The sequence below is a fragment of the Notechis scutatus genome, chromosome 4, assembly GCF_049901735.1.
Source record: "Notechis scutatus isolate UNSWTSFEM ecotype Mainland chromosome 4, rNotScu1.2, whole genome shotgun sequence".
In the NCBI taxonomy this organism is placed as follows: domain Eukaryota; kingdom Metazoa; phylum Chordata; class Lepidosauria; order Squamata; family Elapidae; genus Notechis; species Notechis scutatus.
This window is the reverse complement of record NC_142012.1, coordinates 166,033,216-166,155,111: the sequence shown is the minus strand read 5'-3', so window position 1 is coordinate 166,155,111 and position 121,896 is coordinate 166,033,216. Positions and strand designations below refer to the sequence as shown.

At 45.8% G+C, this 121,896-nt stretch overlaps 4 protein-coding genes and 1 pseudogene across 4 annotated transcripts in view; 2 read left to right on the top strand and 3 right to left on the bottom strand.

Moving 5' to 3' along the window:
• The first annotated feature begins 673 nt into the window (after positions 1-673).
• LOC148131025 (maestro heat-like repeat-containing protein family member 7) lies at positions 674-35,174 on the top strand. The gene is given in 18 exon segments (XM_087962589.1): positions 674-703; positions 1,747-1,869; positions 2,854-2,961; positions 3,883-4,015; positions 7,132-7,241; positions 8,351-8,500; positions 11,081-11,235; positions 13,206-13,347; positions 16,003-16,199; positions 18,461-18,598; positions 22,337-22,445; positions 26,397-26,542; positions 26,940-27,117; positions 27,730-27,885; positions 28,940-29,038; positions 31,524-31,629; positions 34,216-34,269; positions 35,026-35,174. Coding segments are annotated over 18 exon segments (2,283 nt in total).
• Positions 35,175-36,360: 1,186 nt separating this feature from the next.
• Positions 36,361-36,435, bottom strand: LOC148131024 (small nucleolar RNA U3; annotated as a pseudogene).
• Positions 36,436-38,506: 2,071 nt separating this feature from the next.
• On the bottom strand, positions 38,507-54,068 carry MUC4 (mucin 4, cell surface associated). Its single transcript, XM_026690012.2, has 10 exons — positions 53,648-54,068; positions 51,894-52,033; positions 48,925-49,089; positions 47,246-47,401; positions 45,999-46,129; positions 45,428-45,516; positions 43,323-43,502; positions 42,185-42,337; positions 39,234-39,353; positions 38,507-38,644 (listed from the first exon to the last, which is right to left on the bottom strand). Exons 1-10 carry the CDS (start codon positions 54,066-54,068, stop codon positions 38,640-38,642), a joined length of 1,560 nt encoding a protein of 519 aa, XP_026545797.2. The 3' UTR covers positions 38,507-38,639.
• Positions 54,069-93,666: 39,598 nt separating this feature from the next.
• LOC113430797 (uncharacterized) lies at positions 93,667-101,721 on the bottom strand. Its single transcript, XM_087965607.1, has 5 exons — positions 101,501-101,721; positions 96,570-96,782; positions 95,536-96,189; positions 94,664-94,749; positions 93,667-93,829 (listed from the first exon to the last, which is right to left on the bottom strand). Exons 1-5 carry the CDS (start codon positions 101,562-101,564, stop codon positions 93,767-93,769), a joined length of 1,080 nt encoding a protein of 359 aa, XP_087821733.1. The 5' UTR covers positions 101,565-101,721; the 3' UTR covers positions 93,667-93,766.
• Positions 101,722-105,191: 3,470 nt separating this feature from the next.
• Positions 105,192-121,896, top strand: part of LOC113426751 (deoxyribodipyrimidine photo-lyase-like) — a 19,254-nt gene continuing 2,549 nt past the window's right edge. Inside the window, exons 1-8 of the mRNA XM_026689152.2 lie at positions 105,192-105,279; positions 111,134-111,459; positions 113,273-113,418; positions 115,906-116,088; positions 117,139-117,297; positions 118,459-118,657; positions 119,977-120,129; positions 121,186-121,307. Of these exons, the coding sequence (XP_026544937.1) occupies positions 111,156-111,459; positions 113,273-113,418; positions 115,906-116,088; positions 117,139-117,297; positions 118,459-118,657; positions 119,977-120,129; positions 121,186-121,307 (1,266 nt within the window). The 5' untranslated portion in view covers positions 105,192-105,279; positions 111,134-111,155. The remainder of the gene's footprint in view (positions 105,280-111,133; positions 111,460-113,272; positions 113,419-115,905; positions 116,089-117,138; positions 117,298-118,458; positions 118,658-119,976; positions 120,130-121,185; positions 121,308-121,896) is intronic.

The window sequence follows — 121,896 nt, the reverse complement described above, 5'->3', positions numbered from 1 at the left end:
TTGAGCTAAGCCCCGCCCAGGCTCCTTGCTGTCTTGCTCACACAGCAAATACTGTTTCAGTTTCCAAACAGCCCTCAACACTCACACACTGACAGGGTGCTAGCCAGATGAATACTGATGGATGCTGGGAGGCAGAGGCCTTGTTTTTCCTCCCCAAAAACTAAGCCAGACCACATAGTTTCATAGCGAAGCACGGAGATCAAGCTAGTATGCTATAAAATATAATTTTATAACATACTTCAACTCCCAGAATTCATGGCTGGCTGAGGAAGCTGTGGACTTCAACTCCCAGGATTCCTCAGCCAGCCATGAATTCTGGGAGTTGAAGTCCACAAGGTCTTCGGGTTGGCAGGTGGTAAGTCCACCCTGTCCTAGACTACGGTTTGCATTTGTTCCACCAGCGTCTCCATAGTTTAGGGCTCGTGGTGGGGTCCATAAAGCTGAGGAAGATGCAGGCCGTAACTAGAGGTGTTGAGAGCCTTCAACCAGGGACCACCCAAAGGGTTTCCAGTCACCAGCCCTCCCCAAAGTTTTCGTTTTTATTGATGTGGAGTGGAAGGTCTCACCCAGGTTGGGCCACCTCTCTCTTCTAGATTCACCAAGCTCCGTATCTTCTCAAGCAAGTTTTAGTTCCGTGGATTCAGAGTACCACTTCAAAGAGGTCGTGGGTTGGATGCGCACTTTCCTCCATGAGAAATCTCAGGTGAGATTCTCTTCTTCTACCTGGACTGTCCAAAGGAAGATTTTAAAAAGCTAATGCAATCCTAAATTGCATTAACAGAGGGATACGATCAAGATCAAGGGAGGTACTAATATAACTCTATAAAGCCTTAGTAAGGCCACACCTAGAGTACTGCATCCAGTTTTGTTCACCACATTACAAAAAAAGATGTTGAGACTCTAGAAAAAGTACAGAGAAGAGCAACCAGGAGGATGAGGGGACTGGAGGCTAAAACATATGAAGAAGTTACAGGAACAGGGCCTGGCTAGTCTAGGGAAGAGAAGGACCAGGGGAGACAGGAGAGCAGCCTTCCAATATTTGAGGGGCTGCCATAGAGAGGAGGAAGGGGTTCAAGCTATTCTCCAAGGAACCCAAGGCCAGACAAGGAATCATGAATGGAAACTGAACAAGGAGAGATTCAACCTGGAAATAAGGAGAAATTTTCTGACAGTGGAACCGAAGTGGAATCCACCTGTGGAACCGAAGTTGCCTTCAGAAGTTTTGGGAGCTTCATCCCTGGAGGCTTTCAAGAAGAGACTGGACTGCCATTTGTCAGAAATGGTGTAGGGTCTCCTGCTTGGGCGGGGGGTTGGACTAGATGACTTACAAGGGGGGTTGGACTAGGTGACCTTCCAACTCTGATTATCTGTTATCTGTTATCTAGTCTGCTATTATACTAATTTTATTTTCATTCAGGCCTTTGAATCTCCATCTTGTCAATTTTAAGATGCCTGGACTTCTGACTCCCAGAATTCCCCAGTCAGGGAAGGAAGGAAGGAAGGAACAAAGGGAGGGAAGGAGGGAGGGAAGAAACTTCAGTCACCTAGTTACTATCTTTGAAAACATTTATGGAATGCACTTTGGGTTTGCAAGCTGCCACCTTGCTCCTCCCACCCTTTCTGTTGGCAACTCTAAAAAGACCTCGGGAATATTTTATGAGTTGATACCATCAACCCCCCTCCTGTTTTTCTTGCCAAAATTGTATTTTTAACTTTTCTGGGGTGTGTGTGTGTGTTTGTCCTTAGGATGTACCAGAGAAGTCCAAGTTCCTGGAATGCGTGGACCTGGTCACCACCAATATGGACAGTGGGAAAGATGGCTTCCGAGACGAGTACTACAACGCCACGTTGCTGAGGGACATCCTCAGGGTGAGCGTCATTTTCCCGCACAAAGACCACCGGAAGCAGCATGAAAATAATTTTGGAAAAGGACCCTGCCTGAAGGAGGGGACCCCCCACAGCCCACCGCAGTCTAAGCAGGCTTGGCTAGAGATGCGCAGCCTCTGGTTGTGCAAGGAAAATGGCTGTGGGAATTAGATGAAATGGGCAGGGAAATTAGAGCGATGTTTGGCAGCGTGTCCCACAATTATAATTCATACCTGATTGGGGTTCAATGAAGTGTCCTTCCTTCCCCTCTTTCTTTCCTCTCGTTTCCTCCCTCCCTCCCTTTTTTCATTCGTACCTTTCTTCCTTCCGTTTTTCATTCTTCCTTCCTGTCTTTCTTTTTTCATTCTTTTCTTCCTTTCTTCTTTTTTCATGTTTACCTTCCTTCCTTTCTTCCTTTTTTCATTCTTATCTTCCTTTCTTCCTTTTTCATTTTTATCTTCCTTCCTTTCTTCCTTTTTTCATTCTTATCTTCCTTTTTTCATTCTTCTCTTCCTTTTTGATTCTTATTTTCCTTCCTTTTTTCGTTCTTTCCTTCCTTTCTTCCTTTTTTCATTCTTTTCTTCACTTTTATCTTCCTTCCTTCCTTTTCTAATTCTTATCTTCCTTTTTTCATTCTTATATTCCGTCCTTCCTTTTTAATTCTTATTTTCCTTCCTTCCTTCCTTTTTTATTCTTAACTTCCTTTCTTTTCACTATTACTTACTTACTTACTTCCTTTCATCCATTCATCCATCCATCCTTCCTTTTTTCATTCTTATTTCTCTCTCCCTCCTTTCTTCCTACCTACCTACCTTCCTTTTCTCATTCTTATCTTCCTTCCCTTTCATTCTTAACTTCCTTCCATCCTTCCTTCCTTTATGCCTATTTACCTTTCTTTCTTATCTTTCTCCCTCCCTCCCTTCTTTTCTTTCCTTTCCTCCCTCTCTCCTTCCCTTTCTCATTCTTATCTTCCTCCCTTCCCCCCAGTTCCTTTCCCCAGGAATGACCTCCCCAAATCCTGAGGAACGAGAACAAACGTTGTCCCGGATTGCCAAGATCATCAGCTGCATCATCAACCATTGCCTCAACAGGGAAGTGAGTCGTTTTTTCCAGACTTTTGCTAAATCTCAGAACCCTGATTTCAGCATTTTTGGGGAAAGCAAAGGGGCACAGCTAGATCTCAACTCCCAGAATTCCCCATCCATCATGCCCGACCTTCAACTCCCAGAATTCCCCACCCACCATGCAGGGCCTTCAACTCCCAGAATTCCCCAGCCAGGATTTGTGGACTTCAACTCCCAGAATTCCCCAGCCACTACACCCGGCCTTCAACTCCCAGAATTCCCCAGCCACCACACCTGGCCTTCAACTCCCAGAATTCCCCAGCCACCACACCCGGCCTTCAACTCCCAGAATTCCCCAGCCACCACACCCGGCCTTCAACTCCCAGAATTCCCCAGCCACCACACCCGGCCTTCAACTCCTAGAATTCCCCAGCCACCACACCCGGCCTTCAACTCCCAGAATTCCCCAGCCACCACACCCGGCCTTCAACTCCCAGAATTCCCCAGCCACCACACCCGGCCTTCAACTCCCAGAATTCCCCAGCCACCACACCCGGCCTTCAACTCCTAGAATTCCCCAGCCACCACACCCGGCCTTCAACTCCCAGAATTCCCCAGCCACCACACCCGGCCTTCAACTCCCAGAATTCCCCAGCCACCACACCCGGCCTTCAACTCCCAGAATTCCCCAGCCACCACACCCGGCCTTCAACTCCCAGAATTCCCCAGCCACCACACCTGGCCTTCAACTCCCAGAATTCCCCAGCCAGCTAAAACTAAAACATCTCACAAAAATGTCTCTCTTTCCTGAATCAAAGGAACAAAGTAAGAAAGAGTTCGTATAAATAAGCATCAATTCCATGTCAGGGAAGCCCCTATATAAATATGTTTATTAAATACATGAATAAAATAATACGCACTCCTATTTTCCCGCCTTCCCCACCCGCTGTAGGGACTGAAGACCATCAAGTTGGGGAAGATCGCAGGGGGGCTGGTCCTGGCCTGCAGTGACCCCAATGAGAGCATCTCTTGCTGGGCAGCCGATGGACTCCACCGCCTCTACACCCTGATCATGCACCAAAAGAGTAAGGGGAGCATGGGATTTGGGGTACGGTCAGGTGCTTCTAGTCAAGAAATAACTTTTGGTACCGGGGTCACATTTTCTTGGGGAAAAATAAATAAAAGGACAGACCTGGAAAAGGGGCACCTCTGAAAGAGGTTTCTAAGAATAAAAATAATAATAATGTGTATAGCTTTGTTTTCAGAAATTGTACAGGTAAAAGATAATATTTGTAGAATAGGGATGAAATGTGGGGCCTTTGGGGTTTGGTCAGCTTGGTGGTTTTCTTGCAAACATTTCATTACCCAACTGGGTGACATCATCAGTACTCCTTTTTCACACCTGATGATGTTACCTAGTTGGGTCATGAAATGTCTGTAAAAATCATCCAATCTTGGAAAGCAACCAGAACCATCAGTCTTCCTCCTCCTCCTCTTCCTCCTCCTCCTCCTCCTCCTCCTCCTCCTCCTCCTCCTCCTCCTCCTCCTCTAGCACTGATGATGTTCCCTAGCAGGGTCATGAAATGTCTGCAAAAAGCATCCAAGCTCAGAGAGCAACCAGGACCATCAATCCTCGTCCTCATCCTCCTCGTCTTCCTCCTCCTCGTCTTCCTCCTCTCCACAAACCCCACTCCCTTCTAGCACTGATGATTTTACCTAGTTGGATCATGAAATGTCTGCAAAAATTATCCAGTCTCAGAGAGTACCAAGGACCCCATTTGGTAGTACAGTGTTAGACTGCAGTACTACAGGCTAATTCTGCCGACTGCCAGAAGTTCAGCAGCTCGATCCTGACCAGCTCAAGGTTGACTCAGCCTTCGATCCTTCCCAGATCTGTAAAATGAGGACTCAAATTGTTGGGGACAAGAGGCTGACTCTGTAAACCACTCAGAGTGGGGGCTGGAAAGCCTTGTGAAGCGGTATATAAGTCTAAGTGCTATTGCCAGTGTTCCAATGAAATTCCCCATTTCATTCAGCACTCAGAAAGTTCCTCCAAGGAAGAACGTATTAAAGAAGTCAGACTGGCGCATCTGGGAAAACCCAAATCTAAGAATTCCGGGTTTTCCCTTTGTAACCAAAAACCAAAACCTCGGGCCCTGCACCCACCAGTCCATCCCATGGTCCAATCAGCCATCGCCCCAACGGGAGACATTCCTCCAACCACTCCTTGCCAGGTGCGGGGTAGCTTGTCCTTGACTTTATGGGAAGAGTGTTGTTGTCAGCTCACAAAATATTTCTATGGTCTTTTTAGAGTGGCCAACAGAAAGGGAGGTGGGAAAGGGGTTTGGAAAGAGCAGTGCGGCAGCTTGGAAACCAAAAGTGCATTCCATACATAGTTTTTCAAAGATACTAACTAGGCGACTGAAGTTTCTGTCTCGAAAATATCTAACTGGAGAGCATGATTGATGACTCTGGGCTATGGATGTGTCCCATTGGAGAATATGAATTATGATACACCCAGAGGGTGGGGAAAAACCAGGCTCAAGGTTGACTCAGCTTTCTGTCCTTGCACGGTCAGTAAAATGAGGACCCAGATTGTTGGGGGCAAGAGGCTGACTCTAAAACTGCTTAGAGAAGGACTGTGGCGCCTTGTGAAGTGGTATGTCAACTCAAAAAATATTTCTATGGTCTTTTTAGAGTTGCCAACAGAAAGGGAGGAGGGAATAGGGGTTTGGAAGAGCAGTGCGCCAGCTTGGAAACTGAAAGTGCATTCCATACATAGTTTTTCAAAGATAGTAACTAGGTGACTGAAGTTTCTGCTGCACAGAATTCTAACTGGAGAGCCTGATTGATGACTCTGGGCTATGGATGCGTCCCATTGGAGAATATATGAATTACGATACACCCAGAGGGTGGGAGAAAACCAGGCTCAAGGGTGACAAGGAATGATGTGACTCAGTCGGCTGCACCCAGGCCAGTGCTGACATGTTAACTCCCAATAAATCCTTTTTAAGTTTTGGAAGTTTGGCTCGAGACTCATCATTTAATTGGGGGTAACTGCCAGAATCCTGACAGTTGTTATGTCTAAACTTCCACCTCTCTATGCAAACCCGCCTCCCAAATTCTCAGGCACTAAGATGGGGCAGCATGGAAGCTTCTAAGTAAAAGATGGCTTCCAAAGATGACAGCTATTGCGGTTGCTGCTCCTCCTCCCCCAAATTGTGATCACGCGGCCATGGGGATGCTGCAACGTGAAAAAAGATCAGGCCACGTTTTTCAGCGCCGTTGTAACTTAAACAGTCACTAAATTAATTGTCCAGAACTACCTCTACCGTTTGGGGGGAGAAGCCTGTCGTAACTTTGAATGGTTGCTCAGAGACCATGTTGTAAATCGAGGACTACCTGAGTTTGGAAAATAAGAACAACAATATTCCCTATTTAAAAAAAAACTTTATTGAAATTCAAAATATTAAAAAGTTACAAAAATTCAAAATATTAAAAAATTTACAAAGATCTCTATAATAGAAGATGTGTCAATATCTTTCAGCGTCATTTTTTTTTTTGGACAGTACAATAAATACAATACATACAATGAATACTTGACAGTCAATTTTATGAATTGTAACTTCATCAGACGGAATGGTAGACATCTTCAAAGCTGTCAATACTTGAAGATGTCTACCGTTCTGTCTGACGAAGTTACAATTCATAAAATCCTGGAATGTGCAGAGATGAATAGACTCACAATGAAATTAAATGATAAAGAAGAACTCAGAATATTACTCAATTTGGAAGATTTGGTATCAATGGGTACATAGTAAAACATGAAAAATATAGATTAAAAGAGGAAATAAAATTGGCATATTGGTATATAGGTAGGACCAACGAGAAACTGTTGAAATCAAGAAACTGCCAGAAAATGGAGATCTATGTAAATATTCATATTTAATTTATAATATATATGTAGTTATACTGTATACTGAAAAATATATAACATATTTTTTCTTAGGACTATGGAATAGAACTACATAGACTATAATTATGTAGATTTATCTCTGATTTTTCTTTTTAGATAGATAGATATATACTTAGTCTTAATATGACATTTTTCTCTTTTGAACCAATGACGTATCTACAGGAATCACTTTTTATCAATATTATTAAGGCACTGTGAATATTCTCTATTTTTGTGTTCCTTGAGGTCTGACGAAGACAGAAGACAAACAGGAATATTTAGATCTTCTACAGGAATGGGAAGAAGAGAAGATTTTCTGGCTGGCTTGGTTTTCGGATGTGAGCATGGCTGCCATGGTAATTTTCTTTATCCCAGAAAATTGGGAGGTTTGCCGGCAGCCAGAGAACCGATTTGCTAGCTTCAGTTTGAAAACGGTGCGGCAGCCGAGAGGTGGAACTTTTGCCTCACAATCAGGAGGCTGTGAGTTCAATCCCAGGTAGAGACTGTTTATTTCTCTCCTCTGGGCATCCTGAGAATATATCCAGGGGTGGGGCTGCTACCGGTTCGCCCCGGTTCAAGCGAACTGGTAGCTAGTTTTATGGCCGGTTCAGCAAACCGGTAAATCCCACCCCTGGCTGGCCCCGCACGCCCCTCCTAGGAGTCACCACGTGGCCTGTTTGGATGCCAGGTAAGTGCAGGGCCAAAGCGGAGGCTCTGGGAGGGTGAAAAATGGGCCTCCCTGAGACTCCGGGAGGCTGGAAATGGGCCAGTTTACAGCCTCCGGAGCCTGGGGAGGCCATTTTCACCTTCCCAGAGGCTCAAGGAAAGCCTCCGGAGCCTCAGGAGGGTAAAAAATGGGCCTTCCAGAAGTTTCCGGCCTTTGGAGGGCCTCCAGAGCCCAGGGAGGCCATTTTCACCCTCCCGGAGGCTCAAGGAAAGCCTCCGGAGCCTCAGGAGGGTGAAAAATGGGCCTCCCAGAAGTTTCCGGCCTCTGGAGGGCCTCCAGAGCCCAGGGAGGCCATTTTCACCCTCCCGGAGGCTCAAGGAAAGCCTCCGGAGCCTGGGGAGGGTGAAAAATGGGCCTTCCAGAAGTTTCCGGCCTCTGGAGGGCTTCCAGAACCCAGGGAGGCCGTTTTCACCCTCCCGGAGGCTCAAGGAAAGCCTCCAGGGTTCAGGAAGGGTAAAAACGCTTCCCCCCCCCATGGTGCAAGAGGCCGACTAGGTCACGCCCGCCATGGCCACGCCCACCCAGCAACCAGGCAGATAACTGGTTGCGGATAAATTCGAAGCTGACCCTTGGATATATCTGCCGAACAAAACTCCGCACTGGCGACAGGAAAGGCATACGGCCTTCAAACACTCTTTGCTAGCTCCATTCCGTTTGCCCAGGCTCCACCCTGCAAGGGATTATGGGGTGGTTAAACGAAGATGATGATTTGGGGCTTCACTTCCTTTCTCTTTCCAGATATTGAAAAAATACCTGCGTGCAGACGATCAAATGGAGTTAATTCTGGCTGCCCTCCGAGGCATGAAGGACAACACAATCCACAACACAAAAGCTGCCGTCCGAATGCTTAAAGCCATGCTGAGGGAGCCCAGGTCCAATTTTGTGAAGGTAAACGGATGGGTGGTCAGACCGGGCCTCACACTTCTGACGCTCCCAATTTTGACCATTTGTTGCCCGTTTGACAGGAAAGCTTCTATCCAGTTATGCAGGTGTCCAGAGATACCGCAAGATTTTAGTTTTAGGAGTAGTTTGTTGTGTACCACTGAATCAAAAGCTTTACAGAAGTCTATGTAGATTGCATCTATTGCTTTGCCCTGATCGAGTTGTGTAGTCCATATGTTTTTGCTTCTGACAGCAACTTCTGTTCCATGGGTAGATTGTTCTCCCTGTCAGAAAGTTTCTCCTTATTTCCAGGTTGAATCTCTCCTTGTTCAGTTTCCATCCATGATTCCTTGTCTGGCCTTCGGGTGCCTTGGAGAATAGCTTGACCCCCTTCCTCCTCCTCTCTGGGGCAGCCCCTCAAATATTGGAAGATGCTCTCCTGTCTCCCCTGGTCCTTCTCTTCCCTAGACTAGCCAGGCCCAGTTCCTGCAACCGTTCGTTGTATGTTTGAGCCTCCAGTCCCCTCATCATCCTGGTTGCTCTTCTCTGCCCTCTTTCTAGAGTCTCAACATCTTTTTTACATTTCTTCTTTGTGGCAAGCGCTGAGATATTGGAAGATGCTATCATGTCACCTCATCCTTCTTTTCCTTAAACTAGGCATGTCTTCTGTCCATCCATGGTTTGCTCTGATGTCTTTCTTTCTTTCTTTCTTTCTTTCTTTCTTTCTTTCTTTCTTTCTTTCTTTCTTTCTTTCTTTCTTTCTTTCTTTCTTTCTTTCTTTCTTTCTTTCTTTCTTTCTCTCTCTCTCTCTCTCTCTCTCTCTCTCTCTCTCTCTCTCTTTCTTTCTTTCTTTCTTTCTTTCTTTCTTTTGCTTTGGAAAATAGCTTGACCCCCTCTTTCTCTCTGTGGCAGCCCCTCAAATATTGGAAGATGCTATCCTGTCTCCCCTGGTAATTCTGTTTTTTGGTTCACTTGCTGAATATAAAGACAGATGGAATAACTCTACAAATTCTTCCATACAAAGTTTCTTTTATTGGATTATATTTGGTATCCTTAAGGTAACTCATAGTCATGTCAAGATGCATCTAATGTCCAATTCTTTGCATAGTTGAAATCGTAGTGTAAATGATAGTAATCTTTCTATCCCATATTTCATCCCATCGTCATAGAGGCAGGGGGTAGAGCTGCTAGCACCAGGCTGTGTTCAGGCAAGAGTGAAGAAACCTTCCCCAACCCTCCAAGGGTCAATCCAGTGACCAATCAGGGCTACAGATGTGACCACATGATATGTACTACATTTCCCAGGATACCTTAACTACATTTACGATGATGCATTCCCTTAAGGGGACAGCTCTCAATTCCTAATTAACTATCCCAAATCCCATTAACTCTAAACTGTCTGGACAGCACACCTGGTCCTTCTCTTCCCTAGACTAGCCAGGCCCAGTTCCTGTTCATCCTATGTTTTAGCCTCCAGCCCCCTCATCATCCTGGTTGCTCTTCTCTGCACTCTTTCCAGAGTCTCAAAATCTTGTTTACAGTGTGGTGACCAAAACTGGATGCAATACTCTAGGTCAGGGGTCCCCAACCGCCGGTCCGCGGACCGGTACCGGGCCGCGGAACAAGCCTTTCCGGGCCGCTGTGGTGCTGGGCGCCGCCATCTTTTTGGTAAAAAGCAATTTTTCGTCAAAAAGATGGCGGCGCCAGCGCTGGTGAGCTTTTCCGGTAGAAAGCCATTTCTACCCGAAAAAGCTCACCAGAAGCGCTGGCGCCGCCATTTGACGAAAATCACTTCCGTGATGTCACCGGAAGTGATTTTTCGCCAAAAGATGGCGGCGCCCAGCTGACGCCGAACCGGGCGCGGGCGCCAGCTGACGCTGGAACCGGGCAGCCGGGCGCCGAAAAGGTTGGGGATCCCTGCTCTAGGTGTGGCCTTACTAAGGCTTTATAGAGTGGTATTAGTACCTCCCTTGATCTTGACTGTATCCCTCTGTTAATGCAACTTAGGATTGCATTGGCTTTTATGGCTGCTGCTGCACACAGCTGGCTCCTATTTAGCTGGTTGTCCACTAAGACTCCAAGATCCCTCTCCCAGTTCCTGCTATTGAGCCTGGTTGCACCCAGTCTAGATGTGTCCTTTTGGTTTTTCTTGCCTAAGAATAAGACTTTACTTTTCTCTACGTCAAATTTCAGACTAGTATTCTAGTCTGTCAAGATCCATCTTGACAGAGTTACAACGGCCCTGAAAAAAAGAGACTTAGTACAGTTTTTCACAGTTACAACCGTCGCAGGGCCCCGTGATCAAAATGTGGGCGCTTGGCAACTGACTCATACTTACGACGGTTGCATTCTCCCCGGGGTCACGCAATCCCCTTTTGCGACCTTCTGTCGAGCAAAGCCCACGGAGAAGCCAGATGTGCTTAATAACCCTGTGACTAGTTTACCATCTGCAGTAACTCACTTAACAACAGTGGCAAGGAAGGTCATAAAATGGGGCAATGCAAATGCTGGGCTGGACTCAGTTGTGGTCATAAGCTGAGGACCACCTGTCTCACGCAGAGACATCATCCAACCCTCTCTCCCCAGGTGCCCAAGATGGTCAAATCCATGTATTCCAACTTGGATCAAATCACGGATCCTTCTGCCCGCCATGAATTCTTCCGGCTTCTCCGAATAATCAGTACCAGCCATCCTGAAGACGTCGTGAGGGCCCTCCTCAGTTGCTCCCTCCAATGTGACTGGTAAGATCATAGGCAGTGCCTGATGGGTCTTGGCTGGGAGCCTGATCCCTGGATCCCTGCAGGGTTCACCTTCCAAGTAGCTTGTGGAGGACATTTCAGTGAGGTTAAAGATTTAAGAAGAACTCAATGTTTCTCTACCTTGGTCACTTGAAGATGGATGGATTCCAACTCCCAGAATTCCTCAGCCAACATGGTGCCAATTTGAAGATGGGAGGACTTCAACTCCCAGAATTCCTCAGCCAGCATGGTGGCCATTTGAAGATTGGAGGACTTCAGCTCCCAAAATTCCTCAGCCACCTGGCAACCATTTGAAAATGAGTGAACTTCAACTCCCAGAATTCCTCATCCAGCATGGTGGCAACTTGAAGATGGGAGGACTTCAATTCCCAGAATTCCTCATCCAGCATGGTGGCCATTTGAAGATTGGAGGACTTCAGCTCCCAGAATTCCTCAGCCACCTGGCAACCATTTGAAAATGAGTGAACTTCAACTCCCAGAATTCCTCATCCAGCATGGTGGCAACTTGAAGATGGGAGGACTTCAGCTCCCAAAATTCCTCATCCAGCATGGTGGCCATTTGAAGATTGGAGGACTTCAGCTCCCAGAATTCCTCAGCCACCTGGCAACCATTTGAAAATGAGTGAACTTCAACTCCCAGAATTCCTCATCCAGCATGGTGGCAACTTGAAGATTGGAGGACTTCAGCTCCCAAAATTCCTCAGCCACCTGGCAACCATTTGAAAATGAGTGAACTTCAACTCCCAGAATTCCTCATCCAGCATGGTGGCAACTTGAAGATGGGAGGACTTCAATTCCCAGAATTCCTCATCCAGCATGGTGGCCATTTGAAGATTGGAGGACTTCAGCTCCCAAAATTCCTCAGCCACCTGGCAACCATTTGAAAATGAGTGAACTTCAACTCCCAGAATTCCTCATCCAGCATGGTGGCAACTTGAAGATGGACAGACTTCAACTCCCAGAATTCCTCATCCAGCATGGTGGCCATTTGAAGATTGGAGGACTTCAGCTCCCAGAATTCCTCAGCCACCTGGCAACCATTTGAAAATGAGTGAACTTCAACTCCCAGAATTCCTCATCCAGCATGGTGGCAACTTGAAGATGGGAGGACTTCAATTCCCAGAATTCCTCATCCAGCATGGTGGCAATTTCAAGATGGGAGGACTTCAACTCCCAGAATTCTTCATCCAGCATGGTGGCAACTTGAAAATGGGAGGACTTCAACTCCCCAAATTCTTCAGCCAGCATGGTGGCAACTTGAAGATGGGAGGACTTCAACTCCCAGAATTCTTCAGCCATCATGGTGGCAATTTCAAGATGGGAGGACTTCAACTCCCAGAATTCCTCATCCAGCATGGTGGCAATTTCAAGATGGGAGGACTTCAACTCCCAGAATTCTTCAGCCATCATGGTGGCAATTTCAAGATGGGAGGACTTCAACTCCCAGAATTCCTCATCCAGCATGGTGGCAACTTGAAGATGGGATGACTTCAACGCCCAGAATTCCTCATCCAGCATGGTGGCAATTTCAAGATGGGAGGACTTCAATTCCCAGAATTCCTCATCCAGCATGGTGGCAACTTGAAGATGGGAGGACTTCAACTCCCAGAATTCCTCAGCCATCATGGTGGCAACTTGAAGATGGGAGGACTTCAACTCCCAGAATTCCTCATCCAGCATGGTGGCAACTTGAAGATGGACAGACTCCAACTCCCAGAATTCCTCACCCAACACAGTGTCAACTTGAAGATGGACGGACTCCTGGAATTGTGGGAGTTGAAGTCCACTCATCTTCATGTAGCCAAGGTGGAGAAACATTTGATTTTGACGAAAGAGTCCGGTTTGGCAACCTTGATCTAAAACCTCGTCATGAATGCCGAGACCCCCACACACACCAGATTTCCAAGGAGCGCCCCCCCCCATCTGACAGCCCCCCTTTTCCCGACCTACAGCAGCGCTTCGGCTATGTGGCATGCCCTGATGACCTTCTCCAGCACCTCCTACAAAATCCTCAGCGTCCTGCAGGTCACTGTCCAACAGCAGCCCTTCCGCCTGGACAAGCCTGGGACGAGGCCCGTCGTCACTCCGTTGGCTGTAGGTATCGGGTCCAGCGAGGCTGCTGGGGTCTCCTTCGGGCCCTTCCCTCCATCTTGCCTGTCGCTTGTCCGTCAAAAGAGGAACATCTTGTTCCGACCCAGTTCCCCAAGCACGACAAGTTCTTCTGATGTGAACTCAAAAGATTCCTTTATTCGGAGCCCCGGCAGCCCCGGGAAAATAGTTTCTCTCTCACCGCCAGCTCACAAGTCCGTCCGTCCGGGAGATGAATAGTTGTGTGCCACATTTATTCATCTCCGCCCCCTGCCTTTTCTCTCCAGAGCCAGGGTGGGGCTTTGCTAGCAACGATGGATCTTCTGTCCCGAGGACCAGCCCATAGATTTCCACTGCTCTCCTCGCTTCTGCCTTCTGCAAATGAGGCACTGGACCCGGCTGTTCCTCTTCTTCCTCATCAGCCACAACCAGACCTGGGGGCTATTGACTCTCCATCGGAGGGCTGACGGACGACCCAGGCTCCGCCTCTCTCCATCTCTCTCTCCCTCTCTCCCCCCCCCCCCTTTGACTCTCCATCAGAGGGCTGACGGACGGCTCAGGCTCCACCTCTCTCTCTCTCCCCCTCTCTCCCTCTCTCTCCCCCCCTTGACTCTCCATCAGAGGGCTGACGGACGGGCCAGGCTCTCCCTCTCTGTCTCTGTCTCTGTCTCTGTCTCTGTCTCTGTCTCTGTCTCTGTCTCTCTCTCTCGTGGCCGACAGGCCACAACACATCTGTTGTGAACTTGCCAGGTATCAAGTAGTTAGCAAGACACTCCGCTCCTCTTGAATTGGGCTCAGGGCTAGGCAAAGATTTACGTTTGCCTCATTGTACTCTTTCGTGGTCAATACAGGTAATCCTCGCCTTACAACAGTTCATTTAGTGACCGTTTAAAGTTACAAACGGCACTAAAAAAACGGACTTGGGACCGTTTTCTCATTCTGGTTCTTGGTGCTGGCTGAACTGGGTTGTTTTCTGGCAGACATTTCATGACCCAACTGGAGAGCATCATTAGTGCTACGGATGCAGATACTGAGCACTGATGATGTTGCCTAGTTGGGACATGAGATGTCTGCAAGAAAACAACCCAGGACCTCATAGTTTCTCCTCCTCCTCTTATTCCTTTTGTTCTTCTTCCTCCTCCCCCTCCTCTTCCTCTTATTCCTCTTGTTCTTTTCCTCTTCCTCCTCCTTCCTCCTCCTCTTTTTTCCCTTCCTTCTCCTTCCTCCTCCTCTTCTTCTTCCTCTCCTCCTTCTCCTTCTCCTCCTTCTCCTCCTCCTCTTCCTCTTATTCCTCTTGTTCTTTTCCTCTTCCTCCTCCTTCTTCCTCCTCTTTTTTCCCTTCCTTCTCCTTCTCCTTCCTCCTCCTCCTCTTCTTCTTCCTCTCCTCCTTCTCCTTCTCCTCCTATTTTTTCCCTTCCTTCTCCTTCTCCTTCTCCTTCCTCCTCCTCTTCCTCCTCCTCCTCTTCTTCCTCTCCTCCTTCTCCTTCTCCTTCTTCTTCTTCTTCCTCCTCCTCTTCCTCTTATTCCTCTTGTTCTTTTCCTCTTCCTCCTCCTCTTTTTCCCTTCCTTCTCCTTCTCCTTCTCCTTCTCCTCCCTCCTCCTCTTCCTCTTCTTCTTCTTCCTCTCCTCCTTCTCCTTCTCCTTCTTCTTCCTCCTCCTCTTCCTCTTATTCCTTTTGTTCTTTTCCTCCTCCTCCTTCTCCTTCTTCCTCCTCCTCTTCCTCTTATTCCTCTTGTTCTTTTCCTCTTCCTCCTCCTCTTTTTTCCCTTCCTCCTCCTTGTCCTTCTCCTTCTCCTTCCTCGTCCTCCTCCTCTTCTTCTTCTTCCTCTCCTTCTTCTCCTTCTTCTTCTTCCTCCTCCCTTCTTCCTCTTCTTCCTTTTGTTCTTTTCCTCCTCCTCCTCTTCTTCTTCCTCTCCTCCTTCTCCTTCTTCCTCTCCTCCTTCTCCTTCTCCTTCTTCTTCCTCCTCCTCTTCCTCTTATTCCTCTTGTTCTTTTCCTCTTCCTCCTCCTCTTTTTTCCCTTCCTTCTCCTTCTCCTTCTCCTCCCTCCTCCTCTTCCTCTTCTTCTTCTTCCTCTCCTCCTTCACCTTCTCCTTCTTCTTCTTCCTCCTCCTCTTCCTCTTATTCCTCTTGTTCTTTTCCTCTTCCTCCTCCTCTTTTTCCCTTCCTTCTCCTTCTCCTTCTCCTCCCTCCTCCTCCTCTTCCTCTTCTTCTTCTTCCTCTCCTCCTTCACCTTCTCCTTCTTCTTCTTCCTCCTCCTCCTCTTCCTCTTATTCCTTTTGTTCTTTTCCTCCTCCTCCTCTTCTTCTTCCTCTCCTCCTTCTCCTTCTTCATCCTCCTCCTCCTCCTCTTCTTCTTTTTCCTCCTCCCCCCTCCCCTCTCCCTTCTCCCTGCAAAAGGCCCTCCCTTCGAGCTCCCAGTCCTGATAAAGTTACCTGCCTAGTTGGGTCATAAAACACCTGTGAGAAAACAACCAAGCTCAGGCAGCACCAGGCTTCCCCACACTTCAGCCCTGAGCTGCCAAGATTCTCCTCCAAGGGTACCACCTGGTTCTTGGGGGGTGGGGAGGTTTTTCCTTCCCTCTGAAATACACCTGTTCAGGTGCCACCCTGCGAAACTCCAGGGTTTCCCTCCAGCTCGGCTTCTCTCCTCTTCCTTTCAGGCCACCACTGCTCTCCAGGAGATCTTGAGGCACCCCACCCCGGCCTGCAAAGAGGCCCTGAAAGTGATGTACCCCACCCTCTGCATTGCCCTGCTCTGCCAGATCTCCTACGCGGTGAACATCAAACCCCAGGAGATCGGTTTCTATTGGAGGACTTCCGCGCAGGAGAAGATCCCCACCCCTCCTCTCCCTCTGAGGTGCTCCGTTCTCTCTTTCTTTCTTTTGCACAATGAAATTTAGGATAGAATAGAATAGAAAATAGAACAGAACAGAACAGAACAGAACAGAACAGAATAGAATAGAATAGAATAGAATAGAATAGAATAGAATAGAATAGAATAGAATAGAATAGAATAGAATAGAATAGATATTGGAATGAAGAATAATAATAGAATAGAATAGAGAATGGAATGGAATGCAATGGAATGATAGAGAATAGGAGAGAATAGAATAGAATAGAATAGAATAGAATAGAATAGAATAGAATAGAATAGAATAGAATAGAGAATATAGAATAGAATAGAATAGAATAGAATAGAATAGAATAGAATAGAATATAGAATATAGAATATAGAATATAGAATATAGAATATAGAATATAGAATAGAATAGAATAGAATAGAATAGAATAGAATATAGAATATAGAATAGAATAGAATATAGAATAGAATAGAATAGAATATAGAATATAGAATAGAATAGAATAGAATAGAATATAGAATATAGAATATAGAATATAGAATAGAATAGAATAGAATATAGAATATAGAATAGAATAGAATAGAATAGAATATAGAATAGAATAGAATAGAATAGAATATAGAATATAGAATAGAATAGAATAGAATAGAATAGAATAGAATAGAATAGAATAGAATATAGAATATAGAATATAGAATATAGAATATAGAATATAGAATAGAATAGAATAGAATAGAATATAGAATAGAATAGAATAGAATAGAATAGAATAGAATAGAATAGAATAGATATTGGAATGAAGAATAATAATATAATAGAATAGAGAATGGAATGGAATGGAATGGATAGAAGAGAGGATAGAATAGAATAGAATAGAATAGAATAGAATAGAATAGAATAGAATAGAATAGAATAGAATAGAATAGATATTGGAATGAAGAATAATAATAGAGTAGAATAGAGAATGGAATGGAATGGATAGAGGATAGAATAGAATAGAATAGAATAGAATAGAATAGAATAGAATAGAATAGAATAGAATAGAATAACAGAGTTGGAAAGGACCTCGGAGGTCTTCTAGTCCAACCCCCTGCCTAGGCAGGAAACCCTATATCACTTCAGACAAATGGTTATCCAGCATGTTTTTAAAAACTTCAAAAATTTTAAAAAAAATTTCAACCGGGGAGGGGGTGTGTGTCGGGAACCTTACACTCATTTAAAAGCAGTCAGATTTTCATGTCCAGAAAAGGCATGGATAAAACTTTGAAACGCTTCCAGACCAGTTTCATTTTTGTTTTTTAAAGGGGTAGGGGAAGGAAAATTAGTTCATATTTTACATCAAGGAGTAAATAAATTGGTTAAATAAATAAGTCAGTTAGCTGGACTTTAGGAAAAAGAGGGTGGAAAGGGAATTAAGTAGCGTATAATAAAGAGAACCAATTTCTAAATCAATGCTTCTCAACCTCAGCAGCTTTAAGAAGTGTGGACTTCAAATCCCAGAGTTCCTCAGCCAGCATGCATAGCTGGCTGGGGAATTCTGGGAGTTGGTCCACACCTCTTAAAGGTGCTAAGCTTGACGAATACTGATTTAGAATTGAAGTCCATACATGTAGGCTGAGGCATTCTGGGAGTTGAAGTCCACGTATTCTGCCTGAGGCATTCTGGGAGATATAAGTCCACATATTCTGCCTGAGGCATTCTGGGAGTTGAAGTCCACGTATTCTGCCTGAGGCATTCTGGGAGTTGAAGTCCACGTATTCTGCCTGAGGCATTCTGGGAGTTGAAGTCCACACATGCTGGCTGAGGCATTCTGGGAGTTGGTCCTCGTATTCTGCCTGAGGCATTCTGGGAGTTGAAGTCCACACATACTGGCTGAGACATTCTGGGAGTTGGTCCTCGTATTCTGCCTGAGGCATTCTGGGAGTTGAAGTCCACACATACTGGCTGAGGCATTCTGGGAGTTGAAGTCCATGCATGCTAGCTGAGTCCACATATCTTAAAAGTGCTAAGGTTGAGAAACACTGATTTAGGATTAAAGTCCACACATGCTGGCTGAGGAACTCTGGGAGTTGAAGTCTACATATTTTAAAGCTGAAAAATACTGTTCGAACCTTTCTTCTCATCACCTGATTGAAGCCAGGATGAGGTCACACCCATCACGGCTCGATGAGGTCACACAAAACATCCTTCCCCTTAGTTTTGATGATGTCCTTCTGGTTTGGTCCAGAAGGTTTGACCTGGATTCCTTTACTTGTAGGGCAGCTCTAAGCACTTTACAGAGCCTCATCCGACGTGTGAGCAGCGGAGACCAATCCCTGATTATGAATAAGCGGAGAGGATCCGAGCTCCTGTGTCACCTGGCCACCCAACAGAAGGGACTCACGGTCTTTGCCAAGTAAGCCTCCAAATTTTTATCCCTGCTGCTGCTGCTGATGTTATCCACTCCGTTGTATCTGACTCTCGGCAATTCTATGGGGCCAGGTCTCTCCACATGCCACAACCAATAGGGTCATACCCCACTCAAGTATCAAGGATGCCCCCGTAGAGGCGGTCAACAGCATTAAGTATCTGCAGGTGCAGATAACTTCACAATCTGAACTGGTCTCTCCACACGTGACCTCCTTAGTGAAGCGTTTGCATTTTCTGCGTCGGATGAGGACAGCATCTCTGTTTCCCTCTGTCCTGGCCACTTTTTACAGAGGCACGATGGAGAGCATTTTAACCAAACACCTCCCCATTTGTTTTGGTAGCCACAGCGCCTGATAGAAAGTCCCTACAGGGAGTGGTGAGGACAGTCGAGAACATTATAGGACGTTCACTTCCCATTATTCAGGATGCTGCTTACAAGCGCTATGTGCTTAGACCTCAAAGCATTGTTAGAGACCCCACACACCCCCTTCACAGTCTGGGAGGAGGTTTTGAAGTATTTCTAGCAGGGCTACAAGATTCTGGGACAGCTTTGTTCCCTAGGCCATCCGCCTGGCAAACTCGCAAGATTCATTTCTCTCGCCATGTACATGTGTACATCTGAACTAGACTGTGTTGTTTCTCTGTGTCCTATAATATATGTGGGTATATGCTTAATTTTATTTATTTATTTAGTCATGGTTAGGTAAAGTGTACAGTGGAGGTGGTGACCCTTTGAGAGCTGGATGCAACAGAATTTCATTTTTAATGTATGCCGATTCGTGTACATTCAAAGGGACAATAAAGTTATCCTAAGTCTTCTTAAGTCTAACCTTCCGATCTTGCACTACGGATAATTTAGTTCATTTAGTGAACATTCAGAGTTACAACATCACTCGACAAAAAGTGACTTATGACCATTTCTCACACTTACGACGGTTGCAAAATCCCCATGGTCAAGTTAACAACCAGTTCTCCCAGACTGGTGTGAACTGGCTGAATCCCACCACTGCTTAGGACCGTTTCTCACACTTAACAACCGTTGCAGCATTCTCCATGGTTACCTGATCAAAATTCAGAGGCTTGGCAACTGGCATGCACTTATGATGGTTGCAGCATACGCGAGGGGCATGTGGTTCCCCCTTTGGAGACCACCTGATGAGCAAACAGATCTACAGAGGACGCTATAACCGTCACTCTTCACAATGCTCTGACTCATCTAGAACAGCGGGAGGGCTACGGGAGGATGATTTTTGTAGATTTTAGTTCTGCGTTTAACACAATTCTTCCACATAGACTAGTGTCTAAACTTCTGGACCTTGGGCTTTCTAATTCAATCTGCCTTTGGATTATGTATTTCCTGTCTGGCCGCTCACAGAGGGTCAGATTAGGTCAGTGATGGCTAACCTTTTCAGCTTGGTGTGTCGAAAATCGGGGAAAAGTGTAGCCTTCCTCGGGTCATGTGTCACTTCAAGAAATATCAATAATTTGGTTTATGACGGACTGGGCTGGGGTGATCACACAGGCTGTGGAAACTCGCCTCCCTGGTCTCAGGCTGCAGGTGCAGGATGTGGGGATCGGAAGGCCACCTTACAGGGCTGTGAACCTCATGGATCTCCTTTCCTCCTGTAGCCTTCCTGAGGTAATGAAACTGACAAACCTCAGTTTATGGCGGCTAAAACTGGTTCTCTGCTGCAAAGATCTCGCGGCAGCGGTGACACCACGCCTCCACGCCACAAGCAGGGAGCAGGGATTGGAGCAGAGCACAGGCAGCCTCTAAATGTGCAGGTTTTTCCCACACCCACAGGCGTGTCAGTCAAAGTGCCTCAGCGTGTCACGAGTGACACACGTGTCATAGGTTAGCCATCACTGGATTAGGTCATCATACCTCTTCAGCCCTTATTCTTAACACAGGTACGCCACAGGGTTGCGTGTTGAGTCCCTTACTCTATACTCTTTATGTGCATGACTGCATTCCCACTCACGCTAGTGATACTATTGCTAAATTTGCAGATGATACAACAGTGGTGGGAGATGAGTCTGCCTACCGAGATGAGGTGGACCAGTGGTTGCTTTCGTGGTATGGAGACAACAACTTGGTCCTCAACACCAATAAGACCAAGGAGCTGATAGTGGACTATATAGAAGGAACAGGTCAGACCTCCAGCCTTTGTTTATCCATGGAGACCGAGGGGAGCAAGTGGCCAGTTTTAAGTTTCTGGGTATCACCATCATAAAAGAGGACCTGACCTGGGGGGGCTCACATTGCAGCCCTGGTCAAAAGGGCCCAGCAGAGATTATACCACCTGAGATGTCTCAGGAAACAACAACTGGATGGAAAACTGCTGGTGACCTTCTACCGCTGCACCATAGAGAGTATCTTAACTTACTGCACCTCTGTATGGTTTGCCAATTGCACAGGGGCAGATAGGAAAGCACTCCAGAGGGTGAACATCATTGCCCAGAGGATCCTGGGTTGCCCTCTCCCCTCTTTGGAAGAGCTTTAGAGCTCCTGCTGCCTTAAGAAAGTCCAAAACATTCTCAAAGATCCATCTCATCCTGGGAACCCTTTTTTTAAATTATTCCCATCTGACAGACGGTACAGGATAATAATAAAAACAAGGACAAATAGGCTGGGAAACAGCTTCTATCCCAGGGCAGGAGCTCTGTTGAATTCTACTGTATAGTGCAGTATTGGTGCAGTGTCGGGGGTTTCTGGTTCAAAGTGTGGAGGGTGAAGGATGTGTGTTTGTGTTCATTTTCACAGTCATAAATTGTACACTGGTGTTTGATTTTGTTCTACGAGGTGCAAGGACAATAAAGTAAAGTAAACTAAACTAAAACTAAGTTAAAAACTGCAGGGATTCACTTTAACAACTGCTGGCAAGGAAGGTCGTAAAATGGAGCAAGTGTTTCAGTGGTACAGTCGTTAAGTAAGTGACACGTAGTTGTTAAGCAAATGTGGCTTCCTCATTGGCTGACTTGGTTTGTCAGAAGGTCGCAAAAGGGGATTGTGTGACCCCCACCACGGGACACTGCGACCGTCATAAATATGAATCAGTGGTCAAGCGCCTGAATTTTGATCACGTGATTGCGGGGAGGCTGCAACGGTTGTAGGTGTGAAAAATGATCCTGTCACTTTTTTTCAGTGTCGTTGTAACTTCAAAAAGTGACTAAACGAATGGTGGTAATTCAAGCACTACTTGTATTTACGGTGGTAGGACCGAGGTTTTTTCTGATCTTTATGTGTGATGCAGTGGTAGGATTCTACCGGTTTGGCCCGGTTCACATGAACCGGTAGTAAAAAAAATGCTACCGTTCGATAACAGATAATCAGAGTTGGAAGGGACCTTGGAGGTCATCTAGTCCAACCCCCTGCCCAAGCAGGAGGCCCTACAGCATTTCTGACAGAGGGCAGTTCAGTCTCTTCTTGAAAGCCTCCAGCGATGGCACTCCCACAACTTCCGAGGGCAACTTCTGTTCCGTTGGTTGATTATTCTCCCTGTCAGAAAATTCCTCCTTATTTCCAGGCTGAATCTCTCCTGGTTCAGTTTCCATCCATGATTCCTGGTCTGGCCTTGGAGAGAAAATAGCTTGACCCCCTTCCTCCTCCTCTCTGGGGCAGCCCCTCAAATATTGGAAGGCTGCTCTCCTGTCTCCCCTGGTCCTTCTCTTCCCTCGTAGTTGGAGTTCCCTTGTAGTCCACATTTCTCTTTCCCTACCACAGAGCTATCGTACGAAATGAAGGGTGTGAACACATGCTGCCCTACCTCATGACGATTTTGGACAGCAGGGAAAGCACCGTGCATATAATCGCGATGACGTTTTTGGTGGAGGTAAGGACTTTGGCCGGAGGAGAACATTTGGTTCTGTCAGAATGGAACAGGAATAGGAACAGGGAATAGGAATAGGAATAGGAATAGGAATAGGATAGGATAGGATAGGATAGGATAGGATAGGATAGGATAGGATAGGATGCAGAAAATGAATACAATAGAACAGAATGGAGAAAATGAATAGAATAGAATAGAATAGAATAGAATAGAATAGAATAGAATAGAATAGAACAGAACAGAACAGAACAGAACAGAATAGAATAGAATAGAATAGAATAGAATAAATATTGGAACGAAGAATAGAACAGAACAGAAAGAAATAGAATAGAGTAGAATAGAATAGAATAGAATAGAACATAACAGAACAGAAATAGAATAGAATAGAATAGAATAGAATAGAATAGAATAGAATAGAATAGAATAGAATAGAATAGAATAAGAAGAAGAGAAGAGAAGAGAAGAGAAGAGAAGAGAAGAGAAGAGAAGAGAAGAGAAGAGAAATGAGTAGAGTAGAATGGAATGGAATGGAATGGAATAGAATAGAATAGAATAGAATAGAATAGAATAGAATAGAATAGAATAGAATATTGGAACAAAGAATAGAATAGAAAATAGAATAGAATAGAAAATAGAATGGAATAGAATGGAAAATAGAATAGAATAAAAAATAGAATAGAATAAACATAACAGAACAGAATAGAAGGAATAGAACAGAACAGAACAGAAATAGAATAGAGTAGAATAGAATAGAATAGAACATAATAGAATAGAATAGAATAGAATAGAATAGAATAGAATAGAATAGAATAGAATAGAATAGAATAGAATAGAATAGAATAGAAAATAGAATAGAATAAACAGAATAGAAGGAATAGAATAGAATAGAACAGAATAGAATAGAACAGAACAGAATAGAATAGAAAATAGAATAGAATAGAATTCTTTACAGGCCAAGCAGGATTGGACACTCTTTGGTGCATATGCTCTCAGTGTACATAAGAAAAAATAAAATACATTCATCAAGAATCATAAGATACAATATCACTAATCATAGGTTACTAATAAGCTATTGAATCATGCTAGGGAACAAATAAAACAATATAAATTGTAAAGATACAAACAACACGGTTATAGCCATAAGTGGAAAGAGATAGATACTAGGAAGGATAAGAATAATAATAATAATGCAGACTTACTAGATAGTTGGACAGTCTTGTGGGAATTATTTGTTTAGCAGAGTGATGGTATTGGGGGAAAACCTGTCCTTGTGTCTAGTTGTTCTGGTGTGCAGGGCTCTATAGCCTCGTTTTGAGGGAAGGAGTTGAAACAGTTTATGTCCGGGATGTGAGGGGACTGTAAATATTTTCACAGCCCTCTTTTTGACTCGTGCAGTGTACAGGTCCTCCATGGAAGGCAGGTGGGTACTAATTGTTTTTTCTGCAGTCCTAATTACTCTCTGGAGTCTGTGTCTGTCCTGTTGGGTTGCAGAGCCAAACCAGACAGTTATGGAGGTGCAGATGACAGACTCAATCATTCCTCTGTAGAATTTACAGATTCAGATTAACAGAGTTGGAAGGGACCTTGTAGGTCAGGGGTGGGCAAACTTTTGGCTCGGGGCCGCATTGACTTTTAAAATTTGACAGACGGGCCGGGTCAGCACAAGATTTTTGGGAATCGCCCCCACCCTTCCCCTCTTTCTCCTCCTTCCTCCCCTCGGAGGCCCCTGAGTCAGGAGTTGCTACCGCTGGCGCGGCTCAAGACGGCTCCAGTCCTGCGTTGCCTCGGGAAGGGAAAGGCAAAAAGGAAGAGCCGCGGCGGTGCTTTGCAACGGAGCAGCGGCACTGGAGGCTCAGGCTCAGCGGCTCCTGGTTTTGCCTTTCCTTCCCAAGGCAACGCGGGACTGGAGCCGCACGGAGCTGCGCCGGCGGTAGCAACTCCTGACAGCCCCAGCCGACACCTGAGCGGAGCCCGGGCGAAACTGCCTGTTGCTGCTGCCAGAGCACCGCCGGGTCGCCTCCTCCAAGCAGCCTGCCCGCCCACCGGCTTCCCCTCTGCCGCATGCAGTCGGCGCAGGCGCGAGCGCCCGCGAGTTAAAAGGAAGCCGAAAGTTGCTGGGAAGTTGCTCGGTGCTGGGAGCAGCCTTTTTAAAGTGCCGCCCGAACAAAGTTTAAGCAGCCCGCCCACCTGCCGGGCGGAACCCTTCCTGCTCCTAGGCGGAAGACGCTCCAGCCTGCAAACTTTGCCTTTGCAAAGTTTAAGCCTGGAAGCCCCGGAAACTGAGCAACTTCCCAGCAACTTTCGGCTTCGTTTAACTTGCGGGCGCCGCGCCTTGCCCCGAGCCGTACGGGCGGAGGGGAAGCCTGGAGCGCCGCCGGTCACCTCCTCCAAGCAGCCTGCCTGCCCGCCCACCAGCCGGGCTTCCCTCCGCCGCACGGCTCGGGGCCAGGCGCGAGCGCCCGCGAGTTAAAAGGGAAGCCGAAAGTTGCTGAAGTTGCTCGGTGCTGGGAGCAGGCTTTAAAGTGCCGCCCGAGCAGGACCGCCGAGCCGGGAAACGGGCACTAAGGCAGGGCAAGGCTCCACCAGCAGCAGCCTAGCTTTAGGTGGCTCCAAGCAGCTCGCCCGCCTGCCGGGTGGAACCCTTCCCGCTCCTCGGCAGGAAGACGCTCCAGCCGGCAAGCTTTGCCTTTGCTAAGTTTAAGCCTGGAAGCCCGGAAAAAAAGGGGGATCGGTGGGGACGACTCACCTTTGGAGAGGTCGCACTCGAAGGTGATTTCGAACTCCCAGCCGAGGCCTTTGCAAATTTCTTTTCTTTCCTACCCCTAGATCGCTCCGCACTGTTTTGCAGCTTTGGGGGCCACGCGGCACAGAGCAATAGGCCACGCCCAGCGATTTTTTTCAGGGCGGGCCAGATTGGACAGACCAATGGCAGTGATTTTTTTCAGGGGCGGGCCGCATTGGACAGACCAACAGGCCGGATGTGGCCCGCGGGCCGTAGTTTGCCCACCCTGTTGTAGGTCATCTAGTCCAACCCCGTCTGTATCAGCAGCTCCTTGGGCAGTTTGAGCTTCCTGAGTTGGCGCAGAAAGAACATTCTTTGTTGGGCTTTTTTGATGACGTTTTTGATGTTTAGTGTCTATTTTAGCTCTTGGGATATGATGGAACAGTGGTGGCTAACCTTTTTGGGCTCCTGTGCTGATAATTGCATGCATGCTTGCCTGCTCATGCTGGCATGTCATCCCCCAGAAGGCAATGTGCGCGGTGGGGCCCATTCCTCCTGCGCACGCGTGTGCAACCCACGTGGCCTGCGTCATGCACTTCTGCGCACATTCTCCTGAACACTGCCGCATCCCCGCACATGCGTACCAGATACCCAACAATCAGCTATCAGGCGGGAGGCAGCGCGCGCAAGCACAGTAGACCTTTTTTGGGTGAGTGCTTGCATGTCGGCACTAATGGCTGTGCGTGCTACTTCCAGCACATATGCCATAGGTTCGCCACCACGGAAAGTTGGACTGGAAGACTTCCAAGATCCCTTCTGACGCTGTTATTCTGTTCAAGCTTTAGAAAGGGTGGTGTAAGGCATCCAGAAAGCATCCATGATATCAATCACTCCGAGACATTTTCTCTCCAATTGATTTATTAAGGAACAGATCTGGCATGTCAAAGGCAATTTCCCAAAGTGAAATTATTTTCACGGGTTACACAGAATCCCCCTTCTCTCCTCCCACTTCTACGCTTCATAAATCACGAGAACCAATTAACTGCAACTGGAATTTCTTAATCCGACATACAGAATAACCTTGAACTTTTCAACTCCTCCACCCCCTCCCCCTTCCATGAAATGTGACAGCTGAATTTTAAAGCTGACAGGCGGTGCAGGGTTTTGATCCTGCATCCTTGATGTTGCCTTCAAGACCTTGGGGGGGTTCGTCTTTGCTTTTCCTATTCCAGCTTCTTCAGCACAAGACCGTCCGTGTGGGCCTGGAAGAAGTCATCATCCAGTATCTCCGCAAGCACTTGAACGCCAACCAATTCCAGCTCCGATCTCTGGCCTTGGATGGCCTGGTCTCCCTCAGCACTCGTCCAGAGAAGGTGTGGTAGAACGTGGTCTGGATTCCCAGGGGGGAGGGGTTGCACGCTGGAGGATCAAGAGAGCAGCAGCATCTAGATATGTGATGGCGATCATGGCACGCGTACCGCAGGGCCATTTGTGCGGGGCACACGAGTCCCAGGCAAACTTACCTCACTGCGCATGCACGCACATCACAGCTAATTTTCGGGCCTTTTTCGGGCTCCCAGAGGCTTGAGGGAAGCCTCTGCAGCCTTTGGAGGCTGAAAAACAGGCCCGTTTCATCACTTCTTGTATTTCCAGAAATACCGGAAGTGATGAAACGGGCCTCCAAGGGTTCCATCTACACCTTTGTATTTTTTTTTTATTTTTGGATTCTCCTCCTTAGCGGATGGATTCCTGACTCATCCTTTTCTGCCTTCCAGGTGAGTAAAAGTGGTTCCCGCCTTGCCAGACATCTTGGCCAGGTTAAAAGATGTGAATCGAAAAATCAACGTGAAGGCCCTCAAACTTCTTCCCTGTCTCCTGAAGTGTTTGAGCCAAGAGGAAGCGAACGTGGTGGCTTTGGAGGTGGCCTTTAGAATACTCCCTCTTTTCGACGACGTAAGTTGGACCGGCGACTGGACATCTCCACCTACCAAAGGGTGCAGGATTTGGGGTCAAAGGGGAAAATGGACATCCTTGGTGTTGCGGTCTAGACTCCGGTTTTTTTTCCCCTCAGGATGGTCCTTTTGCCACTTTTGAAGTTTCCTTCCTAATCAGGAGGTTGGACGGGCAAAATTCTAACTGGAGAGCCTGATTGATGATTCTGGGCTATGGATTTGTCCCATTGGAGAATATGAATTATGATACACACAGGGGGCGGGAGGAAAACCAGGGTCCAGGGTGACAAGGAATGATGTTCCTCAGAGTTGGCTGCACCCAGGCAGTGCTGGCATGTCTACTCCTAATAAATCTTCTTTAAGTCTTGAAAATTTGGCTAGAAACTCATGATTTAAATGGGGGTCACTGCCGGAATCCTGACAGGTGGCAAGAAAGGTTGTCAAATGGGGCTGGGAATAGAATAGAATAACAGAGTTGGAAAGGACGTCGGAGGTCTTCTAGTCCAACTGGGAACTTTTTAAGCAACCGTCTCACTTAGCCGTGTAAATTTTGGGGCTCCGTTGTGGTCGTAAGTCAAATGCTGCCCGCATTGACGTCTCCTGCTTCTTACAGGCTTCCAACAAGGTGAGGCTGGCCGCTGTGTCCACCTTCTCCTCCCTCTTCGACTTCATCAAGAGGAGAGCCAAGGATCAGATGAGGGACATCGCCTTCCAAAGCTTGGTGCCGCTGCTGATCCACCTGCACGACGAAAGCATCCTGGTCTCCCAGGTAGGGCGACGCCGAAGACAAGCCGGGTTTTCAAGAAACGGAGGTTTCTGGGTTGCACGATCCGTCGTTGAATCTCACCGCAGGGTAGACAGCAAGAGCAGAACCAGCCCAATGCAGGAGGTCCGTGATTTAAGACCTCAGTGGAGCCCAACATTTCTGTTTGTCAAGGATCTCGTAGTCGTTGCCCTCTTCTTCCTTCTCTTCCTCCACAAACCCTCCTCCCTTCTAGTGTTGATGATGTTTCCTTGTTGGGTCATGAAACGTCTGTAGGAAAACAACCAAGCACAGAGAGCACCAAGGAGCCCACAGTCCTTTTCTTCTTCCTCCTCCTCTTCCTCTTCTTCTCCTTTTCCTTCTTCTTCTTTGTCTTTTTCTTCTTGTCCTTCTTCTTCTTGTCCTTCTCCTCCTCCTCCTCCTCCTCCTCCTCCTCTGTCTCTTTCTCCTCCTTCGTCTCTTTCTTCTTCTTCTTCTTCTTCTTCTTCTTCTTCTTCTTCTTCTTCTTCTTCTTCTTCTTCTTCTTCTTCTTCTTCTTCTTCTTCTTCTTCTTCTTCTTCTTCTTCTTCTTCTTCTTCTTCTCCTCCTCCTCCTCCTCCTCCTCCTCCTCCTCCTTCCTCCTCCTCCTCCTCCTCCTCCTCCTCCTCCTCCTCATTCTCCTCCTCCTCCTCTTCCTCCTCCTCCTCCTCCTCCTCCTCCTCCTCCTCCTCCTCCTCCTTTGTCCCTGCAAACCCTCCTCCCTTCTAACACTGATGAAGTGACTTAGTTGGGTCATGAAACATCTGCAAGAAAACCACAAAGCTCAGAGATGACCCCACATTACTCCTACTACTACTACTACTCCCTCCTCCTCCCCTTCTCTCCAAACCCTCCTCCCTTCTAGCACTGATGAAGTTACTTAGTTGGGTCATGAAACGTCTGCAAGATAACAACCAAGCACCAAGAGCACCAAGGACCCCAGAGTGACATCGAGCTGGCCACACCCGCTGGTCACGCCATGCCCCCCCCAAGGTCAAACACAACCCTGATGTGGCCCTCAAGAAATCCCTTCCTTCTGCAGGCCAGCTTGGCGGCTCTAAAGAGAATTGACAAGTTTCTGAAGTCCTTCCTTCAATTTTCCATCGTTGAAAGCGACCACTGGAATTACTGCAGGTGGCTGGTGAGTAAATCCCTCTTGCAGCCGTCTCAGAGAATTCATCCAGTGTACGGGGGGATCCTCGACTCACGGCTGCAATGCAGCCCAAAATTGGCCTTGATCGGCAATTAGTAAATGCACGTCCTCTGTTTTTTTTTTAAATGTAACGCTGTATAATACACACAGACACACACAGACACACCCACACTATGTTTCCCCGAAAATATGGCCTACCCTGAAAACAAGCCCTAGTCTGAATTTTTTGGGATATATATATATGTTATGTCTCACCTGTGCCCACGAGGTGAGAGTCCAAGTTTCCAAAGGAATATAAACAAGCAGACAAGACCAGTAACGACAGGGTTAAATTCCTTTGGCTGGAGAAGTCCTTGGCAGTCTCCCACAAGCTGCCTGCCAAGTCCGATTAATAAAGCAAGAACATAAATCACAGGCAAACGCCACACACAGAATTTGTCGAAGCTTCTATCCCAAATTAACAAGTTGTTCCGAGTGAGAATCCAGAGCTAACACACCCACTTTTATTCCCTGAGGGGCGTGTCAGTCTCTAATCTCAGTCCCTGATTTGTCCTTTTCTTCTGCGTTGCATCTCACATCTATGCCTGCGTCTTTGCCTCGCATCAAACCAACATTCCTCAGTTTGATCCTCAGCCAGAGGCTCCACTACGCTCTCCTGATTATCTGCCAACACCTGAGGCACAACCGGGGAGGAAGGTCCTGGGGAGGAAGACAATTCCAAATCCTCCAGCAAAGCAGGCTCAAACCTCAGAGCCAAATCCTCCTCTTCCTCATGGCTCAAGTCTGTGTCTCCAGCAAAGCAGGCTCAAACCTAAGGCCAAATCCTCCTCTTCCTCATTGCTCAAGTCTGTGTCTTCTAACAGAGCAGGCTCAAACCTCCGAGTCACATCATATATATATATATGGATAGATAGATAGATAGATAGATAGATAGATAGATAGATAGATAGATAGATAGATAGATAGATAGATAGATAGATTCCTTATGTGTCCAATCATACTTGGCCAATAAAGTATTCTAGATAGATAGACAGACAGACAGACAGACAGACAGACAGACAGACAGACAGACAGACAGAAAGATAGATAGATAGATAGATAGATAGATAGATAGATAGATAGATAGATAGGTAGGTAGGTGCATATAGATATATACAGAGATAGATACACACACACGTGTATATCTATATCTATCTATCATCTATCTATCTATCTATAGTGACCCTGTGGCATTGCAACTGTCATAAATGTGAGTCGACTGTCAATCACCTGACTACATATCACGTGACCATGGGAATGTCAACTCATCAAATATTTCTATGGTCTTTTTAGAGTTGCCAACAGAAAGGGAGGGGGAGCAGTGCGACAGCTTGCAAACTGAAACTGTATTCCATAAATGTTTTCAAAGATAGCAACTAGGTGCAAAATTCTGCCGTGCAAAATTCTAACTGGAGAGCCTGATTGATGACTCTGGGCTAGGGATGTGTCCCATTGGAGAATATGAATTATGATACACCCAGAGGGTTGGGGGGAAACCAGGGTCAAGGGTGACAGTGAATTATGTGTCTCAGAGTCAGCTGCACCCAGGCAGTGCCAACATGTTAACTCCCAATAAATCCTCATGATTCAATTGGGGTAACTGCCGGAATCCTGACAGCGGATGTTGCAATGGTCAGAAGTGCGAAAAACAATCTTGTGTCCCTTTTGTTCAGTGGCATTGTAACTTTGAACGGTCACTAAATAAACTGTTGGAAGTCGTGGACTGCCTGCAATTGAATGACAGAACAACTGAATAGCAAAGTCAGAAGGGACCTAGGAGGTCTTCTAGCCCAACTTCGTGCTCAAGCAGTAAACCCTACCACAGATGTTGGACAACCTTTTGTCTGAAGTGCTGTAGGGTTTCCTGCCTAGGCAGGGGGTTGGATTAGAAGACCTCCAAGGTCCCTTCTGACTCTGTTCTTCTATTCTATTCTATTCTATTCTATTCTATTCTATTCTACTCTACTCTACTCTACTCTACTCTACTCTACTCTACTCTACTCTACTCTATTCCATTCCATTCCATTCCACTCCACTCCATTCCATTCTATTCTATTTTCTATTCTATTCCTATCCCATCCTCCTCTATTCTATTCTTCATTTCAATATTTATTCTTTTCTATTCTATTTTCTATTCTATTCTATTCTTATTCCTACATTCTATTCTATTCTTTCATTTCAATATTTATTCTATTCTCTTCTATTTTCTATTCTATTCTATTCTATTTTCTATTCTATTCTATTCTATTTTCTATTCTTCATCCAATATCTATTCTATTCTATTCTATTCTATTCTATTCTATTCTATTCTATTCTATTCTATTCTATTCTATTTTGGAAAAACGGTTCTCCAATCTTTTCTTAAAGACCTCCAGGGTTGGAGAAGACATCCCATCACTCACAACCTCTTTTTCCTTTTGATTCTGCTTGCTAGTTGAGAAGGTACCGGGACCAAGGAGAAAGTATCTTCATGGACCAAGCGTTTGCTTTTCTGGATAACCCCCGGCCGTCACTGCAGGAAGCAGCCATCAAACTCTTAGGTAAGCACGATGGCTGTTATGGGGGAGCCCAACCTGGATCATTGTGGCTGGAGGCCGGACAAAGAGGCTGGGAGATCTCTCTACCTGTTTGATACAGGTACAGATTAACAGAGTTGGAAGGGACCTTGTAGGTCATATTTAACTATATCTTTCCCAAGATCATGGAGCACCAGGGAACTGCCTGAGGACTGGAAAAGAACTGATGTAGTTCCCATCCTTAATAAAGGAGAAAAAATAGATCCAGGAAACCACAGACCAATCAGCCTAACATCAATACCTGGGAAGATACTGGAAAAGATAATCAAGCCACGAATCAGCGAGCACCTCGAAGCAAACAAAGTAATAACCAAAAGCCAACATGGGTTTGTTAAAAACAGATCATGCCAGAGTAATCTTATTGCATTCTTTGACAAAGTGACAAAATTGGTGGACCAGAGGAATGCTGTCGATATAATTTACTTGGACTTCCATAAGGCATTTGACAAAGTAGACCATGACCCGCTACTAGATAACGTAGACAAATGTGAATTGGATAGCATCCCCACCAGGTGGATTCATCCACTGGCTGACCAACCGCACTCACTCAACGTGTAGCCCTCAAGGGAACTGCATCTACGTGGAGGGAAGTATGCAGTGGGGTACCCCAAGCCTCTGTTTTAGGCCCAGGACTCTTCAACGTCTTCATCAACGGCTTGGACAAGGGAATAGATGGGGAACTCATCAAATTTGCAGATGACACCAAGCTGGCAGGAATAGCCAACACTCCAGAAGATAAAGGCTTAAGATACAGAAGGATCTGGACATTGGATGCTATCTAACAAAATGAAATTCAACGGTGAAAAAAGTCAGATCTCTACATTTAGGCAAGAAAAACAAAATGCACAGGTGTAGTGTAAGTGATACCTGGCTCAATAATAGCAACTGAGAGAGGGATCTTGGAGTCTTAGTGGACAATTATTTAAATCTGAGCCAGCCCTGTGCTGCAGCTGCCAAAAAAGCCAACCCAGTTCTAGGCTGCACCAACAGACGGATAGAATCAAGATCACGCGAAGTGTTAATGCCACTTTGTAAGGCCTTGGTAAGGCCACACTTGGGATACTGCGTCCAGTTTTGGTGGCCAGGATGTAAAAAAAAGAAGTTGAGACTCTAGAAAGAGTGCAGAGAAGAGCAACAAAGAGGATTAGGGGCCTGGAGGCTAAAATGTATAAGGAACTATTGCTGGAATTGGGTCTGTCTAGTTTAATGAAAAGATGGACTCAGGAAGACATGATAGCAGTCTTCCAATATCTCAGGGGCTGCCACAAAGAAGAGGCAGTCAAGCTATTCTCCAAAGCACCTGAAGGCAGGACAAGAAAGAATAGATGGAAACTAATCAAGGAGAGAAGCAACCTGGAATGAAGGGAGAAATTTCCTGAGACCGATTAACCAGTGGAACGATTTGCCTCCAGAAGTCGTAAATGCTCCGACACTGGAAGTTCTTAAGAAGAGATTGGATAACCATTTGTCTGAGATGCATTAGGGTTTCCTGCCTAAGCGGGGGGGTTGGGCTAGAAGACCTCCAAGTTCCCTGTCATGCCCTTGTTGGAGTCTGATTCTGAGGGGAGATTGAGCAGCTGACAGGGAGTGGGAGTGTGGCTCCAGTGGGTGTGGAAGACGCAGGGAAAGGGCACAGTCCATTCAGAGGCATTCAGAGGAAGACCCAGGGCTACCCCTCTTCATCCTATGGCATGCAGGGAGAAACAGAGAAGGGAGCAACATGGTTTATGGGGGAGGAAAGGGCCCTGATCCCCTTCATTTGCTGCAGCTGGGAGAACAGGATATAAATGGGGTGTTTGCACACAGCTCCTTGCTGGAAGCAAAGCATGCATTATCTTTGTCGAGGCTTATCTGGGTTTTGGCTGCGTTGGCTGTGGTTGCTGCGTTATCTTGTGGAAGTCTGCAATTTATCATCCTGGCCTGCCGTGTCAATTACTTCAGCGTGGTTTGTGTTGGTTTTTTAAAATTTCTAATTATCTTTACTTTGGATTCGGACTGCGTTTCTGCCCTTCGTAGACTCTTTTTGGAAGAGTTTGATCTCCAGCCGAGGATAATTGGACACTGGGGGGCAAGTTGGAGGTGTTAAAGGGACTTTACCTATTTTTGTGACTTCGTTATTTTTGTGCCACGCCCCTTTGGGTCATCACAGTCCCTTCCAACTCTGTTATTCTGTTCTTGTCTTGGAATTGGTGTCCTTCTGCAGGGCAACCATTTTGGGAGAGTGGCCCCTGGCGCTGTAAGTTTGCTGACCCAACTTTTAATCCAACCTGGAAGAAATCCAGCAATGATTATTTTCCTCCTCTGAACTGTTTTAAAGAAGGGATTGCCAACTTCAGCAATTTTATGAGGCGTGGACTTCAACTCCCAGAATACCCCAATTCAACAGAAGCTGGCTGGGGAATTCTGGGAGTTGAAGTCTGTCCGTCGTAAAGTGGCTTATGGGTTGACAGATATGGGTCTAATATCCACCTTCGTTTAGACAACCTGGCTTGGCCTTCGCAGAGTGACCAGTCTTGGTGGTCAGCAACATCCTGGGTGTTTCTTTTTCAGAGATCATTTCCCAGGAGACAAATCACAAATCGACGGTCAACGCCATTGCTACAGGTGAGCCCCCCCCAAAAAGGTAACAGGGATGAGCATCCCCGTGGCCGCGTTGTGGGATTATGGCTTCTTTCTGAAGGTCAGTGGATGGAGAGGGGGGCAAAGAGGTCTCACGGGGCTTTATGGTTGGCTGGTCAACTTAGGTGTCAGTCCTGGGATGTCCTGATGTGTCTCTAATTAGCCTTTTGAGATCAGGTGAAGTCAGGTGCCAGCAATTTGCTGGTGAACGGAGGTAATATTTAAATCCTCCTTCTTCGTGGATATTAATGGTAGATAACTTCCTCCCCTTTTTCCTCCTCTTCCTCTTCTTCTATTTCTTCTTCTCCTTCTCTTCTCTTCCTCCTTCTCCTTCTCTTTCCCCTTCCCCTTCTCCGTCTTCTCCTCTTTCCCCTTCCCTTCTTTCTCCTTCTCTTTCCCTTTCCCTTGCTCCTTCTCTTCCTCTTTTTCCTTCTTTTCTTTCTCCTTCTCTTTCCCCTTCTTCTCTTTTTCATTCTCCTTTTCCTTTCCTTTCTCCTTCTCTATCCCCTTTTCCTTCTTCTCTTTCTTTCTCCTCCTTTTTCTTCTCCTTTTCCCCTTCTCTTTCTCCTTCTCCTTTCCCCCCTCTTCCCTTTCCTCTGCTCCTTTCTCCTTTCTCCTCCTTCGCTTTCCCCTTCTCTTTCTTTTCCCCCTCCTTCCCTTTCTCCTTGTCCTCTTTCTCCTTCTCTTCCACCACTTTGTCCTCCTCCTCCTCTTCTTCCTCCTCTTTCCTCCCACTCCTAGTGATGAACCTTGCAACCGTGGAAACAAAACCTTCCAACATTTGCTTGGTGGCCTCCGAGATCGTGGAGAATGTGACTTTTCAGGAGTCTACTTCAGAGAACCTGCTGGAGAGGTGGTTTGACAGAATAACCATGATCTGCAGAAGATGAACAGCTTTTCTGGGGAACAGAGAAAAGGTAACATGCCCTTCCCCCCAAAATTAAGCCAAAGGAAACCCAGAGGGCCTGTAGTAAGCTGTAGGAGAGATGACAAGTTCCCTTCCCTCTCACAGTTATTGTTGAAGTAACAGATAATCAGCATTGGAAGGGACCTTGTAGATCATCTAGTCCAACCCCCTGCTCAAGCAGGAGACCTACACCATTTCTGACCAGTCTCTTCTTGAAATCCTCCAGGGATGAAACTCCCACAACTTCTGAGGGCAACTTCTGTTCCATGGGTTGATTGTTCTCACTGTCAGGAAATTCCTCCTTATTTCCAGGTTGAATCTCTCCTTGTTCAGTTTCCATCCATGATTCCTTGTCTGGCCTTTGGGTGCCTTGGAGAATAGCTTGACCCCCTTCCTCCTCTCTGGGGCAGCCCCTCAAATATTGGAAGATGCTCTCCTGTCTCCCCTGGTCCTTCTCTTCCCTAGACCAGCCAGGCCCAGTTCCTGCAACCGTCTGTCGTATGTTTGAGTCTCCAGTCCCCTCATCATCTTGGTTGCTCTTCTCTGCACTCTTTCTAGAGTCTCAACATCTTTTTTTATAGTGTGGTGACCAAAACTGGATGCAGTACTCTAGGTGTGGTCTTACTAAGGCTTTATAGTACACACGTGGTTGGGGGAAAAAATGATAAAGCAACATAGACTTGAAACCTGAAATATTTCTATTAGGGATGGTACCTGAATGCTATAGCAAAGCAAACATATATTCAATTATCCAGGTATTAACTGCAGCTAGAATTATATTTGTTCAGAATTGGAAAAGCGAAAAAAAATTCCGACAGAGAGGGAAAAGTGATTGAGAAAAGCATTAGAATGTGCAGAGGTGAATAGATTAACACTGGCAATTATAGAAAAAAAAAGAAATTGAATATTATACGGCATGGGGTTTATTTTATCAATGGTTGGAAATGAAAGCAAGTTAAAATTGAGTCAATGAATACACAGAGAAATAAGTTCAGGTGGTTAAAAAGATAATAGACGCAAGAGATAATGGCTTATAAAGGAAATGTGATGATTCTTATATTGGTAAGAAAGTATTAATTATAATTGTCAGCACAAGATATATGGACCCAGTCAATAAAGATGGATTTGTTGTAACATAAAATAAAAAAATTATGGAAAAAAAAGGGGGGGGGAGAAAGCCTTCAGTGTTTGAGTGCATTTCTTTAGTTGGATACTATAGAAATGATTCCTGAAAGTAACTCCTTGTTTCTATCGCCAGTTGCCCGGATCTTGAATCATGAACTTCGCGGACAGCTGGATATTTTGAACTGAAGGAAAATTTCTCAGCGCGTCTCAAATCGGCGGCCTCCACCTCTCCATCAGCAGAATCGAAGACACAGATTGTAGAAGTTGGTCGCTGAGGATCTACCAGTTGGATTCCTGTTGAGAATTTGGTCTCTCTTGTCGTTCCCTTCCCCGTAATACCTTAAAGCTTTTCCATTTTGTTTTTCTCCTGAGAATTTCAGGGTAAAACGAGTCCAGTCCGAAGGATTGGGATTCAGTTAGATACATCGCTCCATTTTTCCTGATCGTTTTTATACAACGGCCTCTTGGGACTCCTCCCAATCAGGGAAAAGGAACACCTTGCCTTTGGATTTGAGAGTGGAATTATTACGCTTATTATTATTATTATTTTTGTAGCACAATTTTCCCATCCCGCCTTCCAAGATAGGAAGCCGAGGAAAAATGCACACATCATGAAATGAAATAAAATTACCATTTGAAAAGACGGGTTTCGTCCTTTTGGCGATTTATGGCCATGTTGCTTTAGCTACCCTAAAAGTTTGAGACGGGGAGGGTATTAAAAAAAGAGAGGTGGCTTCTCTGATTTTTTTCCCCCCTCCCAACAATTATCATTTACTGGGAGAACAAAATACAGTTCGTTTGTTGGTTTATTTGCTTGTCTTTTGCAAACAAACAAAAAAAAAACACCTCAAGGTGTTTTAATGGATCGCCTATTTCAATGGATCAAAGCTTCGTGTCATGCCCTTGTTGGAGTTCGGATTCTGAGGGGAGGTGGAGCAGCTGACAGGGAGTGGGAGTGTGGCTCTGGTGGCTGTGGAGGAAACTGGGGAAGGGCACAGTCCGGCTGGGCATTCAGAGGAAAACCCAGGCCCACCCCCCTCTGCATCCTAGGGCACACAAGGAGGAACGGAGAAGGGAGCAACATGTCTTACAGGAGGGGAAAGGGCCCTGATCCCCTTCATGGGCTGCAGCTGGGAAGACTGTTTAAAAGGGCAAACTGCGCATGGCAAAGTTGCTGGAAGCAAAGTGTGCATTTTCTTGGTGGAGGCTTATCTAGGTTTTGGCAGTCCCTCCCAACTGTGGGTGCTGCGTTATCTTTTGGGAGTCTGCAATTTATCATTCTGGCCTGTCGTGTTAATTACTTCAGTGTGGTTTGTGTTGTTGTTTTTATTTCTAATTATCTTTACTTTGGGTTCGGATTGCATTTCTTCCCTTCGTAGACTGTTTTTCGGAAGACTTTGATCTCCAGCCGAGGATAACTGGACATCAGGGGCCAAGTTGGAGGCATTAAAGGGAATTTATCTACTTTGGTGACTTTGTTATTTTTGTGCAACACCCCGGGTCATCACACTTAGCATGTAAAGAGCATAGGTAATGTTTGAGCGTTTGTAACATAACAAATTACAATTCGCTACAATTTGCAATTGTAACATAATTGATAATGTATGTTTGTAAGATACTGCTTGAGCCAGGGGTTGGACCAGAAGACCTCCAAGGTTGGACTAGAAGACCTTCAAAGTCCCTTCCAGCTCTATTCTATTCCAAATTCTGAATGAATTTCAGATATTTGTGGGAGCTTCATCACTGGAGGCTTTCAAGTTGAGATTGGGCTGCCATTTGTCAGAAATGGTGTAGGGTCTCCAACTTGGGCGGGGGGTTGGACTAGATGACCTACAAGGTCCCTTCCAGCTCTGTTAATCTGCAATCTATTTTGCATATGTCACTCTGTAGCCCAAGCGAAATCCCTTAGCTTTCAAAATAGATAGCAACGGTGATCAACAGACCCACAATTCTGCAATCAAGCTGCTGTTCCTGGCTTGTTTTGCCATTTGCCACATTCACTGGGCCTTTATCATGGTTTGTTTGGCTTCCGTGTCATTCACAGATCTGAATATTTGTATTTTCCTGTTTTGGGATTCTCATCAGCTTGTGCAGCGGAACAAGCAGGATAAATAAAGTGAGAGAGAGTCCGGAAGTTGTTGGAGGTGTTTTATTCAGCCAAGTCAACTATGCTTGTCCAGAAGTGTTCGGTGATTGACATCCAGGTTGGTCCCAGCATTAAAAAGGAGCGAAAAGCAGAGAAAAGGCGATGTGTGAATTCTGATGCGGAAAATCGATTTATGGCCAGTAGTAAACAGGTGGTGGAAGAGGCAGAAAACGATGCTCAACCTGCAAGGAAGAAAAAGGCAACATTGGGAATTAAAACCAATAAAAGAAGATTAACTGATTAACGGGAAAACTTTAGTTTTTTTTGTTTGTTATCCCACCTTTATTATTTTTTACACCCCACCCAAGGCAGTGAATATATGCAACCCATCTTCCTCCTCCTGCTTTCCCTACAACATCACCTAGCTGACTTTTGTGACTAAGGAGGGACTAGAACTCCTCATCTCCCTGGTGATTGGCCCAAAGTCACCCAGCTTTCATGGCTAAGGCGGGACTAGAACTCACTGTCTCCTGGTGATTGGCTCAAAGTCACCCAGCTTTCATGGCTAAGGCGGGACTAGAACTCCCCATCTCCTGGTGATTGGCCCAAAGTCACCCAGCTTTCATGGCTAAGGCGGGACTAGAACTCACTGTCTCCTGGTGATTGGCCCAAAGTCACCCAGCTTTCATGCCTAAGGCGGGACTAGAACGCCCCATTATGCATCCAGAAGTAGCCATTTTGACTTTTTTGACCTGCCACTCCCAAAGGGATGCCTCTGCTTTTGCTGCCACACCAAGGCTCCTCCTTCGCTTGCAACCAGGCAATACTCACCCCAGATTGATGGTTTGTAACCTTGGCAACTGATCCTGGGTCGCTTCTGGTCGTACTTCTCACACGTCTGGGGAATTCCGGCCTTGTTGCAACACCAGTCGTGCAATTTCAGTTCTTCGTCTGGACACATCAACCCAGAGAGAAAACGAGAACAAGCCAGGATTAGTTGTTTTGTTTTATTTTGATTGCTGCTTGTTTGTTCAATGCCTTGCGGTAGCCCAGAAAATATAAACCAGCCCAGTACAAACAGTTTCCGACTGAAATGAATAGTTCGCTTAGTGACCGTTGGAAGTTTTCAATGAAAAAAAAGGCACTTATGACCATTTTTCAGCCTGGCGACACATTCCCTCTGGTCACGTGATCCAAAAGTCAGGCGCTTGGCAACGGTCTCATATTTACGACGGTTGCAGGATCCGCTTTCGGCAACCTTCTGACAAGCCAAGTCAATGAGGAAGCCAGATTCACTTCAGGACCGTAATGTAAAGAGTCAAGACCCTGCAACCGATGCCCCATAAGCCACGAGCCACGCCCAGGAACGGTTAAGTTTGCACCACCACATCAAAAGTCAGAAGCAAAAAGAACCGAGGCATTTTAAAAAAACAAACAAAATTAAGAGGAGTAATGGAAAGGAAATCCTTTGAAATCTCATCAGTCTGGAACCCATATCATGTATCTGATATTAGCACAGTTGAGAAAGTCCAGAAATATTTCACAAGAAGAGTTCTCCACTCCTCTACTCGTTGCAGAATACCTTATGCCACCAGACTCGAAATCCTAGACCTAGAAAATCTAGAACTACGTCGCCTTCGGTCCGATCTTAGTACATAAAATCATACATTGCAATGTCCTACCTGTCAATGAATACTTCAGCTTCAACCGTAACAACACAAGAGCACACAATAGATACAAACTCAAGGTTAATCGCACCAAACTTGATGGCAGGAAATATGACTTCAGCAATAGAGTGGTCAATGTCTGGAATACTCTACCCGACTCTGTAGTTTCTTCCCCAAACCCCAAAAACTTTAACCTTAGACTGTCTACTATTGACCTCACCCCTTTCCTAAGAGGTCTGTAGGGGGTGTGCATAAGCGCACCAACGTGCCTACCGTCCCTGTCCTATTGTTTCTTTTTATTTTTCTCATATGTACCCATTTCATGTATTCAAAACTATATTTATTCTTATACCTGTATCTGGTAAGCGATTGACAAATCAAATAAATACTAAATACTAAATACTCTACCATTAACTGTAGGAGTCTAAAGATCTTTTAAAAAAAACACCTTTTGTTATGTTTGAGGTCTGACACGCAGGCAGGGGCGGGATTCGAAAATCCCAGCAAGCGGTTGGCGGCCCAGTTGCTTGGGTGGGTGGGGCCATGATGGGTGTGGCCTACTGATACTTCCGGGAGGGCTGTTTTCCCCTTTTCCCACAGTCCGGAGGCTTCCCTCAGGCCTCTGGGGGGAGGGTGAAAATGGCCTCCCCTGGGCTCTGCAGAACCTTCCGGAAGCCCGAAATAGGCCCCGTTTCCAGACTCCGGTACTTCCAGAAGGCCTGGTTTCCCCACTCCAAGAGCTTCCCCACGGACTCTGCACTTACTTGCATCGAAAACGGGCCACGTGGAGACTCCTGGGAGGGGAGGGATGGAGTGGGAAGGGGCAGCCGGTCCATTCAAATACTGGTTCAGTGAACCAGTTGTAAATTGAACACCTGGTTCTCCCGAACCGGTCCGAACCGATAGAATCCCACCTCTGCATGCAGGGTATCTGTACCTAGTTCAAAAGGTTTTGTGGCCCAGAAAATAACGTATCGACATCATCGACTTCTTTTAATGACCCTATAATCCCTCACAGGGTGGAGTCTGGGCAACTTGAGCTGAGTGTTTATTGGCCGGATGCCTTTCCTGTCGCCAATGCAGAGTTTTGTTCAGCAGGTGCATTCTTAATGTGTCCAAAGAGAGAAATATCGGTCTCTCTACCTAGGATTGAACTCACAGCCTCCTGATAAGTTTGTAATATTGTAGGATATTTTTGAGATGCAACCTGCTATCTGTTGGATGTGTCTAAGAACTCCTATAACTGTTTGCAATTTGTCACCTTAACTACATTTCAGTCAAAAAAACATTTTCTGGACACTAGACTAGACTTAACAACCATGGTACTAACTTCAAGCACCCAGGTTATGGGTGTTGTGTGAACGCAACCATTGATCTCAGTCCACCCCATATTTAACAGATTAACAAATGAGTTGGAAGGGACCTTGTAGGTCATCTAGTCCAACCCTCCACCCAAGCAGGAGACCCTACACCATTTCTGACAGAGGGCAGTCCGGTCTCTCCTTGAAAGCCTCCAGGGATGAAGCTCCCACAACTTCCGAGGGCAACTTCTGTTCGATGGGTTGATTGTTTTCAGTGTCAGAAAGTTTCTCCTTATTTCCAGGTTGAATCTCTCCTTGATCAATTTCCATCCATTATTCCTTGTCTGGCCTTTGGGGGCTTTAGAAAATAGCTTGAACCCCTTCCTTCTCTCTGGGGCAGCCCCTCAAATATTGGAAGATGCTCTCCTGTCTCCCCTGGTCCTTCTCTTCCCTAGACTAGCCAGGCCCTGTTCCTGCAACCGTCCATCGTATGTTTTAGCCTCCAGTCCCCTCATCCTCCTGGTTGCTCTTCTCTGCACTCTTTCTTGAGTCTAAACATCTTTTTTATAGTGTGGTGACCAAAACTGGATGCAGTACTCTCGGTGTGGCCTTACTAAGGCTTTATAGAGTAGTATTAGCACCTCCCTTGATCTGGATTGTAACCCTCTGTCTGTTAATGCAATTTAGTACTGCATTGGCTTTTTGGCTGCTGCTGCACCCGGCTGGCTCCTATTTAATTTCATTTCCTTTTCTCCCTCGTTTTAATCCCGAGACAAAGGGTTAGAAAACCTCCATCCTTCATCCCCTTCATCACCGTTGTTCGGGTAGTTTTTCCTGGAATTTTTCCAGATTCTCTCCTGTCGACCTTCTTGGAGTTGGCCATTTCTGTTGTAGAGACATCGGACGCCCGCCCCGTAGTTATTTGGCCTGGACGAATACAGCAGGGTGAAGCCAGAGTCCTGCCAACCTGCAAACACGAAAGGGGTTAATTTCAACCTCATTCTTCGCCTCCTCTTCCTCCTCCTCCTCTTCCTCTTCTCAAATCCCCTTCTTTCTTCCACTGACGATGTTCCCTAGTTAGGTCATAAAACGTCTGCAAGAAAACTACCAAGCTCAGAGAGCACCAAGGACCCCACAGTCCTCCTCCCACTCTTCCTCTTCTTCCTCTTCCTCCTCTTCCTCCTCCCTCTTCCTCCTCCTCGCCTTCCTCCTCCTCGTCTTCCTCCTCCCTCTTCCTCCTCCTTGTCTTCCTCCTCCCTCTTCCTCCTTCTCCTCTTCCTCCTCCTCCTCTTCCTCCTTCCTCTTCCTCCTCCTCGTCTTCCTCCTCCTCCTCTTCTTCCTCCTCTTCCTCCTCGTCTTCCTCCTCCCTCTTCCTCCTCCTTGTCTTCCTCCTCCCTCTTCCTCCTTCTCCTCTTCCTCCTCCTCCTCTTCCTCCTTCCTCTTCCTCCTCCTCGTCTTCCTCCTCCTCCTCTTCTTCCTCCTCTTCCTCCTCCTCTTCCTCCTCCCTCTTCCTCCTCCTCCTCTTCCTCCTCCTCCTCTTCCTCCTCCTCTTCCTCCTCCCTCTTCCTCCTCCTCCTCTTCTCCTCCTCCTCTTCCTCCTCCTCTTCTTCTCCACAAATCCCCTCCCTTCCACCACTGACAATGATACCTAGTTAGGTCATAAAACGTCTGCAAGAAAACCACCCAGCTCAGAGAGCACCAAGCGCCCCATAATCCTAAGAGGCCCCAAGGAGGTCCGTTGTCATTTCAAATGGTCACTCTCCTTAACCATCCATAAGTCAAGGACTACCTGTCACTGACTAAATGGAAACGGTGGCTTTGATTCATCCAGAATCCAGAAAAGGTTAACCAGCTTAAATCCAGCTGTGGGAACTTTTAGCATTCTCTCTCTAGGTCCCGCGGCCTCAAAGGCCCTGAAGACCATCCCATGAACGCACACACAAAAACCCCACCTTTTTGGCTGGTTGTGTAGCGGTTGTCCGACATTCCCTGTTGCAGGAAGCATGGGCAAGGGGGCAGGTTCCTGTTCCAGGCCGATGGGAGCTTCTCGTGACTCAACCAATCCAGGCACCTCTGCCGGTAATTCACACGGATCCAACTATCCAGTTTGTATATCCACAAACCACGCACGTCTAGAAGGAAATGCAGAGGGAAAGCAGCAGTGAGCTTGCATGAGAACAGTCTTCCAGTATTTGAGGGGCTGCCCCAAAGATTGGAAGGGGGGTCAACTTATTTTCCAAAGCCCCTGAAGGCAGGACAAGAAAAAAAACAGGTGGAAACTCATCAAGCAACCTGGAACAGAAGAGAAACTTCCTAAGGTAAGGACAATTAACCAGTGGAACAACTTGCCACCAGAAGTTGTGGCTGCTCCAACACTGGAAGTTTTTAAGAAGAAATTGGAGAACCGTTTGTCTGGAATGGTGTAGAGTCTCCTGATTGGATGGGGTGGGGTTGGACTAGATGACCTCCATGGTCCCTCCAACTCTGTTAATCTGTTCTTCTAATCAGCGGAAGGACCGGCCTTCAATAGCTGTGGGAGCTTCATCTCTGGAAGCTTTCAAGAAGAGACTGGACTGGCATCTGTCAGAAACAGTGCAGCGTCTCCGCCTCGGGCGGAGGGTTGGACTAGATGACCTGCAAGGTCCCTTCCAACTCTGTTAATCTGTTCTTCTAATCAGCGGAAGGACCTGCCTTCAGTAGTTGTGGGAGCTTCATCACTGGAAGCTTTCAAGAAGAGACTGGACTGGCATCTGTCAGAAACAGTGTAGCGTCTCCGCCTCGGGCGGAGGGTTGGACTAGATGACCTGCAAGGTCCCTTCCAACTCTGTCCATCTGTTAAATTCCTGTTCAATGCCACGGGAGGCATTAACACCGCTTTATAAAGCCTTAGTAAGAGGCAACTGGGATACGGCACCCAGTTTTGGTCATCGACACATTACAAAAAAGATGTTGCAAGTTTGGGAAAAGTGCAAAGAAAAGCAACTAAGATGATTAAAGGCCTGGAGACAAAAAAAATATATCAAGAACGGTGGCAGGATCTGTCTAGAGATAAGAAGGATGCGGGGGTGGGACAGGACATGATAGCAATATTCCAGTATTTGAGGGGCTGCCCCAAAGAAGAGGGGGGTGTCAAATTATTCTCCAAAGCACCAGAAGGCAGGACAAGGAGCAACGGATGAAAACTCATCAACGGAGAGAAGCAACCTGGAATTAAGGAGGAATTTCCTAAGGACAATGAACCAGTGGAACTGCTTGCCACTAGAGGTTGTGGGTGCTCCATCACTGGAGGTTTTTTAAGAAGAGATTGGATAACCATTTTGTCTGAAATGGTCTAGGATCTTCTGCTGGAGCAGGGGGTTGGACTAGAAGACCTCCAGGGTCCCTTCCAGCTCTATTCTGATTCTGATTTATTAGATTTATCTCAGGTTAAGTTTTGGTTCTGTCTCTCCCAGCTTGGAGAAGCAACTTGGAACTAAGGAGAAACTTCCAACCAAGGAGAACAATTAGACGTGTGTTCTGCCTTCTAGATTTCTCTCCTGCTAGCCATGGGGGAAAGCAAGACATGTAATGCCCATGTTCTGTCTTTTGACTGCTGGCTGAATAGAAAGACAGACAGACAACCTCTGCAGAGGCATCCACACAAAGTTTCTTTATTGGGTCGCCAGGCATCCTCAAATATAATTCACGGTTATGTTGAGATCCATCTAATGTCCAATTCTTTGCATAGCTGATTTCATAGCGTAAAAGAATAGTGATCTTCCATCCCATAACGAAGGATCAAGGGGTGAGATGTTGCTGGGGTCCAGGCAAGAGTGAAGGAAACTCCCCCAACCCAACCAAGGGTCAATTCAGGGACCAATCAGGATTACAGATGCGACCGCATGACATGAACTACATTTCCCCGGGATGCATTAACCACATTTACCGTGAGGCATTCCCTTAAGGGGACAGCTCCCAATTCCTAAGTAAATGAGCCCACTTCCCTTGTGCTGGCTGGACAGCACAGCCCACAAGATTTCGGCAAGGCCATTTCACCAAGCCCAGGCCTTGGCCCTACCTGTGTTGTAACCTTGGAAGCGATCGGGCCGGTATTTCTCAGCTGGCGTTCGAGTCATCAAATTATCGTTTTTGAAATATCCATCACCGCTGGATAGAGGGAGGAAGAAAAGACATCGATTCTTATTTTTCCAAGAAAAGATCACACACCCACCCTACTGGAGGCAGACCATCTTCCAGAAATTTACACAGCTTGATGTCTGAATCAAGCGGGGGATCATTACATAGACACTAGAAGGCAAAATCTGACAGAGCTTAGGGGAGGCCATTTTCACCCTCCCAGAGAGCCAGGGGAAATCTCCAGACCCTTGAGAGGGTGAAAACGGCCTCTCCTGGGCTCTGGAAGCCCACCGGGAGCTGGAAACAGGAAGTTCTGGCCCACCACGGCCACACCCATCTAGCAACCGGGCAGCGAACTGGTGGCTGGGATTTTGGAATCCCACCCCTGGGCCAGGGCCATCCAACAGTTATCAGCTGCCTTTGGAGTTGGATATCAGTGGGGCAGAAGAACAGCAGGAGCCTGTTCCCTGTGTGTGCGCATGCACAGAGCTGCCAGAGATTATTAGCATTACCTGGTGTACCCAATCAGCACGTTGGGGGCTGAGAGTTTAGTGTAGTCCCACTGCATCCCTCCATCTTGGTAAAGGAACAGCGCGTAGGTTCGGTAACCGTCTGTGGTGAGAATGGCTTGATAGGTGTTTGTCTAAATTAACGAAAAGAAAAACCAGGGGTGAGATGATAGCAGTCTTCCAATATTTGAGGGACTTCCATAAAGAAGAGGAAGGGGTCAACTTATTTTCCAAACCACCACAAGGCAGGATTAAGAAGTGACAGATGGAAACTAATCCAGGAGAGAAGCAACCTGGAATTAAGGAGAACCATCTTAACAGCAGGGGTGGGATTCTACCGGTTCACACCGGTTTGGTAGACCCGGTTGTTACGATTCTCCGTAGTTCGGAGAACAGGTAAAAAGGGCCCTGGCTGGCCCCGCCCCTCTCCGCCCACTTCTCCGCTCCCTGACCAGTCACTCCTTATAGCGCATGTGCGCGACATCGCTGCCCACATTTTCCCACCCGCCGCCATTGCTTCCTGCAGCAGCAGCAAGCCAGCCAGCCAGCCAACTAGCCAGGCCAGCCAGCCAGCCAGCCATTGCTGCCTGCCTTCCACCACCCCTAGCCCTGACTGATCTGGGTGAATGAAGGGCCGGTGAGAACAATTAACCGGTAGAACAGCTTGCCACTAGAAGTTGTGGGTCCTCCATCCCTGGAGATTTTTAAGAAAAGATTGGACCAGCACTTGGCACAGGGTATCAGGGCTCCAACAAATCTACCCCCATTCAAATCATAAGTCTCTAGCCACATCTCTCAGAGTTTAAAAAAAATGATTTATTAGGAGTGACCATTTCGGCGTTACCTGGGTGCATTCGACACAAATACATCATTCATTTCCCCTTTGACCCTGGTTTTCCCCCCACCCCCTGCATGTATATTCTCCAATGGGACACATCCATAGCCAAGAGTCATCAAACATGCTCTCCAGTAATATTCCTGCACGCCGACAACTTTGGGCTGCCAAGATGATTATCTAAGGCATTTAAGGAATGCACTGCTTCCCCCCACTCCCTTTCTGCTGGCAACTAAAAGACCAAAGGAGTATTATTATTATTTTAGTTGATACAGGGATGATCTCTTGCCTCGAGCAAGGGGTTGGACTAGAAGACCTCCAACTCTTTTGTTATTCTGTTATCCTGAATCACAGCAGGTCCAGCTAACTTCATGAAAGGAAAAATATCGCCCAATGCTTGTTGAAATCCACTCACCTTGCTCTTCTGCCTCTGCGCAGGATAAGGTTGGACTTTGTCCCAGGTGACTTTGAGTAACCACCGAGCTCGATAGGAAGACTTGACGTACCGGCGAATCTTTTCTTCCACGTCTTGGACGAGGGGGTCTTTGGCAGAGTTCCCACAAGGATATTCCTGTGCATGAAGGGAGAGCATGTGGTCAGTGGGGAAACCAAAGGAACATGTAGAGTAATGGTGGAGAAGATGTCGGAGGTCTTCTGAAACGTAGGGTCCTTGGTGCTGTCTGAGCTGGGTTGATTTCTTGTAGATCAGAGATCTCATTCTCACGGCCCGCAGGCCAATTGCGGCCCGCAGGACGATATCCTGTGGCCCCCACCGTGATATGAAAGTATAATATTAGTGCGGCCCGCAGGGGGAATGGACCTCTGAAGGAAGTCCCACCCGCCGTTCCTCGTCATGGCTGACATTCGGTGCTAGGCCAAGATACACCGACTTCATGCACACTACGCTTGTAACAACAGTGTGGCGGATGACGAACAGTCCGGTAGCAGTCGCCTTTTTTTGCGGTCGCCATTCCGGTACTTTCTACCATCAACAAATGCCACGATCAAACGCAGAGAAAGGCAACTGCTACCAGGCTGTTCGTCATCCGCCGCGCTGTTGTGACAAGTAGAAGCGGAAATGACGTCACGCGTCGAGACGTTCTCCATGCGTCGCTAGCTGGCTAAACACTTCTATGAAACGTGGAACAAGAGCGACGCCAAGTGGAATAAACTAAATTTTGTCACACCCTCATCATGTCTTTGTCAAAGCCTGCAGTGAAGAGAAAGATAGGTGACGAGCACAGACAATGACATTTGAGGATATTTTTTTTAACAACGTTTTTTGTGGAATCCCTTATGCGGCCCAGCCTCACCCAGACTCTGCCTCCAGCGGCCCCCAGGTAAATTGAGTTTGAGACCCCTGTTGCAGATGGTTCATTACCTGACCAGGTGACATCATCAGGGCTAGAAGGGAGGGGTTTGTGAAGAAGAAGAGGAGGAGGAGGAGGAGGACTGAGGGGTCCTTGGTGCTGTCTGAGCTGGGTTTTCCTGCAGGCATTTCATTAGTGGACTATGTCAGTGGTGGTATTCAGCCGGTTCGCACCGGTTTCTACAACCCGGTAGCAAGGATTTGGTGTGGGTCGCCGAACCAATAGTAAGTTCTGGCTGGCCACGGTCCCGACCCGGTCACCTGGTCACCGTTCGCTCGCTTGCCCCATCCACCTGATGCTTGCTCACCCCGCCTGCCTGATGCCAGCCCGCCCAATCACACCTTAAGGTATTTCTTTTTTTACCCACTTTTCAGCTTTTCCTACGATCAGCTGTGCCAAGATTCCCCTCACTTACTTACTGCTTTGCCCAAGAGCCTTCCTGGGCCCCAGAGAGGCCCCCAAAATGAAGCGGGGGGTTGCGTCCCCATATATGCTCCGGTTTTTTTTCTTCCTGAGCAAAATGCCCCCCTTCCTCTTCCCCCTCCCCTTTTTCCTCCTCCTCCTCCTCCTCCTCTCAGCAAACTCCATTCCCTGGCTGGGGAATTCTGGGAGTTGAAGTCCACACCTCTTAACGGTGCCAACGTTGAGAAACACAGACCTCGCGAATCAACTTGACTGGTTTTGCTTCGTAGAGGTCCCTAGGATCAAACGATCGATGGCTCACCTGGTAAAAGATGGTGCCAGCTCCCTTGGAGAAGTCCGCATTGTCCCAAAACACAGCCACCATGGGTACTTTCTCACGACCATTAAAACCACCGGAAGGTGGGTTGGGATAGCTGGAAATGTCTTGGTCAGAGGCGGGGAAGACAATCTGTCCGTTATCCGTGAACTAAAGGAAGGCGTAAAAAGAGATAGCGGCTTTTGAAAAATAAATGTTTATCTAGCCACCACAGTTCTCTGTGCGCTGTGTCAACTCATAAAATATTTCGATGTTCTTTTTAGAGTTGCCAACAGAAAGGGAAGGGGGGGAGCAGTGCGGCAGCTTGGAAACCAAAACTGCATTCCATAAATGTTTTCAAAGATAGTAACGAGGTGACTGAAGTTTCTGCCAGCGCAAAATTCTAACTGGAGAGCATGATTGATGACTCTTGACGATGGATGTGTCCCATTGCTGTCAGGATTCCGGCAGTTACCCCCATTTAAATCATGAGACTTGAGCCAAACTTCCAGAACTTAAAAAGGATTTATTAGGAGTTAACATGCCGGCACTGCCTGGGTGTAGCCAACTCTGAGAAATTTAATTCATTGTCACCCTTGACCCTGGTTTTCCCCCCACCCCGTTGGGTGTATCGTAATTCATATTCTCCAATGGGACACGACCATAGCCCAGAGTCATCAATCGTGCTCTCCAGTTAGAATTTTGCATGGCAGAAACTTCAGTCACCTAGTTACTATCTTTGAAAACATTTATGGAATGCAGTTTCGGTTTGCAAGTTGCCGCACTGCTCCCCCCTCCCTTTCTGATGGCAACTCTAAAAAGACCATAGAAATATTTTATGAGTGCACATGAGGTGCATCACATGATTGCAAAGGGTGTGTGTGTGTGTGTGATTGCCGGAACTATGGATCTGGGTCATAAGTCCCCTTTTTCAGATAGGGTGTTAGTTTTAAATGACAGGTCATAAAGTGAGGACTGCCCGTATTGGGCGCAGAGCTGTGGTGGCGCAGTGGTTGGAATGCATGTATTGCAGGCTAATTCCACTGACTGCCAGCTGCCTGCAGTTTGGCAGTTCGATCCTGACTGGCTCAAGGTTGACTCAGCCTTCCGTCTTTCCATGGTTGGTAAAATGAGGACCCAGATTGTTGGGGGCAAGAGGCTGACTCTATAAACCGCTTAGAGCAGGCTGTAAAGCACTATGAAGCGGTATATAAGTCTAAGTGCAATTGCTATTTCTTCCTTCCTTCCTTCCCCTCTTCCTTCCTTCCTTCCTTCCTTCCTTCCTTCCTTCCTTCCTTCCTTCCTTCCTTCCTTCCTTCCTCCTCCCTCCCTTCCTCCTCCCTTCCTCCTCCCTCCCTCCCTTCCCTCCTTCCATTCCTCCCTTCCCTTCCCTATCCATCCATCTATCCATCCATTCATCCACCCCAGCTTAAGGTTGACTCAGCATTCTGTCCTTCCAAAGCCGGTAAAACGAGGACCCAGATTGTTAGGGGCAAGAGGCTGACTCTGTAAGCCACATAGACAGGGCTGGGAAGCACTGGGAAGCAGTATATAAATCTAAGTGCTATTGCTATTTCTTCCTTCCTTCCTTCTTTCTTTCCTTCCTTCCTCCCTTCCTCCTTTTCCTTCTTTCTTTCCTTCCTTCCTTCCTCACTCCCTCCCTCCTTTTCCTTCTTTCCTTCCTTCCTTCTTTCCTTCCTCCTTTCCTTCCTTCCTCCCTCCCTCTCTCCATTTCTTTCTTTCTTTTTCCTTCCTTCTTTCCTTCTTCCTTCCTTCTTTCCCTCCATTCTTTCCTTCCTTCCTTCCTCCCTCCCTTCAACCTTTTCCTTCTTTCTTTCCTTCCTCCCTCCCTCCTTTTTCCTTCCTTCCTTCCTCCTTCCTCTTTTTCCTTCCTCCTTTTCCTTCTTTCTTTCCTTCTTTTTAACTCCTCCCTCTCTCCATTTCTTTCTTTCTTTCTTTCTTTCTTTTTCCTTCTTTCTTTACTTCTTTCCTTCCTTCTTTCCTCCATTCTTTCTTTCCTTCCTTCCTTCCTCCCTCCTTTTCCTTCTTTCTTTCCTACCTTCCTTCTTTCTTTCCTCCTCCCTCCCTCCCTCTTTCTTTCTTTCTTTTTCCTTGCTTCTTTCCTTTCTTCCTCCCTCCATTTCTTTCTTTCTTTTTTCCTTCCTTCTTTCTTCCTTCTTTCTCCATTCTTTCCTTCCTTCCTCCCTTCCTCCTTTTCCTTCCTTCTTTCCTTCCTTCCTCCCTCCCTCCCTTTTCCTTCCTTCTTTCCTTCCTTCCTCCCTCCTCTCTCCATTTCTTTCTTTCTTTTTCCTTCTTTTTTCCTTCTTTCTTTCCTTCTTTCCTTCCTTCTTTCCTCCGTTCTTTCCTTTCTTCCTCCCTCCTTTCAACCTTTTCCTTCTTTCTTTCCTTCCTCCCTCCCTCCTTTTCCTTCCTTCCTTCCTTCCTCCCTTCCTCTTTTTCTTTCCTCCTTTTCCCTCTTTCTTTCCTTCTTTTTCCTCCTCCCTCCCTCCTTTTCCTTCTTTCCTTTTTCCTTCCTTCTTTCTTTCCTTCCTTCCTTCCTTCCACAGCCAAGAGTTCAATCCTGACTGGCTCAAGATTGATCCATCCTTCCATCCTCAGATGGAAGGACTCAGGTGGTTGGGGACAAGAGGCTGACTCTGTAAACCACCTAGAGGAGCCTGTAAAGCACTGTGAAGCGGTATATAAGTCACGATTGCTATTGCCATTCTTCCTTCCTGGGGTCAGAGTCAAGAGAGCAATCAGCCTAGAATCATTTAAGTTGTCACAAATGGTTTAAGTTCAACCCTTTTTGAATTCCGTTGATTCTTCTCTAGCGCCAATTTAGCCCTGACTGTTAGTTGACCAGATTCTTATGTGTGTAAATCAGCTTCACTGAAACGTAACGTGTGGTCCTTAATCCTCATGCCTGACACACATACACACCCCCAGTGAATCTCAACTCACTAGTTACTCACGTAAAGAGAGTTGCGTAGAGATTTTCCAAGTGGTATCCCAGTCTCGGGCTTGAAGAGGGGTGAGTTAAAATCCACTTTCCTTTCCACGTATTGGTTATCATTCACGCTGGCACCGTAGCGGTACAAGGACACTGCTGCGCCTGTAAACCATGTGACAAAAATTGAGGCCATTTTGGTTTGGTTTTTATTCAGCCGTTTTTGACTTTCATTCTCGGTTAGATCGTGGTTTAAATTTAAACCAGGAATTCTGAGAATGTTGATGGATATTAAGGCATCAAACCTGATTGCTATTATAATCATTATCACGCTCAGTCACATTTCACATTTTTTGTGTCCACTGTTTTTGGACAGAAGGACGGTAAAACCACCCTAAGAAGAATAAAAAGTAATATCAGGGCTTCTGTTGTTGATTTACACATCAGCCATAGCTTATTAAGTGATAATTTACTTTGAAAATCTCGGTTTCTAATGAACATCGGATAGTCCTCGACTTATGCCCATGTATGACCAGAATTTCCGTTGCTAAATAAGGCAGTTGTTAAGGGAATGCCTGATTTTACGAGCCTTATGGCCACGGTTAAGCAAAATCACTGCAGTCCTTAAGTGAACCACATGGTCTTTAAGTGAATCCAGCTCCCCTTCCACGGACTTTGCTTGTTGGGAGCTGGCTGGCTAAGGCCACAAACGGCGACCATGTGCCAAGCATCCAAATTTTGATCACGTGACTGTGGGATGCTGCCACGGTTATAAGTGTGAGGATGAGCGATCACTTTTTTCAGCACCGTTGTAACTTTGAACGGTCAAAGGAAGGGCTCTAAGTCAAGGACTAACTGTTATTGCTGCTAAAATGGGATTGGATGGCATGTGTCCCCAGAAGCGGTCCAAAATCAAAATGGCGGCAACCGCGTGATTCGAGCCCCGCAACCCTTTTGGAGTTTGCAGCCCGCCATCTTGATTCTTTTGATCGCCCCCTACATGGATGACTTCGTTGGATGCATAACATGGACGCCACAGGGAGGGGAGAACCTGGAACCCCAGGGATGGGCCCAATTATGGACCCATTGCGACGTGTGGACTTGGATTCCCATAATTCCACGCTGGCTCGGGAATTCTGGGAGTTGAAGTCCACAGGTCGTCAAGGGACCAGGGCTGCTCACCTCTCCTGTTAATCCTGTTAGTAGGAAGACTGTTATCTACCCTGAAAAATACCCCCTACCCTGAAAGTAAGTCCTAGATTGATTTTGACACGTGCGCCCAATATAAGCCCTACTCCCCAAAATAAGCCCTAATTCACATCCCACCCACTCCAAAGTGGATGGGTAAAAATTAAGCCAGGGTGGGAATAGGGGGGTGGAGCTGCCCTACTACTTACCTTAGGACAGGTGTAGCCAGGCCTTGCACACCCTGACACCTGCCTGGCTGGCCCGTTTCTTCTGCAGCTGGCAAGGTTGTCAAGGCTTTTCTGAAGGCCCCTGGAGCTGAGAACAAAGCTCTGGATCGATCCTGAGCTCCATTATCAGCTGCAGAGGCCTTCAGGAAAGTCTTGCTAGCCAAGGAAGAAGTTCCTGAAGGCCTCTGACAGCGAAAAGGAGGCCAGGAGCAACGTGCACCAGTGAGGTTAGTCAGTGGAGGACGTCCCCCGAAAATAAGACCTGGTGCCTTTTTTTGGTGGCAAAAAAAATATATAAGACAGGGTCTTATTTTGGAGGGAAACACGGTAGCAGCAAAGAAAATGTGGTTTCTCACCAACCCACCTGATGGTGCACCAGTCATGATGGCGGAGTTTTCAACTGGTTTGGTTTTCTTGTCCTTGGACTTCTTCGAATCGGACTTCTTCTTTGCGGGTTTGCTGGTGTGTTTTGAGGACTTGGCGGCTAGTAGGCCCACTCCGGATAAGGCAAGATGAACACCGGGCTCGCTCGGGTCTGTTTTGGCTTTGCTTAAGTCAAGAGCGACCTTCCCTTTCATTAAAGTCTGGTGCTCTCCTGACAAGTTAGGGCCACTTGAAGAGTCCTCGTCACTCTCATCTGAAGCAGAAGAGCTTTCTGGAGATGCGGGACCCGGCTTCCCAGGCAGGATGTGCTCCGAGTTGGCTAGGATGTCAGGGTTGAAGGACAGGAGAGGATAATCTGATTTGAGTTGAGCTCCTGATCTTACAGAAGGTAACGTTGGCATCTCCTCTGGGACTGTATTCTTGGAGGACAGGAGAGAAGAACCTGCTGTGAGTTGAAGTCCTGGTTTTCCAGAAGCCAATTTGGATGCCTCTGCTGGGACTTCAGGCTTGGAGGACAGAAGAGGAGAACCTGCTGTGAGTTGAAGTTCTGGTTTTCCAGAAGCCAATTTGGATGCCTCTGCTGGGACTTCAGGCTTGGAGGACAGAAGAGGAGAACCTGCTTTGAGTTGAAGTCCTGGTTTTCCAGAAGCCAATTTTGATGTCTCTGCTGGGACTTCAGGCTTGGAGGACAGGAGAGGAGAACCTGCTGTGAGTTGAAGTCCTGGTTTTCCAGAAGCCAATTTTGATGTCTCTGCTGGGACTTCAGGCTTGGAGGACAGGAGAGGAGAACCTGCTATGAGTTGAAGTCCTGGTTTTCCAGAAGCCAATTTTGATGGTTTTGCTGGGACTTCAGGCTTGGAGGACAGGAGAGGAGAACCTGCTGTGAGTTGAAGTCCTGGTTTTCCAGAAGCCAATTTTGATGGTTTTGCTGGGACTTCAGGCTTGGAGGACAGGAGAGGAGAACCTGCTGTGAGTTGAAGTCCTGGTTTTCCAGAAGCCAATTTTGATGGTTTTGCTGGGACTTCAGGCTTGGAGGACAGGAGAGGAGAACCTGCTGTGAGTTGAAGTCCTGGTTTTCCAGAAGCCAATTTTGATGTCTCTGCTGGGACTTCAGGCTTGGAGGACAGAAGAGGAGAACCTGCTATGAGTTGAAGTCCTGGTTTTCCAGAAGCCAATTTTGATGGTTTTGCTGGGACTTCAGGCTTGGAGGACGGAGAGGAGAACCTGCTATGAGTTGAAGTCCTGGTTTTCCAGAAGCCAATTTTGATGCCTCTGCTGGGACTTCAGGCTTGGAGGACAGAAGAGGAGAACCTGCTGTGAGTTGAAGTCCTGGTTTTCCAGAAGCCAATTTTGATGGTTTTGCTGGGACTTCAGGCTTGGAGGATAGGAGAGGAGCACCTGCTGTGAGTTGAAGTCCTGGTTTTCCAGAAGCCAATTTTGATGGTTTTGCTGGGACTTCAGGCTTGGAGGACAGGAGAGGAGAACCTGCTGTGAGTTGAAGTCCTGGTTTTCCAGAAGCCAATTTTGATGTCTCTGCTGGGACTTCAGGCTTGGAGGACAGGAGAGGAGAACCTGCTATGAGTTGAAGTCCTGGTTTTCCAGAAGCCAATTTTGATGGTTTTGCTGGGACTTCAGGCTTGGAGGATAGGAGAGGAGAACCTGCTGTGAGTTGAAGTCCTGGTTTTCCAGAAGCCAATTTTGATGGTTTTGCTGGGACTTCAGGCTTGGAGGACAGGAGAGGAGAACCTGCTGTGAGTTGAAGTCCTGGTTTTCCAGAAGCCAATTTTGATGGTTTTGCTGGGACTTCAGGCTTGGAGGACATGAGAGGAGAACCTGCTATGAGTTGAAGTCCTGGTTTTCCAGAAGCCAATTTGGATGCCTCTGCTGAGACTTCAGGCTTGGAGGACAGGAGAGGAGAACCTGCTATGAGTTGAAGTCCTGGTTTTCCAGAAGCCAATTTTGATGTCTCTGCTGGGACTTCAGGCTTAGAGGACAGGAGAGGAGTTAAGGGAGATGAACCTTTCCCAACCACATTGCCTAGTTTGGGGCCACCTAGATTAAAAGGTGCTGACAGCAGGCCATTTTTGGGAGGCAAGGAAGCCAATGGAGACACCACTCCTAATAGTTGACCTGCTGCTGGTTTGGTTCCTTTGGCAGAAGATGGATGGACCAAGTTACTGACACTGTCCAAAGCCTCAGAAAATCCTTGGAGAACCTCTCCACCTGCCTCCAAGATTGGACCATTTGATTCACCCAAAGTATCACCAGTAGAAATATGGTCACCCAAAACAGAGTTTTCTCCACTTCCACCATCGATGGGATTTGCCAAATTGCCCTGGTTATCTGAAGATGGTTGAGAAGAATCTGGAGCACCAACATCCTGGCTCATTCCTTGGGCGGCCAAATTCCCATCCGAAGATACTGAGCTGGAGATCGAGGTTTCTTCTGAAGATTTAGAAACCACGGCTCCATCAACAGACAATTGTCCACTCATTGAATCCGAATTTTCTCCAAATTGCTCTGCTATATTGTTTTGATCTGGACCTGTTCCTGTGGAAGAAGTGGGTCCTTGGGCACCTGCTGTTCCTAGGTTGGTAATCTCCTTCCCTCCATCGGTGGAGAGGGATGGTTCTCCATCAACCAGGTTTTCAGAGACATCCTTGCTGACCGATGTCCCAGGGGATTGTGGTTCAGTGGACGATGGAGCTACGGATAATTGTTTCTCACTTACAATTGAATTGTCTTCAGACGTCTCTGCTCCTTCCCCTTCGGTTGCCACGCTATCTGGAGATCCTACATTATTTGATGACCCTGCATTGTCTGTCTCCTCTCCTGGAGATAAGGAAGATTGTCCATTCTCAAGGCCTCCAAGAAGGTTTTCATTGTCAGATGTTTCTGGAAATTGTAATTCTGTGGCTGGTGGAACCAGAGAAGCTTGGTCCCCACTTGCAATGGGGTGGCTTTCCGTTGGTTCTGCTCCCTCAAATGCAAGATGTTGTGATGAATCTCCTGGTGATGTTCCATCTGCTGATAGCTGAGATCCCTCATCAGTTGTTGACTTTCTGCTGGCAGTTCCCACCTCTTTGGTGGAAGATGAATCTTCTAGGGACCCTTGAGTGGATGGAGACGAAGGTCCCTTTTCCTCAGGCACACTGGAAGACACTTCTGGTATCTCTGCCCCATTGGGAGGGGGTGTCCCTGCTGCTGAGTCTCCATCTAGAGGGAGTTGAGATCCTGCATTTGTGGCTGTGTTGCTAGTTTCTTCTTCGTTGGAAGAAGAGATGGCTTGTGGTTCTGGAGCAGACGCAGTTGAAGATCCATCACTCGTTCTGGAGACTTCTGGTGTTCCTGCCTCTTCAGAAACTGTAGCTCCACCTGGCCCAACCCCGTTTGGAGACGACAGAGGTTCTGTGTTAGTTGCTGGTTCTGAATTGACTGCTTCCATCCCATCTCCACCGCTAGGTTTTCCAGAGACCTCTAGATCTTCTAGAACCGTTGATGATTCTGTGGCTGGTGAACCTGGGGAAGTCTCTCCCTCATTGGCAGAAGAAGAGTTTTCTAATTGTTCCAGCCTGTTGGACACGTCAGATGTTTCAGTGGCTCCACCCGCCACGGATGGCTGAGCTTCTGCATTATTTGTTGCCCCTGGACCAGCCGTTTCCAACTCTTCCCCAATGAGAGAAGATCCCTCACTATCCATTCCTCCAGAAACGTCCTCGCCACCTGATATTCCTGGAGATTGTGATGCTGTGGATGATAAGGTCCAAGACAATTTCTCCCCATTGTTGGAAGTATCTTCTACCGCTTCTGCACTCTTAGAATCTTGAAGCTCTGTTGTTGGCGAACCATCTAGAGATGGTTTAGATTCTGGGGGAGTCCTGGATTCTGAGTTGGCATTTTCCACTTCTTCAGAAGTAGAAGTTGAATGTAACTCTGCAGCTGATGGGATCAAAGGTCCTTCCTTCCCATTTACACCAGAGGCACCTTCTGATATCTCAGAACTTCCAGCGGTTGCAGATAGCTGAGCACCATCAGGAGGTAGCTGAGATCCTCCATTATTTGCTGACTCCAACGTGGCTGTTTCAGTCCTGTTATTATTTAGGGAGAGTTCTCCATCAATACGTCCTTCAGTATCCTCTTCACTGGTAGATGTTTTGGACTCCGATCCTCTGTCCAATGGATCTTGAGAAGATTTCTCACTGATCGTATTAGTGATCTCTTCAGAATCTTCTACTCCATCAGAAGAAGCCACACCTTCTGGAAGGACCTGAGATCCCTTGTCAGTCGCTGGAGGTGAATTAGCAGTTCCCGCCACTTCAGCTGGGAAGGCAGCACTTCCATGGTTGAGTGCTCCAGAAAACTCACCGCTTTCTGAGGCTGTGGGTCCTTGTGACTCTGTGGTTGATGAAGCCAAAGGTGATGCCTTCTCACTAGCTACAGACGTTTGCAGTTGTCCTGTCTCTTTAGAAGTTTCAGGTGCGGCTTCACCATCTGGAGATGGCCGAGAACCCACCGCTGATGGCTCAGAGGCAGACGTCTCCGTTTCTTCAGCAGAAGAGGTTGGTTGTGGTGTTGCATCCTCAGAAGATACTGCTCCTGTTGATAATTGAGCATCCTCTCTTGGGACTGAGGTCTCTCCATCTTCTATAGGTGCCAGAGCTAAAATTCCTCCAACAGGTGAAGTTACTAATTGTCTCACAGGAAAGTCACTTCCAGGCTGACCATCGTTGCTTGTTGCAATGGCTGTTTGGGCTGATGAAGCTGACCTGGCATCATCTTCCTCGTCTCTACTCTCATATATCCCATCACCGCCTGGAGAAGAATCGAGAGTTTTGGATGATAGACCTGGGGAGGGTTCGCCATCTTCATTCTCCGAATTGGGAAGTATACCCTCAATAGATGCAGAAGATTTTTCCGCTGAGGGTTCCTGAGTTTGTGTTGATGTCTCAGTGTCTACAAGGGGAGAAATTGTCCCAGATTGTACAGCTGGTTCATTTCCAGAGCTTGGAATACTGGTGTCCAGCGCATCTTCAGAGCTTAGCTGTTGTTCAGAAGATGAAGCATTGAATTTGTGCTGGGTATTGTCACCATCTACAAGAGGTTCCTCATCAACCCCTGGCTCTGAGGTAGATCCCATTTTCTCTTCTTTAGGAGATAAGATTGGTCCATCGCTTAAGTCTCCAGAAATGCTTGGTTCCTCTTCTGCAAGAGCCGGCTGAGGGTTTATGATGGATGGAGCAGAGGAAGTTTCTTCTCCATTGATGGAAACGGAATCTTCTGGATCCTCAGAGTGTGTTTCCACATCATCTTCTTTTGGTGGTTGGGAAGACGTTGCCAGCGGGATCCCAGAAATTGAAGAGAGCTCTGTATCAGAAGGTGGGAGATCTGACACACTGTGATCTTCACCATTGACTTGTGTGTCCACCTCATCTGAGGAAACACTTGGGATGGGGCCACCGTTTTCAGAAGAAGAACCCATATTTCCAGGTGATCCACTGGGCAAGTCCTCACTTCCTTCTCTCTCTGAAGGTGGTTCATTGGTAGATCCAGGAGCTGAAGTTTCTGCAGGTGGTAGTTGAGCATTAGCAGCTCCTTCATTGTCCACAGGAGGAGAAGGAGGAGAATCTTCCACATCCCCTGAGCCCGTTTCCATGTCATTCTCTTTTGGTAGTTGAGAAGAAGGTTGGGAACCAGGTAACAAATTGGACGGAAGTTCTGTTGTGTCTGGTTCTGAAATTAGAGATCCAGAAAGTGCTTCATTGGGAGATGTTGAAGGAAAGGTAGGTTCTCCTTCTGAGGAAGAACTGGAACCAGATGTTGGTGCATTCTCTACAAGTGACTGACTTGGAGACAGTTGATCATCCAAGGACCCTGATCTTTCCATAGGCAACAGGGTTCCAGAACTTGAGGAGAACTCTGTGTCAGGAGGTGAGAAGTCTTCACTGGTGGCTTCTGCGTCTACCTCCTCCCAAGAGGAACCAACATTTCCAGGTGATTCGTTAGGGGAGGCCTCATTTCCTTCTGTCTCTGAAGATGGTCCACCAGTAGATGCAGGATCTGAAGCTTCTGCAGGTGATCCTTGAGCTTCTGCAGGTGGTTCTTGAGCCTGGTCAGCTCCTTCATTCTCCACAGGTGGAGGAGGAGGAGGAGGATCTTCTACATCCCCTGAGCCCGTTTCCATGTCATTCTCTTTTGGTAGTTGAGAAGAAGGTTGGGAACCAGGCAACAAATTGGACGGAAGTTCTGTTGTGTCTGGTTCTGAAATTAGAGATCCAGAAAGTGCTTCATTGGGAGATGTTGAAGGAAAGGTAGGTTCTCCTTCTGAGGAAGAATTGGAACCAGATGTTGGTGCATTCTCTACAAGTGACTGACTTGGAGACAGTTGATCATCCAAGGACCCTGATCTTTCCATAGGCAACAGGGTTCCAGAACTTGAAGAGAACTCTGTGTCAGGAGGTGAGAAGTCTTCACTGGTGGCTTCTGCGTCTACCTCCTCCAAAGAGGAACCAACATTTCCAGGTGATTCGTTAGGGGAGGCCTCATTTCCTTCTGTCTCTGAAGATGGTCCACCAGTAGATGCAGGATCTGAAGCTTCTGCAGGTGGTCCTTGAGCTTCTGCAGGTGGTTCTTGAGCCTGGTCAGCTCCTTCATTGTCCACAGGTGGAGGAGGAGGAGGAGGATCTTCTACATCCCCTGAGCCCGTTTCCATGTCATTCTCTTTTGGTAGTTGAGAAGAAGGTTGGGAACCCGGTAACAAATTGGACGGAAGTTCTGTGGTGTCTGGTTCTGAAATTAGAGATCCAGAAAGTGCTTCATTGGGAGATGTTGAAGGAAAGGTAGGTTCTCCTTCTGAGGAAGAATTGGAACCAGATGTTGGTGCATTCTCTACAAGTGACTGACTTGGAGACAGTTGATCATCCAAGGACCCTGATCTTTCCATAGGCAACAGGGTTCCAGAACTTGAAGAGAACTCTGTGTCAGGAGGTGAGAAGTCTTCACTGGTGGCTTCTGTGTCTACCTCCTCCCAAGAGGAACCAACATTTCCAGGTGATTCGTTAGGGGAGGCCTCATTTCCTTCTGTCTCTGAAGATGGTCCACCAGTAGATGCAGGATCTGAAGCTTCTGCAGGTGATCCTTGAGCTTCTGCAGGTGGTTCTTGAGCCTGGTCAGCTCCTTCATTCTCCACAGGTGGAGGAGGAGGAGGATCTTCTACACCCCCTGAGCCCGTTTCCATGTCATTCTCTTTTGGTAGTTGAGAAGAAGGTTGGGAACCAGGTAACAAATTGGACGGAAGTTCTGTTGTGTCTGGTTCTGAAATTAGAGATCCAGAAAGTGCTTCATTGGGAGATGTTGAAGGAAAGGTAGGTTCTCCTTCTGAGGAAGAACTGGAACCAGATGTTGGTGCATTCTCTACAAGTGACTGACTTGGAGACAGTTGATCATCCAAGGACCCTGAACTTTCCATGGGCAACAGGGTTCCAGAACCTGAGGAGAACTCTGTGTCAGGAGGTGAGAAGTCTTCACTGGTGGCTTCTGCGTCTACCTCCTCCCAAGAGGAACCAACATTTCCAGGTGATTCGTTAGGGGAGGCCTCATTTCCTTCTGTCTCTGAAGATGGTCCACCAGTAGATGCAGGATCTGAAGCTTCTGCAGGTGATCCTTGAGCTTCTGCAGGTGGTTCTTGAGCCTGGTCAGCTCCTTCATTCTCCACAGGTGGAGGAGAACTCACCATCGTATCAAGCAAAGCCCCTGATTGATTTCCAGTAGCCAAATCTGAAGGGATGGGATTTATTTCATCCTCGGGAAGGCTCTTGGATGTGGTAGTTGCCTCACTATCTTCTAACTCTGAATTAGCTGTTTCCACCCCAGGATTCAAGGAGGAATCTGTGCCACCGAGATCTTCAGATCTTTCTTCATCAGGTATCTCAGTTCCTTGGGCAGATTCTTGTCCTGGAAATGGTGACCCGGGAGATGTCCCTTCATTGCTCTTTGGGTTTCCTGGGTCGTTTTCTCCTTCTTCTTTCACTGTGGAGGCTACTGCTCCTATCTCACCATCTTCAGACAACTGAGAAGGTATCTCTGGAGTTGCAGAAAGTCCCACCAGAGGAATATCTGATGCATCCAATGGTGAAGTCCTAACAAGGGTGTCACCGGGAGGCCCTGAGTCAGATGGAGCATCACCTGAAGGAGAGGAATCCGATGCTTCAGCATCTACAATGTCTTCTGGTTCTTCCCTGGGCAGGTTGACAGGGCTTTCCTGATTGGGCTCTGAAGATGAAGATGAGATTGGATCTGCATCACCTCTCCCTACAGGAGAACCAGAGTCCACACCAGCAGGAGATGGCTGAAGGGAGCCTACATCAAGGTCATTTATCCCTGGAGATCCAACGTTTTCACGGGTGGGCAATGGCCATACGGGAGGGAACCCTGTTGAGGTCTCAGGACTACCCTCTGAAGACAGTGAAGGGGCATCTATGTTCTCTCCTGTTTCTTGGTTATGCAGGTCTTCTGGGGTGCTAGGAAAAACTGGGGGATTTGAGGAGGGGTCTTCTAACGTCCCACCACTCTCATCCGTAGACGGTTCTGGCATGTCTTTCTCTGCCTCTAAAGGGGAAGCTTCGGTTTCTTCCCGCGAAGTTGAGTTGGGCTTCCTTTCCTCGTCCAGATTTAGTTCTCCAGGGATGTCCTCCAACGGCTTCTCTCCTTCTGGAGGACTTGCGCTGAGAATTTCAGCCTGGGCTTCTTCTTTAGAGGGAGATGGTAAGGGGTCTTCCTCAGAGGTTGCAAAAATATTCACGGGAGCTTCTGTCACGCCGGAGAATCTCTCCGGGATTAGCTCGGTGGCTTCGTGGCCAGCTTCCAAATCCGGAGGAGGTGTTATCTTTGGAGCTTCCTGGGGTTCAGCAAGAGAGTCTCCTTGGAGGCTGTCTTTCCCCAGAGTTGGCTGTGAAGAGTTGACTGGACGCGAGACATTCTTGTCCACCGAAGGGACTTCTGAGATTTCCTTGAGATCCTCTGGGATTTTGAAGGTCTTGGGTATGGCGGCCAGAGAACCAGAATCGTCTTCGCCATTGGCCTCAGAAGGGAAGCGGGTTTCGGCAGGAAGGTCCAGATCCTCCTCGGTGGTCGTGGGCAGAGTGGGTCCAAAATAATCGGCCAATACCACAGTGGAAAGAAAATTTGGCGTGGAATAGTCGTCTTCAATGGCCGGAGGTTCAGTGGCCACTGGGAGCGCCGCTCCCGTCGCGATCCCTGCAAAGGGTGGATGAAATGAGAGTCAGGCTTTTGCAACAGAGACAAGCTCCTATTGAAATAGATTGAAATAGAATAGAATAGCATTGAGAATAGAATAGAATAGAATAGAATAGAATAGAATAGAATAGAATAGAATAGAATAGAATAGAATAGAATAGAAAATAGAATAGGATAGAGAATAGAATAGAATAGAATAGAATAGAATAGAATAGAATAGAATAGAATAGAAAATAGAATAGAATAGAACAGAAAAGACAAGACAAGAGAATAGAAAATAGAAGAGAATAAAAATAGAAGAGAAAATAGAATAGAATAGAATAGAATAGAATAGAAAATAGAATAGAGAATAGAATACAATAGAACAGAGCATAGAAGAGAAGAGAAGAGAAGAGAAAATAGGAGAAAATAGAAAATAGAATAGAAAATAGAATAGAATAGAAATTAGAATGAGAATAGAAAATAGAATAGAATAGAAAATAGAATGAAAATAGAATAGAATGGAACAGAAAAGACAAGAGAATAGAAAATAGAAGAGAATAAAAATAGAAGAGAAGAGAAAATAGAAGAGAAGAGAAAATAGAAAATAGAATAGAATAGAAATAGAATACAATAGAACGAGAAGAGAAGAGAAGAGAAGAGAAGAAAGAGAAGAGAAGAGAAGAGAAGAGAAGAGAAGAGAAAATAGGAGAAAATAGAAAATAGAAGAGAAAATAGAAAATAGATAGAAAATAGAATAGAATAGAACAGAAAAGACAAGAGAATAGAAAATAGAATAGAAGAGAAAATAGAAGAGAAGAGAAAATAGAAGAGAAGAGAAAATAGAAGAGAAAATAGAAGAGAAGAGAAAATAGAATAAAATAGGGAATAGAATACAATAGAACAGAGAATAGAATAGAATAGAATAGAATAGAATAGAATAGAATAGAATAACAGAGTTGGAAGGGACCTTGGAGGTCTTCTAGTCCAACCCCCTGCCTAGGCAGGAAACCCTATACCACTTCAGACAAAGTGTTGTCCAACATCTTTTTTAAAACTTCCCGTGATGCAGCACCTGCTACTTCTGGAGGGAAGCTGTTCCACCGATTAATTGCTCTCACTGTCAGGAAATTCCTCCTTCGTTCGGAGTTGCTTCTCTCCTGGATGAGTTCCCACCCATTGCTTCTTTGTCCTTCCTTCGGGTGCTTTGGAGAATTATTTTGACCAATATTATAAATCGATGAATGTACAGAAGTCAGTGAGGACTATGTGTGGTACCTGGCTCAATAGTAGTAACTGTGAGAGGGACCTTGGAGTCTAAGTGGACAATCATTTAAATCGGAGCCAGCCGTGTGCTGCAGCTGCCAAAAAAAGCCAACACAGTTCTAGGCTGCATCAACAGAAGGATAGAATCAAGAGGGAAGTGTTAATACCACTTTGTAAGGCCTTGGTAAGGCCACACTTGGAATACTGCATCCAGTTTTGGTCGCCATGATATAAAAAAATGTTGTTGAGATTCTGGAAAGAGTGCAGAGAAGAGCCACAAAGGAGGATTAGGGGGCTGGAGGCTAAAACATACAAAGAACAGTTGCAGGAATTGGGTAGGTCTAGTTTGATGACAAGAAGGACCTGGGTGATATCATAACAGTGTTCCAGTATCTCAGGGGCTGCCCCAAAGAAGAGGGAGTCAAGCTATTCTCCAAAGCACCTGAAGGGAGGACAAGAAGCAAAGGATGGAAACTCATCAAGGAGAGAAGCAATCTAGAACTAAGGAGACATTTCCTGACAGTGAGGACAATTAACCAATTCTTCCCTCCAGAAGTTGTGACTTCTTCAACACCGGAAGTTTTTAAGAAGAGATTGGACAGCCGCTTGTCTGAAATGGTATAAGGTTTCCTGCCTAAGCAGGGGGTTGGACTAGAAGACCTCCAAGGTCCCTTCCAACTCTGTACTTCTATGGTCTAATTCTATGGTCTAAGGCAGGGGTGTCCAACCTTGGCAACTTTAAGACTTGTGGACTTCAACTCCCAGAATTCCTCAGCCAGCTTTGCTGAGTCAACCTTGAGCCGGTCAGGATCGAACTGCCAAACTGCAGGCAGCTGGCAGGCAGTGGAATTCGCCTGCAATACTTGCATTCTAACCCCTGCGCCACCACAGCTCTGCACCCGATATGGGCAGTCCTATTTTATGACCTGTCGTTTGAAATGAACATCCTATCTGAAAAAGGGGACTTATGACCCAGATCCATAGTTCCGGCAATCACACACACACACACCCTTTGCAATCATGTGATGCACCTCATGTGCACTCATAAAATATTTCTATGGTCTTTTTAGAGTTGCCATCAGAAAGGGAGGGGGGAGCAGCGCGGCAACTTGCAAACCGAAACTGCATTCCATAAATGTTTTCAAAGATAGTAACGAGGTGACTGAAGTTTCTGCCAGCGCAAAATTCTAACTGGAGAGCACGATTGATGACTCTGGGCTATGGACGTGTCCCATTGGAGAATATGAATTACGATACACCCAGGGGGTGGGGGAAAAACCAGGGTCAAGGGTGACAAGGAATGATGCGTCTTAGAGTTGGCTACACCCAGGCAGTGCTGGCATGTTAACTCCCAATAAATCCTTTTGAAGTTTTTGGAAGTTTGGCTCGAGACTCGTGATTTAAATGGGGTAACTGCTGGGATCCTGACACCTCGAGTTATGACCATAATGGAGCCTTCCCCAGAAGTGGTATTCAGCCAGTTCTGACCAGTTCTGGAGAACTAGTAGAGGAAATTTTGAGTAATTCGGAGAACCAGCCAATCCCACCTCTGACTGGCCCCGCCAACCCCATCTATTCTCCACCTCCCATTGAGTCCCAGCTGATCAGCTGGGTCTCCTTTGGTTGCCCCGCTCAGGAGAATGGAGCTGGAAAGCAGGTTAGTGGGGTGGGCAGGGAAGGGGGATTTTGCAGTATCCTTCCCCTGTCATGCCCACCAAGCCACACCCACCAAGCCATGCCCACAGAACTGGATTCACTTAACAACCACGTTACTAACTGAACAACTGCAGTGATTCACTTAGCAACGGTGGCGAGAAAGGTCATAAAATAGGGCAAAACTCAGCTAACAACTGTCTCCCTCAGCAATGGAAAGTTTTGGCTCAGTTATGGACTACCTGTAAAATGCACTTCAGATGATCTTGAACGATCCCTAATCATTAACAACTTGGCTCCTTCTTGGAGGAGGACGAATTGCTGTTATAAGCTCTTTGGAGGATTAAAAAAAGGGGAACGGAAGTGAATTAAAATATATAGATAAACTTTGGCAAAGTGGGGAAGAAAAAATATGATTATTAATTATTATAAGCGAAGATAAAATGAGACATATTAAGAAGTTATTTTAGCGATTTACTGGGGGGGGATACTTTAAAATATATACATTTTAAAATATACAGTTGATTATTTAATAGATATTAGAAGTGTACAATGAGAGTATTTTATTATGATTAAAGTAGGGGAATGAAAAATACCATGTGGATCCTAAATATATAGACTTTATTTTACTTTTACTCTTTTTAGATTATTATATATCGGCTTAGAGAAAATTAAGGATAATAATGATGTGTCATGTAAAATAAAATAGGGGGTAAGCTGAATATGGAAATAATAGGGGATAAAGAATTGAAAACCTATGTCTGGATGAAATGATATTGATGTTGAATTAATGATTTGAAATAGGAAATGCAAATTTACTTAAAGATGAGTGAAATGGATAATGATATGAGATGATATTATATAAGATTAATGGAAATGAAAGTATGACTATGTACAAGTGTTATAATCCGGAATCATGTTGCTCACATGAAGAGATGTGTAAAATTAAAAAAAAATTAAAAAAAACTTTCATAAAAAAACAACAACTTGGCTCCTTCTTAACTCCCTCCCTTAATGGATCTTTTAGATAAGATCCCTGGGTTTTTTGTCCATCTTGCAACTAAGAGGATTAAAGCCCAGAGACTAAAACGTACGAAGAATGGTTGCAGGATTTGGGTATGGACAGTCTAGAGAGAAAAGAAGGACTGGGAGGGGTGGGGGATATAATAGCAGTCTTCCAATATTTTTTCTAAAATACTTTTTATTAAAGTTTTACAATTAAAAAAAACACAAATCATGTTTACATTATTTTGCAATACATTGGGGCATCGGTTTTTTTCCATCTTCCGTTATTCAAATCTATATACATAAATACATTATTCATATTTACATTATATATTAACTACTATTCTTGTTATCTATCCAAGTATATAAATTTTCCCAGACCGTATAGAATTCTCTTTTTTCCTTTTCTTGCAACTCCATATTAAGCTTATTCATTTCTGCACAATCCATAATTTTTTTAATTAACATATTAATTAAGCAGCCTTCCAATATTTGAGGGGCTGCCCCAAAGAAGAGGAAGGCGTCAACTTATTCCCCAAAGCATCAAAAGACAGGAGAAGAAGCAATGGATGGAACCACTTGTCTCCAGGAGTTGTGAATGCTCCAACACTGGAAGTTTTTTTAGAAGAGATTGGATAACCATTTGTCTGAAGTGGTGTAGGGTTTCCTGCCTTAAGCAGGGGGTTGGACTAGAAGACCTCCAAGGTCCCTTCCCACTCTGCTATTCTATTCTAAGAGGCAGGACAGCTATTTGTCTGAAACGGTATAGAGTGTCCTGCTTGTGCAGGGGGTGGACTAGAGGACCTCCAATACCCTTTGCAGACCCATGATTCAGGAAGGAAGGAAGGAAGGAAGGAAGGAAGGAAGGAAGGAAGGAAGGAAGGAAGGAAGGAAGGAAGGGTGGAAGGAAGGAAGGAAGGAAGGAAGGAAGGAAGGAAGGAAGGAAAGAGAAGGATGAAAGAAGGATGCATGGATGGAAGGAGGAAGAGAGATGGAAATGAGGAGAAGAAGACAGAAGGAGAAAGAAGGAAGGAGGGAGGAGGGGGAAAGAGAAGGATGAAAGAAGGATGCATGGATGGAAGGAGAAGGAAGGAAGGGAGATGCAAATGAGAAGAAGACAGAAGGAGATGGAAGGAAGGAAGGAAGGAAGGAAGGAAGGAAGGATGGAAGGAAGGAAGGAAGGAAGGAAAGAAGGAAGGAAGGAAGGAAGGAAAGAAGGAAGGGAGGAAGGAAAGAAGAAAGGGAGGAAGGAGGGTGGAAGGAAAGAAGGAAGGAAGGAAAGAAGGAAGGGAGGGAGGGTGGAAGGAAGGAAGGAAGGAAGGAAGGAAGGAAGGAAGGAAGGAAGGAAGGAAAGGAAAGAAGGAAAGAAGGGAGGGTGGAAGGGAAGAAGGAAGGAAAGAATGAAGGATGGAAGGAAAGAAGGAAAGAAGGAAGGAAGGGTGGAAGGAAGAATGGAAGGAAAGAAGGAAGGGAGGGAGGGTAGAAGGGAAGAAGGAAGATAGGAAGGAAGGAAGGAAAGGACGGAAGGAAGGAAGGAAGGAAGGAAGGAAGGAAGGAAGGAAGGAAGGAAGGAAGGAGATGGAAACTCATCAAGGAGAGAAGCAACATGGAATTAAGAAGAAACTTCCTAACTGTGAGGACAATTAACCAGTGGAACAGCTTGCCACCAGAAGTTGTGGCTGCTCTCATCACTGGAGGTTTTTTAAGAAGAGACTGGATGGCCCCCTGTCTGAAATGGTCTAGGGTCTCCTGCTGGAGCATGGGGCTGGACTAGAAGACCTCCAAAGTCCCTCCGCAGCTCTATTCTAATTTGATTGGTCAGGTGCTCTTTTCATATCTAGGTATGGCAGGTTGAGCTTTGCCCCCCACGGACAGGCTGGGTTATGCTAGGTACACAAACTCCTTCATGCATTTCCCATCGATAAATCTCATTTTGAGATAAAAAACCCCTTTTGCTAATCATTGCTCAGGTCCGATTCCTGCTCCAAAAAAAAGAACACACACACATACCTGCCACTCCAGTTTTACCCTGAGGAGGAAATGCTGGAGTGGAGCGGGGATTCGAGCCAAGCAAAGCTTTGAAAAAATTAATTTTTTCTTCAGTCGTTCCCAGAAACCTAGCGGATGCCAAAGCAGAATCCGTAACAGGAAATATTTTATTTTATTCTAGTTTAGTTTAGTTTAGTTTAGTTTAGTTTAGTTTAGTTTAGTTTACTGTATGTATGTATGTATGTATGTATGTATGTATAAATAGATAGATAGATAGATAGATAGATAGATAGATAGATAGATAGATAGATAGATAGATAGATAGATAGATAGATAGATAGATAGATAGATAGATGGTATTCAGCTTTGTTCAGGTATTTTCCCTTTGACGTCATAGTTGTGCTTTTAAAGTTGGCCTGATGATGGCAGATGAGATTCTGCCGAAACGTTGCTACAACTTTAAAAGCACAACTATAATGACGTGGGGAAATACCCGAACAAAGCTGAATGCCATACATGTAAGTACCCGCGAAAACTTAAGAAAACATAGATATAGATATAGATAGCTATAGATATAGATATAGATAGATATATATGAATATATAGACATTAGGTATAGATATATAGATACACACACAAACACACATACTGGTAATTATATATATTTATTTGTACCCTGCCCTTATTATTTTTATAAATGACTCAGTATTTTCTCCTCCTATTTTCCCCATAACAGCAACCCTGTGAGGTGGGCTGGGATGAGCAAGAGTGATTGGTCCAGAATGACCCAGCCAGCTTTCATGCCTAAGGCACGACTAGAACTCTCCAACTCCTGGTAATTGTCCCAAAGTCACCCAGCTGGCTTTTGTGCCTAATGAAGAACTAGAATTCAGTGCCTCCTGGCGATTGGCTTAAAGTCATCCAGCCAGTTTTCATACCTAAGACAGGACTAGAACTCACCGTCTCCTAGTGATTGGCCCAAAGTTACCCAGTCAGCTTTCGTGCCTAAGGCGGGACTAGAACTCACCGTCTTCTGAGCTCTCTCCTGGTGCCTGCACCCCTAAGACCAAACTGATGCTTCATCTACTTCCTCTGTTCATACACAGAGCGCTGCATTTTGCACCACTCCCTTTGCTGTTTCTGAGAGGTCTCCAAGGGCAGCTCCATGTGAAGCACACTGCAGTAGCCTAGTCTGGTGTGAGGCATTCTAGTTCAGTGGTCGCCAACCGGGTGGGCCGGAGACCACTGGTGGGCCATGAGAAAATTTTGGTGGTCCGCAGAGAAATGTCCCCCCCAAAGAAATTCATCCAGGCTATGCGGGAACACAAGGCTGCGCCACCCACATGGCCCGCAGGAACCCAAGGCTTGCGTAACTTGCATTGCGAACAACACGAAGTAGTGAGGAGAGGGGGGAAAGGGTGGAGGGGGGAAACTTGCCCCACTCGCCCCACACGCCTGGCCTGGCCACTGGGCTGCTTCTTTCCGCTTCTGTCTTCTTCTGCTTTTGGCTGCACGCAAGGAAAGCAGCCAAAGTCTTTCTTTCTCTCCCCCAAAATCCGCCAGAAATGAGTCTTTGGGACCCTGCAAGGCCTCCTGCACCAAGAGGCTGCACCGGCACAGACTCGTTTCTGGCGGAGTTTGGGAGAGAGAAAGAAAGACTTCTGCGGCTCCTGCTGCTTTCCTTGCATGAAGCCAAAAGTCTCTCCTCTCTCTCTCCCCCTGAGAACGGAGCTGGAGACGGTATCCTGCGATCCCAAATAAAGAACGATCGATCGGTAGGAAAACGGGGTGGGGAATTTTTCCTGCAGAGTTTTTTGGGGATTTTCCCAGGGTCTCTGGTCCGCGGAATTTAAAATGAGGAGTTTGGGGGTCCCTGAAATCCAAAACATCGGTGACTCCTGGACTTAGATGCTTAGATGCTCTGCTATTTAAAAAAAAAAACATTCTCCAATTTCTAACAAGCGGCACATGGGTTTCTCCAGACGCAACACAAGGTCTTCAGGTAGCACTTTTCTACATTTACAGTATGGGTAAATCCTCGACTTACGACCTCAATGGAGCCCAACCTTTCTGCTGCTGAGACATTTATTGAGCTTTGCCCTGATTTTACGACCTTTTGTTGCCACCGTTGCTAAGCGAATCACTGCCGTTCTTCAGTGAGTAACACGGTTGCTAAGTGAACCTGGCTTCCCCATTGACTTTCCTTTTCAGGCGGCCAAAAGGGACTGCAACCGTCATCAACGTGAATCAGTTGCCAAGCGTCTGAATTTTGATCCCACGCCACACCCTGGGAAGGCTGCAACGGACGTTAAGTGTGAAAAACAGCCATACGTCACTTTTTCCAATGCTGTTGTGAAACTTCAAACAGCCGCTATGGGAATGGTTGTAAACTGAGAACCCGTACAATTAATCCTAACATTCATGTACAAAGGTTTGCGGAATACGTTAAGCTACAAAAAATAAAATAAAATGAACCAACATTACGACGAACCAAGCTTAGTTAGCACACAATACAAGCACCGTCACTGGATCTTCACCTAACCTGGTTTAATCATGTTGTGTAAACCGAGTTCTTACGCCGGTGGCAGGAAAATGTAGTTTTTCGGCACCTTTCATCCAAATTGTTTGTAATTATGCAAGTACCACAACACACAGGAACTTGAAATGCTAACTTCACTCGGCGTTTTCCTCATTCATTACTCTGGTGTTAAAACTTGTCTGCAACCACACCAGGATATATTGGTGTGGTTATTAGAACCAACCCAGGAGAAATTTCCTGATAAGCGAGGACAATTAACCAGTGGAACTGCTTGCCACTCAGAAGTTGTGGGTGTTTCATCACTGGAGGTTTTCAAGAAGAGATTGTCTAAAATGGGATAGGTCTTCTTGCTTGGTCAGGGGGTCAGACTAGAAGACCTAAACAGCAACTGTGAGAGGGACCTTGGAGTCCCAGTGGACGATCCCTTAAACATGAGCCAGCCATGTGCAGCAGCAGCCCAAAAAAGCTAATACAATCCTTGGTTGTATAAACAGAGGCATAGAATCGAAAATCACACGAAGTATTAGTACCGCTTTGTAAAGCCTTTAGTAAGGCCACACCTGGAATCTTGGCATCCAGTTTTGGTCACCACGTTACCAAAAAGATGTTGAAACTTTGGCAAAAGTGCAAAGAAGAGCAATTAAGATGATTTAAAGGCCTGGAGACCAAAACATATGAAGAAGGGATTGCTGGATTTGGGTTTGGCTAGTCTAGAGAAAAGAAGGGAAAAGGGGGACACGATAGCAGTCTTCCAATATTTGAGGGGCTGCCACTAAGAGGAGGGGGTCAACTCAAGGAGAGAAGCAACTTAGAATGAAGGAGAAACTTCCTAACAGTGAGAACAATTAACCAGTGGAACAGCTTGCCACCAGAAGTTGTGAATTCTCCAAAATTGGAAGTTTTATTAGAAGAGATTAGATAACCCTTTGTCTGAAGTGGTGTGGGGCTTCCTGCCTGAGCAGGGGGTTGGACTAGAAGACCTCCAAGGTCCCTTCCAACTCTGCTATTCTATTCCAAGAGGCAGGACAGCCATTTGTCTGAAACGGTATAGTGTCTCCTGCTTCGGCAGAGGGCTGGACTAGAAGACCTCCAATATCCTTTGCAGACCCATGATTCAGGAAGGAAGGGAGGAAGGAAGGAAGGAAGGAAGGAAAGAGAAGGATGAAAGAAAGATGCATGGATGGAAGGAGGAAGGGAGATGGAAATGAGAAGAAGACGGAAGGAGAAGGAAGGAAGGAAGGAGGGAGGGAGGGAAAGAGAAGGATGAAGGAAGGATGCATGGATGGAAGGAGAAGGAAGGAAAGGGGATGCAAATGAGAAGAAGACAGAAGGAGAAGGAAGGAAGGAAGGAAGGAAGGAAGGAAGGAAGGAAGGAAGGAAGGAAGGAAGGAAGGAAGGAAGGAAGGAAGGAAGGAAGGAAGGAAAGAGAAGGATGAAAGAAGGATGCATGGATGGAAGGAGGAAGGGAGATGGAAATGAGAAGAAGACGGAAGGAGAAGAAAGGAAGGAAGGAAGGAAAGAAGGAGGGAGGGAGGGAAAGAGAAGGATGAAAGAAGGATGCATGGATGGAAGGAGAAGGAAGGAAGGGGATGCAAATGAGAAAAGACAGAAGGAGAAGGAAGGAAGGAAGGAAGGAAGGAAGGAAGGAAGGAAGGAAGGAAGGAAGGAAGGAAGGAAGGAAGGAAGGAAGAGAAGGATGAAAGAAGGATGCATGGATGGAAGGAGGAAGGGAGATGGAAATGAGAAGAAGACGGAAGGAGAAGGAAGGAAGGAAGGAAGGAGGAGGGAGGGAAGAGAAGGATGAAAGAAGGATGCATGGATGGAAGGAGGAAGGGAGATGGAAATGAGAAGAAGACGGAAGGGGAAGGAAGGAAGGAAGGAAGGAAGGAAGGAAGGAGGGAGGGAGGGAGGAGGAGGAAGGAAAGGAAGGAAAGAGAAGGATGAAAGAAGGATGCATGGATGGAAGGAGGAAGAGAGATGGAAATGAGGAGAAGAAGACAGAAGGAGAAAGAAGGAGGGAAGGAAGGAGGGAGGGAGGGAAAGAGAAGGATGAAAGAAGGATGCATGGATGGAAGGAGAAGGAAGGAAGGGAGATGGAAATGAGAAGAAGACAGAAGGAGATGGAAGGAAGGAAGGAAGGAAGGAAGGAAGGAAGGAAGGAAGGAAGGAAGGAAGGAAGGAAGGAAGGAAAGAGAAGGATGAAAGAAGGATGCATGGATGGAAGGAGGAAGGGAGATGGAAATGAGAAGAAGACAGAAGGAGAAAGAAGGAAGGAGGGAGGGAGGGAGGGAGGGAGGGAGGAAGGAAGGAAGGAAGGAAGGAAGGAAGGAAGGAAGGAAGGAAGGAAGGAAGGAGATGGAAACTAACCCAGGAGAGAAGCAACCTGGAATTAAGGAGAAACTTCCTAACCGCAAGGACAATTAACCAGTGGAACTGCTTGCTACCAGAAATTGTGGCTGCTCCATCACTGGAGGCTTTTAAGAAGAGACTGGACAGCCATTTGTCTGGGGTCTCCTGCTTGAGCAGAGGGTTGGACTAGAAGACCTCTGAGGTCCCTTCCAGCTCCATTCTGATTGAAGCCTCCCACAGGAGCCTTCCAGCTCTGTGACAGTATTCTGTTTATTCAGATTGGCAAAGTCCTCCTCCTCTACTTGCCCTTCCTCCAACCCTTCTCTTCTCCCCCTTGAACGCATCTTTAATTAACGCCCCCCACCCCCAGGCCTAACATGCCCACCTCCCTCTTCGAACTGTACAGATACCAACTCACCGCACAGAAGCCATGCCCAGAATCCGAGCCAGGGCCCCCGCAGCCGCTCCTTCAGGCTTCCCATGGACCGGCTGGTTGACTATGCTGGTTGACTAAGACCGCGGAGTGGCTGAGGTCCTCTTAACAGGACCAAGTAGACGGTCCCAGGGGGCCTGTGGGTCTTTATAAGAGGTGGGAAGGGGGCTGTGCCCGTAGACACGCCTCTCCCTTCCTCCGATTCTTTGGTTACAGCCGGAGGGCTGGAAAGAACTAAGGTGAAACAAAGGTGCTTTCCATCTAACCAAAGAACGGTCGAATGGGATCTGGGAGGTCTTCTAGCCCAACCCCTTTTGATCAAGCAAGGAAATCCAACACAGGTGGTCCTCAAATGCACGGCCGCAATCGAGCCCAGGGTTTATTTTCTTAAGGGAGTTTTGCACCCCGTTACGACTTTTCTTGCCCATGTCGTTAATCAGGTCATTGCTGTTGTTAAGTTAGTGACACGGTCGTTAAGTAAATCAGGCTCCCCCCATTGCTTGTTAAGAAGGTCGCCTGAGAGGATCCCAGGATTCTGGGACGCAGCCACCGTCATCAACATGAGACCGTTGCTAAGAAGCTGAATTTTGATCATACAGAGAACAGATAATCAGAGTTGGAAGAGACCTTGGAGGTCATCTAGTCCAACCCCCTGCCCAAGCGGGAGACCCTCCACCATTTCTGACCAATGCCAGTCCAGTCTCTTCTTGAAAATCTCAAATGATGAAGCTTCCACGATCACTGGAGGCAAGTCGTTCCATTGAATATAGAATAACAGAGTTGGAAGGGACCTTGGAGGTCATCTAATCCAACCCCCTGCCCAAGCGGGAGACCCTACACATTTCTGACAGATGGGAGTCCAATCTCTTCTTGAAAGCTTCCAGGGATGAAGCTCCCACAACTTCCGAGGGCAACTTCTGTTCCATGGGTGGATTGTTCTCACTGTCAGAAAGTTTCTCCTTAGTTAGTTCCAGGTTGAATCTCTCCTTATTCAGTTTCCATCCATTATTCCTTGTCTGGCCTACAGGCGCTTTGGAAAATAGCTTGACCCACTTCCTCCTCCTCTCTGGGGCAGCCCCTCAAATATTAGAAGATGCTATCCTGTCTCCCCTGGTCCTTCTCTTCCCTAGACTAGCCAGGCCCAGTTCCTGCAACCGTTCTTCGTATGTTTGAGCCTCCAGTCCCCTCATCCTCCTGGTTGCTCTTCCCTGCACTTTTTTTAGAGTCTCAACATCTTTTTTATAGCATGGGGACCAAAACTGGATGCAGGACTCTAGGTGTGGCCTTACTAAGGCTTTAGTGAGTGGTATTAGTACCTCCCTTGATCTCGATTGTATCCCTCTGTTAATGCAACTTAGGATTGCATTGGCTTTTTTGGCTGCTGCTGCACATGGTGTGGCCTGACAGAACTTCCGAGACGGCCATTTTGTTGCCTTCCCCAGAGTCCGGAGGCTTCTCTCAGGCCTCTGGGAGGGAGAAAATGGCCTCCCTTGGGCTCTGGAGACCCACCAGAAGCCGGAAACAGGGCCGTTTTTTCCCCGCTCCCAGAGCTTCTGCACAGACCCTGTAATCCAAAATGGGCCTCGTGGAGACTCCTGGGAGTCTCTTTGTGTGTGTGTGTGTGTTTGTGTCTGTGTGAGTGCGTATCCCACCTATATTATATTTATACTATAGTAAAATGAGGACCCTGATTGTTGACGGGGGGGGGGGGGTGGCAGAAGCCTCTCTGAGACTCCAGCATCTTATTTACCACATGTGCACAACGCGTACAAACGTTCAGCCTTCCAGAAAGAGCAGAAGCGGTGGAAAGGATTAGATCTTAATTTTATTTATTTATATATATATTTATATACGTTTATATTAATCTCAGAGAGGGAGTCTTGCGGTGGCCTCGAGGCAGAGCTCTCGCCTCAGAATCAGGAGGCTATGAGTTCAATCCTAGGTAGAGGCAGATATTTCTCTCTCCATGGGCCTGGTGAGAAAATATCTGCTGAACAAAGCTCTGCATCGGCGACAGGAAAGGCATCCGGCCAGTAAACACTCAGCTCCATTCTGTTGCACTGAGTGGTGTGTGGCCTTGAGGTGGAGCTCTCATTTCACAATCAGGAGGTTGTGAGTTTGATCCCAGGTAGAGGCAGATATTTCTCTCTGAGCACGATGGGAATAGATCTGCGGAACAAAACTCTGCATTGGCGATAGGAATGGCATCCGGCCAGTAAACACTCAGCTCCATTCTGTTGCACATTCTGTTGCACTGAGTGGTGTGTGGCCTTGAGGTGGAGCTCTCACTTCACAATCAGGAGGTTGTGAGTTTGATCCCAGGTAGAGGCAGATATTTCTCTCTGAGCACAATGGGAATAGATCTGCGGAACAAAACTCCGCATTGGCGACAGGAATGGCATCCGGCCAGTAAACACTCAGCTCCATTCTGTTGCACATTCTGTTGCACTGAGTGGTGTGTGGCCTTGAGGTGGAGCTCTCACTTCACAATCAGGAGGTTGTGAGTTTGATCCCAGGTAGAGGCAGATATTTCTCTCTGAGCACAACGGGAATAGATCTGCGGAACAAAACTCCGCATTGGCGACAGGAATGGCATCCGGCCAGTAAACACTCAGCTCCATTCTGTTGCACAGACTCCACCCCACAAGGGATTATGGGGTCGTTTAAAAGGAGATGATGATATAGATCTCAGAGAGGGTGGTGGATTTGAGCTCTTTTCCTGCCCCTAAATACTAATAAATGAACTTATATTAATGATACTTCCCAGGGATCAAAGCTTCCATCGCTCATTGTGAAAGGTTTGGACCGCAGATGTTATTTTTTAACAAATACAAACAAATACAACTATTCAATGACTGTTTGAGGTTAAAACGGCACTGAAAAAAAAAGTGACTTTATGACCATTTTTCATACGGTTGCAGCATCTCCATGGTCATGTGATCAACGCTTGGCAACAGGCTCAGACTTATGACCGTTGCCTTGTTCCGAGGTCACGTGATCCCCTTTTGCGACCTTTTGATCAGCAACATCAACGGGGAAGCCAGATTCCCAATGGGTTGCAGGATCCCAGATCACCAATTCCCATCTTCTGGACTGGCTTGTGACCAATAATGCCAATGAGGGGAGACCCTAACTCTGATTCACTTAACGACTGTTACGATTTGCCGAGCCCAAAAGCTCATAATATCAACCACTTAACCTCCATCTTGCTTAGGAATGGAAATTCTTTTTTTTTTTATTAAATTGATTTTCTGTTAAAATACATTTCTTAATGCTTTATAAACATTGTGTTGCCTGGGTATTTAATTGGCTTAACAATACCAATTTGCATTCTTCACCTCCACCTCTTTTTTTTCCCAACCATTGGTCAAATAAATTCCACATCCTCTTTCTGCTTAATTTTCAAGGTCAATCCATCCATTTCTGCACAGTCTAGTATCGTCTTGATCATCTCTTCATTTCGTGGCGTTTCTTCATTTTTCTAGTATTGCATGAATATAATCCCTGCTGCTGTTAAGACATATAATACCGTGTTTCCCTGAAAATAAGACCCTGTGTTATATATATTTTTTGCCACCGAAAAAGGCAACAGGTCTTATTTTGAGGGGATGTCATCCCCTGACTAACCTCACTTGTGCACATCGTCCTCCAGCCTCCACATTTTCGCTCTCAGAGGCCTTCAAGAATTAATTCTACAGCCTGCAAGACTTTCCTGAAGGCCTCTGCATCCCATAATAGAGCTCTGGATCGATCCAGAGCTTTGTTACCAGCTCCAGAGGCCTTCCGGAAAGCCTGGCCAGCTTTGCCGGCTGCAGAAGAAATGGGCTGGCTAGGCAGGTGTCAGGGTATACGAGGCCTGGCTACACCTGTCCAAAGGTAAGTAGTAAGGCAGCTCCACCCCACCCTATCTTAATTTTTACCCGTCCACTCTGGAGTGGGCGGGATGTTAATTAGGGCTTATTTTGGGGGGTAGGGCTTATATTGGGTGCGTGTGTCAAAATCAAGCTAGGGCCTACTTTCAGGGTAGGTCATATTTTGGGGGAAATGGGATAATTAAAGACATTCTTTTCCCGTCCAGTTTTTCTGATATGATCCCTAGTAAAAAAAAACAATTCAAGTTTAAAATCTACATGTAAAAATTCTAACTGTGGAAATTCTGATTCCCCCCATCAGAGTCATAACTTGAGGGCTACCTGTTCCCAGAGTCTTCTCAAGGTGTAGTTTTCGAAGAAGTCACCTGGTCTGCTTAGGTGAGCCACCCACTCAAACATCCTTGGAAGGCGCAAAGCAATTTTGAGTCTCTGGTTAGGGTCCCTCAGGGACATAAAAATGCTAATTCTGTTCCAGTCCATTAAATCTGATGATGAGGTCACAGACCATGAATCCCTTAAGGCTTTCTGGATCACCAGCCACTCATGCCTGGCCCGATGAGTCAAGAAGGGCATTGTGTCACCAGCCCATGAAAAAGAACAGGGATGATAACCTATGCACCTCGAGAACGGGATCTCATCAGGTCCCACCGATATCAGAAGGACCTCACAAGGTGTTTTAAAAGATGAAAAGCCGATTACCTCGCCCCCTGCATGAATTCCAAAGTTATTCTTCATCAGAACTCGTCAGTTACGAGTTTGTTTATCGGGAACATGGAATTTTCCAGATTTTTTTGTGTGTGTGTGGGGGGGAGCATGGGAACCTGTTTAGAAGACTGCATGACGAGCAAATTTTTTTGGGAGGAGGAATGTGTCCCTTTAAATACATGGCTAGGACATATAATCCTTGACTTACAACCATTGGTTTAGTGGCCGTTCGAAGTTACAGCACTGAAAAATAGATTAGAATAGAATAGAATAGAATAGAATAGAATAGAATAGAATAGAATAGAATAGAATAGAATAGAATATTGGGATATAGAATAGAATAGATATTGGATGAAGAACAGAACAGAACAGAACAGAATAGAATAGAATAGAATAGAATATTGGGATATAGAATAGAATAGATATTGGATGAAGAATAGAATAGAACAGAACAGAACAGAATAGAATAGAATAGAATAGAATAGAATAGAATAGAATAGAATAGAATAGAATTAGAATAAAAATAGAATAGAATAGAAATAGAGTAGAATAGAAATAGAGTAGAATAGAAATAGAGTAGAATAGAAATAGAATAAAAATAGAATAGAATAGAAATAGAATTAGAATAGAAATAGAATAAATAGAATAGAATTAGAATAGAATAGAAATAGTATAGAATAGAAATACAATAGAATAAAATAGAATAGAATAGAAATAGAATAGAACAGATATAGAAATAGAATAGCATAGAAATAGAATAGAATAGAATAGAATAGAATAGAATAGAATAGAATAGAATAGAATAGAACAGAATAGAACAGGATAGGATAGGATAGGGTAGAATAAAAATAGAATAAAAATAGAATAGAATAGAAATAGAGCAGAATGGAAATAGAATAAAAGTAGAATAGAATAGAAATAGAATAAAAATAGAATAGACATAGAAATAGTATAGGAATAGAAATAGAATAGAATTAGAACAGAATAGAAATAGAATAGAAATAGAATAGAATAGAATAGAGTGAGGGTCAAATCAGAAGAATATAAACTACAAGCGTTTGCGGACGATATGGTTTTCTTTTTGGAGGAACCCATGGAAAAAGGTTATAATCTAATAAAAGAATTAGAACAATTTGGCACAGTGGCAGGATTAAAAATTAATAGAAAAAAGACGAAATTAATGACCAAAAATTTAACAGAAAACCAGAAGGAAGAATTAGAAACAATGATGGGGATACAGGTAACAAAAAGGGTCAAATATTTAGGAATATGGTTAACACCACAAGGTAAATCACTCAAAGAGAACAATTATGATAAACTACTTCAACAAACAAAGAAAGATTTAGAATCCTGGAATAAGTTGCAGCTTTCCTTATTGGGCAGGATTGCCTCGATTAAAATGAATATATTACCAAAATTTCTTTATTTATTCCAGACAATCCCAATTAAGTTGTCAAAAATTTTTTTTGAAGAATTAAATAAGATCACACTTAAATTTATTTGGCAGGGGAAAAAACCCAGGATCAATGTAAAGGCCTTACAAGATGCGAAAAGTAGAGGGGGTCTAGCCCTTCCAAATTGGGAATTATATTATTCGGCAGCTATCTTATTATGGATAAAAGACTGGGTGAACTTACTTAACAAAAGAATTTTAGCATTAGAAGGGCATGACCTCCAGAGAGGGTGGCATGCCTTCTTATGGGAAGTGGGGAAACCCAAGCAGTCTTACTTTCATAGACACCTCATTAGGGACTCATTATTAATTAATTGGAAAAAATATGCAAAAACACTATCTAAAAATTCCGATCTGGCTATCAACAATGGAGGCAATGGTACATCCCAATAATTTGGACATAACAAAAATGATTAAATATAAAGATTTATTAGATCCGCAAGGGAAATTAAAAACTCGACAAGAACTACAGGAACAGGGATTTTAAATTGATCAGTGGTTATATATACAAATCCATAGCAGATACAAACAAGATATAAAAGACTTTGGAATTTATAACAAACTGCAGTATTTAGATAAAATTTTACTAGGATCAAACAAAAAGAACATATCCAAATTCTATAAATACTTACTGGAAGTAGAATTAGAACAAGAGATAGTCAAAGGGAACATGATAGCCTGGAGCAGGAATGTCGGAAGAAGTATTACATTATCAGAATGGGAAAAGATTTGGAACAGAAATATTAAGATTACAAAATCGGCAGCATATAAAGAAAATACATACAAAATGTTTTATAGATGGCACTTGCCCCCTTCGAGGTTGGCGAAAATGAACCCAAACACGAGTCCAAAATGCTGGAAATGTAAAAGCATAGAAGGAACCTACTTTCATATGTGGTGGTCTTGCAAAGAAACCCAGAAATATTGGCAAAAAATCAGAAAATGGTTGGAGGAGATAACCAAAGAACAAATCGAATACAAACCAGAGTTCTTCCTACTAGGGATCTCTGATAAACATTTACCCAAAAAGATGAAATATGTAACAATTCATATCCTAACTGCAGCCAGATTAGCGTTTGCCCAGTGTTGGAAATCACCCTATGCACCTACAGAACAAATGGTCATCCAGAAAATATGTGATTGTGCAGAAATTGATAAATTAACTATAGCACTTAAAAACAAAGAGGCTTCAACATTTTACGATAATTGGAACTCTTGGTATAATTGGTTAGTCCAGAGATAAACTGCTTAATGGACAATGGGTAATTTAAGCATAGATATCGATAAGATGTGTGTATTCAAATTAAGGTAGGAGAATTGGATCTTGCAGACTGTCAAAAAGGATATTGTCTGTTTTTAAACGCATCTTTTTTTTCTTTTTTCTCTTTCTCTTCCTTTGTTTCTTTCTTTCTTTTACATCTCCTCTTCTCTTTTCTTTCCAGTTTGTAAGACCGAGTGTTCTTTTTTTGTTTTTTTCCTTTTGTGTATGTAATGTCGATATGTTTTTAATTGTAAATTTAATAAAATTTATTTAAAAAAAAAAAAAAAAAAGAAATAGAATAGAAATAGAATAGAAATAGAATAGAAATAGAAATAGAACAGAATAGAAATAGAATAGAAATACTGTTAGGAATATGAGTCACCTAACAGCTATTTGGGTTAGAAATATATAAACCAGGATAAACATTTTAAAACTGTATCTTTAAGAGCATGCTAAAAACTGCAATTGGGTGTGGTTTCTCAAATGGCCATAAGATGGAGCCAGAAACCTGGTTTATCTTAGGCCTTAGTCTCAGAAGAGAGTGTGAATGTATCTCTGTTTCCTTCTGTTGGAAAGTATTGCCGTTCCTCCATTTTTCCTAATTGACTGATATTCCTGGATTTGATGTAAGTTTGTTACTGAACTGTTTTTTGACACTGGAATTTGATATTTGGATTATCCCTGGATTGAAAAACTGACTGATTTACCTGTGAATGACTTTTGGACTGCTTATCTTGAACTTTGCTTAACGTTTCTGGAAGTAAAAACCTACATTTACTGTACAGTGTATCTGTGTGCTGTATGTGTATTATTCAAACACTACTCTCAGATACGTCTCCCTGTATGCACTCATTCTCCTAACGGGGAATTACCTCAACAAATACAATAGAATAAAATAGAATAGAAATAGAATAGAACAGATATAGAAATAGAATAGAATTAGAATTAGAATTAGAATAGAATAGAATAGAATAGAATAGAATAGAATAGAATAGAATAGAATAGAATAGAATAGAATAGAATAGAATTCTTTATTGGCCAAGTGTGGTTGGACACACAAGGAATTTGTCTTGGTGCAAATGCGCTCAGAGTACATAAAAGAAAAGAGACATTTGTCCACAGTCAAGAATCAAAAGGTACAACACTTAATAATAGTGCAATTTTAATTAGTAATTAAATTAATATTGCAATTTAGGATTGCATTGTGCTAGGTAGACCCAACCGCTTGGCTGGTTTATCATTCAATAAACTACATGAACTCAGGAAGGAGGATTTATCAACATATTGTGTGAAAATGGCCATTGATAGCCAATATACGTGAACTGGTAGTGATGGGGTGCAGAAAGTAGGGGAACATGTATACAAAATCAAAGTGATATTATTGAAGATGAATCTTAAAGGTAAGCGATCTCCCTCTTAGGGACATATCAGAGGTTCTTACATGCTTAATGATCTAAATGTTTGTTTTATTAAATATTTGGCTTGTTTTTTTTAGTTTTTATTTTCAGGCATGGTGTTCTGTTTCACAATTAGCTCTATTGTGGAGTCCTTGGTGATCTCTAAGCTTGGTGGTTTTCTTTTAGATGTTTCCTCACCCAGCCAGTTAACATTATCAGTGCAAACTCCTCCCCCTTCAAGCACTGATGATGTTACCTAGTTGGGTCATGAAATGTAACCAACAACACTAGACTAAACAACTGCCTCGATCTCATCTTCTGCAATAGTTTGAATTTAATTTACGGAATACAAACTAAAGAACCCTTTTCCAGCAGTGACCACAATATGATTGACTTTTGTCTCAACATACGCCCACACAAAAACCACCACAATGATGTAATCCCCAATTATAACTTCAAAAAAGGCAACTATGATCTTATAGACAACGATCTCTCATCCCTTGATTGGCAATCTCTATTCATTGGATGCAATACTGTTGAAGACCATTACAACATATTTTTACTTGAAGTCAAAAGAGTCATCAAACTATATGTACCAACAACATCTCCCAAAACAAAACAAAAAAACAGATTACCCATAACAATAAGGAAACTTCAATCCAAAAAGAGATCACTCTGGCGGAAAAACAAATCTGGTCACGTTGCCAATTTCAAAAGCCGATACAAAAATTTATGCCACCAGATAAAGACTGAATGCACCAATTATCACATTAAACAAGAGGAAAACCTTCTAAGCACCAATTCCACCCATGCTTTTTACAATTGTGTAAACAACAAACTAAAAGACTCAAGGTCCATCCCACCCCTGATAGGACCTGATGGTAAAGACTGCAACGATGACACCATTAAAGCCAACATCTTTAACACATTCTTCGGCTCAGTATTTGTAAACAGCAATGGATCATGCCCAGTATTTCCTAGCCGAACCACAGATAACTACAATGATCTAATACATATCGATTTTACAGAAGACAATGTTGAAAAAGCACTACGCAATCTAACACCATCTCTATCTATTGGACCGGATGGAATATGTGCCTACTTTAAAAAGCTATCCACTGCCATAGCCAAACCTCTAAGCATAATCTTTGAAAAATCTTTCAGGACCAGCTCCTTGCCTAACCTATGGTAACAAGCCACGGTCATCCCCATCTTCAAAAAGGGAGACCCCAGCCTAGTTGAAAATTACAGACCAATCTCCTTATGCTGCGTCACCTGTAAAGTCATGGAATCAATTATTAACCAATCCATCATCCTCCACTTAGAGACAAACAACCTACTCTCCAATAAACAATTTGGTTTCAGAAAAAAAACTATCCTGTAATCTGCAACTCTTACACTGCAAAAACATATGGACGACACAACTCGATCAGGGCAAAGCAATAGACGCAATCTACATAGACTTCTGTAAAGCCTTTGATTCAGTGGTACATGACAAACTACTCCTAAAAATAAAATCCTATGGTATCTCTGGACAACTGCATAACTGGATAGAAGCATTCCTGTCAAACAGACAACAAACTGTCAAAATTGGGAGTGTCCTATCAAATTCTGTACCTGTCAATAGTGGTGTCCCCCAAGGCAGTGTTCTAGGACCAACTCTCTTCATACTCTACATAAACGACCTCTGTGATCATATTAAGAGCAACTGCGTTCTTTTAGCTGACGATGTAAAGCTGTTCAATACCACAGACAATACTGCTACCCTTCAAAAAGATCTTGACTATGTATCAGAATGGTCAAACAAATGGCAACTTCAAATCTCAACAAATAAATGCTCTGTCTTACATATTGGCAAAAAAAAAATCAGAAAATAAAATACAAGCTGAATAGTCAAGATCTTGTTGATGACTCAAGCTCTGTAAAGGACCTTGGAATACTCACCTCTAATGATCTAAGTGCTAGAGCCCACTGCAACTACATAGCCAAAAGGCATTAAGAGTTGTTAACCTAATCCTACGTAGCTTTTTCTCTGGTAATATCACACTACTAACCAGAGCATACAAAACATTTGCTAGACCAATACTCGAATACAGCTCATCAGTCTGGAACCCACATTACGTATCTGATATTAGCACAGTTGAGAAAGTCCAGAAATATTTCACAAGAAGAGTTCTCCACTCCTCTACTCGTTGTAGAATACCTTATGCCACCAGACTTGAAATTCTAGAACTAGAAAACCTTGAATTACGCCGTCTTCGATCTGATTTAAGCATGGTATATAAAATCATACATTGCAATGTCCTACCTGTCAATGAATACTTCAGCTTCAACCATAACAACACAAGAGCACACAATAGATACAAACTCAAAGTAAACCGCACCAAACTTGATTGCAGGAAATACGACTTCAGCAATAGAGTGGTCAATGTCTGGAATACTCTACCTGACTCTGTGGTTTCTTCCCCAAACCCCCAAAACTTTTAACCTTAGACTGTCTACTATTGACCTCACCCCTTTCCTAAGAGGTCTGTAGGGGGCGTGCATAAGCGCACCAACGTGCCTACCGTCCCTGTCCTATTGGTTCTCTTATTCTTTTATTTTTCATATATGTACCCATTTCATGTATTCATAACTATGTATACACTTATACTTATTATCTTGTAAATAATTGACAAATCAAATAAATAAAATAAATAAATAAATAAAATAAATAAAATGTCTACCAAAACCCACTAAACTCAGAGAGCACCAAGACCCCAAAGTCGTCATTCTCCTCCTCCTCCCTCCTTTTCTTCCTCCCTCCTCTTCCTCCTCCTCCTCCACCTTCCCTCCCTTCTAGCATTGATGATCCTCTATTCCCTGGCTGGGGAGTTCTAGTACTTGAAATCCACATCTCTTAAACTGCCCAAAGTTGAAAAACACCGCTCAAAATGGAATATATTTTGGGATTATTATGTTTTTTTTTAAATACACTCATTAAAAATAAAGTTGAAGATCACCTCACGATAGTTTTGGGGAGAAATAATAGCTAAAATGTCAAAAAAATTATTAGCTATTGGACCAGTGAGAATTATGAAAATCAACAGTTCCATCTTGGGAATCTTTGATAGAAAGAGGCTCCAATTGAGAATCATTGGCCTCAATTAGAGAGCAAGAAGAAAAAGAATATTTTAAGATATGGGATTTATTTTACCAATGGCTAGATAGAAAAGTGGAAAATTGAAGTATAATTTAACAGTAATGATAGGTTATAATTTATTATTATAGAATGACTTTTAATATGAATTAAAATTGGTAAGAACTGAGATTTTCTCTAAAGGATAACATGGATTTGAAACTAAAATCTAATGAGGGTGTAATAATAATAATATAATATGACATGGAAAGTTGATGACTGTAATATGAATGTAAACTTAAATTTAAGAGGAAAAGACTATACCCATGATGGCGAACCTATGGCACGCATGGCACAGGTGGCACACAGAGCTATTTGTGTGGGCACGCGAGCCCCAGCCCAATTTACCTGCACTGCGCATGCGCACCTCCCAGCTTGGTCCATTTGAGGCCTTTTTCACCCTCCAAAGGCTGCAGCCTTTGCAGCCTGAACAACAGGCCTTCAGGAAATACAAGAAGTGCCGAAACGGGCCCATTTTTCGGCCTCCAAAGGCTGCAGAGGCTTCCCTCGAGCCTCAGGGAGGGCGAAAAAGGCCTCAAACAGGACGAAAATCAGCCGGGAGGAATGCGCAGGTAAGGGGGGGGTCACGCGTGCATGCGCAGGGGGGAAGGGTGCATTGCATTGTGGGCGCGCACCACAACAAAAAGGTTCGCCATCACTGGACTACATATTGTGCACAAGATTTATGTACTACCTGACACACTGTACAATTGAAAGATGGTTTTATTTTGTTGTTTTATGTTTGTATTTGTCTACGTTTGTTTTAAAAATATTAAAAAATATATTTTTTAAAAAAGAGAGAGAATAATTTGCCTGGATTTCTCTGTGAATTTTTTTACTTTATTAATTTTTTTATTCATTTGCCCCCTATCTCGCCATGAGGAATCCTTGTCGATATCTGGAAGGAGAAGCAGAAAACCTTCTACGTTCTCCAAGGTGACCCTTCCGCCAAAGGGTTGACCTCTGGCCGTTTGTTTCCCTGATTTGGCCAAACGGATTGAAGAGTTAATAGGTGACCAGCCTGTTACATAACCTGGTTTAGGAGGAGAAGTTTTCCTTCCAGTCCTCCAAACGCTTTCCAAATTAATGACCTGAATCTTCTGCATGGCGTCACAGCGTAGGCCAAACCGATGATCCGTGCAGTTGGACAGCAATCGCTTGAGGGGCTGAAATATTTTCCTTTAGGAGGGGAGAAATAAACGAGCCTTGCGAAAGAGGACGCCAGTTCTTAAATAGCCCCTGGGCAAGATGTCAAAGACCCGAGCCTTCATGCACTATGATTATGCTTGTGGTTATTTCCAAACTTGTTTGTGGATTCTCGGGTACCAATTCTGTAGGATTCTGGGCCCACCGTTCATTCGGTAATTCTCCTTTCTTTTTCTTTTTGTCTTCCAAATCAGAGCGAAGTCTGCTTAGTGAACAATCTTGCAGAAATTCCAGCCCTTTCCAGGAATGACAGAATAGTAAGAGTGGAAGGGACCTTTGAGGTCTTCTAGTCCAACCCCGTGCTCAAGCAGGAGACCTATACCATTCTGGACAAAAAGGCTGTTCAATCTCTTCTTGAAAACTTCCAGTGTTGGAGCAATTCCCAGCTTCTGGAGGCAAGTTGTTCCACTGATGAATTGTTCTCGTCAGAAAATTTCTCCTTAGTTCTAGGTTGCTTCTCCCCTGGGCTGGTTTCTATTCACGGTTTCTTGTTTTGTTTTCTGGGGCTTTGGAGAATAATTTGACCCTCTCTTCTTTGGAGCAGCAGTCCCTCAACTATTGGAAGGCCGCTCTCATGTCACCCCTGGTCCTCCCAGGTATGCTGGATTTGTGGGGGCACAGGGGTTAGAATGCAATATTGCAGGCTAACTGCTGACTGCTAAGGATTTGATCCTGACTGGCTCAAGGTTGACTCAGTCTTCCCTCCTTCCAAGGTCAGTAAATGAGGACACAGATTGTTGGGGGCAGGAGGCTGACTCTGTAAATCACTTAGAGAGGGCTTGAAAGCACTATGAAGTGGTATGTAAGTCTATTGCTCTTCCTTCCTTCCTTCCTTCCTTCCTTCCTTCCTTCCTTCCTTCCTTCCTTCCTTCCTTCCTTCCTTCCTTCCTTCCCTCCTTCCTTCCTTCCTTCCTTCCTTCCCTCCATCCTTTTCCTTCCTTCCTTCCTTCCTTCCTTCCTTCCTTCCTTCCTTCCTTCCTTCCTTCCTTCCTTCCTTCCTTCCTTCCTTCCCTCCTCCCCTTCCCTCCCTTCCCTTTCCTATCCTTCCATCCATACTAGCTCAAGGTTGACTCAGCCTTCCGTCCTTCCGAGGTGGGTAAAACGAGGACCCAGATTGTTGGGGGCAAGAGGCTGACTCTGTAGAACCGCTTAGAGTAGGGATGGAAAGCACTGTGAAGTGGGATATAAGGCTAAGTGCTATTGCTCTTCCTTCCTTCTTTCCTTCTTTTCTTCTCTCATTCTTATCTTCCTTGCTTCCTTCCATTCTTATCTTCCTCCCTCCCTCCCTCCCTCCCCTCCTTTCCTTCCTTCCATGATGGCACAGTGGTTAGGATGCAGCATTGCAGGCTGACTCTGCCCACAGTCAGGAATTTGATCCTGACTGGCTCAAGGTTGACTCAGCCTTCCGTCCTTCCGAGGTGGGTAAAACGAGGACCCAGATTGTTGGGGGCAAGAGGCTGACTCTGTAGAACCGCTTAGAGTAGGGATGGAAAGCACTGTGAAGTGGGATATAAGGCTAAGTGCTATTGCTCTTCCTTCCTTCTTTCCTTCTTTTCTTCTCTCATTCTTATCTTCCTTGCTTCCTTCCATTCTTATCTTCCTTGCTTCCTTCCATTCTTATCTTCCTCCCTCCTTTCCTTCCTTCCATGGTGGCACAGCGGTTAGGATGCAGCATTGCAGGCTGACTCTGCCCACAGTCAGGAATTTGATCCTGACTGGCTCAAGGTTGACTCAGCCTTCCGTCCTTCCGAGGTGGATAAAATGAGGACCCAGATTGTTGGGGGCAAGAGGCTGACTCTGTAGAACCGCTTAGAGTAGGGATGGAAAGCACTGTGAAGTGGGATATAAGGCTAAGTGCTATTGCTCTTCCTTCCTTCTTTCCTTCTTTTCTTCCCTCATTCTTATCTTCCTTGCTTCCTTCCATTCTTATCTTCCTCCCTCCCTCCCTCCCTCCCTCCTTTCCTTCCTTCCATGATGGCACAGTGGTTAGGATGCAGCATTGCAGGCTGACTGTGCCCACAGTCAGGAATTTGATCCTGACTGGCTCAAGGTTGACTCAGCCTTCCGTCCTTCCGAGGTGGGTAAAACGAGGACCCAGATTGTTGGGGGCAAGAGGCTGACTCTGTAGAACCGCTTAGAGTAGGGATGGAAAGCACTGTGAAGTGGGATATAAGGCTAAGTGCTATTGCTCTTCCTTCCTTCTTTCCTTCTTTTCTTCCTCATTCTTATCTTCCTTGCTTCCTTCCATTCTTATCTTCCTCCCTCCCTCCCTCCCTCCCTCCTTTCCTTCCTTCCATGATGGCACAGTGGTTAGGATGCAGCATTGCAGGCTAACTCTGCTCACTATCAGGAGTTTGATCCAGACCAGCTCAAGGTTGACTCAGCCTTCCGTCCTTCCGAGGTGGATAAAATGAGGACCCAGATTGTTGGGGGCAAGAGGCTGACTCTGTAGAACCGCTTAGAGTAGGGATGGAAAGCACTGTGAAGTGGGATATAAGGCTAAGTGCTATTGCTCTTCCTTCCTTCTTTCCTTCTTTTCTTCTCTCATTCTTATCTTCCTTGCTTCCTTCCATTCTTATCTTCCTCCCTCCCTCCCTCCCTCCCTCCTTTCCTTCCTTCCATGGTGGCACAGCGGTTAGGATGCAGCATTGCAGGCTGACTCTGCCCACAGTCAGGAATTTGATCCTGACTGGCTCAAGGTTGACTCAGCCTTCCGTCCTTCCGAGGTGGATAAAATGAGGACCCAGATTGTTGGGGCAAGAGGCTGACTCTGTAGAACCGCTTAGAGTAGGGATGGAAAGCACTGTGAAGTGGGATATAAGGCTAAGTGCTATTGCTCTTCCTTCCTTCTTTCCTTCTTTTCTTCTCTCATTCTTATCTTCCTTGCTTCCTTCCATTCTTATCTTCCTCCCTCCCTCCCTCCCTCCCTCCTTTCCTTCCTTCCATGATGGCACAGTGGTTAGGATGCAGCATTGCAGGCTGACTGTGCCCACAGTCAGGAATTTGATCCTGACTGGCTCAAGGTTGACTCAGCCTTCCGTCCTTCCGAGGTGGGTAAAACGAGGACCCAGATTGTTGGGGGCAAGAGGCTGACTCTGTAGAACCGCTTAGAGTAGGGATGGAAAGCACTGTGAAGTGGGATATAAGGCTAAGTGCTATTGCTCTTCCTTCCTTCTTTCCTTCTTTTCTTCTCTCATTCTTATCTTATCTTCCTTGCTTCCTTCCATTCTTATCTTCCTCCCTCCCTCCCTCCCTCCCTCCTTTCCTTCCTTCCATGGTGGCACAGCGGTTAGGATGCAGCATTGCAGGCTGACTCTGCCCACAGTCAGGAATTTGATCCTGACTGGCTCAAGGTTGACTCAGCCTTCCGTCCTTCCGAGGTGGATAAAATGAGGACCCAGATTGTTGGGGGCAAGAGGCTGACTCTGTAGAACCGCTTAGAGTAGGGATGGAAAGCACTGTGAAGTGGGATATAAGGCTAAGTGCTATTGCTCTTCGTTCCTTCTTTCCTTCTTTTCTTCCCTCATTCTTATCTTCCTTGCTTCCTTCCATTCTTATCTTCCTCCCTCCCTCCCTCCCTCCCTCCTTTCCTTCCTTCCATGATGGCACAGTGGTTAGGATGCAGCATTGCAGGAGCTAACTCTGCTCACTATCAGGAGTTTGATCCAGACCAGCTCAAGGTTGACTCAGCCTTCCGTCCTTCCGAGGTGGATAAAATGAGGACCCAGATTGTTGGGGGCAAGAGGCTGACTCTGTAGAACCGCTTAGAGTAGGGATGGAAAGCACTGTGAAGTGGGATATAAGGCTAAGTGCTATTGCTCTTCCTTCCTTCTTTCCTTCTTTTCTTCTCTCATTCTTATCTTCCTTGCTTCCTTCCATTCTTATCTTCCTCCCTCCCTCCCTCCCTCCCTCCTTTCCTTCCTTCCATGATGGCACAGTGGTTAGGATGCAGCATTGCAGGCTAACTCTGCTCACTATCAGGAGTTTGATCCTGACCAGCTCAAGGTGGACTCAGCCTTCCCACCTTCCGAGGTGGGTAAAATGAGGACCCAGATTGTTGGGGGCAAGAGGCTGACTCTTTAAACTGCTTAAAGGGGGCTGGAAAGCACTGTGAAACGGTATATAGTGTAAGTGCTGTTGCTCTTCCTTCCTTCCTTCCTTCCTTCCTTCCTTCCTTCCTTCCTTCCTTCCTTCCTTCCTTCCTTCCTTCCTTCCTTCCTTCCTTCCTTCCTTCCTTCTTCTCCTTCCTTCCTTCTGTCAAGTGGTATATAAGTCTAAGTGCTATTGCTCTTCTTTCCTTCCTTCCTTCCTTCCTTCTCTTATTCTTATCTTCCTCTATCTTCCTTCCCTCCTTTCCTTCCTTCCATAGTGGCACAATGGTTAGCATGAAGCATTGCAGGCAAACTCTGCCACAGTCAGAAGTTTGATCCTGAACAGCTCAAGGTGGACTCAGCCTTCCCACCTTCCGAGGTGGGTAAAATGAGGACCCAGATTGTTGGGGGCAAGAGGCTGACCCTGTAAACTCTTGGAGAGGGGCTAATACGGTGAAAGGGGGGAAGGGAAAGGAGAAAGGGAAAGAAAAAGGAACAGGTAAGAAGAAAGAGTAAGGAAGGAAGGAGCAAAAATAAAAGTCGCACAACAAAGGTCTTAGAGACCTCAAAAAAAATGAAAAAGAAAAAAAAAAAATACATGAAATACAGGAATCTTCCCAGACTGGCAGGTTTTGCCTGGGAAAGACCAGAAAAGGCACAAAGACATTCAGGTGTGTGTGTGTGTGTGTGTGTGTGTGTGTGTGTGTGTGTGTGTGTGTGTGTGTGTGCCAGACCTTCTCCTCGTGTCTACATAACGATTCCAGGCTAATCTCTCACTTGACCCCCCCCCTCCTTCTGACTCGGCCCTTGAACCTGAAAGCTTTTCCGCCACAGTGGGACATTGCAACGGTCATAAATATGAGTCAATTGCCAAGCATCTGAATGTTGACCATGTGACCATGGGAAAGCTGCATCCGTTATCAGTGTGAAAAACAAACACAAATCTCTTTTTTTCCAGCGCTGTTGTAACTTCAAATGGTCACTAAACGGAATGGTTGTAAGTCGAGGGATATCTGTATGGCCTTTTCCAAAATGGATTAGACCAGGTGAATTTAGTTATTGGAGTAAAAAAAAAACAGAAGCAGCCCATTTTTGCCTTATTATCCGAGGGGGGTTTTGTTTGGCAATAAAGCTACAGTTGCTAATCTGTTACTTAAGCTCAACACAAGGGTGTAACTGCAACTGGTATTATTTCCAACCCTTTTGAAAGAGGAAACGCACTCAGCTCCTGAGCTGGTTACAACATTTGGCTATTTATTTATTCAAAATACTAAGCTGTCATCTAACCAGACTGGTTGCATTTTCTGTCCACGTTGCTCGGCCAGTAAAAAAAATTAAGAAAGAGAAAAACTAACCTCCCTTAGCAAGTTACGTAGGAAATGTTCCTAGGGTTGGGTTTTGAAGAAGAGACTGCACAACAATTTGTCTGAAGTGGTATATAGTGTCCTGCTTGTGAAGGGGATTGGACTAGAACAGTGGTCGACAGCCTGTGGGCCGGGGACCACTGGTGGTCCGCGAGAAAATTTTGGTGGTCTGCAGAGAAATGTCCCCCCCAAAGCAATTAATCCAGGCTATGCGGGAACACAAGGCTGCGCTGCCCACATGGACTGTGGGAACACAAGGCTTGCATCGCTTGCATTGCGAACAACACGAGGCAGTGAGGGGAGGAGGGAAAGGATGGAGGAGGGGAATTTGCCCCACTCGCCCCACGCGCCTGGCCTGGCCACCGGGCTGCTTCTTTCCGCTTCTTTCTTCTTCTGCTTTTGGCTGCATGCAAGGAAAGCAGCCAAAGTCTTTCTTTCTCTCCCCCAAACTCCGCCAGAAATGAGTCTTTGGGACCCTGCAAGGCCTCCTGCCCCAAGAGGCTGCGCCGGCAAAGACTCGTTTCTGGTGGAGTTTGGGGGAAAGAAAGAAAGACTTCTGCGGCTCCTGCTGCTTTCCTTGCACGCAGCCAAAAGTCTCTCCTCTCTCTCTCTCTCTCTCTCCCCCCCTGAGAACGGAGCTGGAGACAGTATCCTGCGATCCCAAATAAAGAATGATCGATTGGTAGGAAAACGGGGTGGGGAATTTTCTTGCAGACTTTTTGGGGGATTTTCCCAGGGTCTCTGGTCTGTGGGATTTAAAATGATGAGCTTGGTGGTCCCTGAGGTCCAAGAGGTTGGTGACGCCTGGACTAGATGACCTCTAAGGTCCCTTCCAGCTCTTTTCTGATTGATTGATTGATTGATTGATTGATTGTGTGAACACAGCCAACCTGTTGATTTTGTACATTTCGCACAGTAGGGGAGAATTTGTCACTGGAGTTTTCTCAAAATTTGAACAGAGCATTCGTGGAATCAGCCAGCATGAAAAATAAGGTGTTTTTTTTTAAAAAAAACAAACTGAAATCCATGATTATTTATGTTATTAGGGTGCATTGATCCAGAAGAGGCACAAATTGGAAGCTTTCTGATTATTTTCCAACTTCTTTGCTAGCCAATCCAGGTCAGGTTGAAGCTGAAAACAGGAAATTTTGCCTGCAGTTCCTGGTTGAACTGGAAGGAAGAAGAGAAGAAAGCGATTGGACAACCGTTTGTTTGGAATGGTATAGGGTTTCCTGCCTAAGCAGGGGGTTGGACTAGAAGACCTCTAAGGTCCCGTTCAGTTCTGTTTTCTATTCTATTCTATTCTATTCTATTCTATTCTATTCTATTCTATTCTATTCTATTCTATTCTATTCCATTCTATTCTATTCTTTTTCTGCATTCTATTCTATTCTATTCCTATTCTATTCTATTCTATTCTTCATTCCAATATTTATTCTATTCTGTTCTATTCTATTCTATTCTATTCTATTCTTCATTCCAATATCTATTCTGTTCTGTTCTGTTCTGTTCTTCATTCCAATATTTATTCTATTCTATTCTATTCTATTCTATTCTATTCTATTCTATTCTATTCTATTCCATTCCATTCCATTCCATTCCATTCCATTCCATTCTATTCTTTTTCTGCATTCTATTCTATTCTATTCTATTCTATTCTATTCTATTCTATTCTATTCTATTCTACTCTACTCTACTCTACTCTACTCTACTCTACTCTATATTCTATTCTATTCTATTCTATTCTATTCTATTCTATTCTATTCTATTCTATTCTATTCTATTCCATTCCATTCCATTCCATTCCATTCCATTCCATTCTATTCTATTCTATTCTATTCTATTCTTCATTCCAATATCTATTCTATTCTATTCTATTCTATTCTATTCTATTCTATTCTATTCTATTCTATCCTCCTGAAAAAAGCACCTTTGGGACAACCATGAGCTGGGGGGATGGAGAACACTCTATAGCCTTTTTCCAGATGTGCTGTAAGGCCTTACCCACTTTCGCACCGCGTGAGTGACAGAAGGATCCGTGATGTTTAAGGAAGTGCTGAGTCTCACCGACAGGATGAAGCGACTCCTGGCTGCAGGAAAGCAAAGACAGAGGGAAAAAAAAGAATCAGGTAGTCCTTGACTTACAATCGTTCTTTTTTAATGTCCCAACTTACAATGGCACTGAAAAAAAGTACATGTTGAGATATTTTTACACTTATGACCGTCGTAATATCCCCCAGGGTCACCTGATCAATGTTTGTCCACGGTTCATTCTGGGTGTTGCTTTCTACAGATCGTTGGGGAGGGATTGGGGCCTGGATGTTGTCTGCACACACCTGGCCTGGTAATACAACCTCAGGTTGAGGATTTAGTTTTGCAGTTGAACTGAACCAGAGGGCTGAAGGGGAATTTTGAAAATGGAGCTTTTTAGGAATCTCCGCTCCAGAGGTGGTGAATTCAACCAGTTCTGACCAGTTCTGGAGAACCAGTAGCGGAAATGTTGAGTAGTTCAGAGAACCGGCCAATCCCACCTCTGACTGGCCCCGCCAACCCCATCTATTCTCTGCCTCCCATTGAGTCCCAGCTGATCAGCCGGGTCTCCTTTGGTTGCCCTGCACAGGAGAACGGAGCTGGAAAGCAGGTTCTTTGGTTGCCCTGCACAGGAGAACGGAGCTGGAAAGCAGGTCAGTGGGGTGGGGAAAGAATGGAGATTTCGCAGTATCCTTCCCGGCCACGCCCACTGAGCCACACCATGCCCACCAAAGCCATGCCCACAGAACCGGTAGTAAAAAAAATTGAATCCCACTAACCGCGAGTCCGGTCTCTTTTGAATTCAGAAGAATTCAAGTGTTCAGACAGAGGGGGAGGAGGTTTACCTGGAGTTTTAGGGAGAGCCTTCGAAGCTGAGGAAGATGTGGTGGTGGAAGAAAGGACTTTCAAAGTGGTTGTAGAATTTTCACTTGTGGGATTCGTGGAGGGCGGAGCAGGTCGCCCCAGGCTGGTCTTTCCTGGTTTGGAAGACAGAAGGCCGGTGGAGATAACTTTTGAGGTGCTTCTGTCTTGAGTAACCAAAGAGAAAGTTGAGGAGGGAGAACTTCCTGGCCACCAGCTGGTGATCTTGGCCTCAGAACTTGTAGTAACTTCTCTGGTTGTGTCTCCAACTCCAGAAGGGGTACTCAGAAGGGTGGAGGTCGCTACTCTTGGAGTAGAAAGGGGAACCAACAAGGGGGACGTTTTCATGGTCTCCGTAAAAGAAGGAGAACTAGGATGTTTCTCACTGGTAGATTCTCCTTGGGACGTGATGGAGATGATGGTCGAAGGGACTTCCGATGTCCTTTCGTCTTGGGGAGATGGAGGGCTGGAATTCATCTCCTCTGTGGTGGAACCGATGGAAAGCATGGTGGATTCTGCTGGGTGAGTGGTCCTTTCTTCTGAAGGATGCCCAAAACCAGTGCTGGAGATGGAAGTCATTTCAAGGGATGAAGAAGATGGAGAGACATTTGAGATGCCAACAGGAGTGGAAGCTTCAGGTGAGGAAGAGGAGGGCAGCGTTGTAGCTACTCCAGAGAGGCTTGTTTCTCCAAGGGTTCTCCTCATGCAGTGGTTGTTTCATAGAGGAGAGCCACAGATGAAGAGAGGAATTCCGTGGAAGCTTCGGGTGAGGAAGAGGTTGGCAGCGTTGTAGCTACTCCAGAGAGGCTTGTTTCTACAAGGGTTCTCCTCGGAGTAGTCGTGTCAGAGAGGAGAGCCACAGATGAAGAGAGGAATCCCGTGGAAGCTTCAGGTGAAGAAGAGGTTGGCAGCGTTGTAGCTACTCCAGAGAGGCTTGTTTCTCCAAGGGTTCTCCTTGGAGTAGTCGTGTCAGAGAGGAGAGCCACAGATGAAGAGAGGAATTCCGTGGAAGCTTCAGGTGAGGAAGAGGTTGGCAGCGTTGTAGCTACTCCAGAGAGGCTTGTTTCTCCAACGGGGTTCCATGCAGTGGTTGTTTCAACGGAAGAGGCAAGGTACTTATTGGTCTCCGCTGCTGGTGTGGTAGTTTCCGTGCCACTAGCGGCGTCAGCCACAGATGCAGAAAGACGTGACGCTGATGATGTTGGAGAAGAAGTTGTGAGATTGGCTCCCCCTGAAAAGAAAAGAGACAGGTCACTTTTTGTGTTGACCAGCACTCATGTGGACCAACTCTTGTGTTGACCAACACTTAATCAGTGGAACGACTTGCCTTCAGAAGTTGTGGGTGCTCCATCACTGGAAGCTTTTAAGAAGAGATTGGACAGCCATTTTGTCCAGAATGGTGGAAACAGTATTAGGTTTCCTGCGAGAGCAGGGGGTTGGACTAGATGACCTTCAAAGTCCCTTCCAACTCTGTTACGAGTCTTTGAATGAGTCGCCAAAGGTTAGGTCCCTCCCAGAAGTCTCCACGCGGCCTATTTTCGATGCAGGTAAGTGCAGGGTTTGCGCAGAAGCTCTGGGAGGGGGGGGGGGAAACGGGACTATTTCCGGCTTTTGGAGGGCCTCAGGAGCCTGGGGGAGGCCATTTTCACCCTCCCAGAGGCCTGAGGGAACCCTCCGGACTCTGGGGAAGGCGAAAAATGGCCTTCCCGGAAGCTCTGGTAGGCCACGCCCGCTATGGCCACGCCCACCACAGCCACGCCCACCACAGCCACGCCCACCCAGCAACTGGACAACGAACCAGTTGCTGGGATTTTGAATCCCGCCCCTGCTTAAGAACCTGCACAGCCGGTCGCCAGCCCATTCTGCCTAGTTGCTCACAGTGCCGCGCCCACGAGGCAAAAGTTGGGGTGGTGGTGGAGTTGCCCCCCCGCACCCTGCATGGACTTACCTCAGGGCCCCCGCACCCAGGCCATCTACGCCCTGGCCCCTACCTTGCAATGGTAGCACCGGCAGCCATGTGCAGCAGAAGTCCACGTAGCCGCTGGAACACTACTACTACTTGCTCATAGCCGCAATGGAGCAGGAGGCCAGCGGTGTGCTGGTGCCTCGGCTGCAAGGTGAGGCATGTTTTGGGGTGTGGGTGGCCAGGCTGCAGGGGCCCTCAGATAAGCCGGTGTGGGGCGCATGAGTAGCTCTGTGATGACCCCGGAGCGTGGCACAAAGGCAACGCAGTCAAAGAAGTGTCCCTTTAGTATCTCCAACTTTGCCCCCAATGTCCAGGTTACCTTCGGCTGGAGAAAAACTCTCCCAGGAACAGCATTTAAGTGAAGGAAATTCAGTCCAAAAACAAAGTACGTACAAACTGTAACTAAAAATCCAAACAAACCAATCTGTAGTAATTAACTCGACAGGGCAGGAGAAGGAATTGCAGACTTGAAAGGCCAGCAAAACACACACAGTTGGGAAGACGCCAGGAACCCAGATAAGCCTTGAAAATACCAGATAATTCAAAATTTGCTCCCAACAACTTGCTGTGTACAGCTTCCCTTTTTAAACACTGTGTTCCCACCTGCAGCTAATGAAGGGAATCAGGGCCCTTTCCTCCCCACGTAAGCCAGCAACTCACGTTGCTCCCTTCTCCATTCCTCCCTACGTGCCCTAGGATGAAGATGGGGTGGGCTTGGGTCTCCCTCTGAACTCCCTCTCCCTTGTTCTACCTCTTCCCTGCTCTGCCCAGCCGGACTGTGCCCTTCCCCAGTTTCTTCCATAGCCAACGGAGCCACACTCCCACTCCCTGCCAGCTGCTCGTGTCCCCCTCAGAATCAGATTCCGACAGGGACTTGACAAGCTCCATCCCCCCTGCCTCACGGCGATGACACTGGCACACGCGCAGCCTCCTGCCCTGCCACGAGCAAGCAGAAGAAGTGGGCCTCCCGTACATGGAAAAGAATAAAGACATACCCCAAAATAAGTCCTAGTGCTTATTTTGGAATCCAAAAGAAAATAAGACCCTGTCTTATTTTCAGGGAAACACAGTACCTGCTGGATAACTCCGCATTGGTGACAGGAAAGGCATCCGGACAGTAAACACTCGGCTAGCTCTATTCAGACTCCACCCCGCGATTGATTACGGGGTCGATAAATGAGGGTGATGAGAGATTCCCTTCACTACGGTTGCAAGACAAGTCATAAAATGGGGCAAAACTTCCTTAACAAATGTCTCACTTAGCCACGTAAATTTGGGAGCTCAACTGTGGTCATGTCGAGGACTACCTGTGCTTTTATCCCCCAAAAAATGGCATGCTCAGTGAGGTAAGTTTGCCTGCGGCTCACGTGCCAGCACAAATGGCTCTGCGTGCCACTTGTGGCACGGGTGCCATAGGTTCGCCATCACGGGTGTAGGGTCTCCTGCTTGGGCAGGGGTTGGACTAGATGACCTACGAGGTCCCTTCCAACTCTGTTTTTCTATATTCTTTTTTAAAAAAAATTTTTATTAAAGTTTTACAAAATTAAAAAAAACCTACAAATCATGTGTATAATTTTTGCAATTTGTCGTAGCATCGGTTTTCCTCATCTTCCCTTATTCATATCTACATATCTACATAATTTATATTTATCATACTTTATCTGCTATACCTGTTGTCTATCCAAACATACATTTCCTCCCAGACTGTATAAAATTCTTTTTTTTCTTTCTCTTGTAACTCCATCATAAACATATTCATTTCCACACAATCCATAATTTTTTTGGTCCATAGTAACCGTGGGATTATCCTCCAATTTCCAATTTTGAGTGTAGGCTAATCTCGCTGCTGTCAGAATGTGTATTATAAGATATTTAATTTCTTTTTTATATTCACCTCAAATTATTCCTAATAAAAACATTTCCGATTTGAGTTCTATTTTTTTCATTTGTTATTTCTTGTAGCCAGATTCTAATTTTATTCCAAATTTTTTTAACTTTGGGGCACAACCACCACATATGAAAGAAGGTACCAGTTGTTGATTTATACTTATTGCTATTCTGTTATTCTATCTTCGATGGAACATTGAACATTGGGCAGAGGGTTGGACTAGATGAGCTACAAGGTCCTTCCAATTCTGATTATCTGTTATCAAGTTTCGATTTTGTTTTCATGCAGGTAGTCCTCTACCTCCAAAAGTTCATTTAGTGACTGTCCGAAGTTAGAGCGCCACTGAAAAAAAATCTATGATTTCCGCCACACACACACTTTCAACCTTTGCAAGCATCCCCATAGTCACGTGGCCCAAATTAAGACATTTGGCACTTGACTCCTATTTATGACGGCTGCATAATGTCCACAGGTCACGTTGTCCCCTTTAGCGACCTCTAGATGAGCCAAGGGAATGGGGAAGCCAGATTCACTTAACAACCAAGTTACTAATTTATCAGCTGGAGTGATTCACTTAATAACCAGGGCAAGGAATGTCGTAAAATGGGGCTAAAATTCCCTGTCTCACTTAACAACAGAAATATTGGGCATGAATTTTGGTCATAAGTTGAGGAACAACCCGTACAAATTTATTACGCTTCAAGCGAAGTTAAAATACAAAACAACTTCCAATTTTCCTAAGGACAGATACGATTATATAATTAGGTAATTAATGAATTGAACAGCTTCGTCCAGAAGTTCTGTCTGCTCCAACACTGGAGGTTTTTAAGAAGAGATTGGACAGCCATTTGTCTGAAATGATGTAGGGTCTCCTGCCTGAGCAGGGGGTTGGACTAGATGACCTCCATGTCCCTTCCAGCCGTACAACAGAATGATGTATTCTGCTATTCCCTTATGCAAATAAACAAAACATAACCGCTATCTAACTCTGCATGCAGTATTTCCATGCTCTTAAACTAATGGATCAATCATTGGTTCACAAGAAATTGTCCATTTGTTACTAAACAGGATTATAATCTCCAGTTTAAAAACCTAAGCAAGATTTTAGAAGAACCAGAATGTTTAATTGCAAAGTCTCCATTCATTCCTGTTTCCAAATCTACTTTTTTCTTACTCATTTTTACACTTCTCCATTCTATTGATCCATCACAACAACAACAAAAATCCAACCTCACATCCATCTTTACATTCTTTTATCTCTCTCCTTCCTCCCTCTCCTATCTCTTCCTCTCCCTCCTTCCCCTCTCTCTTCCTCTCCCTCCCTCTCTTTCCTTCACCCCTCTCTCTTCCTCTCCCTTCCTCTCCCTATCCCTCCCTCTCCCCTCCCTCCCTTCTCTCTCTCCCTCCTTCCCCCTCCCTCTCCCTTCCTCTCCCTATCTCTTCCTCTCCCTCCTTCCCCTCTCTCTTCCTCTCTCTCCCTCTTCTTCCCCTCTCTCTTCCTCTCCCTTCCTCTCCCTATCTCTTCCTCTCCCTCCTTCCCCCTCTCTCTTCCTCTCTCTGCCTCTCCTTTCCTTCCCCTCTCTCTCTTCCTTCCTCTCCTATCTCTTCCTCTCCCTCCCTCTTTCCTTCCCCTCTCTCTCTTCCTCCTCTCTTCCTCTCCCTTCCTCTCCCCCTCCTCCCCTTCTCTCCCTCCCTCTCCCCCTCCCTCCCTCCCCCCTCTCTCCCTCCCTCTCTCCCTCCTCCCTCTCCCTCTCTCTTCCTCTCTCCCTCTCCCTCTCCCCTCTCCCTCCCCTTCTCTCCCTCCCTCTCCCCTCCCTCCCCCTTTTCCTCTCCTCTCTCCCCTTCCTCTCCCTATCTCTCCCTCTCCCTCTCCCTCCTCCCCTTCTCTCCCTCCCTCTCTCCCTCCCTCTCCCTCCCTCTCCCTCCCTCCCCCTCCCTCCCTCTCCCTTCCCCTCCCTCCTCTTCCTCTCCCTCTCCTCCTTCCCTCTCCCTCCCCTCCATCTCTCCCCTCCCTCCTCCCCTCCCTCCCTCCTTCCCTTCCTCTCCCTCTCCCTGCCTCCCTCTCTCTTTCTCCAGGTTTCTTTAAAGCACTTACCAGTCACCTTGGCAGATTCCAGTAAGAGTAAAATGGGCACCACTGGAAAATAACCAAGACCCATTTCAGGCAGGCGTTAAGGCTCTCCTGCTGTCCGTTCCCCCAGGATCTCAACAGCCAGAGATCAGCCTGACAATAAAAAAATAAAGCAGCAAATTGAAAGATCTCTTTCAATCTGGAATGGGTTGTTTTTCAGAAGCAGGTTTCCTGGTTGATCCAATTGCCAGGCAGGGAGGGGCGTTGAAGTCTGGGCTGGGTTTTTCACGTCCTCTTGCATTCCTTAGTCCAAGATGAGACTAAGTTTGGCCCACGATTTGAATTCACATGTTACAAGCAAGAACCGGCAGAATCAGCAGATAACCACAAGGGCAGCACATTCCCACAACGCAATGAACAAGTAACTGAACTTGCTGGATTTGTACAATACACGGAATGGGATAGGATAGGATAGGATAGGATAGGATAGGATAGAATTCTTTATTGGCCAAGTGTGATTGGACACACAAGGAATTTGTCTTGGTGTAAATACTCTCAGTATACATAAAGAATAGATACATTCGTGAAGAATCAAGAATCATAACGTACAACACTTAATGATAGTCAGAGGGTACAATAAGCAATCAAATCATACTAGGAAACAGTCAAATAGGATATTGGAATATAGAATAGAATAGAATAGAATAGAATAGAATAGAATAGAATAGAATAGAATAGAATAGAATAGAATAGAATAGAATTCTTTATTGGCCAAGTGTGATTGGACACACAAGGAATTTGTCTTGGTGTAAATACTCTCAGTATACATAAAGAAAAGATACATTCGCTAAGAATCAAGAATCATACCGTACAACACTTAATGATAGTCATAGGGTACAATCAACAATCAAATCATACAAGGGAACAGTCAATATAAATAGTAAGGATACAAGCAACAAAGTTACAGTCCTACAATCACAAGTGGGAGGGGATGGGTGATCAGGAATGATGAGAAGATTAATAGTAATGATAGTGAACGCTTTGTAAATAGTTGAACAGGTTGGAGGGGATTATTTGTTTAACAGAGTGATGGCTTTCAGGGGGAAATTGTCCTTGTGTCTAGTTGTTCTGGTGTGCAGTGCTCTAAAAATAAATAAATAAATAAATAAATAAAATTAAATAAATAAATACCCTAACCAAGGTTAACCCTCACCAAGTCAAAGGTGTTTGTGCATCTCCTACCTTTTTAAGCTGACCTGGTGAAAATGTTGCTTTTACAGCAGGCAAGCCATCCAGGCATGATGATCCTTGAAAGAAAATAAAACCATTTTTTTCTCTCTTTTGCTGGCAGGAATGCTCTAGCGGTAGAATCCTGCACTGGGAAAGAGGTTGGACTAGATGACCTCTAGCGGTAGAATCCTGCACTGGGAAAGAGGTTGGACTAGATGACCTCTAGTGGTAGAATCCTGCACTGGGAAAGAGGTTGGACTAGATGACCTCTAGTGGTAGAATCCTGCACTGGGAAAGAGGTTGGACTAGATGACCTCTAGCGGTAGAATCCTGCACTGGGAAAGAGGTTGGACTAGATGACCTCTAAGATGGCTTTCAATCGTTCCATTCCAAGGTTCTATTATTTTTGGCTGTTAAATTAGTAAGGGGATCAAGGCTGGGTTTTCCCTTCCTTGGTTCATTTTTAGAGTTTCATTTCCTTCTGACTCCTTCTATGTTCATGAATAAAATAAATTCTTTTGATTAGAAAGAGGCCCTGGGAGGTTTCCTCATTCCAGCCCTCGGTGAGGTTTCTGTTTTAGTGGGCATTTCCTCCCTCTCTGAAAAAGTTGGCTTTTCAGTCCTCGATCTCCCAAATGACAAACATAGATTTAGAAAAATGAACAGATATCGTTTTTCTTTTAGTATAGAGAGAATAGAATTCCTTATTGGCCAAGTGTGATTGGACACACAAGGAATTTGTCTTGGTGCAGATGCTCTCAGTGTACATAAAAGAAAAGATACATTCGTCAAGAATCATAAGGTGCAACACTTAATAATAGTCATAGAGTACAATAAGCAATCAAATGATACTAGGAAACAGTCAATATAAATTGTTAGGATACAAGCGACAAAGTTACAATCATACAGTCACAAGTGGGAGGGGATGGGTGATAAGGAGGGATGAGAAGATTGATAGTAATAGAAGAGCAGACTTTGTAAATAGTTGGACAGTGTGGAGGGAATTATTTGTTTAGCAGAGTGATGGCGTTTGGGGAAAACCTGTCCTTGTATCTTGTTGTTCTGGTGTGCAGGGCTCTGTAGCGTCGTTTGGAGGGAAGGAGTTGAAACAGTTTATGTCCAGGATGTGAGGGGTGTGTAGATATTTTCACAGCCCTCTTTGTGACTCGTGAGGATAGACAGGTCCTCAATTGAAGGTAGGTTGGTAGCCATGGTTTTTTCTGCAGTCCTAATTACTCTCTGGAGTCTGTGTCTGTCCTGTTGGGTTGCAGAACCGAACCAGACAGTTATAGAGGCGCAGATGACAGACTCAATCATTCCTCTGTAGAACAGAGTTGGAAGGGACCTTGTAGGTCATCTAGTCCAACCCCACTGTCTGTATCAGCAGCTCCTTGTGCAGTTTGAGCTTCCTGAGTTGGCGCAGAAAGAACATTCTTTGTTGGGCTTTTTTGATGACGTTTTTGATGTTAGGTGTCCATTTTAGGTGTCCATTTCTACTATATCACGTGATATAGTAGAACCTAGAAATTGGAAGGTCTCTACTGTTGATACTGTGTTGTCTAGTATTGTAAGAGGGTTTCTCCTAAAGTCTACCACCATTTCTATGGTTTTGAGTGTGTTCAGTTCCAGATTGTTCCAGGAGCACCACAAGGCAAGTTGTTAAACCTCCTGTCTGTATGAGGATTCATCATTGTTTCGACTGAGACCAATCTGGAATATTTTCTCTGGAATATGCCAAATTAGTGCCAAAGTAGCCACAGTTGTGAGCCTCTTTCAAGAAGAGACTGGACTGCCATCTGTCACAAATGGTTTAGGGTCTCCTGCTTGGGCAGGTGGGGTTGGACTAGATGACCTCCAAGGTCCCTTCCTACTCCGTCATTCTATATTCAATAGAACAGAAGTTGCCTTAGGAAGGGATGGGAGCTTCATCCCTGGAGGCTTTCAAGAAGAGACTGGACTGCCATTGGTCAGAAATGATGTGGGGTTTCCTACTTGAGCGGGTGGGGGGTTGGACTAGATGACCTCCAAGGTCCCTTCCAACTCTCGTTATTCTATATGAAATGGGATGGCTCACCTTCAGAAGGTGTGGGAGCTTCATCCCTGGAGGCTTTCAAGAAGAGACCGGGGCTGCCCGTCTGTCAGAAAGGGCGTAGGGTCTCCCGCTTTGGGCGGGGAGGGGTTGGACTAGATGACCTCCAAGTTCCCTTCCCAACACTCTGTTAATCTGGAGCGGACAACCCTTATAAACGGATCCCCGGATTGGGGGGGGTGGGGGCGAGAGGACAGCGCCGAAAGCATCTCCCGCCACGTGCCGGCCGAGCCCAAACAAACAAGTGACGTCAGAGATTCGAACGCCCAGAAGCGAAGGAGGGGGGCGGGGGGAAGTCTCAACGTTCCATCCCCTCCCGAGTTCATTCACAAAAAAAAAACCGCGAGCGGCGGCCGGGGGCGTGGCGAACGAGGGGGGAGGGGGGCGTGGCGGCCACGCCTCTTTCCCCGCCCAGGGACGTTGATGTTGTGTAAGCGGGCCCAGCGACCGGTTGGCTGGCTGAAGACAGACAGAAGATCGCCGGGTGAGTGGCCGGATTCTAGGGCTGGAAGGGACCTCACTCAGAGGTCATCTAATCCAACCCCTACTGCTCCAGCAGGAGACCTTATAAGATCATCTAGCCGGGTTGGGGGGGGGGGGCTCTGCTGCTTCAGCCGTGTCTCGTCTGCTGCAAGCAGAAGGGGCGGATGAAATCCTCCCTGGCCTGCTTTGCAAGACTGTTGTTAGGACGGATGGAGCCCGCTTTTGGGGATGGTCTTTTGCACGAGCCTGGAGAGGAGGATGGGCTCTGTAGTCTGACTCTGGCCCCGCCTGGGCTCGGCTGGAGGAGGGAGTCGGCCCCACGCAGGGAGGGAGGGAGGCTTTAAAACAAAACAAAAAAGATGGGAAAGAGGTTTATTTATTTATTTGTTTTGGGGAATCTTTTAAATCAGAGATCTCCACACTTGGCAACTTGTGGACTTCAACTCCCAGAATTCCTCAGCCAAGCAAAGAATTCTGGGAGTTGAAGTCCACCAGTCTTCAAGTTGCCAAGTTTGGGGACCCCTGTTTGAAATAATCGAAGTTGTAGGGGTGAGTTTTTCAAACGGGGTAACTTTAAGACGGGTGGACTTCAACTCCCAGGATCCCTCAGCCAGTATAGAACAGCACAGCATAGCCTAGCTGGCTGAGTAATCCTGGGAGTTGTAGTCCACAAGACTTAAAGTTGCCAAGTTTGAAAAAAAAAAACACTGCTTTAGGGGCAATTCCTGAGCTGTTCGTTCTTGCAAACTGCAGCTGCAGTTTAAGCGGGAGTTGGAATTGAGCAATGGGGTGGTTGCCACACCCATCATCCCCCGCTGCAGCATGATGGTCTGGCAGAGGCAGATCCTTCTGGAGAGACAGCCTGGAGGGAGGGAGGGAGGGTTTAAACCAGGAATCTTCAAACTTGGCAAGTTTTAAGACTTGTGCACTTCCACTCCCAGAATTCCTCCTCCATTCATGTTTAGCCCAGGAATTCTGGGAATTGAAGCCCAGAAGTCTTAAAGCTGTCAAGTTGGAAGACCCTTGGATTAGATAGATGGATGGATATATATATTAAACCAAGGGTCTTCCAACTTGGCAAGTTTAAGACTTGTGGACTTCAACTCCCAGAATTCCTCCTCCATTCATGTTTAGCCCAGGAATTATGGGAATTGAAGCCCAGAAGTCTTAAAGCTGTCAAGTTGGAAGACCCTTGGATTAGATAGATGGATGGATGTATATATTAAACCAAGGGTCTTCCAGCTTGGCAAGTTTAAGACTTGTGGACTTCAACTCCCAGAATTCCTCCTCCATTCATGTTTAGCCCAGGAATTATGGGAATTGAAGCCCAGAAGTCTTAAAGCTGTCAAGTTGGAAGACCCTTGGATTAGATAGATGGATGGATATATATATTAAACCAAGGGTCTTCCAACTTGGCAAGTTTAAGACTTGTGGACTTCAACTCCCAGAATTCCTGAGCTAACATGACTGGAGGAGGAATTGTGGGCGTTGAAGTCCACAAAAGTCTTCAAGCGGTCAAGTTTGAAGACCCCTGAATTAAACAGCCTGCTTGGGATTATTAAATGCTCTTTTGTAGATCCAAAAAGGCCTTTATAATAAAGAAACGAAAAGGAACATCACAGCCCAGAATCCTAACACAAACCGACATGCACAAACACAAACACACCAGCCAGCTAGGGGCATCATGGGATATCTCTGAGATATCATTCTATCTATGTAAGTCTGACTTGGGTTTATGCTTAAGCAGCTCGATACCCGTACTTCACTACGAAACCATGTGGTCGGACTTAGTTTTTGGGGAGGAAAATAGTGGGGGGGGGGAAATTCTGCCTCTGCCTACCAGCATCCATTGGCTAGCGTCCTGTCAGTGTGTGAAAGAGAGTTGAGGGCTGTTTGGAAACTGAAACTGTATTTGCTGTGTGAGCAAGAGGGAGACAGCAAGGAGCCTGGGCGTGGCTTAGCTCAACTGTTCTGTCCTAAAGCTGCTTGGTGCTGCTGTGAAACTGAAACTGAAACTCCTCTGCTTGTGTTTGGCTTTTGGAAGAGATTTTTTTTTTCAGGTGGGAAGGGGGTGTAGAACTCTTTAGCATCAGAGCGTGTTAATAATAATAATAATAATAATATGCAAAATACTAATAATACTCTGATGGGCATTGGGAAAAATCCTTTCTTACTGAGCCCCTAGAAGCCAAGAGGAAGATACGGACCCAATTTCAAGTTTGTAGGCTTTACGATTCTGGAGATTTTGTGGTGATGCGTGAGGGGCATTTCACTTTTGATATATAGAGATTCCAGGGATACTTAACAGACTTAAATTAGGCTGAGATTGGATTGTGAAAGTTAAATTGCCACGCAAAGCCAATACACTTGGTCCTCGCTTTATGACCACAGTTGGCCCTTGACTTATGACCACCACTGGGACGAGAATTTCTGTTGCTAAGCAAGGCAGTTGTTGAGTGAGTCATAGCTGATTCTACGATCTTTCTTTTTTTGCCACTGTTGTTAAGCGACTCACTGCGGTTATTAAGTGAGTCAGGCAGTCATTAAGCAAATCCAGCTCCCCCGCCCCATTGACTTTGCTTCCCCAGAAGCCGGCTGGGAAGTTCTCAAATGTTGGTCGTCCTCGACTTACGACCGTTCATTTAGTGACCATTCGAAGTTACAACGGCACTGTAAAAAAGTGACTTATGACCGTTTTTCATACTTAACGACCGTTTGTGGCATCAGGTGATCAAAATTCGGACACTTGACAACTGACTCCTACTTATGACGATCGCAGCGTCCCCGGGGGTCACGCGGTCCCTTTTTGCGACCATCTGACAAGCAACGGGGAAGCTGGGTTCACTTAACGACCATGTTTCTAACTTAACAACTGCAGTGGTTCATTGAACAACCGTGGCAAGAAAAGTTGTAAAACGGGGCATAATTCCCTTGTGAGCTATAAGACCCCCAAATAAATTTATACTCACAATACGAAGACAAGTCTGATGCACAATTTCAAAGGTTTATTGAAGAAAAATAGAAGCATGGCCTCCGAGTGGATTGAATACAAGGAGAGCAAGATTCCATATTCAAACGATACATTTATGCCCTGCACAAAACACGCCACGCCTAAGAAGCCCGCCTTACACCCCCTTTAGATTTTACATTCTTAAGAAGAGATTACTATAAACCCATGATGGTGAACCTATGGCACGCGTGCCGCAGGGGGCACGCAGAGCCATTTGTGCCGGCACGCGAACTGCAGGCAAACTTACCTCACTGGGGCATGTGCGCGCCTCACAGCTGATTTTCGGCAGGTTTGTGGCCTTCTTCGGCCTCCCAGAGGCTTCTGCAGGCTTTGCAGGACGAAAACTAGGTCCGTTTCGTCACTACCTGTTTTTCCGGAAATACCAGAAGTGATGAAACGGGCCTAGTTTTCGGCCTGCAAAGCCTGCAGAAGCCTCTGGGAGGCCTCAAACCGGCTGAAAATCAGCTGTGAGGTGCAGTGCAGGTAAGGGGGTGGGTAGGTATTGCACGCGCGTGCGTAGGGGGCATGGGGGTGTGTGCATTGCCTTCTGGGTGCTGGCACGGGAGCACGGGCGTGCAAACATGTGCACAATTTTTGGCACAGGAGCCCAAAAAGGTTAGCCACCACTGCTATAAGCTTAAGGGTCAACATGATATTGTTTCCTTGGTCTCAGTGTCTTATCTGGTCTTAATGCTGGGCGTTACCTTGGGAGGATGTTCCTTATCTTATTTACTTGTTGTCTCGCCTGGGCAGATCTTCCTATTTTCCTAGAAGGTCGTAATAATGCATCATGTACTTGTCACTGAACACATTTTAGGTTTTAGGGGGTGTAAAACCTAAATGTAAAAAGAAAGAGGAAATTAACAGAAAAAGCCAAACTTAATCATACTTACAATCCTATTATGAAAGAGTAACTTAGAATACGTTTCTCTCACCCTTGACTAATGTTTCACTTAGCGACATAAATTTGCTAAGGGGCTCCATTGCGGTCGTAAGTCGAGGACTACCTAATCACACACCCCTGTCTACCTCCTAGGGTTGTTGTTACAAGAAAATGGGAGGAGGTGTGCGACATGTCCCTTAATGCTTCTGGAGCATTGGGTGGGAATCTCAACCGAAGCGAGAAATCTCCCTTTTGGAGAAGATTCCTCATATGGACATTCAGTGGAACCTCCACCCTCAGAGGCAGTCTACCTTTGTATAAGTGTAGCTGGGCACCAATGCTGAAAAAAATAATCTTCAGGTCCTGCTCCTTGTAGGTATTGTGGCCTGTCCAGCAGCCAAATCAGAGGAGGAGGAGGCGTGGGAGTCAGGGCAGGAGTGGGATTCTACCGGGTCGGACCGGTTCTGTAGAACCGGTTGTTATGATTCTGCGAAGTTTGGAGAACTGGCAAATTGCGCCACTGGCGGGCCCCGCCCCTCCCTGCCCACTCACTCCTTACCTGGCACGTGTACCATCCAATTTGCCGGTGTTTCGTAAGTTGCTATTTTTTCCCTTTTTGTCCCCCAACCGTCAGCTGTTCTGCTGTGCCAGGAGATTTAGAGTGGCTAGAAAACAAGAAATCCTTGGATTTCTTGCTTTCTAGCTAATCTAAAAGCAGAGCTGAATCTTCCTTAGGACTGAAGCTTCTATTTTTCAGTGCAGACTCAGGCAGCAGATTGCAGAAAGGTAGATCTCTAAGTGAATCTGTGATTCTGTGAGCAACTCAATCTGCCTGCTTGCTCTGCCTGATTTTGGGTAAAAGTTACTCTTTTAATAAAAAAATCAATATTTACATACATGGTGTGTCGGGAGTTAATTTTGTCAGTTTGCTTGCAAGCAAATGTTATGTGATAGACTCAGGCAGCAGATTGCAGAAAGTTAGATCTCTAAGTGAATCTGTGATTCTGTGAGCAACTCAATCTGCCTGCCTGCTTTGCCTGATTTTGGGTAAAAGTTGCTCTTTTTTATTAAAAAATTCAATATTTACGTAAATATTTATAATATTTACATACAAGCCACACACACCCAGTCACATGACTATCAAGCCACACCTACAAATTAGGCCACACCCACAGAACCAGTTGTTAAGAAATTTGAATCCCATCCCTGAGTCAGCCTTCCGATGGAGAGTCAACATGCTAGAGTTTGCAGCAATCCAACCGGCACACAAGTAAATAATTGAGCAGGATTCATTTATAAAAGAAGCTTCTTTATGTACAACAATATAAAAACATGATGCAACATGGTAGCAAGTACAAGAAGCAGAAGCAATCCGAACCACCAGCACTGAAGCACAGAAACTACATAATGCAGAGGCAATATTGCAAGGACAAAGCAACTCTTATACGCAGGTCAGTCAAGCTAAGCCACGCCCAGGCTCCGAGTTGTTTGGGTCACCAAACTGTCTCCCTTGGCTGACCTGTTACCATGTCTCTTCCAAGTCATGAACTCTTATACACTGACACAACAGCTCCCAGGTCTGGAGGTGGCTGATGAGGAAGTGCCTGACACGCTAATGTGCAGAAGGCAGAGGAGAGGAGAGCAGTGAAAATCAATAAGCAGGTCCTTGGGACGGAAGAGCCACAGCTGCTAGTGAAGTCCCACCCTAGGGAGAAAAGGCAGGGGGTGGAGATGAATAGATGTGACAGACCACTATTCATCTTCCGCCTGGACGCACTTGTTAGCCTGCGGTGGGAGAGAAACTTTTCGCTGGGGCTGCCGGCACTCCGAATAACGTCAGAAGGTTTATCGTGTTTGGTGAGCTAACCCAGCTAGATTTTAATCGAATCTAGAAAAGGGGTGTGTGTGTGTCTCCATCAAAGGGTCTCCGTCTGCTTACGTTCCCCTCCCTTTTTTGCGAAGACCTGTTTTTGAACTCGCGGCCATGTCTCCAAAGAGGAGGAAGCTCGGGCCCATCACATCTGCGTCTGACAGCTTGGAGGGAGGCCAAAAACCGGACCACGCTGGCACGAAGGCCTTCCCTGCAAGGAAGAAGTCCAAATCTCTGGATGATGCTCCAACCCAGAGCTTGGCCGAGACGGTGAAGGAAGGCCGTTTGAGTGCGGGAGCCTCCGTCGCAGACTTCCCATACAACAAGAAACGTGTCCGGTTGATCTCTCCTGCTCCCGATCTGAAGGAGGGCGCTCGGGGGATCTTGTACTGGATGTCTCGCGATCAGAGGGTTCAAGGTGAGATTGCAGATCCCGCATGGCGGAAACTACTCAATGGTGATTGGTCCAGTTCTTGAGTGCAGGAGAGGTCGTGGTTGGGTTCACACAACCGGGTCAATGCCTTTCCTCAATTAAACCCACATTTGGGGTTTAGCAGGATGGATTGAACCGTAAGTGATCACAGCGGAATTAGCACCCTATATCCTTGTTTCCCACCTTAGAGTGGTGTGGTTGCCACACAATCAGGAGGCTATGAGTTCGATAATATTCTGTATCTTCTTTCTGTTTAATCTTCAATGTAAGTCGGTCCATTTCTGCACAAATCTCATTTTGCACAAATCACACATTTCTCCAGTATCTTCCTAACTAGCACTTTATCTCGTGGTATTTCTTCATTTTTCCAATATTGTGCAAATCTAATCCTCGCTGCTGTTAAGACATGCAATATTAAATATATATTTTACTTATCAAATTTTTCTGGTGCTATACCTAATAGAAAAAGTTCAGGTTTAAAATCTATGTGTTGTCCTATCATCCTTTCTAACCACTTATGTATTTTTGCCCAATTTTTTTTTTTTTTTTTGCTTTAATACAGGTCCACCATATGTGGTAATATGTGCCCTTTTTTTGGTTACATTTCCAACATTTGCTAGACATATTTTTAAACATTTTAGCTAACCTAGCAGGTGGTAGGTACCATCTATAAAAAAGTTTATGTTCAGACAAAACTAGAAAGGATTTAGAAGAACACGGGATTGAAAAAGATCTACAACAGCTAGACCAAATTTTGACAGGCAAAGAGGAAAAATTCATAACAAGAAGGTATAGTTATTTATTGGAAGTGGAACTAGAAGAGATAGTGAAGGGACCAATGATTGCCTGGGCAAGAAACGTAGGTCATAATATAAAATTAGAAGACTGGGAAAGAATGTGGATTAATAATTGCAAATTAACATTGTCAACAGCATTTAAAGAAAATCAGTACAAAATGTTTTATAGATGGCATTTAGCCCCAGCAAGACTGGCTAAAATATATCCAAATATAAAATCATATCCAAATATAAAATCATATCCAAATATAAAATCAGATTGTTGGAAATGTAAACAAAAAGAGGGAACATTTTTTCATATGTGGTGGCAATGCCCAGAAGCAAAAAAATATTGGATGTGGATACAAAGATGGCTATTAGAAATTACAGAATACCAATTAGAACTTAAATATTTTTACTAGGAATTATTAAGGGAAAATTTAGCAAGTCTATCCGATACATCATTATACATATTATAACGGCGGCGAGGATAGCCTTCGCACAGGGATGGGGGGAAAAAAAGATACCATCCAAAGAGAATCTGATACAAAAAAAAATGGACTGTGAGGAAATGGATAAATTCACAGCGGAATTAAAAGGCAAGGATGAATCGGTTTGGGATAGGTGGTACAAAGGGGTAGAATATAGAAATAAGAATTGATGTATAGGTATAAAAAGCAAATATATGTATTATTAATGACACAATGCTGTTAATGTAAAATAGAGATCTGTAATTTTGTTTTTAAAAAAAATTAATTAATTTAAAAAATAGATAAAACATTTTATGTAAGTTTTCTTTATAAGAAGTTGCAATATTCTTATAGTTAAAGTTGCAATATTCTTCTCTGACAGTTGAGACACAGGAACGAGGCCCGAGAATGCTTTGCTCGTACGAGGGCGGTGGCCATTTTGTCTTTTTTTGACCACAGATATCTCTACTCAGAAGGCCCTTTGGGTTGTTGTTTTTTTGGCTGGCATCTGGCAGCCATGACGCTTCTCACCCCTGCGCATCCTTCTTGCAGATAACTGGGCTTTCCTTTACGCCCAGCGCCTGGCCTTGAAACAGCGCCTGCCATTGCACGTCTGCTTCTGCCTGGTGCCCAAATTCCTGGATGCCACCATCCGCCACTTCGGTTTTATGCTCAGAGGCCTGGAGGAAGTCGCCGAGGTATTAGCGGTATTAGAGGGTAGGGTGGTTGGCATTGCAAGCAGTGGCGGGATTCAATTTTTTTTACTACTGGTTCTGTGGGCATGGCTTGGTGGGCGTGGCAGGGGAAGGTTACTGCAAAATCCCCCTTCCCTCCCCACCCCACTAACCTGCTTTCCAGCTCCGTTCTCCTGTGCAGGGCAACAAAAGGAGAGACAGCCATTCAGCTGAGACTCAATGGGAGGCGGAGCATAGATAGGGGCGGGGCCAGTCAGAGGTGGGATTTTCCGATTCTCTGAACGACTCAAAATGTCCGCTACCGGTTCTCCAGAACGGGTCAGAACCTGCTAAATACCATCTCTGATTGCGGCCACAGGGAGGAGGGAAAAACTTAGCTCAGGGGTCCCCAAACTTTTTAAACGGGGGGCCAATTCATGGTCCCTCAGACTGTTGGGGCGGTGGGTGTGGACTATAGTCTGCCTGCTCTTGCCTAACAGGAAGCTCTCCACGTTGTGTTGCATGGGCTGTTGTGTTGATGACAATCTGCTTGTGATGACCCGGGGCATGGCACGAAAGCAACACAGCCAGATAACAGGCCAAACTCCCCTTTACTGCTCCAACTTTGCCCCCCAAACGTCCCCAGGTTTACTACAAGTCCTAGAGCAAAGCTCTCACACACATTAGACACAAACACAAGCACACACACTCAGTGTAGGGTGTGCTTGGGCGTGGGGTTGGACTAGATGACCTATAAGGTCCCTTCCCACTCTGTTAATCTGTAATCTTCAGCAGCCTTTGGCTGCGAGTAGTCCAGTAAGCAAAGTTAGCCAATCAGTAACCAGGGCCAGCAGTCCAACAAGCCAGGTTTGCAAAACAGTAACCAGGGCAAGAAGTCCAACAAGCCAGGTTAGCTGAAACATCAACCAGGGCCAGCAGTCCAATAAGCCAGGTTTGCAAAACAGTAACCAGGGCCAGAAGTCCAGTAAGCCAGGTTAACCAAACAGCAACCAGGGCCAGCAGTCCAATAAGCCAAGTTAGTCCAAACAGTAACCAGGGCCAGCAGTCCTATAAGCCAGGTTAGCCAAACAGTAACCAGGGCCAGCAGTCCTATAAGACAAGTTAGTCCAAACAGTAACCAGGGCCAGCAGTCCTATAAACCAGGTTAGCCAAACAGTAACCAGGGCCAGAAGTCCAGTAAGCCAGGTTGACCAAACAGCAACCAGGGCCAGCAGTCCAATAAGCCAAGTTAGTCCAAACAGTAACCAGGGCCAGCAGTCCAATAAGCCAGGTTAACCAAACAGTAACCAGGGCCAGCAGTCCAATAAGCCAGGTTTGCAAACAGTAACCAGGGCCAGAAGTTCAGTAAGCCAGGTTAACCAAACAGCAACCAGGGCCAGCAATCCAATAAGCCAGGTTAGCCAAACAGTAACCAGGGCCAGCAGTCCAATAAGCCAGGTTAGCCAAACAGTAACCAGGGCCAGCAGTCCAATAAGCCAAGTTAATCCAAACAGTAACCAGGGCCAGAAGTCCAGTAAGCCAGGCAAACAGGGCAAGCCTCACAAGACAGAGTGCAACAATCTCCAGGCTTGTTCCCGACAAATGCCCCTCCCACCGGCACCTCCTTACATCTCAATCCCCAGGTGTGCCTTGTGAAGCGGGGTGGGGGCAGGACACTCTCCTCCCTTGTAGCCGGCTCAGTCTGCGTTGGTCTCGCCTTCTCTCTTCTCTCTGTGCTCTCGGATCAGGAGGGGATGGTCCCTGCTCTTAGCCTGAGATCTGTCTCCTCTGCTCTTAGCCTGAGATCTGTCTCCTCTGCTCTTAGCCTGAGATCTGTCTCTTCTGCTCCTCCCTGTCTGCAGGCCTTTCTGATCCTGAAAAGCCCTGCCTGGATTGACTCTGCCCTTCCCTAGTTTCCTCCAAGGCAGGGGTAGGATTCCAATTTTTTAACAGCCAGTTCTGTGGGCATGGCTAAGTGGGCGTGGCTAGGTGGGTGTGGCCATGTGAGTGGGTGGGCGTGGCTTCTTCTTTTTTTTTTTTTTTTCCCTGTTTGTTTGTTTTTTTGCCTCCTGGGCCTCAGGGAAGCCTCCTGGACGAAGCAGTAGGACAGGGAGGGGAATCCCGGCACAGCTGATCATCGGAACAGCTAATCGTCAGGAGGGAGGAAAAAAGAAATAACTTAACGAGTAACTAGGAGGGGGAGAATGCAGTCAGCGATGCGGGGCATGTGCACTATGTCACACATGCATGATAAGGACTGATTAGGAGGGGAGGGGCGGGCAGAGGGGTGGGTGGGTCCAGCCAGGGGCACGATTTGCCTGTTCTCCAAACAGCGCAGAATCGTAACAACCAGTTCTATAAAACCGGTCTGAACCGGTAGAATCCCACCCCCTGCTCCAAGGCCAACGGAGCCGCCTTCTCAATCTCTGTCGCCTCTTGTTCCAGCTCATCTTCCTCCGCAGATTCAGTCTCCAATGTGGGGCATAACACTGCTTTTTTCCCATTCTGCAGGAGTGTCGGCTGCTCGACATCCCTTTCCACTTGCTGGTCGGTTTCGCAAAAGACACGCTGCCCCTCTTTGTGACCCAACATGGCATCGGCGGGGTAGTGACGGATTTCTCCCCGCTCCGTGTTCCCTTGCAGTGGGTTCTAGACATCCAGGAACGGCTGCCCAGCGATGTGCCCCTTGCTCAGGTGCTGGATTGGGGCTGGAATCGCCATGGGGTAGGGCAGGCCAGTTTGGGGGCAAATCTAACCCTAGATTTATTGGTGCACGAAGACAAGTGGTAGGTAGACACGTGCGGCTCTTTCTTGCATGTCGATGTGGAGGAAGAACCTCCAGAGTCAACAATGCACCCTAAAAATGGCAAGAAAAACTGAAAAAGACGGGCTGGGTGGAGGAGACAGAAGGGGCTATTGGGAAGGGATGGGTTGCGTTAGGTTGTTCCCCCAATCAGGGAAATGTCTGTTTACAGTTGTGAATAGAACAGAACAGAACAGAAAACAGAACAGAACAGAGTAGAATAAATATTGGAATGACTGCAAGGCATTCCAACTGGTCAGTCCCAGAGGAGATCAACCCTGACCGCTCTTTAGAAGGCCAGATGCTGAAGGTGAAACTCAAAGACTTTGGCCACTTCATGAGACGGAAGGACTCGCTGGAGAAGAGGCGAATGCTGGGAAAGATTGAGGGCAAAAGAAGAAGAAGAAAGGGACGGCAGAGAAGGAGGGGGATGGATGGAGTCCCTGAAGCAGTCGGCGTGAGCTTAAATGCACTCCAGAAGTTGGTAGAGGACAGGAAGGCCTGGAGGAACGTTGTCCATGAGGTCATGATGGATTGGACATGACTTCGCCAGTAACAAGAACAACAAGAAAATAATAGGAATAGGAATAGGAATGGAACAGAATAGAATAGAATAGAATAGAATAGAATAGAATAGAATAGAATAGAATAGAATAGAATAGAATAGAATAGAATAGAATAGAATAGAATAGAAAATATGGAATGGGATGGGATAGGATGTGATGGAAGAGAATTTAGAGTAGAGTAGAGTAGAGTAGAGTAGAGTAGAGTAGAGTAGAGTAGAGTAGAATAGAATAGAATAGAATAGAATAGAATAGAATAGAATAGAATAGAATAGAATAGAATAGAATAGAATAGGACTTTTTATTGTCACTTTGAACGTACACTAATCAGCATACATTAAAATGATTGTCCAAGCTCTTCTTATTTCCCATCCTCAGGTGGACGCGCACAATATTGTCCCATGCTGGGTTGCCTCGAACAAGCAGGAATATGGGGCAAGGACGATTCGGCGGAAGATCCATGACCGACTGGCTGAGTTTCTGACCGAATTTCCACCTGTTGTCAAGCACCCTTTCCCTGCTGGGCTTCAGACCAAGGTGATGGAAATGGCAGAATCTGGGGATGGAGTCAAAAGAGGAATCAGCCTAGAGTCCCTATGTAGCCACAAGCAAACCAAGTCCAACCCCTTTTGAATTCCATGGATCCAATCCAACACCAACTCCAGGTAGTCCTCAAATTGCAAGTGGAATGGAGCCTGCCCATTCCATTCGCAACCTGAGAATTCGTGGGAGTGAATCACGTACATTGAATGAGATCACTCCCTCATTTCGTCCACGCATTTGCTAATCGAATGTGTAGTTTGTTAAGTGCATATGAGATATTTCGGGGTAGGGAAGGCCATGCAGAGCCTACAACGGGCCAGGAGAGGCCTCTGGACCACTGAATGGGGCTTCAAAGGGGTAGATGCACCCCTCGGAAGCTCCACTTTATCCAGCAATGTGCTGGAGAAATGTTGCAAAGCCTCTGTGGTTGTTTGTAAGGGTGAACAACTGCCGTGGTGCTGCAAGATTCAGTGTTTCGGGCCTCATTTGGAAACTCTAGGGGCAGTGGTGGTATTCTACGAGTTCTGCCCGGTTTGGCCGAATCGATAGTTAAAAAAAAACAGCTACTGGTTCGGCTGAACCAGTATTTCTTTTTTTTCCCTCCGATGATCAGCTGTTCCGATGATCAGCTATGCCAGGATCCCCCTCGCTAACTTACTGCTTTGCCCAAGAGGGTTCCCTGAGGACCATGAGGCCGAAAGGGGCACACGGGGGCAGGGGGGGTGCTGCGGGGTTTCCCCATACTTCATTTTTTGCCTCCTGGGCCTCAGCAAAGCCTCCTGGGAGCAGAAATGGCCTCCCAGGAGGCTTCCTGAGGCCCAGGTGGCTAAAAAACGCTCACCCAGTCCCATGGCCATGCCTACTTAGCCACACCCACAGAACCAGTAGTAAAACTATTTGCATCTCGCCCTGACTAGAGGGCGCTGATCGCATCACTTCAAACGCTTGCTAAAGGAACGCTCGTTCCCCGGGGATGACCTATATTAGTTGAGAAGATTCCCGCGCATAGGCTTTTAGCAATAAATTAGTTTAACGGAACCTTCTCGTGTGTACTTGGTGCCCTACGAGAGCATCCGAGACACTCCGATTTTCTCCACTCCACGTTCTTTTTCCTTGGTGCCCACTGGCATCTCTGCCCTGCTTGAAATCCTGCAGCCCATCAACTGGGAGGCCTGCTACTCCAGCTTGCAGGTGGATCGCTCCGTGAAGGAGGTGGAGTGGGCCACGCCCGGATCGGCCTCTGGCTTCAAGGTGCTGGAAGAGTTTGTGAAGGACAGGCTGAAGTGCTTCAGCTCGGACCGAAATGACCCCAACCGGCCAGCCCTCAGCAACCTCTCACCCTGGTTCCACTTTGGTGAGTCCCAGGTAGTTCTCAACTTACAACTGTTTGTTGAGTGACCGTCCGAAGTTCCAATGGCATTGGGAAATGTGACTTTCACCATTACAGCCTTTCTAGCATTCTCCGAATTGTGTGATCAAAATTCAGACCCTTAGCCACTGACTCATATTTATGATCGTTGCGTTGTCCCTGGGTTGTGTGATCCCCTTTTGCGACCTTCTGACAAGTCAAGAGGGAAGCCAGATTCACTTAAAACGACCAGGTTACTAACACTGCAGCTGAGGTGATTCACTTAACAACTGGGGGAAGAAAGGTCATAAAATGGGGCAAATGTCACTTAAATGTCTCGCTTAACAACAGAAATGTTGGGCTCAGTTGCGGTCATAAGTTGCGTGCTGGGAGAGGAATTGGAGCCTTTGGGAAGCCCAGCTGGTGCATCGGTGCAGCCGGTACATTGATTGGGGGCTACGGGGAAGGGAGAGAATTTGAACCCAGAGCTTAGAAGCCTTCCCCAATCTGATGTTTTCTAGATATGTTTTAGATTGCAATTCCCAGAATCCACCAGCCAACAAGCTAGTTGGGTTTGGGCAGTGTGGTTGGGCATATTGTGGGAATGCGGTAGTGCTCAACTTACAATGATTTGCTTAGTGACTGTTAGGGATATACACCCTAGCAGAACATGCAACGGTAGTCAGGCAGGCAGGCAGATATGTGAGATAAACTTTGTTGTAGCTTACACTCAGTAAAACAGATACACTGTGCCAGTTAAATAGTTTTTATTCCAGTAAGATTGTTAGCATAGTCAAACAGTCCATATATCATACACTTAGTTCAGTCCGTCCGGGGATTATTCATTAGCAAAGTCCAGTATCGAAAAAGAGGTCAGGAAACTTACAAATAATCAGTCCAGTAATATATCTCTTTTTGCAGTAGAAATATGAAGAAAATCAAACCTCTTTTCTTCGTTCAGTAATAGTAAGGGAAAAACACGCAGTTATCACCATCAATCCATCATTGTCAGCAATCCAGTAAAAGCCAGCAAACAGTGAGCTCTCTTGCTCCCTCTTATGGTGATTTTACAACCACACCCAAAATACATGGTCTGCATTTAAAGTGACACACACAATCATAGTCTATATATATTATTTTACCCAAACTAAGTTAGGTAACCATGTTATTCCTAACAGTGACTATTTGAAGTTACAATGGCACCATTAACGGTGAGGACTTATGACCGGATCCTCGCACTTATGAATTTAATAATAAAGAAACGATAGCCCAGAGGCTGGTAACCTTAGTGGGCAGATGGATGACCTCTGATTTGTCCCTCGTAGGTCAGGTGGCTGTGCAACGAGCCATTTTGGAGGTGCGCAAACATCGCGCCAGGTACAAAGAGTCTGTGGAAGGTTTCATCGAGGAGGCTGTGGTGCGTCGGGAATTAGCGGACAACTTCTGTTTCTACAACCCCAACTACGACAAGGTTGAAGGTAATGGAGCCCTCCGTCTTCTGGGCTCATACGAGACGCGTAGACCCAAATACCCAAGCGAACCATAAACAGGTTGGGTGAAGGCCTCTGCCACATCCTTAAACCTGTGCCTGGTTGTGTGAATGCAGCCACTGTGTCAGGCGTGAATAACCGGACTCAGTTGTGTAGAGTTCAAACTAGCTACTTTATTGTTTTCTGCCTGCAATACAGGAATCTTCCCAGACGGGCAGTTTTCGCGTAGGAAAAACCAGACAAAGCTCAAAAGCATTTGGGGTGTGCGTCTTTATATGTGAGATCTTGCTCCCTTGTGTTTATGTAGTGAGTCCAGGCTAATTCCCTGTTTGACCTCTCCTTCCAACTGGGTGTTTTGACTCCCCAAACACGACAAACCCTCTGAAGTTAACTCAAAGATTCCTTTAATTAGGAGCGCCGGCAGCCCCAGCAAAACATTTCTCTCTCACCGCCGGCTAACAAGTCCATCCAGCAGGGAGATGAATAGTTGTCTGCCACATCTATTCATCTCCGCCCCCTATCCCCAGAGCCAAGATGGGGCTTCGCTAGCAGCGGCGGCTCTTCTGCCCCGAGGACCGGCCCATAGATTTCCACTGCTCTCCTCTCCTCTGCCTTCTGCGAATCAGGCACTGGACCCAGCTGTTTCTTCTCTTCCTCATCAGCCACCTCCAGACATGGCTCTTCCATCCCAAGTATCGGCCCATAGATTTCCACTGCTCTCCTCTCCTCTGCCTTCTGTGAATCAGGCACTGGACCCAGCTGTTCCTCCTCTTTCTCATCAGCCACCTCCAGACCTGGGGCTGTTGACTCTCCATCGGAGGGCTGACGGACGGCCCAGGCTCCGCCTCTGTCTCTGTCTGTCTCTCTCTGCCAGCTCTATTCCCTCTTCCCCCTCGGAGCTCTCAGGTTGTCCTGATGCTGACCCGACTCCCACACCTCCTCCTCCTCCTCTGATTCGGTTGTTGGAGAGACCGGCAGCTGATAGGCCACAACTCTGGGACGGTTGCTCTCCAACATTTTTGACAGGTGTACATTCTTCCAAAGGTGCTTACGACTGGGCCAAGACCACACTGAAGCTCCATGCCCAGGACAAGAGGCCTTACCTGTACACCCTGGAGCAATTAGAAGAAGGGAAGACGCACGACCCCCTGTGGAACGCTGCACAGGTAGGTCGAAGGCAAGAGGAAACATGGTTAGGAGATCCTGGTTAATTGCATTTGACTAGGATTTTTCCCCCAAATTTGTTTTTATTTTTTTATTCTTTAAACATCTCTTTGAGTGAACAGCGCGATTCCAGGTTTTAACATACATACATAATCATAATTATATTTCCAGATTTCTCATCCAGTTTCACATCCTATCATTACCTATTCCATTTTCCTTTTAATATGTTTTATCATTTCATGTTATTTCATTCCTCATGATAAATATTATATGGGTTGACATTTTGCTTGTCAGAAGATCGCAAAAGTAAAAAAAAAAATATTGGACAAAAAGACATAACTTGGTTGGGGAAAATGATAAGGCAGCATATAGATTTGAAACCAGAAATATTTTTTGTTGGGCATCCTGCTGGAAAAGTATGACAAAAGGAATATAGATGTGATGACCCGGGGTGGGATACAAAAGCAACAAAGTCACAAAACCAGGTGAAGTCCCTTTAATTCCTTCAACTTGGCTTCAAAAGTCCAATTATCATTCACTAGAGAAAAAACTCCCCCACAAACAGTTGCGAAAAGGAAGAAATTCCGTTCA

What these genes read in the sequence shown, in the direction of transcription:
- LOC113430797 (XM_087965607.1), bottom strand. Translation starts at nt 101,564, where the DNA reads ATGGGTCTTGGTTATTTTCCAGTGGTGCCCATTTTACTCTTACTGGAA. An exon ending in GGCTCTCCCTAAAACTCCAG is followed by an intron (nt 94,750 to 95,535) that starts GTAAACCTCCTC and finishes GCTTTCCTGCAG; the next exon opens with CCAGGAGTCGCTTCATCCTG. An exon ending in CTCACGCGGTGCGAAAGTGG is followed by an intron (nt 93,830 to 94,663) that starts GTAAGGCCTTAC and finishes TCTTCCTTCCAG; the next exon opens with TTCAACCAGGAACTGCAGGC.
- MUC4 (XM_026690012.2), bottom strand. Translation starts at nt 54,068, where the DNA reads ATGCCAACGTTACCTTCTGTAAGATCAGGAGCTCAACTCAAATCAGAT. An exon ending in CATGACTGGTGCACCATCAG is followed by an intron (nt 52,034 to 53,647) that starts GTGGGTTGGTGA and finishes CATGGTTTACAG; the next exon opens with GCGCAGCAGTGTCCTTGTAC. An exon ending in CTGGCACCATCTTTTACCAG is followed by an intron (nt 47,402 to 48,924) that starts GTGAGCCATCGA and finishes CTTCATGCACAG; the next exon opens with GAATATCCTTGTGGGAACTC.